Source organism: Tinamus guttatus, unplaced genomic scaffold, assembly GCF_059628265.1.
Source record: "Tinamus guttatus ecotype Peru unplaced genomic scaffold, ASM5962826v1 Tinamus_guttatus_pri_ptg000674l, whole genome shotgun sequence".
Taxonomy (NCBI): domain Eukaryota; kingdom Metazoa; phylum Chordata; class Aves; order Tinamiformes; family Tinamidae; genus Tinamus; species Tinamus guttatus.
The window spans coordinates 1,162,058-1,267,732 of NW_028289208.1; the positions used below are offsets into that span (position 1 = coordinate 1,162,058).

At 52.6% G+C, this 105,675-nt stretch overlaps 3 protein-coding genes across 4 annotated transcripts; 1 reads left to right on the forward strand and 2 right to left on the reverse strand.

The window, feature by feature from the left end:
• Positions 1-1,880: 1,880 nt before the first annotated feature.
• Positions 1,881-3,060, reverse strand: RGS9BP (regulator of G protein signaling 9 binding protein). The gene has a single exon (XM_010213989.2). It carries the CDS (start codon positions 3,055-3,057, stop codon positions 2,344-2,346), a length of 714 nt encoding a protein of 237 aa, XP_010212291.2. The 5' UTR covers positions 3,058-3,060; the 3' UTR covers positions 1,881-2,343.
• A 345-nt stretch (positions 3,061-3,405) lies between these two features.
• On the forward strand, positions 3,406-40,561 carry ANKRD27 (ankyrin repeat domain 27). Of its 2 annotated transcripts, none has more exons than XM_088536516.1 (29): positions 3,406-3,479; positions 11,891-12,018; positions 12,715-12,825; positions 13,345-13,501; positions 14,137-14,291; positions 14,589-14,648; positions 14,748-14,801; positions 14,882-14,947; positions 15,037-15,113; positions 15,485-15,606; positions 16,437-16,515; positions 17,313-17,445; positions 22,692-22,784; positions 23,605-23,732; positions 24,223-24,305; positions 25,041-25,156; positions 25,932-26,024; positions 26,322-26,519; positions 26,841-26,900; positions 27,022-27,120; positions 29,660-29,704; positions 32,782-32,904; positions 34,696-34,893; positions 35,682-35,801; positions 36,384-36,545; positions 37,118-37,226; positions 38,102-38,183; positions 38,724-38,796; positions 40,247-40,561. In XM_088536516.1, the coding sequence occupies exons 2-29, from the start codon at positions 11,917-11,919 to the stop codon at positions 40,514-40,516; spliced, it is 3,168 nt and encodes a 1,055-aa protein (XP_088392642.1). In that variant the 5' UTR covers positions 3,406-3,479; positions 11,891-11,916; the 3' UTR covers positions 40,517-40,561. The 2 variants fall into 2 exon arrangements, with proteins under 2 accessions (XP_088392642.1, XP_088392641.1); XM_088536515.1 differs by having other exon boundaries at positions 3,407-3,479; positions 27,001-27,120.
• A 2,636-nt stretch (positions 40,562-43,197) lies between these two features.
• Positions 43,198-46,262, reverse strand: PDCD5 (programmed cell death 5). Its single transcript, XM_010213986.2, has 6 exons — positions 46,150-46,262; positions 45,370-45,410; positions 44,974-45,035; positions 44,494-44,585; positions 44,167-44,238; positions 43,198-43,518 (listed from the first exon to the last, which is right to left on the reverse strand). The coding sequence occupies exons 1-6, from the start codon at positions 46,213-46,215 to the stop codon at positions 43,471-43,473; spliced, it is 381 nt and encodes a 126-aa protein (XP_010212288.2). The 5' UTR covers positions 46,216-46,262; the 3' UTR covers positions 43,198-43,470.
• Between the last annotated feature and the right edge of the window lie 59,413 nt (positions 46,263-105,675).

Below are 105,675 nucleotides of genomic sequence, written 5' to 3' on the forward strand. Positions count from 1 at the left end.
CCTGTATTATTCAAAATCCAAACTATATATGGACTGAAAATTTATAGCTCATCAGATCACCAAAGCTTGCTTTTGAAGATGATATTATCTATTTTTAAAAATTATTCTATACAGCTAACCATGGATAAATAGTATACCCACTTTAAGATACAAAATGAGTGCTGTAGGTGTTACCACTTCAGGTTCACCCCAAACTGGACTTGCATTATTTATGTTTTTTAGAACATTTGGTTAAATTCATCCAGTCTCAAAAGCATTGTTCAAGTATCACAATATAGAGTCTAACTTCTTGTCTACCTTTGTGCGAACTAAGTTAACAGGAGAGTGCAGACAGTGAAAATACTCCCAGATTCTTAGTGACTGATGGTAGCAATCCAAATGTGTACATTTTCTACAGCTTTTGCAGTATTTTGGATCAATATATTTACTCAAAATTATTGTGAAGGAGATCTTCACGCTTATAGACCAACACCAGGCAATTTAACCATGCCCATGTCTGGACAGACTGAAACAATAGGACCAGTAAATGCAGACTTGACTTTTTGAGTGCTGTTTGGGATTTCTACGACTCTAAATTTGCTATATATTAAATACATTATATAGAGTGAGAGGAAAGAAAGGAGTGTGGAGTCTTATTTCACTGTGAATTCCCCCCCAAAATGGAGCCTAGACTGGGCCAATGCACAGAACTCACGTTGCCCTTCCCAGGAATGGTATTTTATAAACTTAGGTTCTGCCCCCACTCTGCCTCATACTTTGCCACCTACAGGTGACTAGATTCAAATCTGACAACACCTTTCCTCCCCCCGGCAAAGCCTATTCACTTGACTTTTGAAGAAAGCTATTTGCTACAATTATTCAAATTATGCTTAGTTCTCAACTCGAAAAAATGGCTCTTCATCAAAATTGCCGTCAGCATGATTTTAACAAGTATAAACTAGTAACCTCACCACATATATCTAACTTTTTAATAATTTGTCTATAATAATCAATGCATCAGAATAGCTACTTAATAAAAAACCTGTATTACAGGGTCCTTATATTTGTCTGTAGGGTGCCCCATATGTCTATGGCACTATAAAATATGCACAGAATATAATTACCCATTCTTGAATGGGGAATGTGTGTTCACGTAACAGAACAAATTTCCATAAATTACGTAACAGAAAACATAATACATAGGTCCTTAAATAAGACATTATAAAGTTTCTCTGCAAAGTTAGTGTCAGTTCTCACATTTCCCCCCCCCCATAAAACTGTCAAAATTTTACTCTGTTCTTGCATTTACCTCCCAAAACTTCAGTGTATCAGATTAATTGGACCAGTTACATGTCCAATCCTCCAGGCTTCCTCTTCCCGAAATGATTAACTGGACAAAACTTTTAAGGTTTTTATGTTTTCTGCAAATAATTCAGGAGCTCGCAGAAATGTGACTGTACATATGTAAGACCCTGCCTGTCAGCATGAGAGATGTTTTTGGATGTTTTTAAAGATCTGCTTCTGCCATGGGTAGATTCAGTGCTTCTAGCTTCATAGTTGCTTGAAAGGTTCAAATTGTTTGCTTCTTCAGAAAAAAAGTAATTTGAAGCACTGATAAGAATTAGCCTTTCTGCAGAGGAAGATAAAGTCATGGTAAATGTGGAAGAGAAACAAGGGGCTTGTTAGTATTTTTCTAAATAAACAACTCTCCACTTTTTCTCTCTGGAAAGCCATTAGTCATTAGCGTATGTTGTACCAACCCATGCAACTGGGTTCTGTACAATCCAGTGTAAATCTAAACATATTTGGTATCAAACATTGCTTGTTCTGCTTTCTCCATCCTCCTCCACACCTCCCTCTGCCCCAACCACTAATTACTGGGGTTTTCATCCTTACCCTCCTCTACAGTATCTTGTGTGTTTCATGAAAGATCTCCAGACCTCCTACTCACTTCATCAGGCAAAACACCTGTGTTGGCCTCCAGATTCCTGCTACTCTCAAATACTGTAAACAATGACCAGCAGCAAACATCCGCAACAAAAAATACAGGCTCCTGAGAAGAGTCTTCTATTAATAGCAGACAAATCCCTTTTACAGCCAGTACTGATAATACCCTGATACTTTGGAGTTAACCATTGCAAGTCCAGCAAATAAATACATCCTACTTTGCAGTCCGATTTGCATCTTTTCCCTTATAATACAAGAAGAAACAAAACGTGTATTTAGGGTTTTGAGAGGCAGAAGTTTTGTTTTTTCAAGTGCTAGGTTTGAATTCTCAGCTCATCCAAGCGACCCGTCTCAAAATGAACTGTGAGGCATGAAATGCTCGAGACCAACTTGAGACCCACGGCTCTTGCAGAGCCCCTAGGAGAGTTTTACCACGCACACTGCCAGCACAATAGCGATAATGAGCACAGCGGAGAAAATGATCCCAGCCAGGACTTTGCTGATATCGCAGAAGGATTTATTCTCCTCCACAGAGATCATGCCAATGGAAGAAGCGCCCACGCTCATGGTGGATTTGAGTTCAGCCCCAGGGTCCTGCTTAGCCTCTACTGTCCACTGTGGGACATTGACCTTCATTTCCATCTCATACATCATCTCTCCCACCTGATTAATTTCATTTTCTAGGTCTTTCAAATCCACCACGTCTATATTGTGCTCAGCCTCATACTTCATATTCTGGACGCTCATGGCCCTGGCAGCCACGCCGGAGGTTCCCCCGCTCATGCCTGTCTGGATCAGGTGCTTTTTGGGGACATTCAGCGGGAACTCGTGGCCCAACTCCAGGGCTCTCCTCATGTCGATCTCCAGGATCTCTAGGCACGTGGAGAAAATCACCCAGAGCCGCTCGAACTCGGCTTTGTCCTCCTTACTCACGCTCTTGTCCTTCAGCACCGCGGTCAGCTTGTTCCTGTTGGCCACCGCCAGCTCCTGCGCTTTCTGCCGCGTCTTCTTGAGCTCCTCGCGCAGGTTCTGCGAGTCCGAGGTGCCGCCGATGGTGAGCACCATGTGCCGGTAGCAGGCGGTGACCTTGTTGAGCGCGTCCAGCAGCGCTTTGCACTCCTCCTTCACCATGGTGCCGGCCGGGGCGCGAAGCCGCGGCGCCCTCCCGCCGCCGCCGCCGCCTACCCGCCGCCGCGCGCGGGGAGCCGCCGCCGCCGCCGCCCGTGCTCAGCAGCGCACATGGCAGGAGCTCAGCCCGCCCGGCTGCTCACGCGCCGCCGCCGAGGAGCCGGGGGCGCCGCCAGCATCGCCGCGGGCAGCGCGCGGGAGCCGCCGCCGTTACCGCTGCCCGCGGCCCAGCTGCGCCGCGGGTCACATGGCGCCGCGCGGGGGGCGCCCGCGGCCGCGGCGCCGCCGGCCCGGCCCTATAAGGGCTCGCAGGCTCCGCCCCCGCAGGCTCCGACCCGCGGCGGCCGCCTCGCTCCGCGCTCCCCGCCGCCCGCCCGGCCATTGGCTTCGTGCGGCGCCGCCGCGCCGGCCCGCCCTGCACCCCGGTAGGGCTCGGCGGGGGCGCGGGGCGGCCGGGGGGCAGGGGCGCCGCGCGGCTCCGCGCAGGTCGGGAGCGCTGGTGGCGGCGGGAAGAGCGCGGCCGGCCCGGGCCGCTTGGCGGCGGCGGGGAGCAGCAGCAGCGGGGGGGGGGGGGGGGACACATTCCCCGCCTCCCCGCGGGCCGCGGCCCCCCCGCCCCGCGCCGCAGCGAGGCCCGCGGCCCCCCCCGCGCCGCCGCGGCCTGGTGCGGGCTCCGCGCCGCGCGGGACAAGTTGCCGCCGAGCAAGTTCGCGCGGCGCCGCTGCCGCTCCGCCCGCGCCTCGGGAGGGCCGCGCCGGGAGCGGCGCTTCCCGTGTCAGCGGCCGCGCGGGGGCCGCTCCCAGGGCGCCGCGGGCGCCTCCCGCTGCCGCGCCGCGCAGGAAGGGCGGCAGGAGGGGTCGGCGCGCGCCCGGGCACGCCGGGGCGCAGCAAGCGCGCAGGGCTCGCGCTGGCCAGGACGCTGCTTTGCCGCTTCCCTCCCGCGTGCGAGTACTGCACGCTGCGGCCCCCCAGCACACGAGTGCGTCCGAAAAACACATAAAGCTGATATTTTTGAGTGCAACCTAGCAGACTAAACCATGTTGTCTTTCTAGCACATGGTATACATTTAGCGAAGAGAAGTTTAGAAAGCTTAATCGTCATATGTTACTGCATATGTCTCCAGGGATAGCTAAGTGGCTTCCTGATGCGGCAGTAACTTGGGAAAGGTGTGGATACCTCAGAAGGGTAAGAGAACCGCTTTCCCTCAACGTGCCCCCACGTGGGAGGTGAGCAGTAAACGAGGAGGGTTGCGGCGAGTATGGGGCTTGAGAGGAAGGGGCTTGGTGCTGCTGAGCCCCCGGTGACCAGCCCCTCCAGGCAGCTTCCTCCTCCGGGGTCTCCGTGCCTCCGACGTTCTCCTGTCTACTCTGTTTGGCTCTGCCGTTTTTGTGGCCCTATTAAGTCATTTGTAGTTTCTGCTGTGAGTTGGCTGCCTGTGAAAGAAGCTGCTTTATAACTTGCAGAGGTTGCCAAGTTGCTGGAGAGTAAACTGAGTGGCTCTCCACCAGGTGTATGTTGTGTTAGTTTAGAAGTGACTCGAGAATACATGTTTCCTGTGAGGAACGAAGAAACAAGGGATGATTTTGACCTTCTTGTAAGCAAAGTCTTGTAATTGCTTAATCATTTTGTCAGGTGGAAAAGGGATTAGCCCTTGGTTTGAATCTGGAGTCTTATGTGACTTGAGAGTGTTAAGCTTATTGCTAACTAAATTATGCATTTATATATAGCAGCTGCATTTAAAGTCTGCTGCACATCACTGAAGTTGCTGTTATTTGCAGCACAGCTTTGAAATTGCTTCTCTAAAACTAGCTGGGGGGGAGTCATGTTATTTCAGGAACACGTGACTGCTTAAACCTGAAGGTGGCAGCATCTATAATCTGCATCAGATAATGCCTAAATAGGTCCTCAGATGTACCGTGGGGGGAAGAAAGAGACTGCTCATTAGTTCTAAATTAACTTAGGCTGTGTGCAGTTATCCAGTTCAGACTGATTGGGGGAACTCTTAAAACCCAGCTGTAGCTTGTCAGATAGCCCTGCTGTTCTGAAAGCCAGTGTCTTGCTACCAATTGCAAGCAAGGTGCTGATTAGTTGAAAATGTCTTGTCCATAGAAAAGTATTCAGATGAAGTATAAAAATCCTTAATGAGAAAGCAGTATAATGGGTAGGGGAAGAAATGCCTTTCCCCTTTCTATGGAAAGACTTAATTGTAACAGATGGTAAGAGCATGTTCTTCCTGTGTCAGTACTTTTTCAAAGGTTTGCAAAGTACTGAGATATGCTTGAACTTGTTTTAGTCCTATATATAATTTAATAGACATAAACAGAATATTAAGTAAATGCATTTTTTTTGTGCATAGTGCATTATGTAGTTATCAAAAGATCAGTGGTTAAAATTATTTACTTTGCTGGTTAAACAGTTTGGCTGTTTAAGTTCAGAGGAGGGCCTCGTGCAAGTACAGTTCACTGATGTATGGAGGAAGATTTCCTACCTGATAACCTGTTTGGAGAACTTTATACCTTCTGTGGTTAATATTTTTTCCTTTAAACATGTTCCTCTTAGTTCTCTTCGCTCGGCTCATGGATTCCTGCGATGCATCTTCCACTGCTTATTTGTGAATGGCTTAAGGTCTCCTAGTTGGTAAATGGCAAACAAAACAAAAATGGGGGGAGCTAACAGCTATTCCAAGAGTTTTAACCTGTGAGAATTCAGAGTTAGGAGATCTTCATCATCCTGCAAAGAGAGGAATGATGTTTGTTGCTAAATATGTGGCTACTCACTAGAACGTTTGCCTGCAGCTGGGTAGAGGCAATGGGCTGAAAGTGGTAAGTTTGCCTACTGGGTGATGAGCTGCTCCTTAAAACACTGATTCTCTGTAGAGAAGAAAACCAGGTGGTGGTGAAGTCAGCCCTGGTGTTATTCGGCCCCAAGTTTGAGATAAATACGACCTTTGCATCAGAAACAGTAGTTTGACACTGCCGCGTGCGGTAGTGTCTGCGAGAGGCCTGTTGCGAGTGGTGGCAGGGGGAAGCAGAGATGGGCCAGAAAAATCCACAAGATCAGCGCAGGCTCCTAACTACTTACTGGAAGACAAGTGTGTATTGGGAGAAATTGTTGTATTCCCCTGCTCCCTCATTTCCAAAATAGTTTGCTGCTGCCAGATTGAAAGTCTTGGATTTAAATGTAGCTTTCTACCAGTTTGCTAGGAGACTTTGGACTGATGGCACTTTGCCACTCCAGAGTCCGATAACTCAGAGCTGTTATTCTGACATGCTTCATTTTGAGAAAGCAATATAAGCTCCAGCTGAATCAAAAAGGGATAGACATAAATTGTCTCCTGTATTCCTCCTGTTGAGCAGAGTGCAGTGGAATATGTCTCAGAGCTACACTTTGTAGGATGCTCAGTGCTCGACCTTTAGAGGAGAAATAAAGAGAAATAAAGTTTCCTGTGTACTGAGAGACTGAGAAAGGGAGCTGCTTTTTTTTTTTTATATGGAGATGAGTGTTGATTTGAGGACTTAAGTCTAGATTCTAATTCTAGATTCCCTATAATAATGTAAATCTGAGGAATAATACTCCAGATAGAACAGTGCTTGAAGTGTTAACTAGCTTTTCATTTGGACCAAGACTAGTTAAGTTGCATTGATGTTCAATTCCTCTGTTGCTTGCAAAAGCACTTTAAGATATGCTTAGCTTTCAGCTGTTCTCACTAACAAGAATTGTTCTTAAAGAGAAAAAAGCATCTCTGGAAGAGACAAGCTCTTTAGAATTGGGGAACAATTACTTCCTCTTGTGTTTTTCTGTAGAGGTCTGCAGTTTGTGATAAATACCCATATGAGCTTTTTGTGTCAAAAGTGTATATCTGGCTGCTTGTCTGAACTAAACATCTTATTATGGTTAATGAGTCACAGCCTGTTCTGTTTTTTCCTCATTCTTTTGAGCCTTTCACAAAGTGGCATTCTCCTAGCTATTGATTTACTGATTAGTTGTTCGTGCTGTGGAGTCTACAAGTTAAGATGAGATGTTGGTATGTGAGGTTAATAAGAAGTAAAACTTCATGATATTACAAGTCAAATTAAGTGGATTTATGCTTCTTGAATGGCGTGCTAGTGGATGTCACATTGACATTTGTGAAGAATTTGGTATGACTAGCAACCATTCTGTTTCTTCATAGCAGTGTTCTTACAGAGAGGACACATCTGTATTTGGTAGTGTAATCCCAGTGTAGCTTACTTCTCTTACAAATGACAAGCTACTGTATTAGGCAAATCATTTTTTTAACCAGTGTTGGCCTATCTTACTGTCATTACTAAGGCATTTTAATTATCCTTCAGCAGAGTAAAATACTGAATTTTATACTGTTCAACATTATATTAAAACACTGCTTTTTAGAGTCCTTAATTTTATTGAGATGTCTTTTCACTGTGGTATGTCTTGTTAGATTTTTAATTGCAATGTAGCAAAACATTCAGAAGATATTGTACTTACTGTACAACTATTTAGTTAACAAGTTTGACAATAGTATGTCCACATTCTTCAAGTAACTGTGTAATGACATCACCTGATCTCTACTGCTATGCCTGCTTTTCATTTCAAAATTTGTTAAAAGGAACTGAAAACCAGACAGGCCTATAAAAGGCTTCATGTTAAAGGAAAACTCCAGTAGTGACAAACTCTCAGTGAGGCCTCACTCAGTGTATTCAGTATTAAAAGTCACGAGATTTAATTTCCAGTATTTTGGAGAAAGCAGTGACATGATTAGATTCAATGATAGGATTTTTTCACTTCAGCTATTTCTTCTGTTAGATGTATCATTAAAAGCTATTGTTATGCTGTTAAGCTAGAAAGAATTCAGCTGTTTTCTTAAAATTTTGATTGTGTTTTTTTAAACACTAACAATGCTGAATTGCTTCTCTGATCAGCTGTGTTCTATTCTTCCAGCAATTTCTGAGCTATTTCTGTGTGTTTATAGTCAAAAAGCTATACCAAAGCGATAGCTTTATTTTTCATTTAAACCTTTTATATGAAATTAGAACTTGTGTTTTACTTTACAGTTCAGTCTGATAGAATTTAATAAAAGATCCTAGTGAGGAAGATTTATCACAATTTTTAATGGACTTTCTGTTAAACATTAAACAGTTCTGGTAATGCATATATAGTCTTGTGCTTTTTCTTTCTTTCTTAATGCAAGTAAATCTAAAGCTGTCCAAAAGGAAAATAGAGGAATAAGTCTCCTCTACCCTACCCCCAGTTAAATTGGGTTGAAGTTGGATGTTGTGTTCTGCCAACAAATTCTCAATGGAATATTCTAATGCCTTTCTAGGATTACAGCAATGCATTAGCCTGTATTTTCAGATGCACTTAACTTTTGAGGTGGAAAGAAATTGACTTCATCTTAGAAATGCGTGAGCCAAAATCTGGGAAACTTCAATGTACTGTTTTGATTCTGTAACTTAAGCTACTTAAGCACAATGTGGAGGACTTGCTGTTTTTGAAAATACTAAAATTGTGCAGTGCTTATACCTCCCAATTTCTATTTCCTTCTGCAGAGAATGCTGGGGGTAGCTAAGAGAGGTCCAGGTAAACAGAGTGAATGTGAATGTTTCCGTTGGCTTAACAAACACTTCACTCTTCTACTGCATACCTGTGTTTTAATCAAATAATTGTCATGCACCAGTGTAGCACTGGCTGGGACTTGAACAGGTGCAGGGGTAAGAAGAAACTGAGAAAAGGGAAGGAAATTCAAAACTGACTGTCAAGATAGTGCTCATTTGGCTAAAGGTGGTTATTTCCTGCTGTGGTTTTCTTCCATGTGCTCCTGCATGAACATGTGGGCACTGCTTCATGGTTCGGTTAGTAGTTCAGAGCCTTCACAAGCTGCTTCTGCTCTCGGTGAGTGATAAACATTCTTGTGAAATGACATTTTAGTTTCCTTATTGGGGTTACAGCAAGTTAATGGCATCTTAGACATGTTACAGGAGCTAAATTGCCAGGGCGCTCTGTTCAAATGCTCTTTCTTCTCATGTGACTTTTTGCTGGACCTGTCAAGCATGATTCAATGCAATCAGTAGTTTTGTCTGTGGTAGATGAATCTACATGGCTCCCACCGAGTGATTTGAGATGAGTTATTTGGGATGTGTAGTCTCGTGTCGTGTGGGGAGGATCATAGTCTCATTGACCCCTTGAACAGATACAGAATGTAAATTCACCCGATAAGGGAGGTGAGGTTGCCTCGGTGAGCCAGCTTCATAAAGAAAACCTTGTTCTGGAAGATGTCCCGAGAGTTCATCTAATCCAGCCTCCCGGCCTCACCATACCCATATCACTTCTACTAGTGGCTTGTTTCACAGGTTCTGAAAGATTTACGATGGGGGGGACTTGATACTTTGCCAAGCAATCTAACACATGTTTGTATTCCTTTTAGAAATGAGTTCCAGATCTGTTACCTGAGTTGTCTTAAGCCTAGGCCTCTTTCTTAAGGACAGGTCCTCTTTAGTGAGAGGAGTTTCATACATATTCAGGAAAAAATTCTAATTCAGAAAAAATGTTTTGTGCAGTTTCTTCAACTTAAATAAGATCTTGTCGTGTTCTTTTAGACCCTGATTTTTAGGTTTTTGTTGACTTTCTTGCTTAGGCTTTTCCTCATTCAGTTCCATCTTCCCTGAAATGCAGCACTCCAAGCAGGACGTAGGAGTCTCAAGTAAGTCTTGCCATGGTTGAGCGTTTTGCAGATTCCCCATGTGTTTGCACAGCCCTGTATGACATTTGCCTTGCAAGAGTGGCTCTGATTCTTGTTTGCACTGTGTTTTGTGGCTAGAATCATGCTTGGAATTGCTGCCTAGCCAGTTGTTCAGCAGACAGATCTGTATAGCTGGTTAGTGCTGCTTATTGAGGTCTGGTCTGTGGACATGTGATTAAATACCTCCTCTTCCAGCAGACCCGCTGCTGGATTTGATGTTCCCTTGGCCACACACAGGTTAGAGAAGCCCACAGCTTGAGCTTGTTTTGCAGCTGCCTCTCTGGAAGAGTTTATAGTAGTCATCACCTGTGGACTTGCTTGTGATGATACTGTGTTCAGTTAGATGCAGTAGGACAGATCTTCTGCAAAGCTCCAGCTGTGCTGAATTTGAAGTCTCTTGTAATCACTGAACTTAGCTGGTCTTGTAAAGTCACTGAGCAACTTTTCCCTTTTCTGTAAGTAAATTTTAGGTGTGTACTTCAAAGTGTTAAAACTACTAAATTAATATAATTTCACAGAAGATATTAATCTTATGATTTAATCTTATTAAAAAAAAGACTGGCTTGCTTTAATTGGAATTTCAAAATTCTGCTTGTCAATTATCTGCAATTGCTAAACTTCCATGATTTGAGCTGAGGCCCATGCTTTAAATAACTGGTGGTAATTCTGTCCTGGAAATTGCCTGCAATTTTAATGGGTTGTATTTGTTTTTAGATTTCCAGTTGAGATCTCCTTGAGGTACCAGACTGTAGATCAGTTAACAGACTAGGCAGATCGGTTAGCTGCATAGCTGAAACTGCAATACTATCTAGAAGTCTCCAGGAGTTGGGTGTACTATTTTCCACTCTATTAAATTGCCATGCAATATTTTCATGTCTCCTTCATCTCCAGAGAAGGGCATGTTGCTGCTACCAGTACAGCATTAGGTAGTTAGGTGGTACAAGTAGTACAGAATGAGCACAAGTTCTCATTGAACATGCGGTGTGTTAAATGTAGTCATGCCTTGAAGAAAACACAAGGGAATACTAACTGGGACAAGGTCAGTGCGTTCAAATAAAGTTCTGTTACTCCCTGTGCCACTTCCTAGGACACGTAGCTGAAATTATGTGGGGAAATGCTGAAATTCTTGATTCCAAAAATGGAGCTGGGAGGGAAGGGCAGAAGGAAGTGCAGACCTCAGTGCTTCTATTATTAATAAAATAATTCTTGACCTATTGTGGTTGTTCAGCTCGTGTGTGTAAAGCATGTGTTGTATTCAGTATAGAGCATTGGAACTGAGGTGGGAAGCGGAGTTTAGTGCCTCTAGAGATAATCTTTCCCCTGTGACACAACTAGTGATCGATCTATAGCCTACAGGTTGGGACTCTTTTCAGTCACTTTTTTATTCACAGATTTGTCAAATAATGTGCATTAGCCTTACAGCTGAAACTTCCATTCACAAAAGTAGTCCCGGTGATGATACGTTACAGAAGTGTTCCAGAACTTGGCATGATTTCAGATCATCGATGACCATGAACCATGAATTTATTGTGTCCTTTTGGTTAAGACTTGGATATTCATAGCTGCTGCTTGTACCTCTTTGCTGTAACTTTCTCTGGGAAGTTGAAGGTTGCCTTGCACCAGGGTTCCTGTTGCATGCTCTGGGTGTCTCGTGTGCAAGTTGGTAATACTTAAAGGCAATTTTATGACTTCCATGAGCTTGCTCCAAAAATATCAATGTCCTGTGATGCAGTAGAATCTGCTGCATAGGAGCTGTTAATTGAAGACTCTTGGCTTGGTTTAGACCTCAGCAATGCAAGATATCTTGTATCAAAGTGGTGATAATGTAAAAGTTTCTCTCCTTGTCCAAACGTAGAATACAGTGTTAGAGTAAAGCCCTGGAAACAGTTAGGGAGACCTAGTGAGGATAACTACATAAGAAAAAATATTGTGAATATTATTCTTTCTGAATAATTTCTGAATAACTAATGTTAACCATGCCCTTGGCAGCTTACATCAAAATCTGAAACTTTTAAACAAAAGTAAACAAACTACCTTCTATATATTTTGAAATACTGTGCCCTCTCAGAAGTGATACAGTAACCATTCTCTCTATCTTAGAAAAACTTGAAATATCTGAAGTCCATATGGCTATGTATGATGAAGATCTCTTGAAAAATCCCTTTTATTTGGCCATTCAGAAGCGGCGTCCTGATCTCTGTAGCAAAGTTGCGGAATTTCATGGTATTGTAAGTATAAATATATTTATAAGCAGCTTATTAAACAGTAGCAATTGGCATTGAGTTCTGTGTCTGTTCAACTTGTATAAAGATTACTATAAGCTTTGTTAACTTTCTGCTCTATCCTGTTCATTAATAATTTGGTTTTGGCTATGCATGGAATACTATTGAATAATTTAGCACTTAAGGTTCTTCAGGTTGAAATTTAGACTAAGTGTATACAGGTGTTAATAAGCAGCACATCATGTTTTAAGAATTCATCTCAGCCTGTTAATTTGGTAGTGTGCGGTAGCCCCAAGATAATGTTTCTTCTAGGTTAGATCTATTCCTAGACTTGTTCTTCCTTCATATAGATGTCATTTTTTAGTTTAAATTTAAAAATGTGCTCTCATAAATGTTACTAGCTGTTTAAGTAATTCAGGTGGTTGGTGCTTCATCTGCTTCTTTGTGATGCTTGCTTGAGTTACATCACTTCTTTAAGATAAGGCACAAAATAAAACTTTCAGGATCATCATTGAACTGAAGATCTAGTAATGGTCTGTCCTTAGTTGGGGGGGGGAAAAAAGCTGCTATACACCAGCTGGTAAATATTTGTAAGCCTGATTGAATTGTTTGCTTTTCAAGGACCATAATGGGTAAAAGCAGGCTGGGTCTGGCTGGTGACACTGCATCTTTCCTCTGAAGTGTGCATCTAACTCTTTTTAGGTGTTAGTTCCCTGCAAAGGAAGCCTTTCAAGCAACAGTCTCTCTACCTGCCAGTTTGAATCCTATGTTCTAAAACCACTTGAAGAAAACTTTCAGACCTTAAATGGAAAGGTATGTCAGTTCTCATGTCTGAACGTAGCTTGTATAACATGCCACTAAATGAATCACTGCGGTTGATAAGTGTGAGCTGATGAGTACAGGAAGTAGCTTAGCTAAATGGTAAAATAAGTGTGTTGCCTGTCTAAGCCAAAGGATACACTGCTTTCTAGGAAAGGCTATATTTTGACATCTAAATGAGAATAGATGAACTCTTCAGATAGTTTCACTGCCTCTGATTTCAACTTCTGCTTTGTTGAGGAGCCTTTGTAAAGAATTAGTGGTATTTTTGCATTATGACATCTTTCTGATATGACATCTTTTGTGTGAATATATAAACCAAGCAGTAGTTCCCATTTGTGGCTGTTAGGAATCTTGACTTGGCAGAATGCACTTTAGTTAAGAACTCAATGCCTCTCTTAATTTCAGGCAAATAGCAGCCTACCTGTATTGTATACAGATACAAGTACACCAAGGCTTAGGCAAGATTAGAATGGCTTCTTTTTCTTTTCAAGACACTTTTTTTCATTTCAGGAGATCTTTATACAAGGAAACATCATTATTTTAGGAACTGGTTTTAATTACAACCTCTCAGTGCCTGTTCTTTTTGAGGAAACATTTTACAATGAAAAAGAAGAAAGCTTTAGCATATTGTGTATAGCCCATCCACTGGAAAAAACAGAAAGCTCAGGTATGTGTTGACAGGCGAAGAGCTGGTCTCGTTTGCAAAGTGAGGAAATTAGTGTCTTTGCGGTTTTAATACATTTCTGAAAACACTTCTCTTAGTTGAAAGCTGTCATCAGTTGTTAACATGCTGGTGCAGTTACTGATATGCTGATGGAGAGAAATATTAAGTTGTTGCCAGCGGAGCTTAGTTCTGTGGGGCTTTTTTTTTTCCAGAGAAATCATAGAATCATTATGGTTGGAAAAGAATGCTTGCCTCAGTAAAGAATAGATGATGCAAAAACTCAAGATGGGATTTTACTGCTCCCTAGTAGCACCCTGCCTGCGTGGGCATCCCAATTCAGTTAGTGACTTGTTTTTCTTACTCTGCTTTCAAGTCTCTCACACCGCTCTGGTGTAGAGCAGCATGCAGAATCAGTGTTTTGGCTAGTCCAAAGAATTTCTTGGGATAAAAGGCAAAAGAGCCTATACTAAAAATCATTATTTAAATGCATAACTTTTTTTCTTGAAAAGTAACATCTTCATTAAACATACTAGTCTGAATTAGTGTTACATTTCACACAATTTGGATCTATGTCTACTGACAGACAGTGCTTTATGCATATGTATTAAACTCGTGCTATCTATTGACTCTCATTTCAGCTGAATCTACAGCTTCATCAATTTCCTACTCTCTTAAAAATATTGAAGATGCGAGGGAATTCTTGGGAAGGCACTGTGAGAGATTTGATAAATACATAGGATCTTTCTACAGAACATTTAAAGAACATGAAAGGAAAAGCCTGCGTCACTACATAGTCAGTATCTTGATATGTGGTATTTAACTTACTAAATATAAAACACTTCATTGCTTTGGGTATTTCTCTTTTTGAACTTTTTCTATGTCAGAGCAGCCCAGAATTGTGGGGGACACAGGAAGGGATAAAGAATTTTTAACTGAATTACCAAGTTTTGGCTACTGGGTAAAAGTGATTTTTCAGTTAAATCATCCCTTTAGAGATTGAAACCTACATACTTCTCCCTTGTTTGCTTTCTTCCTTCAAGTCAGATTAACTTGTATATAAAAACCTTCCTTTTTCTTCTTCAACCCATAGGATTCGGTCAATGCACTATATACCAAATGTCTCCAGCATCTCTTGAGAGATTCACACTTGGTAAATACTTATGCTCCTAAATATTTATTACGTGAGTAACTTGCTACTTAGGTAACATTAATGTTTTCTTGCTTTTTTGTGTGGCTTTTCTTTTTTTAGAAGGTGCTTGCAAAGCAAGAAGAGCAGATGAATCTGATTAAACAAGCAGTAGAAGTAAGCGTCTGAAACTGAAAAAACTTAGTGAGCTATTTTTAACTCCTTTCCATGGCTAAGCTACCACTCTTTTTCCACAGATGTATGTTCACCATGCTATTTATGATTTAATTTTTAAATATGTGGGGACTATTGAAGCAAGTGAGGTAAGTGAAGTTAAATCGGTTAATTGATTGATACAGATTAGTTATGCTAACGCATGTTTTTAAAAAGTTGCTGCCTTTCTGTTGGTTAGGATGCTGCTTTTAACAAAATCACAAGGAGCCTTCAAGATCTCCAGCAAAAAGACATTGGAGTAAAGCCTGAGTTCAGGTGAGAGATGAAACAGTGTGGACTTGAAATCAAGAGACTGTTTTAAATAGAACTCATTATAGACAAAGTAGCTTCCTAACAGATAAAGTTTTCTTTTATGCTTTTCACTTCTTTGAGACAGAAAAAATGAAGCTTGGCAAGTGTCACTTCAGGGTGGTTGTACTGACCTTAATCTTGGCTTTGGTGGTGTTATGCCTTTTTCCTTTCTTTATCTACAGGCTACAGAAATGCAAGTATGCTTGGATGGAGGTGGAAGAGATATCTTAAAACCATTTCTTATTCAGTAATGAGTCAGTTAAATGTTGAGTTTTGCACATCCTGTGCAAGACCCATCTGATGTAGCCTAACCTTTATCAAAAATTATTTCCTAGCTTTAATATACCACGGGCAAAACGAGAACTGGCTCAGCTGAACAAATGTACTTCCCCTCAACAGAAGCTGCTCTGTCTGCGAAAAGTGGTACAAATTATTATGCAGTCTCCTAGCCAAAGAGGTCAGTACATAGTGAATTAGTGACTAATTTTAAATTTGTGTTTTGGTTTTCATCTTGGTGTTTCCTGTGCACTGGTAACGCTGTTCAAATCACCCACTTATTGGTAAAATGCATAAGTAAGTAGAATGAGATTTCCATGGTAGGTCTCTAAACAGAGGTATAAGAGGCAAGATAGAAGATTCTTCAACAGTGCTTCTTATGGAATGAGATGAGATACATGGCTAGCTACAAATATTTCATAACATGTGGAAAGCTTCTATGCTAGAATGCTTATGTACAGCTGAGGGTGATCCATTTTAACACAGAATTACTGGATCACTTGTTTATCCTTTCATGATAATTTTGTGTGTAAACTACTCCCAAGAAGCATCTTTGCGAAAATACCATGTTGATGGGGACAGACAACATTTTACATGTTGCATTCAAAGGGTTTGTATAGATTACAAGTATAATTCTGTTCTGGGTAACTTACATATTACGCCTCTGCATCTCCTTTTCTCTTGGAAGACACATGGTCTATGGAGAAGCATGTTGACTGAGGGTGGGTTTTTGCCATCACGAACTTGAGAATTTTTGAGCTAGCGCTCTTCTCTCTTTCTGTAGAGAATGCTGATCAGATACTTCAGTTGTATGTTTTCTTTGTTTATCCCTGACAGCCTATTTTGGAGGGTGTTTGAGAACCTATCTCTGAAAGGCTGTGTTAGTCACTTAGTGCATTGTCTATTAGGAGGGCTGGTCCTTGCTCTTAGGAGGCAGAACTTCATATATGGTGCATCTCTGGGTTTGAGCCACTGCATGACTAACATCAAATATAATTTTTTTTCTTTTAGTTAACATGGAGACAATGTGTGCAGATGATCTTCTCTCTGTTTTACTATACTTACTTGTAAAAACAGAAATCCCAAACTGGTATGTAACTTCTTTGGCCGTACAAAGCTGATCATATTGTGTGTAATGTTGCTGTAGAGGCAAATGTTTCCGGATACCTAGTTAACCTATGTAATGCAGAAAATTCTATTTTTAATAGGACAAACAGACAATATGTTAGTATTACAGGTATGAAAAAATTAAATCCCCATTCAGAATGCTGTGCTTCTACTCTTAATTCCCAGTATGGGAAGAAGATTCCCTCTACCAAATCTGTACATCCAATATAGACTTCAAAGTAGACTGGCCCTTCCTCAGTTATGGGAGAGCTGCTAAATTGCTGCAACTTTATATAGAAACTAAATTGAATTTTTAACTGCTTGCTGCTAGCACATGCCATTACATTAATCTTATTCTTCTGTTATAAAAGTATATTTAAACCTTGAGACTCTAGCTGAACTGAATTGTAGTTATATCCACTATATGATTTCTGGTATTAACATATTTCTTCCATTTGTAGCAATCACTTGACACTAGTGCTTATAATGCTTTAGGAATATATTGTACAAAACGTTATTTTCCACTGCTGTCTTTGCCCTGTCTTTGGTATTCCTTATAGTCAATCCTTATTTTCCATTGAACTGTAACTTTATTGCTCTGCAGAATTCTGGTCCACTCACAACAGCCACAGTACTGCTCGCCTAACAATCCCTTTGTTTTGTCCTAATCTGCACATTTTGTCTACCTGGAATGTGTAAGATTAGTTACGCTATTAAGATGCCTCATGCAAGTGTCATCTTATCTTTAATGGTCTATAGCTTTAACTTCATTTATTACAGGATGGCCAACCTGAGTTACATCAAGAACTTCAGGCTTTGCAGTTCAGTGAAGGATGAATTGGGATACTGTCTAACCTCAATTGAGGCTGCGATAGAATATATCCGACAAGGCAACCTTTCTGACAGATCAACAGTAAGCTACTCTTAGCCTGTCACATGTATATTTGATAAGCTTGTGGGGCTGTGTAGTGCTCAGTGGAGAGTGAGGGAGTAATCTAGTTGAGAGGCTGCTAGCAGCTGAACGTAGGAATTATTCTCTGCTATTTGAAGAGTGGGTTAAAAGTAAATGTATCTGAAGCAAATGCAGAAATGATTTATTCTTTGAAGTTTTTATTCTAGCCTAGCAATACCTGTATGCTCCAGGAGCAAACAGTTAAGTGTCAAACAACTCTGCCTTTTCATGTGATCGGTGGTGAGGGGAGAACAGTGCTACTTGACAGCTGAGTTTCATTAAGATTTTTGGTACCTTCTATTTGTCCTCTTTGAATCATGCTTGTGAAAGCATGGCCTAAGCTCTGAAATACTGAGACTTTCTTTAGGAGTTTTAAAAGGTTTGGCTAAGACATCAGAACAGGAGGTTACAGAATAATGCGGAATTTTTCAATAAATCTTTGTGTAGTGCTGTCTAAAAAGCAGTTTATTTGCAGTGCAAATTACTTCATAGGATCATCTTGCTATAAATCTATAAATCATTCTCAACAGACTATTATTAGATTAATAGTTTGGTGGGAATGCAGGACTGCATTATATTAGTGGTTTGAAAATCACATTGGCTTTCAGGATCCCTAACCTGGCAAGGGCAGGGAGCTTATGGATGCGTGAACTGTTTCCTACTGGGCTGCTGGACTTTCTGTCAATCAGGTCAAATTGCTGGAGGGCAATGAAGGATGACATTGATATGACTCTAGAAGTTCCATGATCTAAAATCTAGTAGCTTGTTTAGGGAATGGATCCAGTCTTACTGCCTCCTATACGTTTCTGCTGTTGTAAAATCTAGGTGTTCCCAATGTGATGTGGAAACCAAAAGGAGTGAGCTTGGAACCAGAGGGAATTCTACGTGTCTCAGTCTGCCCAACTGCAAAGCGCTGGAATCCAATTGCAGGGGCCAGACTAATGGCTCAGTGTGCAGGGCTTGGATGGGATGACCTGGGGCACAATCTTAGAGCAAAAGCACTTAAACTTTTTAGCCTTCTGTTATTTTTGGTTTTTCAGAGATTCTTCTGTGAACCTGTCATGCATAGGTCTGTTTTGTACACTAAAAAAAAGCACTCTTTGATTTTGTATAGTGGCTGATACTTGTTTGTAATATTGTATTGAATTCTGTTAAAACAATAAAAATATTAGTTTAAAAGGAAAAAAAGTTTGACTTCCTGCAGCTGTTGCTGATCAATATACAAATAGCAATGCTGATGTGTGGATCGAGAACTGGAACCAAAGTATAACTCTTTTAAAAAAAAAAAAAAAAAGAAAAAAAAAAAAGAAAAAAAAAAAAAGAAAAAAGTCTACAAGCTGAAGAAAGGAAAGATTGCTCTTAAAATGTTAGAATAAAAACTGCTTCCTGTGGAATGCCTGCTCCTATCCCTCCTTGCACAGCTAAAGATAGCAATAGCTTTTATGTTGGGATTGCTGTTAAGTGGCTATAGCTTCTTGATGAGTGCTTCCTTTGGGGGACCTTTGTCCTGGGAAGGGAGCTACATCCTTTAAGTCTCAATGAGAGCAGCCTGATGCTGCTTAAGTTAGAGCATCTGCACCAATAGGCAATGTTCATAAGAGCAAGTAATGGTTCCTTCAGTTAATCACTAGGCTGGAGCTGAGCCAGCTTTTAGCCTCCTGCTGCCTCCTCTGTCCTGTGTGTGCCTGTGTGAGCAGATACTTTCTTCTGGCTTGGCTTTCATAAGAATCGATACAGCTTAAAGGCAGCACTGAGATGAGCTGGTGAGAAACAGCACAGCTTTGAAGACAACGAGGTGAAGGACCCCTTGTTCTTTGCCATGGCTATAAGGAACTAGACCATTTTTTCCCAACTGCAGAGGACAAAGGAGACAAAAGCGAGCACATAATAAAGAGGCAGAAATGAGGTAGCCAAGTGGTCATTTGAAAGGAATAGAAAAAGAAGTAAAGAGAGGGAGAAGGGTAGGAACTTAATGTAGCATTGCCTGATCTTCCTTCAAAAATCCTTCTGTGGAAAGACTTCCTTTATTCTGGGGAGAGATCAGCTCCCTCCTTAAGCAGGGTCCATGGGGCTGGTGGTCCGTGGCTCTGTTTCCAGATGGTTGTGCTGGAAGGGGTTATGGGATGTAACTATGCAGGAACATGCCTGTGCCCTGGGGCTTCAATACAGCCACTCCTGCAGCTACATTTCATTTCATAGCTGGCTTCACAGAGCTGCTGGCAAATGCCCTTGTTCAATTCCTGCTGGAACTAACTACAGCAGGAGAAGTCTGCAGGGAGCTAACCTACCCGGCGGGCTGAGGGGCAGCATGATCACACCAATGTCAGCAAGAAAAGGGCGGTTAGGAGAGACCTGCTAGGTCCCTTTACCTTGTATGATCCAAGTCTGGAGAAATGAGTTTGTGTCCAAAGGAAGAAAGAAACATGCAACTTGTAGCACAAGAAAATTTCTTGGGAGTAGTCAACCTTTTTAAACTAAGGTCCAATACTTATTAACCTGGATATCAGCTGAGCTTTTATGCACAGTTGGAAGGTGCTACCTTGGGGCAGGGGTGAGCTGGTAGTCAGTGGAGGGCAGCCCTGGGGACGAGGCAGCGTTTGGCTGCTTGCAGAGAGCTCTTGCTGCAGGTCAGGAGGAAGCTGAAGGGGCAGAGGGAAAGGAAGGTTTTGGTCTAAGTCAGGCTAATGAAGTGTCATGCTTGTAATAGGGTGGGCAGGGGGCTTTCTGAGAGCCCTACGCTATTATGTGTTAAAATCCTGGGTAGGTTTTCATGTGGTTAATCCCCCAGAACTACATAGCTATATTTTTTAACATATATATATATAGTATTAGGTAAAAGGCCATTAATCTTTAGTTATTTCTTATTTTCCAGACAAAAGAGATTCAAAATAACTGTCACACCAGGGAAGGGTTCACCCTCAAAATAAACTTATAGTTTTACTCCCTAGAACAGGTTGGTTATGTTAAATGGGTACAAACAATTTTTTCTTGAAGCCATTTTCATGCTTAATGCTTTAACCATCATCTGATACTTCTGCACTAGGATTGCTGCCTCAAGTGGCTTTAAGTTTATTAATACACATGGGGGCTTCTTATTTTATAAAGTACCTTGTAGGTGGAATACTGCTAAAACTACACTAGGTTTCACGAGCTACTGCCTCTGAATAGTCAAAGTATTAAGCTGTCTGTGGGCATTTGTATGAGAAATTCTGAATAGAATTTTCAAAAATTGGTTTCTTCAGTAAAGCATTAACATCTTTCTTAATATTTGATCAATTCTTACAAAAGATATTTCTAATCACACTGAAGAATCTCTCTGAGAACACACCCAGGGGTTATCAACGATATAAATATAAAATTAGAAAAAAAAATCAGGCTAGACAACAACTCTTGTCTTTGTAATAAAATATGTACTAATGTTTTTTATTTCCTTCTATTCTTATTAAAAAGGAAAAACTTACTTTTGTATAAATATCTAAATACAGTGTTCGTAAATAGTTCATGCTTTAAAAACTGTTATTTAAAGGGGATGTGCTGTAAGGGAGACCTGACAAGCACTTAACACACTAGGAATCGACAAAACTGCAGATGAGTGAATTTTGAAGAATGTAGGCATTTTATAAAAGAGGAAACCTTGCTGGGGGAGAGAAATCTTTACTATTCCTTTTGCAACTTTTTGCTTTCTGCTGTGATTTCCATTTTCAAACCTTTGTATTAAAATATTAGTTGTGAAAAAAAAAAGTTAAACTGAAATACAGGTCTGAACTTTCATCTCTGTAAACTTCATGTAGACGTGCTTATAACAACATTATTGGTTCTAGCAGTGTTTTTAAGACATCTCTACTAGAGACATCTTTGATTTTGTATCCTTAGTGACCATTTTTTTATAAAAACTGCCAAACTTGTATCTCTAGTGTTCAAGTGATTCTTTCTATTTGTAGTCTACTAATTTCTTGAAGTTCATTTTGACCAGTTGCCTTACTGTTAACCTTAGGAGCTGAGTTAGGCTTTTGGATTCGTTTGTATCTGGTACTTGCAGAATGGATCCTGAACCACCGAGGAAGTTGATGTGATGATGGGTGTCCGTCTGAACAGCAGCAGTCTGCAGTTTAGATGTTGTGGCTTGGGGGACAGTTGGTTCTGTTTTACCACCGCCTGTGGGTGGCAGTGAGTAAAACTTCTTTGGGTGTTGTTGCTTTTGGATGACAATGTGCAAGTGTCTCCGTTTGATTTGTTGTGAGTGTCAAATATGGCCTTTTCAAAGGCTAATTCTACTAAAAATATTCTCCTGGCTTTGAAAGCATGTATGGTCTTAGCACATCCTAAAGTGCATTTTGGGACTGCTGCGAAGCTAGAAACTGCCATGTTGAGTTGCACTGTGTAGTATTGACTTAGCTTCTATTTTCAACAAGGGATTGGTAGGAAGGAGTGGACAAATGAGTCCAATATGGAATTAATCCTTCACCTGGCACAACTTTCTATTCTCTAGCAATCAGCTGAAGTGTCTTTGAGTCAGAGTTGCATTTAGGTCATCCTGTTTAATAGCCACCAATAAAGATCTCACAGTCCGAGATGAATTTGTTTAGTGTGGTTTTGAATCCTTTTTACTTTTGACTTTGGTAACGTCCTATGGCAATCAGTTCTACAAAAATGAAACCCACCCACTCTGTCTCTCTCCTCTTTTCCTACCCAACCTGATCACCCTACCTGTGTTAACCTTCTGGGGGTATCCTAGTCCTTGAATTTTGAGGGATCGTTTTTAATCATTCTGTGCAGGTCTTCTCTTCACTGTTTGTGATTTTGTACACTACTGTTGCAGTCAAATCTCTTTCAGGGTGAAGAATCCTAATTTCTTTTCACAGGTCCATGTATTTATCTATCTTGTTGCCTTTTCTGTATCTTTTCTAGTTTTACTGTGTTCTTTTTTAGATCATTCAACCATAATTTCACCAATGCACAATCAGCTGATAGAGAATTTTGGTTGAGGAATGCTCTGGTGAACATCTGGTTATTTTTTCTTTTAAAAAGCAGTTGTGCGGGTGTTAAAGGCTTGGGAATAAAATCCTAAATATAAAACTGAATTATTAGGATTAAATGTACCTTACAGTTAACAAATGGTAAATACAGTGTTTAATATTTTTAAAAATCAGCTTTATTTTTAAGGTACTTACTTTTGACCTGTGAATGAATATCTGCTTTACTTTCAGGAATCTGAAAGACTGTGTGACAAGTTGCTTTTGAGACAAAGGATGAACTTGTTGTCCCAGATGTCTACCACTCCTATAGATTGCTTGTTTAAGGTAAATAAATTCCTTATTTAAAATACCTTTTTAAATGTCAAAATTCTGCATATACATACATAAGTCATATTTTTATCCCTTCCTTTGTAGGGTTTTCTGGAATTCAGTGCAGTATAGTGTGAAGCTAGGGTTATTTATATTAGCGGTGTCAAGTATGTTTAAATAGATGATAAAACTGTGTTTGTAGTCTAGTGGACTTCCGTGCCAGAACATCAGCAGGTTGTTAATAGCGTCTTTTAGATTTCAGCATATACGCTAAAAATATTCAAGTCAATGAGGATGAAGTACTGCTGTTGCTGTTACTGATCTGCCCATTTAATGCACAGATGCGGTACCAGCAGCTAGTTGTTTCTCACAGTTTTCACTGCTTAAAAATAGAGTTTGCTGGAGAAATGTCAAGTGTAGTCACCTGACAATCCCTTCATGTTATGTATTAGTCTCCCAGTGTTGTTCTAAAAGAATTGTGCCTATACAAGGATACAGAGAAGAGCTTCTAATTATATGTGTTCACAGCTTATGGCAAGAGGCTTGGTAATTTTATAGTAATGTGTTTGCACAGAGGAAGCTCAATTCCCCGAGTCTAAAGAGAACAATAGGATTTCTTTTTTTTTCTCCAGAAGGTGAGGGGAGCCAAGAACAGAGCCTTTTTAATACTAGATGCCCGTCAGGGGGTCTGTGCTGTGGCATTGTTCATTTCTGCTTTCTAATGCTTGAATATCTTTTTCATAATCAGTGTCTTTGGTTTTGTGCTTCAATAAATAACTTCTTCTAGAAGACCTTATATATCAGTTCTTCCTTCTCTTCTCTTGGCTTTTTGTAGCATATTGCTTCAGGTGATGAAGAGGAAGTGGAGCGATTATTAAGTCAAGGTGACAGTGATAAAGACACTGTGCAGAAAATGTGTCATCCACTCTGTTACTGTGACAAATGTGAAAAGCTGGTTTCTGGGTAAGGACTCTTCATCTCTGCAAATGCACAAAAAGCTATACGAAAGCCTTGATTTAAGATATCCTTTAGAAGTTATACTGCTTTGGGTTATTGAAGATGTCAAGATATGATATAGAGCATATGTTCATATACTTTGAGAAGACAGAGGAAACAGTGAATATTCTCAGAAATACCCAAGCAGGTATGAGAAGGAAACTACTGAACAGTTTGGAACCAGACACATTTTGTGATGAATGCTGTATGTCCTTTGGTAGACCTGGGAGAGATTCTTCTTGTCTTTAACCTGATTTATGTGTCATGTGCAAAAATAGATCTTTTAAACTTAAAACTCTATAGAATAATTTGTGGATGTGAAATGAACCGATAAAGGATTAAAAGTTTTGAAAGTCATTTCTTGTAAGCTGTGGCATTTTCTCTCTCTCTCTCCCCCTCTTCTCCTTATCCCTGCTGCATAGGTAACGGCTTCTTTTAAACCCCTGTTGTTTTATAGGAAGCTGAATGATCCTTCCATTGTCACGCCATTTTCCCGAGATGACCGGGGATACACACCGCTTCATATAGCTGCTATATGTGGTGAGTCCCCTTGTTTCTCTTCACTGTTGCTTTCTGCTTCTTATGTTCCGTAAAAGAAAAAAGACATGCTAGCGCTTTTTCTCCTTACATTATACATTTTTACATTAAATCATTTACTAGCTATAGGCTATGGAAACTGATTATCTTGGCCCTGACTGAAGTTGTTTTTTTCTTTTAAGATTAGTTTATTATGGTTAAGTTATTTTCTGTTTGCTTTTTTTCTGGCTGGTTAGGTTTACCTTAGCAACTACCTACTACATAACTACAATAGTTATGTTTCTCACTCATAAAAAAGTCTAACTGCATCATCAGAAATGAGTCTTGTTTGCAGTTAGCATGGTTGGTCTGTAGTATCTTGTGTCTTGCAGTCTTTATTGATTATGACATCAATTTTACATTTATCAGATGTGTATTAGTTTGGATTTTTTGAATTATTATTTTTAAATATCCTGACTCCCAAAAGAAGAATACTTTTGTGACATGACTTTACTCTCTATCCTTTCTTACTCTCGAGATGCAAGCATGACTTGCCTGTACCTGGAGGTCCTTTTATGGAGCCGTGACCTTGATTGATGTGCAGTAGAATGATACACTTCCTCAAAAAGCAAGGAAGTGAATACACAGTATGAATGAGTGCAGGCTGTTGTGCTTTATAGCTCCTGTTTTAGTTTGAAAAGTAGCTGTGTTCTTATGCCAAATTTGCCTCTGTCTTTTAACGATGGTTTATTTTCCAAGGGCAAACATCATTAGTGGATGTATTAGTAGCCAAAGGAGCTGTTGTCAATGCTACAGACTACCATGGTTCAACTCCCCTTCACCTTGCCTGTCAGAAGGGGTATCAGAATGTCACGGTAAGCACCAAAAGGTTTAATCAGAAGTAAAAATGAACACTTATGCTGAGTAATAAATGTATGACTTCCATCCAAGCTTTTCTGTTGTTACTGTCATTTAGGTTTTCCAGAGTTTTTACCAGAACTGTATGCTGGCAGAATTAAGGATCTATTAGCGTTTGAATTTGCATGATATTTTTTTTCTGGCATTTTTATTAACCGATAATTGGCAACTATGTATGCCTGATGAATTAATCTGTTTTATTAATGCAAATCTCGAACATATAGTGCAAGGGAGATCCTAATAGCTTCTCTGCTCTTGATTAAGGCAAAAGAGCCATTGCAGTCATTGAGATAAATTAAATTACTTCAAATCGTGTTGAGGATAGATTAAGTATGTAGTTAGTGTGTTCTTGAATTTTGTATACATGATCCTTGAGTTATCATTGCTAAAATTAACCTGTGTCTTCACTTACACACTTACATAGCCTCTTAAAACATAGGGTAAATTTTCATGTAGCGTATATACTGCTGTGTTTGCTGCAGTGGATGATTCAGTTTTTCAGTGACAACTCTGAATATCTAAGAAGCAGCTTTTATTTGGTTCAGAGGGTAGGGCATACAGTGCTGTAAGGCCAAGAGGGACTGTTAAAACTGCTATTTGAAGCAGAAGAGACATAGCTAATTTTTCTGAAGTGCTTTATCATGCTAGAAAACCAAAGCAATCTTCAGAGCAACAATTGTTTGTCCATTAATTTTTAGTTGCTTAAATGTCCACTCCTATTTTTCTTTTAAGCTACTCTTGCTGCATTATAAGGCAAGTACTGATGTGCAGGACAATAATGGAAATACTCCACTTCATCTAGCCTGCACTTATGGTCATGAGGATGTAAGTAATATTTTTTTATAACAAACTAAATGGATATCCTATTGGAATAGAATTAAACCGGGATGCCAATTTGCACTAAAGTTGCATATTTAAAAAAAAAAAAGAAATAGATTTGAAGAGTATCTCTTCTTTGCTGTAAACTCCGGCATTATTCAGTAGTTCATTGTGGCTTTATTGTGTATTCGTATTAGGGTTCATATTATTGGGCATATTTAGTTATTTGATTTTTAACTCTGTTTAGTGACCCCGAGGGAAGGGATTACAAGGTATTATTGATGGCATTCTTTTTCTTTCTAGTGTGTCAAAGCTTTAGTCTACTATGATGTACATTCCTGTAGATTAGATGTTGGTAATGACAAGGGAGATACCCCTCTCCATATAGCTGCTCGTTGGGGCTATCAAGGGATCATAGAAGTGCTTTTGCAAAATGGGGCCAACCCGGACATTCAGAACCGGATGAAAGAGACGTCCCTCCAGTGTGCATTAAATTCCAAGGTATTCCTCTTTATCATCTGGCTTGGGTTTTGTTTTGTTTTTCCTAATGCACACTGTTCCACAGAGGTGTGTGCTTACTTGTTAACAGCATTTTGTGGTTTGTTACTAATAAAATGTATGTTTGTAATTAAGGAAGAATGATCACATTTTAAAATAGTAATAGTAAAAATAGTATGAATGCAGTCTCTCTGTAGTATAGAACATGAACTTTTAAACAGGTGCTTTTAGCCTGGTCAGCTGCTGTTGACTAATTTGTTTCAATCAATGAGTCAGTGAAGTGGACTTACAATCCTTTTCTCTATTAATATTTTTTTTCTGCAGATTTTGTCATTGATGGAATTAAACTATCTAAAATTTGAAAGGGGACAAAGTGCTTCTGAGGTAACAACCAGTGCAAACCGCTAATCTTTTTGCATAAGTGTTACCTGCCTAATCTGGTGATGCAAGATTTTCTGTCTGTTTGTTTTCTGATTTATTAAAGTCACCGCTTAGGTCTCCTCAGCGGTCAACAGAAACTTTCAGCAGAGGATCATCTGTCTCAAGCTTGTCATCGGTGTCAATTGATATAAGACAAGAAGAAGTAAAGAATACTTATAAAGAGGTAAGACTGTAAAATATAATTTTGATAATAACCAAGGTGAAGGAAATGAGGAGCAGTGAAGCCTTGGAACATTGTTGTAAGATAGTTCTTCAGGAATAGCTCTCTGATTTGGAAAATGATGTGCTGCTGTCCTAATGAGCTTGTGAGATAAGTATCTAAATACTTTATTTTATGTGGTATCAACTGTTCTGCTGGATCTTTTTGAGGAAAGACAAAAGCATAATTGGCGTAGTTCCAACTTACTGTACTTAACTATGTAATTTGAGAATTTACTAAATTTTACAAAATTATAATGGCAGCCCGTGCTTCAAGGGCCTTGCTATGCAGGAATTAAATACTATTGTCAGCTTACAAAATCTCTCAGTCATAATAGAATGATAGCACCATACTGGCAAGCAGGACGATAACCTAGAATGTAAGACCAGCTTTCAGAGTAGGCATAGGACACTTTGTAACATTTGAAGAAATATATAATATATACTGAGAATCTTGCATATACATTTGCTCATTTCCTGTGACCAAACTGGTCAACATGCCTTCCTCTGCCTTTTCCTTCTCGTCTTTCACTCACACGACATCTCAAATTCTGTTTGACTGGACAAAATTAATTTACCCCTTGTTATCAATTACTCTGTGAGAGACTTGGTGTAGCAGCACCTCCCTGTTCATACAGGGCCAAGGTCTGTAAATAAGATATAATGTACATAAAAGTTCACCTAATGGCAGACTGAGGATTTGCTTTTTTCCTAAGGGGACAAATTTATCACACCTGAAGCTGAGACTGGAGTTCAGGGAAAAAGATTACAAGCAGCTTATACGTTAGATCCTCGGGGTTAATGACCTCTTCTGTAAACCAGCTTTAGCTCATTACTGCTTGCCAAGTTTCACATGGGCTCACTGTTGTTATTAGTACTGAGTAAAGAAACTGGGGCCTAATCCTGAGAGTTCTCCATGAAGGAATCTGTCACTGGGGGAAAACTGACCTTGCCAGCTTCCCAGACTTCCAGGGCTTAGACCATGGATTAGGGGGACACAGTGTGATCTTTATGAATCCCCACTGCTTGGTGGATTAAACTCTTTGCTGAAATGAGTCAGTCATGGTGTGTCTTCTGGCTTGTTCACAACTTGGAAAAGAAAGAGTGAAGAGCCAGGCGTGTCCTCTATGGTTAGTACTTGTGACTTTCAGCACAATTTCTGTAGAGCAACAAAACCAGAAACCGAGTAGGTGAGTGAATTGCAGTAGATTTCATCAAATGGCCATTTCTGTATTTGCATTGAGGGAGGGTGCTACTCTTCAGTGGAGGGTTGAGAAAGCCTGCTGGAAAGATGAGGAAATGCCTGTAGCAGACTTTTTCCTAAATATTCTTAATTAATTATATAAAACCTTCATAACAGATGCTATATATTTCTTCACTGTTAAGGCCTCAGGCAATTATTTGGAACTGTAAGGAACTTACTTTAGAAAGAAGTTATCAGGGCCTTTTGGGTCACTTACTGTTGCTAAGCATATACACATAAAACAAAAAAAAGGTGTGATTCCGTCCAGAAGTGTTATAGAAAAAGCTACTAGCTTATGTACAAAATGTAGAGCTGATTGCTAACATTTGATATATATATGTAAAATATATATACATGCTTTTTAAAAATTAAAAGATTTTTTTTTGCTGTCAGCTTATCCAATTCATAGACTTAGAGCTACAGGGTAAAAAAACACTTTTCGCTAAAGTGGACTGTGTTCAGCTAAGCAAAGATAAACAACCAATTTCCGTCTTCCCTACCCTTCCAGAAAGATGAAGACTACTTGATGTGCTGTAATGGTGAAACATAAACTCCAGTGTTACTAGTGTGAATTGCCATTAGTAACACAAGTAAGGCCCTGAACTTTGAAGGAGTATCCATTTATTTCCATTGTATGAATAATAATGTATTGTATAGTAATTGTATTTAAGTTAGATTTCTAGATGTTTGTTTTTAGTTTAGGAACACACCAGTGATCTGCAGGTGTGCATCTGGATAATTGGAAAGCATCTTCTTGGTTTTAAATTGTTGTTTATCAACTAATAAAATAAAACAACTTCTCAATGTATGTGCTTCTGGTAGCATAGCACAGCAAGGGTCCAAACAGTTATGGTACTCATCAGGGTGGCAGTTTGTGTTGAGTCTTTATATTTTGTTTTATTTTTCAGTGCTAGGATCACAACAAAAGTATGTGCTCAGCTGCTGCACAGTAATGTGGTGTATCAGCTTACATGGTTTTGCTTATGTGTGGACTGTATGTGTCCTGTTGTTAGGTGAGTACTGCTTGTCTTTAGCCAAGCAAGTCAGAGACCATCAGATGGCCATGACCTTGCACAGCTTTTGCATTTTATAAATGAATTTGTTTCCCTTTCCTTTAAACCTTTATCAATAAACGTGAGCTGGGTCAGCAGTAATCCTGTCGCTCAAGCTTAGGAGGTTAGTGAAGAGCACTGACTTCTCAGAGTTCAGCTTAATACCAATAATAACAAAGCAAATACAATTTTGTTTTCTTCATGAATAGGTGGAAAAACTCTTAAGAGCAGTTGCTGATGGAGATCTGGAGATGGTAAGTCTTAGAATGCCTTCTGAATATTACTGAAATCCAGTTCACCTAATTGAAAATGGGGAAGCTGTTTGTTAGTAACACTAAGTGAAGATTGTATCATCAGCTTAGTTAAGCAACGGTTAATCAAGTTCACCTCACTTTTTACCAAGAATATTCACTCTGTGTTCCCAAATGACCTACAGTATTATTTTAACAATTCCATGACCTCTTACAGAAAAGAAATTGCTTAAATCTGAGTAGTATAACACATTACCAGCTAGAAGACTGCTGTTTTGAAGTATGTTAACTATATTTATTTGGGCACCCTTCTGATTTTGAAAACGGAAAGTATCCCTACTGACTGAACTATGACTAGGTCATCTTAATGAGAATTTTGCTTGGTAACATTTTTTTTGCAAAAAAAACTTTTTTTGTATTTCACTTCCAGTAGACAGTTGATGACTATGCTCATACCAGTTTCAGAATATTTGGCCTATAATTTGTGATGCTTACCATCTGTCTTGATATATTTTTGAGTTAGTATTGCCATTTACTTCTGGAAATTGGAAAAATAAGGTCCAAAATTACTCTACAGAAAAAATGAAGAAGACACACAGGCATTGTGGAAATATTATATTTGGAAAAAATGTGTAAGGTTGTGCATTTCTTGTTTGTTTTGTGGTTCACAGGACAGAATTATGAAACTCTGTGTGACTGTGCAGGGTTTCTGTGCTGGATTTCTGCTCTGAAAAATTCATTTGGGTGACACATAGTAGGAATAACAGGGGTTAATGAAGTGCCGTGCGGCTCTGTACACAGTAAAATGCATATTGATTCTATAGTGTGTTTTGTGCCAGTTAGATGATAGGATAAAATTCATTTATCGACTGATAGAGGAAACTACTGCAGCAAAGGTCTGTGTAAATATCATTATATTAGTTTATAACTTAACTTGATGTCAGTAACTGTTTCCTCGTCAGCCCGTAAGTCACTGCAAGAAGCAGCTACACATGCAGCAGTGGCATTTACCATCTTCCTGGTTAAAATGCACATGCAGGTAGTAAGTGTGAGTGTGTTACAATTAAATCTTCACAGATTTATTAAAAAATCTAAACTGCATCATAAAAATGTTTAAGGAACATAGAGCATATTGCTATCATCAGCTGAAAAACTAGTACCTAGCATTGATCAAGGAATACACCAGCATAAAACTGTGCATTTGGATGATAAAGTCAGCTTATTTTTTGTCGATTTACTTTCCCCATTTTTCAAGTTTATGTAAAAATGCTCGTTATGAAAATAATTTTCCAGATAGTTGGCAAAAGTTGCAGCTTGTCTATCTATTTAAAAATAAAAATATTATTTAAAAAATCTTACCTTATTCTGACAGCCTGGGTTCTGTTTCTATAGGAACAGAAACAACAGTAGGGTCATTAGCACCATTACAGATTTCTGCTCTGACAGCTACCTGAGCTTTGCAAAAGGAGGAATAAAAGGAAATCTGAAAAGATTTTGAAAAAAATACTTTGCCGTGATTATTCAGAAATTAAAAAAATATTTTTCTTCATCATAGCACCTGTAAATTTCAAAAGTTTTTAGTTTGGAGTTAATGGTGTTAATCAATGATGGTTAATAGGCTTATCCAATGTACATGTTGAAAGTAAAATTTAGCCCACTTTGATAGAATTTTAGGGGCTATAGTGGGGAGAAAAAAAAACATATTTGAGGACAGTGTGGAGGAAAAGCCTATTAGAAAGGACTAAACTTAATTCCCAAAATATGTTTCAGTTATGCAGCAACTTTTTGGGAGGGTTTCTTCCCAATTTTTCCTGACCAGCCTCTGGTGAGCTCTTGTATCAGCTTGTACCACCCAGCTCAGGCTGTGAATCCAGTGCAGATGCTTTTATCTCCGTTTCAGCAAAATCAGTTCCTTGACTTGGCTTCACGACACTGTTCAGTGCAGGCAAAGCGATGGTGACGAGTGATAAAGATTTTGTCCTGCCCTTGCAAAGGGGTTGGTGCAGAGTTGCTGGCGCTCCTAAAAGCTGCTGAACAATAAAACACCGTGAGGTGAGGTGTGTAACAGCCTCATACCTGCCATGTCATCCTGTAAGTCACTGTGTGTGGGAAGTCCCAGAAGATGGGGCGGATTCTGAGTGCCACCCTCCACGCACGAGGGAGCGAGGACAAGTGCCCTGAAATGCCTTCTGGCCTGTTCAGAGTCTTGCCGGCTGTTTGGCCTGTGTTCACCTTTTCGGTGTACCTGGAAAAGGTGCTTGCCAAACTTGTGATGTAATTTTTTTGAAGTCTTGGCTTACTAAGCATAATACAAACTCATGATGTTAGAGGAGATAGGTGTCAGGTATGACACTGCCAGGTGGGTGAAAATGGAGACTTAGGACAGTTGCTGTAGTTCTAAGATGTATTTAGTTCACAGTGGATTATGAACTTCAGTGTAAAAGTGCATTTCTTAAATAGTTTTTTGTTGTTGTTGTTGCATAGATCTTAATGTCAAATTAGCACTCTGTGAGAGTCAGTGATTGCAGATTGCACAGGATGCCCTGAGCTCTGAGACTAAATACGCTGAAGAGACTGACAGCTCTCCAAAATGAGGCTTGTACATTGAGACAAGATAAAACTGCCAAGCTTGGGAAGTTAGAGGTCTAAGACAAGTCAATGTCCCTGCACAATTTTTGATGGTGGTAAAATGTCATCATCCCTGTCACTTCTTATATTTGTTAAAGCAAGTAAAGAAACAAAATTAACGCTGACGTGAGCTGGTACAAATCTTTGTCTAATCTTCTTCATCTGAGCTAAAAGGATTTCGACGGTTAGAGCAGAGTTGAACACTGAGGTCTTGATTAGGCAGCAGGAAGTCATTTATAATTTACTGCTGTGCTTGGTGAACTTTCTAGCTGCTTTGTCAACAATAACTTTAATTTTGCCTGTGGGGAGCTGATGCTGGGAGGTGTTTCTGTGTAGTGTCTCTGAGTTATTCACAAGGATGTGTGTGTAGAATTTTACATGAGTACATATGCAGATTTATTTGGACATGGATCCTTTGGGTTTTATGAAAAAGGACTTGCCTTTTATGCCAGGTACGCTATCTCTTGGAATGGATGGAAGATGATCTAGAAGATGAGGATGACACAGTCAGTCCAGCAAAACCAGAATTCTGCCATCCGTTATGCCAGTGCTCAAAATGTGGCCCAGCACAAAAGGTTGGAATATTCTTTAACCAGTGTAATTTGTATTTTTGGAAGGTAACTCTGAGCTCTAGGGAAGTAGCCCTTACATTGCTTCACACCTTACATTTCTGTCTAAAAAGAGCTGAATATATACTGACCATAACAGTTGATGATGATGATATGAAGCGTTCTCTTTTTTTAATTAGGCTTTGGTAAGGTTTGTTTGCAGGACCAGTGTTCAGAAGTTTGTTTCAGTACCTAAAGGGAGTGCCAAACCTTTGCAGTTTGCTTTTAGGGTCTGCAGACCACTTTCTTTAAGGCTTGAGTCAGTGGGGTCTGTTTTTGTTGTTGTTTGTTTGCTTGTTTGTTTTTGTTTGTTTTAAGCCTCAGTTTCTTTTGCACCTCTTATGACTTTAACTTTTACCTGTCAGAGAGCATCTACTTAATTAATAATCAGATTATCTAGGAGTAGCTGCTATTCCTATAATTAATGTAATGCTGATACATATTTTTTCTTTTTAAAAAAGGCTTTAACGTCTTTCATACAGACAGTGTCTAAATGCTCTTCAAGGCTAAAATATAATTGCATTTTTAAATATAATTCTTTTTCCATTGTTTATCACAGAGAGTAGAGAAAAATGAGGTTTTGTGTGTATAGATAGATACACACATATAGTAGTAGAGCATGATTCCAGCTTCTTGGAAACAGAGAACCAATACCTTGCACGTCAGAAAGAATATTTTTTACTATGTCTGTCTGAAGGTTTCCATAACTGGATAACTCATGGTAAAATAAAACTAAACATGATTTTTCAGTGTTTTGGCTACTTTGAAGTAACCGTGCTTTAAGACTGAACAGAAAACTTGTGAGACGGCTTAATTTATTTCTTCTGAATTCCTCATTGCTACCTTATTTTTATTTTATCCAGGGGAGAGTATGCTAGTCAGTAGATGCTTCCCATTCACAAAGTGATTTATTTTCTGGCAACCTGTGTCCTTTACCCTGACCAGTGCAATCATGTGCTAAAGACAAAGGTAGCAGAGCGTGAGGCCCTCGTGCTGCCCTCGCTGGCAATGGGCAGGAACGGCACGGGCTGCCCACTTGCCTGCTGAAGGAGGAGTAGAAGGAACTTGTTCACTAATTTTGCCACTGTCTTAGGTGGGAACGCATTTAAAGCATGTGAGGATAGGCAGAATGAGAGGTTATTTACCACTGTGAGTGTCAGACACTTCTGCAGTTTGAGAGGAGTAAAGTGGGCTGCTTTGTACTAGTGCGAGCTGTGGAACAGGTAGTTTCCTTGTCTTGATTCCCTGTATGCACCTGTGCCCTGGGTCAATGTTCTTCTAATGAACAAAATTAATTTTAGTTGTGCTTTATTCTTGATATCTCATCAGTAAAATACATGCTTAATGTCTGTTTCCAAGATCATAAAATTATGTGTAAAAAATACATAATTCGTAATATTAACACCTATTCTTTATGTGTAAGGACATTCTAACAGCTGTATAGAAACTGTGTTTTTTAAATGCATCTCAAACTGTGCAGCTTTAGTCTTTCCTAATAAGATGAGTCCTTTGCCTAGAATTCCTCTACAGGAAACTCTTGCATTGGGGGAAGGAGTGGGGCCGGGAAATAATGTTTCTTTGAAAAATACAACTAACCTGCCCTGGTTTACTAATCATCCTCCTGAAGATCTCAATTTTGACCCCATGGCAGTAGTTCTTGTAATACTATATCTGTTTTGTGTATTTGATTGCTTTTTGATCAATAGAAAGTAGAATAATTAATTATTGTAATTAGCTTTGTTGTGTATTTTCCTCAAGAGATTTTCAAGGATCCCTGCAAATGGGCTTGGAGTAAATGTTTCGAATCAAGATGGTTTTACACCGCTGCATATGGCCGCACTGCATGGGCACTCTGAACTTGTCTCTCTCTTGTTGAAAAATGGAGCCAATATCAGCGCCAAGAATGCAAAACATGCAGTTCCCCTTCATTTAGCCTGCCAGAAGGGTCACTTCCAGGTAATCGATCCTTGTCGTAAGTGCAAGCCATTTAACACTTAACCTCTGACAAAAAGCTGTTCTGTGAAATCATCAGCATAACGAAACCAACGTTAGTGCAGTCTGGGGATTCTGTGTTCTTATTTAATTTTCTTCTCCTCAGAGAGAAAGTGAATTTTTCTACAGAAGCAGGTTTTTTGGGCACCTTTTCTGTCTCAGTGCCTTAAAATCATGTTTTGATGAGAGTGTCATACACCTCATGCAGCTGAATAGTGCTGTGTAATTTTTCTTTAAGATAGCTCAAGTTTGTATTTAAAAGTGCTTAAAGCTTTGTAAAGCAATAAGCCTGTAATAACGAGCTTTTTTTTAGCAGAATTCCTGCTAACAGACTTCATTTAAATAACTCCGTTGAGTGTAAAATTAGAATACTCTAATTAGATTTTCCTAGATGTTTTGCTTTCAGTGCCGTGCATGAGGTCATCCCTTGGAAGGAGTGTGTCTCTCGTGGGTTACGTGTTCATGTACTTTGAATCACTTCAGTATATTTTCATTTTCTGTTTTTTTTTTCCTTCAGTTGTATAGGGTTTTTTTTTTTAGAAGTTTGAGGTAAAATATGAAAATCAGTATGGTACGAATAGATATTTCTGGTTATCTGTTTGGCTAAGATGAGTCCTGTTTTCTCCATCCTTTTTGTTTGTATTTCTCATTCTCCACTACCTAAATTTTTCCAAACATGCTTGGAAAGCAGGGCCTTCACTGCATGTTTGTGGTTAGCTAGTGTCTTAAAAGATTGGTGTTTCCTCCTCTAGGTAGTCAAGTGTCTGATGGATTACAATGCTAAACAAAATAAGAAGGATATATATGGAAATACTCCATTAATTTATGCGTGTTCGAATGGTCAATATGAGACTACAGCCTTGTTATTGCAGGTAAGATCATGGAAAACAGACTATTCAGAATAATATTTTTCATACAGTATTTGTGTTTATCCACTACTCAAGATTAGTATTTTAGTTGCATATTTCTCCTTTAAAACTTCCCTGGAAAAAAATTGAGAGTATTTTTTCCTCTCTCTATGCTTTCCAACCCCTTTCCTTTATGTTTTTTATTAAATATTTTATTAGGTAAGTACTACCTTACTTTTGATTCTTTTCATGGAACTGTCTTGTGGCAGGTGGCAGGTTTTGTTGCTTATAGTTGTGAAATGTAGGCTATTTGTGCAGGTGGGTTTTTTTGGAGGAGGGGGGAAATCTCTCGTAAAATTGGAATATGTAGGACAGGCACAAAGAAATGAATTGAGCTGATCAATGATACTGTATGAGAGAGGAGGAAATAATATAGTCATTGAACTGCTGATGGCTAGCGTGATTTCTGCTTTTTGTGTATACAAGGTTTCATTTAACATTGTTCTCATTCATACGTTAAAAGGAGAGAGAAAAATACCACTTAACGCGCTCTCTCCATTTCATTCTGCTCTTTCCTGATAACTGGGGCTTTATTTTGCTGTCCAGCTTGGAGCCTGCGTTAACCTCTGTAACGCCAAAGGGAACACGGCGCTGCACGAGGCGGTGCTGGGGAGGAACGAGGCGCTGGTGGAGCTGCTGCTGCGGCACGGGGCGCTGCCGCACGCGCGCAACGCGCGGCGCCGCACGCCGGCCGACTGCGCCGAGCCGGTGAGTGCCGCGCACAGACCGCGCTCCTCTTCGGTGCGTTACATCAGAAAAACAAACCATCTGTTCAGAAAAAACTTAAAACCATGCGCCCGTGAAATTATTCAGTGCCGAATATGGTACATCTAAATTTATGAAGTTGTTTTCACACTCATTAAATTTTACCCTTTTCCCAAACTCTTTGGTTTTTTAAAAATGGCAGGTGAGAGTGTCATTCTAGCTTTGTGTGCAGTAATAGCAGCTGAAATTTAGTATTTTGGCCCTAAAATGCTCTACTGCCTTAATTTCTGTAGGTATATCACCATTTATTCATAAATTAGCTTAACCAAAAATGACACGGTTAAAATAACAGCTAAATAGTCACTCCAGTGCAGTGTAACTTGTGGAACACTGTTTCTGCCCTTTCTCAAACTCATGTAATTTAAGGTTTGGATTTAGAAAGATGGGTTTTTTTGTGTGTTGTATGTTCATTTTGGCAGCAATTAGCACTCTGCATAGAGTAGAATACTAAATTGTACTGACCTTTTTCTTTTTTTTTTTTAATAATGGTGAAAATGGAAATTTCTAAATTTAAGAATTCAAATATCATTAAGTTGCTGGAAACAGCACCAAGCTATGGACCTACATCAGAAGAGAGAGAAAAGGATTGTGAGCAGCATGCTACTATCAAGATAAGAAGAAAAGGTGTGTGTTGTATTTTCACTGGTATAAATAAAAAGAGATTTGGGAATTAATGTGTGACTGAATCAAATATTTGATACACTTAATCAAAGGGATGGTGCTACTTCTGGTCTGTCCTCGCCTCTTCCCTCCTTCCTTCAGCCTCTGGTCTTGCTTATCCCGTCTTTCCTCTGTGCCGGCTCCGGGGTTTGTCAGACGGGTTTCCAGGCTGATCCCAGGCTGGGACAGGGGCAGTAACAGGGTTTGTGCTGAGCCAAGAGCTCCCGTCGTGGAGCATCCGCTGCCGCCAGCGCCGTGTAGCGAAGGGGGCTCCGTGAGCCGGGCGAGCGGGACGGAGGGCAGGAAGGTCCCGCTCAGCATCGGGGTTTTCCAGGTAGATTTTCAATTAGATTGTCAAATTAACGCCTGCCTGCTTCCATGAAGAAAACTATTGGTATTTTGTTGATTAATACAAAAGAAAATGTGTCACGGTATGAGTGATACAACAGTCCTTTCTGTGGAAAAATGGAAAACTATGGGAATAGTTTTAGAAGAATCGTAGGCAACAGGAGTAATATAACTAGAAGGTGTAATAGCATGTGTGTCCTAATTCAGGTTTGTAATAATGTGAGTTTAGAGCCTCAAAGTCCAGAATTGCATTGTTTGTTCAGAAGCTGGGCGAGACATGTTAATTTGATCAGGAAGGCTTATTCTTGCAACTTGAAATGCTGTAAAGTTTCTAAAGAGAAATTGTGACCCTGATTCGGATGATTGCTATTACGATTTTCCTGTAGAATTTTAAATTCAATGCGAATTGAATTTGATTCAGAACAGTGTTCGTTTCGTTCCGAAGCGTGACTCGGTTGTAATTTTAGCTGCCTGTTCTTTTAAACCCCTAGTGAATTCTAAGCCCTGTGAGCCAGCCGATGATCCCATAAGCAGACAACTGCAACTGGTCCAATCAATTAACAGATTTAACAAGTAAGCAAAGAAGCTTTCTTGGAAGTATGTTTATTGTTTCTCCTAACTCCAAAAGAAATATACCATACAGTAAAGGCTAAGAGCGGGTCAGGCATCGTTACACATCAGATATGATTAATTTGACGAGGAAAAGAATACTGCGGGGCTTGGGCACTGGTGGTAGCACACGGAGGACTCGCTGTGCCGCAGCGGGGACACGTAAAATTACTTAAGATTGTTCTCGCAGTGCTAATACTTGCTGTGCCATAAGGTAGGAACTTTCATGCCAGACCACTTTAAACTATCGTGTTAGTGTCACGCAGTGTTTGGCCTCTGACTGAGCTCTTTAAGCTTCAGCCTATATTCTGTGCTAATATTCTGTGAGATACTAACAGGGCATCTTTTTTGGGAGGGGGGAAGGATGTGTTGTCGGGTAATAGTCTTTCTGTGTTGAGATAGTGCCATCTTGTGGACTTGCAATGCACAAAGTTCTGATGGGAAGATTTGCTGAAGTATGTTGCTTTATGTAGTTAAATCTAACTCTTTTAAAATGTATTTTAGAGCAAAACATTTACGGAGAACAATAACAAGAGATAAAAGTGTCCCTAATTTTGATTATCAGTTATTGCATCAGGTAAGAGGAAATACTTGTTTGAATTATTTGTAAAATACAGTAGTTATTTATATTGTCTGCTATAAATATAATACGTTAGTAAAGAAAATATGCTTTATTAGTGGTGGTCAGTGAGTCCAAAAGGTCTGACGTGTTTTCCTAAACTGTTAGCGTTTCTTCATTGTCCAAATTTCAATGGTGCTTCTCTACCACCTCTTAAACCTCTTATTCTTTGTCACTTATTGCAGGCTTCATCTCTTTGTTGTCTGTCTTGTCCAGCAAAATCTGGGATATACCAAGGTTTGAAAAGTCTACAGCATGTAAGAAAAGCTGTAGTCAAGCAGAGATGCTTCTGATGAGAGAAATTTTTCAGTAGGTTGAAACAGAAGGTTGGAAGAGAAAGGAATAGCTAGACACTGAAATACCAGATTAAATTTGGGGTTTGCATGATGAGCCTGCTGCGAGGAAGGAATTGCTTGCAAGGGAGAGAGCAAACTGCATGTTGCCTGGGCAGCCATAAATCTGTATTATTTTTTTCTAGTATTAATGATAATGCCCCACTTTAAATGTGGTGTTTGGAATTTACAGCTGTGGTTCAGGAGGCAGCAAGTCTTGAGGCGTTCGTGGGCGTTCAGCAGCTCCTGCCCACCAGCAGTGCCCGACCGGCACCGCCGTGGCTCGGGCTTTACTGATTGTGCACCTCGAAATTATTAGTGGGCTTAATCATGCATTAGCTTTTCCTGAAGCTTTTTCAGTATCGTTACCATTATTTCAGTAGAGCAACATCCTAATTAGTTTGTCTTTAATTCCTCTTATCTTGTAAGATCTGTTATTAGTCTGAACTCTGTTTGGTACCTTAGTTATATTTGCTGTTGCAAAGTGGCCACACGTTCTGCAGAAGAAGAATCAGGAGCAGATGTGGAAATGGGAGGCAAAAATACCTGAAATGACCAAAAGAGGGTCTCAAAGAAGAGGGACTTAAAGGGGCCTCTTCCCTGAGGGAGAAGATCTGGAAGCAGTTTTTCACTGTTCAGAAGTGCCTGGTTCAATCTGGCTGTTTTAGTGCTAGAATACTCTTAATGGTAGAAGAAATGGCTGTGAAATTCAAACATCCTGAGACTTGGATTAAAAGAGTGTTTGGAAGAGCTAGGATGATACTAGGATAGTGTGCAGGGGGGAAAAAGGCTTCTGAACGCCTTGATTATCTTTTCAGTTCTGGTGCTGATTTATATGTAGCCTGGGGCAAGTTAGCCTCTTTTCTCCTTGTTTCCCTCTATGTAAATCAGGATAATTACTAGCCTACAAAGCAAGCTATTTTTAATCATTGGCTGTGTTCTCATTATCTCAAGAATTCCATGAATTTAATGTGATAATTGTATTCAGAAAGACTAATTCATTTTACTTTTTGGAATGAAGAAAAACGAAGAAAATAGACAATGCTTTAACATGTCCTATTTTTCCACCCTCACAGTTAGCTATTAAAAGCTTTGATAAAACCAAGTTAAAAGCTGTTGAAACGCTGGACCAGAGCAAAGTTAAGATTATTAACACAGGCTGCAGTGGTGAATTTGTGAAACATGGTGATGTGAGAGAAGCTCCTGACAGGAGTAAACTAATGCACCGAAGACACACGGTTGATGTGCCGCTTTCAGCAGAGGATGTCAGCGATGAAAGCGGTTTAGGCAGTCCTAGAAATCCCAGTGCTTTACAGTCAGAAGAGTGCAGTGATGACTTGCCTTAAAAGCACAGACGGGGAGGTGTGAATTTGATGTCAAGAGCTGAAGAACCAGGTGATGTTCATTTCAAGACCCCCGTGCCGGGTGTGGAGGAATTCAGTGGCACTGTGCCCCCCGATGGGACCCCAGGATGACTGTTGGGCACAAACACGATGTTCCTGGCGCTTTGGAAGACCGACTCCTCCCGGGATTGTGGAGAAAACTATTTGGTCAGTTTGTTATGGATCTCAGCACAGACATGTTTGGATGCAGATAGCAAAACTGCTTTCCTACTGTACTTCACACTTACTAGAAAGTTTTATGTTGCGGTAAACCAGCCAAAATCCTACAGTATTTTTCAGCCACTCACTTTGTTTTTAAAAGTCTGAATAATTTTTGCATTTTCAGTTTTTATCACTACATTGAATAAATATATTTATAGAGAGAGAGATATACTGGATAAATACTATTTATTGCCAGAAGTAATTCACATGTCTCTATTTTTATTGTAATGTTGCAAGCCATTATAATATATATTTCTGTATACTGAGCAGCTGGGAAAACAAGAGTTGATGAAATCTGTGGCGCTATGTTAGAGATTTATCCATGCTATAAACACGACGAGAAGTAATCTGAATGCATCCCGGTATTGATTGTGCAAGATCAAGTTCTTACAGGAGCCAAGATGCTGAGAAAAGGTAGAGTGTGCTGGATGAAGCTAAACCTTGTGAGCTGTGGACTCACTGTCCACAGCCTCATTAAAAAAAGGGCGGGGGGGGCAGAAAGATGTATGTATAAAGATATGTAAAATTGCTTTGGCATGATTTGCATTAGAAAAAAAACACAAATGATTCTGTACATGGGTAAAATTGGCAAGGCAAACCTGCTGCTTAGGGGCCTCTTCCTCTCTGACTGCTATTTAAACGGTTCAGCTTCTTGATTATGGAAGCTCCCAACAGCATTTTTTGGAATAAAACAAATTCTAGAGGTGATCAGTGTGGAAGAACTGAAAACTCACAAATACCTTATGAGACTGCAGCTTAGTTTTGGACTTAATTTTTCAGTTAAAAACTTTTGAAAGTGGTTATGGTAGGAGAAATGTGTAAATAGTGTTTCTAAACACAATGTTTTTTATTTCTGTCTTATCATGTCCAGCTTGCAGTTTATTTCATAATATATTTTTATGAATAATTCTGCTTTTAACTGTGGTATAATTGCCTGGGAAAGTACAAAGCTGCAGGACATACTAGTGATTCTTTTAAAGTAAGTTTTAAATCTAAGGGGTAAATTGTGCAAAAAGTGCCCAAGTGAACATTTGGAGATGAAGGTAATGTGTTTATTTTTCTAATAATTTATGAGTTAATCTGATTTTTCTAATGTGCCTTGGGATTTGTGCCAAATGATGGAAAAAGCAGTAAAATAATTATTGAAAAATCTGTTTGAGTGCTTATTTAAAACATTTTATCTTTTATCCATTTTCCTTTTGTTTTGTAGGCGTTTGAAAATTTAATCTTGTGCCTATATGTAAATTGAGGGGAATGTATTGGAATTTACTTTGAACTTCTGCAGGACTCTCTTCTCCCCGCTTCTGTCCTATGTTGGTGGTTTGCCATATCTGTGTGAGGGTAGATGAGGAAAAATCAGTTTATTAGATTTTTAATATGGGTGGTATCTCACTGCAGAGTACAAGTACAGATTATACTGCTGTATCTTTAGTTCTATAGAACATGAGCCAACACCACCAGAAACAGCATCAGGCCAGTTTTGTAAGTCCTTAATAATGAGCCCAAAATGGTCAACTAGCTAAGTCAACTGCAGGAAACTTATGATCTGTTTGCAAAATATGTTCCTGTACAAGCCAATTAGTCACCGAAAGGTTAGAAAATAGAAGCATTATTTCTTGTCTTTAAAACTGACATTTTGAATCAGCCTCCTAAGAAGGCTTTAGAGCTTATATTGTTGATAGCAGAATTCAATACATCTTTTTTAGTCACATTCACACATGGTGGAAAAAAAAAGCATGAACTCGTGCTCCTTTAAGGAATTTTATTTTGTCCCCAAAGCATTGCCTTGGGACCCATACAGGCTTGGCAGGTGATGTCAGAAGAGGGTGTTCTGGTGATAGAATGTTTATCCACACAGTGATACAGTGTTCATCCTACCTCTTTCCATAAACATACTTTTGAATAAAGTTATAGCACAACTTCAGTTTTATGCATGCAGGAGCTACAGAGTTTAGGAAAAAAGTTTTTTTGCTTGCTTGTTTTTAACGCTCAAAATAAGAAACATTCCAGCCATTCGATAAAAATGGAGGTAGTTTAAAGAACTTATGATACCAAGTGTCTGAACAGTGCTGTATTACACACTACACTTCAACTTGCTTTGTGTGAGCTTGATTATTTCAGGGGGGAACAGTTCAGTTAGATGCCAGCTGCAATTTCTTTTCACAGACTTCCTATAAGAAATCCTCCAATTCCAAACTCCAATCAGTTCTTGGATAGCAAAACACTTTATTTTCTAAGTTTCCAATACAGACTCAAGAGCTAGTGAGCTGCCGAACAGGATTCTTTCATGGGCTCAGGAAATCTTGTTTCTAAAGGAGCTTCTGTAATTCAGACTTTAAACTTCTAGCTATTCCCAATGTTGTAGTTTGACTCCTCATGTTACAGTATCTCCAGCAGCAGCAAGTTAAGGGTGTGCACGTGTGGATAGCATAACCTGCACCTTGAGCAAGGGGAAACAAAATGTTCATGCTAAGGAAGCAGCAGGGAGCCCCACACTGCTCCGGGCTCCTACACTACAAAAGTTTAAGTTACAAAGTCCCCTTCTCAGATGTATTTGACAAGTTCACTTGTTGGCCTTTATAATAATAACAGATTAAAAAAAAAAAAGTAAACATTTTCAGATCTTTCATTCTGCCTGATACAGTATAATGCCTTTTTTCCAGGCAGGTTGTTTGGCAGACAGTCTTACAGTGTATTTAATAATCGTCGTCTTCATCCGAATCCAATACTTTTCTTCTGTTGAACTAAAAAAAAAAATATATATATATTTGAAATGAAATCACCAGGCTTACAACAAATCCAACACAGAGCAAGCCTGTGAGACTCTTACACATTTGACAGGAAGTACAAAATCCTCAGTGCATTCTCAAAGCAGAAATGATGGCAGCTCACACAGGAGCAGGTTTCCTCCCATTCCAATACCCCCTCCCCAGTAAATGGCTACAGTATGTTTCCAGGGGACAATATCTTCACCATTGGGCAGGTATTTACCCCAAGAAAAATTTCAGACATTTCTTAGCAAAATCTTGAAATTCAGATGAGGCCAGCAGAACTGTGACTGAGAAGTAGTTAAGAGCACTATCCACACAAGCTATTTGCTACTTACCATACCCAAAATTGCTTCTCTAGTGCACTACTTGGACGGTTTACTGTTTACATGGTTCTCCCTGGCAACAGAACCTTGATATCCCAGTGCTAATATCTGCAAATTACCCAGTAATTTGGGCGGCTGTAACTAAACTCCAGTATTTACCACTGTGGGAAAGAGGGTAGTAAACAGAAATCAAGGGAAATGGTGCAAATCATGCACCATTCTACTCCTTTGTTTTCATAGTGGATTACGTTTCATATTTTTTAAACAAAATAAACAGCATCTACGAAATGAAGCTCACCTTTACCGTTGTTTTCTTTTCTGTTTGCTGACTCACTTTTTCCAGTATTTCTATCAAACCCTGTTCTGATACCTGTGAAAGCAGAACAAAAAGCCATGTAATCACGTTCTGAGAGACGCTTAATATCAAACAACAGAGTTAAACTTTTCCTTAAAAGGTGTTTGGCTGATAGAAATGTAATATGTATGTATATTTAGGAACTTTCAACCATCTCTTCCAGGTAGATAATTTACAGGTATTGGAAAACATGAAATACGCTTTTTTGAGGGCTTAACGTTTGAAAATGAATAGATGTAAGAAAGAGAGAAGTAAAGAAATAGAACTCACCTTTCCAGGTAGCTGTCCAAATCTTGCCATCTGTATAAGATAATTCTCCACTGCTTTCGCTTTATCTGGTTTCACAAGGGCCAGATTGCTTACTGCAACAAAAAACAAGCTCTGCTTATTTTATTTTAAAATAAGTATCTTCACCAGTACTAAAAACATGACAAAGGCCACTACAAAATTATCTTGTGCATTGTCACTTTCATTATAAATGTGTTTCCAATTAGTTTAACCTTTTTTTCTCTCACTGTGATCATTAATTTGAGAATGAAATTTAATTTTAAATATTCAGATATCAGTTAACCCCATCCTCACCAACCATTGATATTATCACTTGAAAGCTGTAACAGTTTTATCTTCCCATCGATTACAGTATTTTCTAGTCTGCTCTTTAATACAGCCACGTAAGTGTCTAATTTAGACAGCACAGGGAAGCACTAGTAAAAGAGAATTTTTAATTAGAAAATTGACTCAAATACTTACATCTTGCACGAGCTGCTTGATCTAGAACTTGAGCTAAAATAGTATTTCTTATCTCTGCTTCCCTGTAATGAAAGATTAGTTACACATTAAAAAATGTCAAGTGCCTAAAATATACCCAAAAAGCAAAGATTACAGAATATTTTCTGTTCCTGTGACTTTTTGAGATCCTCTCCAACCCTATAATCAAAATTTCTTTCATATCTATTTCTATCATAGGTTGCTCTATGTATTTTGAAGATGGGGTTAAGTAACTGACATAGTCTTCCCCCTTCCTCACCCCCTCCCAAAATACACAAAACAAAAAAAGCATTTCAAAAAAATTAAGTAGTCAAAACAGTTACTACATTGCTCCATGCTAACAGATTTAGGACAAAATTAACAAGCTCCCATTTGTACCTCTGTTTTGCTTCCTGTTGTGATGGATCACCAGAGGGATCCTAAAGGGCAGGAACAGGATAAATTGTTATTGTCTAGAAACAGGACTGAAGATTTAAATATTCTGGCAGAGTTTAACATAAACCTGCCTGACCATGGACCATTTGCGACCATTTTATTGTAAAACCAAGAACTGGCTGCCACAGCACATAAGCACGTGCCCCGAGCGGTGGCTCCCGCTTTGCGATGCCCAGGGCTGCTGCACTCATCATCCACGGACTGCTCCAGGTCCGCACATGTGAGGTCAGCCACTTAAACCTCCAGGAAAAAAGGCAGGGATATGAAACCCTAAGGGCAGCTGACAGCAGAGGCAAGTGAGCACAACACTTCATGTTTATTGATATACAGGAAAACACGAGTCTAACAATAGCTGAGGGGATTAAAATCGGTGCCAGTAACACAGGGCGAGGGGAACCTCCCGCAGCATCCCCGCTGCGGGGCAAGGACGCACAGAGAGGACAGGGCCGGGCAGAGCGGGGCGCATTTACCCCCAGCAACAAGGGAGGGACGCGGCGGGCGCGGCTCCCGGGCCGGGTCCGAACCTTGGCGCGAGGGGAGCGAACAGAACGCGCTGCGCTGCGGCAACCGCTGTGACGGGGCAGGCCCAGACAGGATAAAAGCGCCGCCGCTCTGCCCGGTGCGGCACAGCGACGGCGACGGCGGAGCGGAGCGAAGGGAAGGAAAGGAAAGGGAGGCGGAGCGGAGAAGAGAGAAGCGGAGCCGGCGCGGGCCGGGCCTTACCCCGTGCTTGGCCTGCAGCTCGGCCAGGCGCTGCTGCCGCAGCGCCTCCAGCTCCTCGTCCGCCATGGCCACGGGGGGCGCCCCACGCGCCTGCGCGGCAACGGCCCACAGACCTCACTAATCAAGCGCCGAGGACGGAGCACCGAGCGCACCGAGCGACAGAGCGTGAGTAGCGGCGTAGGGGGGGGAGTCGCGCCCCGCCCCCCGGGGGAGGTCACCGCGCGTCGCGTCACCCCCCGAGGGCGGAGCTTGCGTCGCCACGTGTCACCTGGCCTCCCCTGGCGTCGCCATGCGCCGCCATTTGTCACCTACCCTCCCCTCGCGTCTCTATGCGCCACCACACGCCATTTACCCCCCCCTTGCGTCGCCATGCGCCGCCATGCGCAGCTTAGCGTCTCCTTGCGTCGCCACGCGCCGCCACGCGCCGTTTATCCACCCCTTGCGTCGCCACGCGCCACCACACACCATTTAACCTCTGCTCGCGTTGCTATGGGCTGCCACGCGCCGCTTAGCGACTCCATGCGCCGCATAGCTTTCCCTTGCTTATCTATATGTTGCCACGTGTCACTCAGCCTCCCCAGCCTCCCCTTGTGTGGCCACATGCCACCATGTGTAACTTAGCCTCACCTCGCATTGCTATGCATCACCATGTGTCACCTAGCATCTCTCGCATAGCCACGCTAAGCATCTGCTTGACTTGTAGCACCTACCCTTCCCTTGTGTTGCCAAGCATCACCTCCGCTTACGTCAGACTCCCATCATGTGTCGCCAAGCGTCGCCTCCTATTGCGATGCTAAGCCTCCTGTGGCATCACTCAGCCTCCCATGGCGTCGCTACGCCTCCCCTGGATTTGGTAAGTGTCCCATCATGTCACTAAGCCTCGCTCCACCACATCAAGACTTGCCGTGCCACGCCTCGTGACACCTCGCAGTGCCACACCACGCCATGCCTCACCTTCCTGACGACACCTCGCGTTGCCAAGCATCACCCTTAGCGGCAACTCACAGAGCCCCACCACGCTCGCCTCACTACACCCACTTGACGACACCTCGCCTGGCCAAGCGTCACCATGCCTCGCCTCGCAGATCCTCGTTGTGCCCACACCCTCGAGACGCCTCATCTCACCAAGCCTTGACTCGCCAAGCCTCTGCTCCCCACGCCTGACAACACCTCGCATCACCACACCTCACATCGCCACACATTGCCCGGACAACCGTCACCACGCCACACCTCACCAAGTCTCACCAACAGTGACCATGCCATGCCTGACGACCACTCGCCACACCTCGCCTCACGAAGACTCGCCACGCCACGCCTGACAACCAAATGCCTCGCCACACCTCGCCTCAAGAAGACTCACCACCGCTCACGCCTGACAGCCGCTCGCCTCGCCACACGAAGACTCGCCACGCCATGCCACGCCTGAATACCACTCGTCTCGCCACAACTCGCTTCACGTAGACTCGCCTCGCCACACGAAGACTCGCCACGCCACGCCACGCCTGACAGCCCCTGCACTTAGCTCAAGAAGACTCGCTACACCACGCTTGACGACCATTCGCCTCGCCGCACCTCGCCTCACGAAGACTCACCATGCAACGCCTCACAACCACTCACCTCCCCTCACGAAGACTCGCCCCGTCACGCCTGACACCCCCTGCCCTCGCCTGATGAATACTCACCACGCCACCCCTGACCAGCACTCACCTCGCAACACCTCATCTCACAAAGACTCGCCACGCCACCCCTGACCAGCACTCACCTCGCAACACCTCATCTCACAAAGACTCGCCATGCCACCCCTGACAACCACTCGCCTCGCCAGCCCTCGCCTCACGAAGACTCGCCACGCCATGCCACGCCTGAATACCACTCGTCTTGCCACAACTCGCTTCACGAAGACTCGCCACGCCACGCCACGCCTGACACCCCCTGCACTTAGCTCAAGAAAAGTAACTACGCCACGCCTGACACCCACTCACCTCGCCACACCTCATTTCACACTCACCACGCCACGCCTGACAGCCACTCGCCTCGCCACCTCTCGCCTCACAAATACTCGCCACTCCACGCCTGACAACTACTCGTCTCGCCTCACGAAGACTTGTCACGCCACGCCTCACACCCACTGCCCTTGCCTGAGGAAGACTCACCACGCCACCCCTGACCAGCACCCACCTCACCACACCTCATCTCACAAAGACTCGCCCCGTCACGCCTGACACCCCCTGCCCTCGCCGCAAGAAGACTCGCCACGCCACACCTGACAACCACTCGCCTCGCCACAACTGGCCTCACGAAGACTCGCCATGCCACGCCTGACGACCACTCGCCACACCCCTCCTCATGAAGACTCGCCACGCCACGCCTGACGATCACTCGCCTTGCCTCACGAGGACGCCGAGGGCACCGAGCGACAGAGCGTGAGTAGCCGGAGCGGCAATTCGCGCCCCGCCCCCTGCGGGGGTCACCGTGCGCTGCGTCACCCCCCGATGGCGGAGCCTGCGTTGCCACGTGTGCCGTGGCCTCCCCTCCCTTCGCTATGCACCATCATTCGTCACTTAGCCTCTCCTCGCGTCACCAGGTGCCGCCATGCGCCGCTTACCCTCCCCTCGCGCCTCTATGCGCCACCACGCGCCATTTAGCCTCCCCTTGCGTCGTCATGCACCACCACGCGTCACTTAGCGTCTCCTTGCGTCGCCAGGTGCCACCCCGCGCCGCTTAGCCTCTCCTTTCGTCGCTATGCGTCCCATGCGCCGCTTAGTTTCCCGTGTGTGTGTATGCATCGCTACGCGTCACCTAGCCTCCCCAGCCTCCCCTTGCGTGGCCACGTGCCACCATGTGTAACTTAGCCTCCCCTTGCATCGCTGTGCGTCACCATGCATCGCCACGTGTCACCATGCGCCCATGCGCCACCCAGCCTCCCCGTATGTTGCAATGCCTCCTCTTGCATCACCTGTACTCCTCTTGCGTCGCCACGTGTTACCACGCATCGCAGCCTCACCTCGCATTGCTATGCATCACCATGTCACCTAGCATCTCTCGCATAGCCACGCTAAGCATCTGCTTGACTTGTAGCACCTACCCTTCCCTTGTGTTGCCAAGCATCACCTCCGCTTACGTCAGACTCCCATCATGTGTCGCCAAGCGTCGCCTCCTATTGCGATGCTAAGCCTCCTGTGGCATCACTCAGCCTCCCATGGCGTCGCTACGCCTCCCCTGGATTTGGTAAGTGTCCCATCATGTCACTAAGCCTCGCTCCACCACATCAAGACTTGCCGTGCCACGCCTCGTGACACCTCGCAGTGCCACACCACGCCATGCCTCACCTTCCTGACGACACCTCGCGTTGCCAAGCATCACCCTTAGCGGCAACTCACAGAGCCCCACCACGCTCGCCTCACTACACCCACTTGACGACACCTCGCCTGGCCAAGCGTCACCATGCCTCGCCTCGCAGATCCTCGTTGTGCCCACACCCTCGAGACGCCTCATCTCACCAAGCCTTGACTCGCCAAGCCTCCGCTCCCCACGCCTGACAACACCTCGCATCACCACACCTCACATCGCCACACATTGCCCGGACAACCGTCACCACGCCACACCTCACCAAGTCTCACCAACAGTGACCATGCCATGCCTGACGACCACTCGCCACACCTCGCCTCACGAAGACTCGCCACGCCACGCCTGACAACCAAATGCCTCGCCACACCTCGCCTCAAGAAGACTCACCACCGCTCACGCCTGACAGCCGCTCGCCTCGCCACACGAAGACTCGCCACGCCATGCCACGCCTGAATACCACTCGTCTCGCCACAACTCGCTTCACGTAGACTCGCCTCGCCACACGAAGACTCGCCACGCCACGCCACGCCTGACAGCCCCTGCACTTAGCTCAAGAAGACTCGCTACACCACGCTTGACGACCATTCGCCTTGCCGCACCTCGCCTCACGAAGACTCACCATGCAACGCCTCACAACCACTCACCTCCCCTCACGAAGACTCGCCCCGTCACGCCTGACACCCCCTGCCCTCGCCTGATGAATACTCACCACGCCACCCCTGACCAGCACTCACCTCGCAACACCTCATCTCACAAAGACTCGCCACGCCACCCCTGACCAGCACTCACCTCGCAACACCTCGTCTCACAAAGACTCGCCATGCCACCCCTGACAACCACTCGCCTCGCCAGCCCTCGCCTCACGAAGACTCGCCACGCCATGCCACGCCTGAATACCACTCGTCTTGCCACAACTCGCTTCACGAAGACTCGCCACGCCACGCCTGACACCCCCTGCACTTAGCTCAAGAAAAGTAACTACGCCACGCCTGACACCCACTCACCTCGCCACACCTCATTTCACACTCACCACACCACGCCTGACAGCCACTCGCCTCGCCACCTCTCGCCTCACAAATACTCGCCACTCCACGCCTGACAACTACTCGTCTCGCCTCACGAAGACTTGTCACGCCACGCCTCACACCCACTGCCCTTGCCTGAGGAAGACTCACCACGCCACCCCTGACCAGCACCCACCTCACCACACCTCATCTCACAAAGACTCGCCCCGTCACGCCTGACACCCCCTGCCCTCGCCGCAAGAAGACTCGCCACGCCACACCTGACAACCACTCGCCTCGCCACAACTGGCCTCACGAAGACTCGCCATGCCACGCCTGACGACCACTCGCCACACCCCTCCTCATGAAGACTCGCCACGCCACGCCTGACGATCACTCGCCTTGCCTCACGAGGACGCCGAGGGCACCGAGCGACAGAGCGTGAGTAGCCGGAGCGGCAATTCGCGCCCCGCCCCCTGCGGGGGTCACCGTGCGCTGCGTCACCCCCCGATGGCGGAGCCTGCGTTGCCACGTGTGCCGTGGCCTCCCCTCCCTTCGCTATGCACCATCATTCGTCACTTAGCCTCTCCTCGCGTCACCAGGTGCCGCCATGCGCCGCTTACCCTCCCCTCGCGCCTCTATGCGCCACCACGCGCCATTTAGCCTCCCCTTGCGTCGTCATGCACCACCACGCGTCACTTAGCGTCTCCTTGCGTCGCCAGGTGCCACCCCGCGCCGCTTAGCCTCTCCTTTCGTCGCTATGCGTCCCATGCGCCGCTTAGTTTCCCGTGTGTGTGTATGCATCGCTACGCGTCACCTAGCCTCCCCAGCCTCCCCTTGCGTGGCCACGTGCCACCATGTGTAACTTAGCCTCCCCTTGCATCGCTGTGCGTCACCATGCATCGCCACGTGTCACCATGCGCCCATGCGCCACCCAGCCTCCCCGTATGTTGCAATGCCTCCTCTTGCATCACCTGTACTCCTCTTGCGTCGCCACGTGTTACCACGCATCGCAGCCTCACCTCGCATTGCTATGCATCACCATGTCACCTAGCATCTCTCGCATAGCCACGCTAAGCATCTGCTTGACTTGTAGCACCTACCCTTCCCTTGTGTTGCCAAGCATCACCTCCGCTTACGTCAGACTCCCATCATGTGTCGCCAAGCGTCGCCTCCTATTGCGATGCTAAGCCTCCTGTGGCATCACTCAGCCTCCCATGGCGTCGCTACGCCTCCCCTGGATTTGGTAAGTGTCCCATCATGTCACTAAGCCTCGCTCCACCACATCAAGACTTGCCGTGCCACGCCTCGTGACACCTCGCAGTGCCACACCACGCCATGCCTCACCTTCCTGACGACACCTCGCGTTGCCAAGCATCACCCTTAGCGGCAACTCACAGAGCCCCACCACGCTCGCCTCACTACACCCACTTGACGACACCTCGCCTGGCCAAGCGTCACCATGCCTCGCCTCGCAGATCCTCGTTGTGCCCACACCCTCGAGACGCCTCATCTCACCAAGCCTTGACTCGCCAAGCCTCCGCTCCCCACGCCTGACAACACCTCGCATCACCACACCTCACATCGCCACACATTGCCCGGACAACCGTCACCACGCCACACCTCACCAAGTCTCACCAACAGTGACCATGCCATGCCTGACGACCACTCGCCACACCTCGCCTCACGAAGACTCGCCACGCCACGCCTGACAACCAAATGCCTCGCCACACCTCGCCTCAAGAAGACTCACCACCGCTCACGCCTGACAGCCGCTCGCCTCGCCACACGAAGACTCGCCACGCCATGCCACGCCTGAATACCACTCGTCTCGCCACAACTCGCTTCACGTAGACTCGCCTCGCCACACGAAGACTCGCCACGCCACGCCACGCCTGACAGCCCCTGCACTTAGCTCAAGAAGACTCGCTACACCACGCTTGACGACCATTCGCCTCGCCGCACCTCGCCTCACGAAGACTCACCATGCAACGCCTCACAACCACTCACCTCCCCTCACGAAGACTCGCCCCGTCACGCCTGACACCCCCTGCCCTCGCCTGATGAATACTCACCACGCCACCCCTGACCAGCACTCACCTCGCAACACCTCATCTCACAAAGACTCGCCACGCCACCCCTGACCAGCACTCACCTCGCAACACCTCATCTCACAAAGACTCGCCATGCCACCCCTGACAACCACTCGCCTCGCCAGCCCTCGCCTCACGAAGACTCGCCACGCCATGCCACGCCTGAATACCACTCGTCTTGCCACAACTCGCTTCACGAAGACTCGCCACGCCACGCCACGCCTGACACCCCCTGCACTTAGCTCAAGAAAAGTAACTACGCCACGCCTGACACCCACTCACCTCGCCACACCTCATTTCACACTCACCACGCCACGCCTGACAGCCACTCGCCTCGCCACCTCTCGCCTCACAAATACTCGCCACTCCACGCCTGACAACTACTCGTCTCGCCTCACAAAGACTTGTCACGCCACGCCTCACACCCACTGCCCTTGCCTGAGGAAGACTCACCACGCCACCCCTGACCAGCACCCACCTCACCACACCTCATCTCACAAAGACTCGCCCCGTCACGCCTGACACCCCCTGCCCTCGCCGCAAGAAGACTCGCCACGCCACACCTGACAACCACTCGCCTCGCCACAACTGGCCTCACGAAGACTCGCCATGCCACGCCTGACGACCACTCGCCACACCCCTCCTCATGAAGACTCGCCACGCCACGCCTGACGATCACTCGCCTTGCCTCACGAGGACGCCGAGGGCACCGAGCGACAGAGCGTGAGTAGCCGGAGCGGCAATTCGCGCCCCGCCCCCTGCGGGGGTCACCGTGCGCTGCGTCACCCCCCGATGGCGGAGCCTGCGTTGCCACGTGTGCCGTGGCCTCCCCTCCCTTCGCTATGCACCATCATTCGTCACTTAGCCTCTCCTCGCGTCACCAGGTGCCGCCATGCGCCGCTTACCCTCCCCTCGCGCCTCTATGCGCCACCACGCGCCATTTAGCCTCCCCTTGCGTCGTCATGCACCACCACGCGTCACTTAGCGTCTCCTTGCGTCGCCAGGTGCCACCCCGCGCCGCTTAGCCTCTCCTTTCGTCGCTATGCGTCCCATGCGCCGCTTAGTTTCCCGTGTGTGTGTATGCATCGCTACGCGTCACCTAGCCTCCCCAGCCTCCCCTTGCGTGGCCACGTGCCACCATGTGTAACTTAGCCTCCCCTTGCATCGCTGTGCGTCACCATGCATCGCCACGTGTCACCATGCGCCCATGCGCCACCCAGCCTCCCCGTATGTTGCAATGCCTCCTCTTGCATCACCTGTACTCCTCTTGCGTCGCCACGTGTTACCACGCATCGCAGCCTCACCTCGCATTGCTATGCATCACCATGTCACCTAGCATCTCTCGCATAGCCACGCTAAGCATCTGCTTGACTTGTAGCACCTACCCTTCCCTTGTGTTGCCAAGCATCACCTCCGCTTACGTCAGACTCCCATCATGTGTCGCCAAGCGTCGCCTCCTATTGCGATGCTAAGCCTCCTGTGGCATCACTCAGCCTCCCATGGCGTCGCTACGCCTCCCCTGGATTTGGTAAGTGTCCCATCATGTCACTAAGCCTCGCTCCACCACATCAAGACTTGCCGTGCCACGCCTCGTGACACCTCGCAGTGCCACACCACGCCATGCCTCACCTTCCTGACGACACCTCGCGTTGCCAAGCATCACCCTTAGCGGCAACTCACAGAGCCCCACCACGCTCGCCTCACTACACCCACTTGACGACACCTCGCCTGGCCAAGCGTCACCATGCCTCGCCTCGCAGATCCTCGTTGTGCCCACACCCTCGAGACGCCTCATCTCACCAAGCCTTGACTCGCCAAGCCTCCGCTCCCCACGCCTGACAACACCTCGCATCACCACACCTCACATCGCCACACATTGCCCGGACAACCGTCACCACGCCACACCTCACCAAGTCTCACCAACAGTGACCATGCCATGCCTGACGACCACTCGCCACACCTCGCCTCACGAAGACTCGCCACGCCACGCCTGACAACCAAATGCCTCGCCACACCTCGCCTCAAGAAGACTCACCACCGCTCACGCCTGACAGCCGCTCGCCTCGCCACACGAAGACTCGCCACGCCATGCCACGCCTGAATACCACTCGTCTCGCCACAACTCGCTTCACGTAGACTCGCCTCGCCACACGAAGACTCGCCACGCCACGCCACGCCTGACAGCCCCTGCACTTAGCTCAAGAAGACTCGCTACACCACGCTTGACGACCATTCGCCTCGCCGCACCTCGCCTCACGAAGACTCACCATGCAACGCCTCACAACCACTCACCTCCCCTCACGAAGACTCGCCCCGTCACGCCTGACACCCCCTGCCCTCGCCTGATGAATACTCACCACGCCACCCCTGACCAGCACTCACCTCGCAACACCTCATCTCACAAAGACTCGCCACGCCACCCCTGACCAGCACTCACCTCGCAACACCTCGTCTCACAAAGACTCGCCATGCCACCCCTGACAACCACTCGCCTCGCCAGCCCTCGCCTCACGAAGACTCGCCACGCCATGCCACGCCTGAATACCACTCGTCTTGCCACAACTCGCTTCACGAAGACTCGCCACGCCACGCCACGCCTGACACCCCCTGCACTTAGCTCAAGAAAAGTAACTACGCCACGCCTGACACCCACTCACCTCGCCACACCTCATTTCACACTCACCACGCCACGCCTGACAGCCACTCGCCTCGCCACCTCTCGCCTCACAAATACTCGCCACTCCACGCCTGACAACTACTCGTCTCGCCTCACGAAGACTTGTCACGCCACGCCTCACACCCACTGCCCTTGCCTGAGGAAGACTTACCACGCCACCCCTGACCAGCACCCACCTCACCACACCTCATCTCACAAAGACTCGCCCCGTCACGCCTGACACCCCCTGCCCTCGCCGCAAGAAGACTCGCCACGCCACACCTGACAACCACTCGCCTCGCCACAACTGGCCTCACGAAGACTCGCCATGCCACGCCTGACGACCACTCGCCACACCCCTCCTCATGAAGACTCGCCACGCCACGCCTGACGATCACTCGCCTTGCCTCACGAGGACGCCGAGGGCACCAAGCGACAGAGCGTGAGTAGCCGGAGCGGCAATTCGCGCCCCGCCCCCTGCGGGGGTCACCGTGCGCTGCGTCACCCCCCGATGGCGGAGCCTGCGTTGCCACGTGTGCCGTGGCCTCCCCTCCCTTCGCTATGCACCATCATTCGTCACTTAGCCTCTCCTCGCGTCACCAGGTGCCGCCATGCGCCGCTTACCCTCCCCTCGCGCCTCTATGCGCCACCACGCGCCATTTAGCCTCCCCTTGCATCGTCATGCACCACCACGCGTCACTTAGCGTCTCCTTGCGTCGCCAGGTGCCACCCCGCGCCGCTTAGCCTCTCCTTTCGTCGCTATGCGTCCCATGCGCCGCTTAGTTTCCCGTGTGTGTGTATGCATCGCTACGCGTCACCTAGCCTCCCCAGCCTCCCCTTGCGTGGCCACGTGCCACCATGTGTAACTTAGCCTCCCCTTGCATCGCTGTGCGTCACCATGCATCGCCACGTGTCACCATGCGCCCATGCGCCACCCAGCCTCCCCGTATGTTGCAATGCCTCCTCTTGCATCACCTGTACTCCTCTTGCGTCGCCACGTGTTACCACGCATCGCAGCCTCACCTCGCATTGCTATGCATCACCATGTCACCTAGCATCTCTCGCATAGCCACGCTAAGCATCTGCTTGACTTGTAGCACCTACCCTTCCCTTGTGTTGCCAAGCATCACCTCCGCTTACGTCAGACTCCCATCATGTGTCGCCAAGCGTCGCCTCCTATTGCGATGCTAAGCCTCCTGTGGCATCACTCAGCCTCCCATGGCGTCGCTACGCCTCCCCTGGATTTGGTAAGTGTCCCATCATGTCACTAAGCCTCGCTCCACCACATCAAGACTTGCCGTGCCACGCCTCGTGACACCTCGCAGTGCCACACCACGCCATGCCTCACCTTCCTGACGACACCTCGCGTTGCCAAGCATCACCCTTAGCGGCAACTCACAGAGCCCCACCACGCTCGCCTCACTACACCCACTTGACGACACCTCGCCTGGCCAAGCGTCACCATGCCTCGCCTCGCAGATCCTCGTTGTGCCCACACCCTCGAGACGCCTCATCTCACCAAGCCTTGACTCGCCAAGCCTCCGCTCCCCACGCCTGACAACACCTCGCATCACCACACCTCACATCGCCACACATTGCCCGGACAACCGTCACCACGCCACACCTCACCAAGTCTCACCAACAGTGACCATGCCATGCCTGACGACCACTCGCCACACCTCGCCTCACGAAGACTCGCCACGCCACGCCTGACAACCAAATGCCTCGCCACACCTCGCCTCAAGAAGACTCACCACCGCTCACGCCTGACAGCCGCTCGCCTCGCCACACGAAGACTCGCCACGCCATGCCACGCCTGAATACCACTCGTCTCGCCACAACTCGCTTCACGTAGACTCGCCTCGCCACACGAAGACTCGCCACGCCACGCCACGCCTGACAGCCCCTGCACTTAGCTCAAGAAGACTCGCTACACCACGCTTGACGACCATTCGCCTCGCCGCACCTCGCCTCACGAAGACTCACCATGCAACGCCTCACAACCACTCACCTCCCCTCACGAAGACTCGCCCCGTCACGCCTGACACCCCCTGCCCTCGCCTGATGAATACTCACCACGCCACCCCTGACCAGCACTCACCTCGCAACACCTCATCTCACAAAGACTCGCCACGCCACCCCTGACCAGCACTCACCTCGCAACACCTCGTCTCACAAAGACTCGCCATGCCACCCCTGACAACCACTCGCCTCGCCAGCCCTCGCCTCACGAAGACTCGCCACGCCATGCCACGCCTGAATACCACTCGTCTTGCCACAACTCGCTTCACGAAGACTCGCCACGCCACGCCACGCCTGACACCCCCTGCACTTAGCTCAAGAAAAGTAACTACGCCACGCCTGACACCCACTCACCTCGCCACACCTCATTTCACACCACGCCACGCCTGACAGCCACTCGCCTCGCCACCTCTCGCCTCACAAATACTCGCCACTCCACGCCTGACAACTACTCGTCTCGCCTCACGAAGACTTGTCACGCCACGCCTCACACCCACTGCCCTTGCCTGAGGAAGACTCACCACGCCACCCCTGACCAGCACCCACCTCACCACACCTCATCTCACAAAGACTCGCCCCGTCACGCCTGACACCCCCTGCCCTCGCCGCAAGAAGACTCGCCACGCCACACCTGACAACCACTCGCCTCGCCACAACTGGCCTCACGAAGACTCGCCATGCCACGCCTGACGACCACTCGCCACACCCCTCCTCATGAAGACTCGCCACGCCACGCCTGACGATCACTCGCCTTGCCTCACGAGGACGCCGAGGGCACCGAGCGACAGAGCGTGAGTAGCCGGAGCGGCAATTCGCGCCCCGCCCCCTGCGGGGGTCACCGTGCGCTGCGTCACCCCCCGATGGCGGAGCCTGCGTTGCCACGTGTGCCGTGGCCTCCCCTCCCTTCGCTATGCACCATCATTCGTCACTTAGCCTCTCCTCGCGTCACCAGGTGCCGCCATGCGCCGCTTACCCTCCCCTCGCGCCTCTATGCGCCACCACGCGCCATTTAGCCTCCCCTTGCGTCGTCATGCACCACCACGCGTCACTTAGCGTCTCCTTGCGTCGCCAGGTGCCACCCCGCGCCGCTTAGCCTCTCCTTTCGTCGCTATGCGTCCCATGCGCCGCTTAGTTTCCCGTGTGTGTGTATGCATCGCTACGCGTCACCTAGCCTCCCCAGCCTCCCCTTGCGTGGCCACGTGCCACCATGTGTAACTTAGCCTCCCCTTGCATCGCTGTGCGTCACCATGCATCGCCACGTGTCACCATGCGCCCATGCGCCACCCAGCCTCCCCGTATGTTGCAATGCCTCCTCTTGCATCACCTGTACTCCTCTTGCGTCGCCACGTGTTACCACGCATCGCAGCCTCACCTCGCATTGCTATGCATCACCATGTCACCTAGCATCTCTCGCATAGCCACGCTAAGCATCTGCTTGACTTGTAGCACCTACCCTTCCCTTGTGTTGCCAAGCATCACCTCCGCTTACGTCAGACTCCCATCATGTGTCGCCAAGCGTCGCCTCCTATTGCGATGCTAAGCCTCCTGTGGCATCACTCAGCCTCCCATGGCGTCGCTACGCCTCCCCTGGATTTGGTAAGTGTCCCATCATGTCACTAAGCCTCGCTCCACCACATCAAGACTTGCCGTGCCACGCCTCGTGACACCTCGCAGTGCCACACCACGCCATGCCTCACCTTCCTGACGACACCTCGCGTTGCCAAGCATCACCCTTAGCGGCAACTCACAGAGCCCCACCACGCTCGCCTCACTACACCCACTTGACGACACCTCGCCTGGCCAAGCGTCACCATGCCTCGCCTCGCAGATCCTCGTTGTGCCCACACCCTCGAGACGCCTCATCTCACCAAGCCTTGACTCGCCAAGCCTCCGCTCCCCACGCCTGACAACACCTCGCATCACCACACCTCACATCGCCACACATTGCCCGGACAACCGTCACCACGCCACACCTCACCAAGTCTCACCAACAGTGACCATGCCATGCCTGACGACCACTCGCCACACCTCGCCTCACGAAGACTCGCCACGCCACGCCTGACAACCAAATGCCTCGCCACACCTCGCCTCAAGAAGACTCACCACCGCTCACGCCTGACAGCCGCTCGCCTCGCCACACGAAGACTCGCCACGCCATGCCACGCCTGAATACCACTCGTCTCGCCACAACTCGCTTCACGTAGACTCGCCTCGCCACACGAAGACTCGCCACGCCACGCCACGCCTGACAGCCCCTGCACTTAGCTCAAGAAGACTCGCTACACCACGCTTGACGACCATTCGCCTCGCCGCACCTCGCCTCACGAAGACTCACCATGCAACGCCTCACAACCACTCACCTCCCCTCACGAAGACTCGCCCCGTCACGCCTGACACCCCCTGCCCTCGCCTGATGAATACTCACCACGCCACCCCTGACCAGCACTCACCTCGCAACACCTCATCTCACAAAGACTCGCCACGCCACCCCTGACCAGCACTCACCTCGCAACACCTCGTCTCACAAAGACTCACCATGCCACCCCTGACAACCACTCGCCTCGCCAGCCCTCGCCTCACGAAGACTCGCCACGCCATGCCACGCCTGAATACCACTCGTCTTGCCACAACTCGCTTCACGAAGACTCGCCACGCCACGCCACGCCTGACACCCCCTGCACTTAGCTCAAGAAAAGTAACTACGCCACGCCTGACACCCACTCACCTCGCCACACCTCATTTCACACTCACCACGCCACGCCTGACAGCCACTCGCCTCGCCACCTCTCGCCTCACAAATACTCGCCACTCCACGCCTGACAACTACTCGTCTCGCCTCACGAAGACTTGTCACGCCACGCCTCACACCCACTGCCCTTGCCTGAGGAAGACTCACCACGCCACCCCTGACCAGCACCCACCTCACCACACCTCATCTCACAAAGACTCGCCCCGTCACGCCTGACACCCCCTGCCCTCGCCGCAAGAAGACTCGCCACGCCACACCTGACAACCACTCGCCTCGCCACAACTGGCCTCACGAAGACTCGCCATGCCACGCCTGACGACCACTCGCCACACCCCTCCTCATGAAGACTCGCCACGCCACGCCTGACGATCACTCGCCTTGCCTCACGAGGACGCCGAGGGCACCGAGCGACAGAGCGTGAGTAGCCGGAGCGGCAATTCGCGCCCCGCCCCCTGCGGGGGTCACCGTGCGCTGCGTCACCCCCCGATGGCGGAGCCTGCGTTGCCACGTGTGCCGTGGCCTCCCCTCCCTTCGCTATGCACCATCATTCGTCACTTAGCCTCTCCTCGCGTCACCAGGTGCCGCCATGCGCCGCTTACCCTCCCCTCGCGCCTCTATGCGCCACCACGCGCCATTTAGCCTCCCCTTGCGTCGTCATGCACCACCACGCGTCACTTAGCGTCTCCTTGCGTCGCCAGGTGCCACCCCGCGCCGCTTAGCCTCTCCTTTCGTCGCTATGCGTCCCATGCGCCGCTTAGTTTCCCGTGTGTGTGTATGCATCGCTACGCGTCACCTAGCCTCCCCAGCCTCCCCTTGCGTGGCCACGTGCCACCATGTGTAACTTAGCCTCCCCTTGCATCGCTGTGCGTCACCATGCATCGCCACGTGTCACCATGCGCCCATGCGCCACCCAGCCTCCCCGTATGTTGCAATGCCTCCTCTTGCATCACCTGTACTCCTCTTGCGTCGCCACGTGTTACCACGCATCGCAGCCTCACCTCGCATTGCTATGCATCACCATGTCACCTAGCATCTCTCGCATAGCCACGCTAAGCATCTGCTTGACTTGTAGCACCTACCCTTCCCTTGTGTTGCCAAGCATCACCTCCGCTTACGTCAGACTCCCATCATGTGTCGCCAAGCGTCGCCTCCTATTGCGATGCTAAGCCTCCTGTGGCATCACTCAGCCTCCCATGGCGTCGCTACGCCTCCCCTGGATTTGGTAAGTGTCCCATCATGTCACTAAGCCTCGCTCCACCACATCAAGACTTGCCGTGCCACGCCTCGTGACACCTCGCAGTGCCACACCACGCCATGCCTCACCTTCCTGACGACACCTCGCGTTGCCAAGCATCACCCTTAGCGGCAACTCACAGAGCCCCACCACGCTCGCCTCACTACACCCACTTGACGACACCTCGCCTGGCCAAGCGTCACCATGCCTCGCCTCGCAGATCCTCGTTGTGCCCACACCCTCGAGACGCCTCATCTCACCAAGCCTTGACTCGCCAAGCCTCCGCTCCCCACGCCTGACAACACCTCGCATCACCACACCTCACATCGCCACACATTGCCCGGACAACCGTCACCACGCCACACCTCACCAAGTCTCACCAACAGTGACCATGCCATGCCTGACGACCACTCGCCACACCTCGCCTCACGAAGACTCGCCACGCCACGCCTGACAACCAAATGCCTCGCCACACCTCGCCTCAAGAAGACTCACCACCGCTCACGCCTGACAGCCGCTCGCCTCGCCACACGAAGACTCGCCACGCCATGCCACGCCTGAATACCACTCGTCTCGCCACAACTCGCTTCACGTAGACTCGCCTCGCCACACGAAGACTCGCCACGCCACGCCACGCCTGACAGCCCCTGCACTTAGCTCAAGAAGACTCGCTACACCACGCTTGACGACCATTCGCCTCGCCGCACCTCGCCTCACGAAGACTCACCATGCAACGCCTCACAACCACTCACCTCCCCTCACGAAGACTCGCCCTGTCACGCCTGACACCCCCTGCCCTCGCCTGATGAATACTCACCACGCCACCCCTGACCAGCACTCACCTCGCAACACCTCATCTCACAAAGACTCGCCACGGCACCCCTGACCAGCACTCACCTCGCAACACCTCGTCTCACAAAGACTCGCCATGCCACCCCTGACAACCACTCGCCTCGCCAGCCCTCGCCTCACGAAGACTCGCCACGCCATGCCACGCCTGAATACCACTCGTCTTGCCACAACTCGCTTCACGAAGACTCGCCACGCCACGCCACGCCACGCCTGACACCCCCTGCACTTAGCTCAAGAAAAGTAACTACGCCACGCCTGACACCCACTCACCTCGCCACACCTCATTTCACACTCACCACGCCACGCCTGACAGCCACTCGCCTCGCCACCTCTCGCCTCACAAATACTCGCCACTCCACGCCTGACAACTACTCGTCTCGCCTCACGAAGACTTGTCACGCCACGCCTCACACCCACTGCCCTTGCCTGAGGAAGACTCACCACGCCACCCCTGACCAGCACCCACCTCACCACACCTCATCTCACAAAGACTCGCCCCGTCACGCCTGACACCCCCTGCCCTCGCCGCAAGAAGACTCGCCACGCCACACCTGACAACCACTCGCCTCGCCACAACTGGCCTCACGAAGACTCGCCATGCCACGCCTGACGACCACTCGCCACACCCCTCCTCATGAAGACTCGCCACGCCACGCCTGACGATCACTCGCCTTGCCTCACGAGGACGCCGAGGGCACCGAGCGACAGAGCGTGAGTAGCCGGAGCGGCAATTCGCGCCCCGCCCCCTGCGGGGGTCACCGTGCGCTGCGTCACCCCCCGATGGCGGAGCCTGCGTTGCCACGTGTGCCGTGGCCTCCCCTCCCTTCGCTATGCACCATCATTCGTCACTTAGCCTCTCCTCGCGTCACCAGGTGCCGCCATGCGCCGCTTACCCTCCCCTCGCGCCTCTATGCGCCACCACGCGCCATTTAGCCTCCCCTTGCGTCGTCATGCACCACCACGCGTCACTTAGCGTCTCCTTGCGTCGCCAGGTGCCACCCCGCGCCGCTTAGCCTCTCCTTTCGTCGCTATGCGTCCCATGCGCCGCTTAGTTTCCCGTGTGTGTGTATGCATCGCTACGCGTCACCTAGCCTCCCCAGCCTCCCCTTGCGTGGCCACGTGCCACCATGTGTAACTTAGCCTCCCCTTGCATCGCTGTGCGTCACCATGCATCGCCACGTGTCACCATGCGCCCATGCGCCACCCAGCCTCCCCGTATGTTGCAATGCCTCCTCTTGCATCACCTGTACTCCTCTTGCGTCGCCACGTGTTACCACGCATCGCAGCCTCACCTCGCATTGCTATGCATCACCATGTCACCTAGCATCTCTCGCATAGCCACGCTAAGCATCTGCTTGACTTGTAGCACCTACCCTTCCCTTGTGTTGCCAAGCATCACCTCCGCTTACGTCAGACTCCCATCATGTGTCGCCAAGCGTCGCCTCCTATTGCGATGCTAAGCCTCCTGTGGCATCACTCAGCCTCCCATGGCGTCGCTACGCCTCCCCTGGATTTGGTAAGTGTCCCATCATGTCACTAAGCCTCGCTCCACCACATCAAGACTTGCCGTGCCACGCCTCGTGACACCTCGCAGTGCCACACCACGCCATGCCTCACCTTCCTGACGACACCTCGCGTTGCCAAGCATCACCCTTAGCGGCAACTCACAGAGCCCCACCACGCTCGCCTCACTACACCCACTTGACGACACCTCGCCTGGCCAAGCGTCACCATGCCTCGCCTCGCAGATCCTCGTTGTGCCCACACCCTCGAGACGCCTCATCTCACCAAGCCTTGACTCGCCAAGCCTCCGCTCCCCACGCCTGACAACACCTCGCATCACCACACCTCACATCGCCACACATTGCCCGGACAACCGTCACCACGCCACACCTCACCAAGTCTCACCAACAGTGACCATGCCATGCCTGACGACCACTCGCCACACCTCGCCTCACGAAGACTCGCCACGCCACGCCTGACAACCAAATGCCTCGCCACACCTCGCCTCAAGAAGACTCACCACCGCTCACGCCTGACAGCCGCTCGCCTCGCCACACGAAGACTCGCCACGCCATGCCACGCCTGAATACCACTCGTCTCGCCACAACTCGCTTCACGTAGACTCGCCTCGCCACACGAAGACTCGCCACGCCACGCCACGCCTGACAGCCCCTGCACTTAGCTCAAGAAGACTCGCTACACCACGCTTGACGACCATTCGCCTCGCCGCACCTCGCCTCACGAAGACTCACCATGCAACGCCTCACAACCACTCACCTCCCCTCACGAAGACTCGCCCCGTCACGCCTGACACCCCCTGCCCTCGCCTGATGAATACTCACCACGCCACCCCTGACCAGCACTCACCTCGCAACACCTCATCTCACAAAGACTCGCCACGCCACCCCTGACCAGCACTCACCTCGCAACACCTCATCTCACAAAGACTCGCCATGCCACCCCTGACAGCCACTCGCCTCGCCACCTCTCGCCTCACAAATACTCGCCACTCCACGCCAGACAACTACTCGTCTCGCCTCACGAAGACTTGTCACGCCACGCCTCACACCCACTGCCCTTGCCTGAGGAAGACTCACCACGCCACCTCTGACCAGCACCCACCTCACCACACCTCATCTCACAAAGACTCGCCCCGTCACGCCTGACACCCCCTGCCCTCGCCGCAAGAAGACTCGCCACGCCACACCTGACAACCACTCGCCTCGCCACAACTGGCCTCACGAAGACACGCCACGCCACGCCTGACGACCACTCGCCACACCCCTCCTCACAATGACTCGCCACGCCACGCATGACAACCACTCACCTAAGCACACCTCGCCCCACGAAGACTCGCCATGCCACACCTGACAAGCACTCACTTCCCCTCACGAAGACTCACCACGCCACGCCTCACACCCCCTGCCCTCGCCTCAAGAAGACTCGCCACACCACCCCTGACAAGCACTCACCTCGCCACACCTCATCTCACAACCACTCACCACGCCATGCCTGACAACCACTCGCCTCGCCACCCCTCGCCTCACAAATACTCGCCCCGCCACACCGGACCAGCACTCACCTCGCCACACCTCATCTCACAACCACTCACCACGCCATGCCTGACAACCACTCGCCTCGCCACCCCTCGCCTCACAAATACTCGCCCCGCCACACCTGACCAGCACTCACGTCGCCACACCTCGCCTTACGAAGACTCGCCACGCCATGCCTGACAAGCACTCGCCTCGCCACCCCTCGCCTCAAGAAGACTCGCCACACCACCCCTGACAAGCACTCACCTCGCCACACCTCATCTCACAAACACTCACCACGCCACGCCTGACAACCACTCGCCTCGCCACCCCTCGCCTCAGGAATACTCAACATGCCACCCCTGACCAGCACTCACCTCGCCACACCTCTCCTCACGAAGACTCACCACGACACACCTGACACCCCCTGCCCTCGCCTCAAGAAGACTCGCCACGCCACCCCTGACCAGCACTCACCTCGCCACACCTCGCCCCTCGAAGACTAGCCACGCCATGCCTGACGACCACTCACCTCCCCTCATGAAGACTCGCCATGCCACGCCTTACACCTTCTGCCCTCGCCTCATGAATAATCACCATGCCACCCCTGACCAGCACTCACCTCGCCACACCTCATCTCACAAAGACTCGCCACGCCACACCTGACAACCACTTGCGTCGCCACCCCTCCCCTCACGAAGACTCGCCACGCCACCCCTGACAAGCACTCACCACGCCACCCCTCGCCTGACGAAGACTCGCCACGCCATGCCTGACACCCCCTGCCCTCGCCTCAAGAAGACTCGCCACGCCACCCCTGACCAGCACTCACCTCGTCACACCTCATTTCACGAAGAATTTGCACACCACCCCTGACAACCACTCGCCTCGCCACACCTCTCCTCACGAAGACTCACCATGACACACCTGACACCCCCTGCCGTTGCCTCAAGAAGACTCGCCACGCCACCCCTGACCAGCACTCACCTCGCCACACCTCGCCCCACGAAGACTCGCCACAACACACCTGACACCCCCTGCCCTTGCCTCACGAAGAGTCGCGCGTCACGCCTGACACCCCCGGCCCTCGCCTAAAGAAGACTCGCCACGCCACCTTTGACCAGCACTCACCTCACCACACCACATCTCATAAAGACTCGCCATGCCACCCCTGACCAGCACTCACCTCGCCACATCTCACCTAACGAAGAATTGCCACACCACCCCTGACAACCACTCGCCTCGCCACCCCTCGCCTCACGAAGACTCGCCACGCCACGCCTCACATGGCCTGCCCTCGCCTCAAGAAGACCTGCCACACCACCCCTGACAAGCACTCACCTCGCCACACCTCATCTCACAACCACTCACCACGCCATGCCTGACAACCACTCGCCTCGCCACCCCTCGCCTCACAAATACTCGCCCCGCCACACCTGACCAGCACTCACCTCGCCACATCTCTCCTCACGAAGACTCACCACGAGACACGTGACACCCCCTGCCCTCGCCTCAAGAATACTCGCCACGCCACCCCTGACCAGCACTCACCTCGCCACACCTCGCCTGACGAAGACTCGCCACGCCATGCCTGACACCCCCTGCCCTCGCCTCAAGAAGACTCGCCACGCCACCCCTGACCAGCACTCACCTCGCCACACCTCGCCTTACGAAGACTCGCCACGCCATGCCTGACAACCACTCGCCTCGCCACCCCTCGCCTCAAGAAGACTCGCCACACCACCCCTTACAAGCACTCACCTCGCCACACCTCATCTCACAAACACTCACCACGCCATGCCTGACAACCACTCGCCTCGCCACCCCTCGCCTCAGGAATACTCAACATGCCACCCCTGACCAGCACTCACCTCGCCACACCTCGCCCCACGAAGACTCGCCATGCCACACCTGACAAGCACTCACTTCCCCTCAGGAAGACTCACCACGCCACGCCTCACACCCCCTGCCCTCGCCTCAAGAAGACTCGCCACACCACCCCTGACAAGCACTCACCTCGCCACACCTCATCTCACAACCACTCACCACGCCATGCCTGACAACCACTCGCCTCGCCACCCCTCGCCTCACAAATACTCGCCCCGCCACACCTGACCAGCACTCACCTCGCCACACCTCATCTCACAACCACTCACCACGCCATGCCTGACAACCACTCGCCTCGCCACCCCTCGCCTCACAAATACTCGCCCCGCCACACCTGACCAGCACTCACCTCGCCACACCTCATTTCACGAAGAATTGCCACACCACCCCTGACAACCACTCGCCTCGCCACACCTCGCCTCACAAGTAGTCGCCACGCCACCCCTGACCAGCACTCACCTCGCCACGCCTCATCTCATAAAGACACCACGCCACGCCTGACAACCACTCGCCTCGCCACACCTCGCCCCACGAAGACTCGCCACAACACACCTGACACCCCCTGCCCTTCCCTCACGAAGAGTCGCGCGTCACGCCTGACACCCCCGGCCCTCGCCTAAAGAAGACTCGCCACGCCACCTTTGACCAGCACTCACCTCACCACACCACATCTCATAAAGACTCGCCATGCCACCCCTGACCAGCACTCACCTCGCCACACCTCACCTCACGAAAAATTGCCACACCACCCCTGACAACCACTCGCCTCGCCACCCCTCACCTAACGAAGACTCGCCACGCCACGCCTCACACGGCCTGCCCTCGCCTCAAGAAGACTCGCCACACCACCCCTGACAAGCACTCACCTCGCCACACCTCATCTCACAACCACTCACCACGCCATGCCTGACAACCACTCGCCTCGCCACCCCTCGCCTCACAAATACTCGCCCCGCCACACCTGACCAGCACTCACCTCGCCACACCTCATCTCATAAAGACTCGCTACGCCACCCCTGACAACCACTCGCCTCGCCACCCCTCGCCTCAGGAATACTCAACACGCCACCCCTGACCAGCACTCACCTCGCCACATCTCTCCTCACGAAGACTCACCACGAGACACGTGACACCCCCTGCCCTCGCCTCAAGAATACTCGCCACGCCACCCCTGACCAGCACTCACCTCGCCACACCTCGCCTGATGAAGACTCGCCACGCCATGCCTGACACCCCCTGCCCTCGCCTCAAGAAGACTCGCCACGCCACCCCTGACCAGCACTCACCTCACCACACCTCGCCTTACGAAGACTCGCCACGCCATGCCTGACAAGCACTCGCCTCGCCACCCCTCGCCTCAAGAAGACTCGCCACACCACCCCTGACAAGCACTCACCTCGCCACACCTCATCTCACAAACACTCACCACGCCACGCCTGACAACCACTCGCCTCGCCACCCCTCGCCTCAGGAATACTCAACATGACACCCCTGACCAGCACTCACCTCGCCACACCTCTCCTCACGAAGACTCACCACGACACACCTGACACCCCCTGCCCTCGCCTCAAGAAGACTCGCCACGCCACCCCTGACCAGCACTCACCTCGCCACACCTCGCCCCTCGAAGACTCGCCACGCCCTGCCTGACGACCACTCACCTCCCCTCATGAAGACTCGCCATGCCACGCCTTACACCTTCTGCCCTCGCCTCATGAATAATCACCATGCCACCCCTGACCAGCACTCACCTCGCCACACCTCATCTCACAAAGACTCGCCACGCCACACCTGACAACCACTTGCGTCGCCACCCCTCCCCTCACGAAGACTCGCCACGCCACCCCTGACAAGCACTCACCACGCCACCCCTCGCCTGACGAAGACTCGCCACGCCATGCCTGACACCCCCTGCCCTCGCCTCAAGAAGACTCGCCACGCCACCCCTGACCAGCACTCACCTCGCCACACCTCATTTCACGAAGAATTTGCACACCACCCCTGACAACCACTCGCCTCGCCACACCTCTCCTCACGAAGACTCACCAGGACACACCTGACACCCCCTGCCGTTGCCTCAAGAAGACTCGCCACGCCACCCCTGACCAGCACTCACCTCGCCACACCTCGCCCCACGAAGACTCGCCACAACACACCTGACACCCCCTGCCCTTGCCTCACGAAGAGTCGCGCGTCACGCCTGACACCCCCGGCCCTCGCCTAAAGAAGACTCGCCACGCCACCTTTGACCAGCACTCACCTCACCACACCACATCTCATAAAGACTCGCCATGCCACCCCTGACCAGCACTCACCTCGCCACACCTCACCTAACGAAGAATTGCCACACCACCCCTGACAACCACTCGCCTCGCCACCCCTCGCCTCACGAAGACTCGCCACGCCACGCCTCACATGGCCTGCCCTCGCCTCAAGAAGACTCGCCACACCACCCCTGACAAGCACTCACCTCGCCACACCTCATCTCACAACCACTCACCACGCCACCCCTGACAACCACTCGCCTCGCCACCCCTCGCCTCAGGAATACTCAACACGCCACCCCTGACCAGCACTCACCTCGCCACATCTCTCCTCACGAAGACTCACCACGAGACACGTGACACCCCCTGCCCTCGCCTCAAGAATACTCGCCACGCCACCCCTGACCAGCACTCACCTCGCCACACCTCGCCTGACGAAGACTCGCCACGCCATGCCTGACACCCCCTGCCCTCGCCTCAAGAAGACTCGCCACGCCACCCCTGACCAGCACTCACCTCGCCACACCTCGCCTTACGAAGACTCGCCACGCCATGCCTGACAACCACTCGCCTCGCCACCCCTCGCCTCAAGAAGACTCGCCACACCACCCCTGACAAGCACTCACCTCGCCACACCTCATCTCACAAACACTCACCACGCCATGCCTGACAACCACTCGCCTCGCCACCCCTCGCCTCAGGAATACTCAACATGCCACCCCTGACCAGCACTCACCTCGCCACACCTCTCCTCACGAAGACTCACCACGACACACCTGACACCCCCTGCCCTCGCCTCAAGAAGACTCGCCACGCCTCCCCTGACCAGCACTCACCTCGCCACACCTCGCCCCTCGAAGACTCGCCACGCTGTGCCTGACGACCACTCACCTCCCCTCATGAAGACTCGCCATGCCACGCCTTACACCTTCTGCCCTCGCCTCATGAATACTCACCATGCCACCCCTGACCAGCACTCACCTTTACACACTTCGCCCCACGAAGACTCGCCACGCCACGCCTGACGACCACTCGCCTCGCCACCCCTCGCGTCACGAATACTCTCCACGCAACTCCTCACAACCACTCACCTCCCGTCACGAAGACTTGCCACGCCACGCCTCACACCCCCTGCCCTTGCCTCAAGAAGACTCGCCACGCCACCCCTGACCAGCACTCACCTCGCCACACCTCATTTCACGAAGAATTTGCACACCACGCCTGACAACCACTCGCCTCGCCACCCCTCGCCTCACGAAGACTCGCCACGCCACGCCTCACATGGCCTGCCCTCGCCTCAAGAAGACTCGCCACACCACCCCTGACAAGCACTCACCTCGCCACACCTCATCTCACAACCACTCACCACGCCATGCCTGACAACCACTCGCCTCGCCACCCCTCGCCTCACAAATACTCGCCCCGCCACACCTGACCAGCACTCACCTCGCCACACCTCATTTCACGAAGAATTGCCACACCACCCCTGACAACCACTCGCCTCGCCACACCTCGCCTCACAAGTACTCGCCACGCCACCCCTGACCAGCACTCACCTCGCCACGCCTCATCTCACAAACACTCACCACGCCATGCCTGACAACCACTCGCCTCGCCACCCCTCGCCTGAGGAATACTCAACATGCCACCCCTGACCAGCACTCACCTCGCCACACCTCTCCTCACGAAGACTCACCACGACACACCTGACACCCCCTGCCCTCGCCTCAAGAAGACTCGCCACGCCACCCCTGACCAGCACTCACCTCGCCACACCTCGCCCCTCGAAGACTCGCCACGCTGTGCCTGACGACCACTCACCTCCCCTCATGAAGACTCGCCATGCCACGCCTTACACCTTCTGCCCTCGCCTCATGAATACTCACCATGCCACCCCTGACCAGCACTCACCTTTACACACTTCGCCCCACAAAGACTCGCCACGCCACGCCTGACGACCACTCGCCTCGCCACCCCTCGCGTCACGAATACTCTCCACGCAACTTCTCACAACCACTCACCTCCCGTCACGAAGACTTGCCACGCCACGCCTCACACCCCCTGCCCTTGCCTCAAGAAGACTCGCCACGCCACCCCTGACCAGCACTCACCTTGCCACACCTCATTTCACGAAGAATTTGCACATCACCCCTGACAACCACTCGCCTCGCCACCCCTCGCCTCACGAAGACTCGCCATGCCACGCCTCACATGGCCTGCCCTCGCCTCAAGAAGACTCGCCACACCACCCCTGACAAGCACTCACCTCGCCACACCTCATCTCACAACCACTCACCACGCCATGCCTGACAACCACTCGCCTCGCCACCCCTCGCCTCACAAATACTCGCCCCGCCACACCTGACCAGCACTCACCTCGCCACACCTCATCTCATAAAGACTCGCTACGCCACCCCTGACAACCACTCGCCTCGCCACCCCTCGCCTCAGGAATACTCAACACGCCACCCCTGACCAGCACTCACCTCGCCACATCTCTCCTCACGAAGACTCACCACGAGACACGTGACACCCCCTGCCCTCGCCTCAAGAATACTCGCCACGCCACCCCTGACCAGCACTCACCTCGCCACACCTCGCCTGACGAAGACTCGCCACGCCATGCCTGACACCCCCTGCCCTCGCCTCAAGAAGACTCGCCACGCCACCCCTGACCAGCACTCACCTCGCCACACCTCGCCTTACGAAGACTCGCCACGCCATGCCTGACACCCCCTGCCCTCGCCTCAAGAAGACTCGCCACGCCACCCCTGACCAGCACTCACCTCGCCACACCTCGCCTTACGAAGACTCGCCACGCCATGCCTGACAACCACTCGCCTCGCCACCCCTCGCCTCAAGAAGACTCGCCACACCACCCCTGACAAGCACTCACCTCGCCACACCTCATCTCACAACCACTCACCACGCCACCCCTGACAACCACTCGCCTCGCCACCCCTCGCCTCAGGAATACTCAACACGCCACCCCTGACCAGCACTCACCTCGCCACATCTCTCCTCATGAAGACTCACCACGAGACACGTGACACCCCCTGCCCTCGCCTGAAGAAGACTCGCCACGCCACCCCTGACCAGCACTCACCTCGCCACACCTCGCCTGACGAAGACTCGCCACGCCATGCCTGACACCCCCTGCCCTCGCCTCAAGAAGACTCGCCACGCCACCCCTGACCAGCACTCACCTCGCCACACCTCGCCTTACGAAGACTCGCCACGCCATGCCTGACAACCACTCGCCTCGCCACCCCTCGCCTCAAGAAGACTCGCCACACCACCCCTGACAAGCACTCACCTCGCCACACCTCATCTCACAAACACTCACCACGCCATGCCTGACAACCACTCGCCTCGCCACCCCTCGCCTCAGGAATACTCAACATGCCACCCCTGACCAGCACTCACCTCGCCACACCTCTCCTCACGAAGACTCACCACGACACACCTGACACCCCCTGCCCTCGCCTCAAGAAGACTCGCCACGCCACCCCTGACCAGCACTCACCTCGCCACACCTCGCCCCTCGAAGACTCGCCACGCTGTGCCTGACGACCACTCACCTCCCCTCATGAAGACTCGCCATGCCACGCCTTACACCTTCTGCCCTCGCCTCATGAATACTCACCATGCCACCCCTGACCAGCACTCACCTTTACACACTTCGCCCCACGAAGACTCGCCACGCCACGCCTGACGACCACTCGCCTCGCCACCCCTCGCGTCACGAATACTCTCCACGCAACTCCTCACAACCACTCACCTCCCGTCACGAAGACTTGCCACGCCACGCCTCACACCCCCTGCCCTTGCCTCAAGAAGACTCGCCACGCCACCCCTGACCAGCACTCACCTCGCCACACCTCATTTCACGAAGAATTTGCACACCACCCCTGACAACCACTCGCCTCGCCACCCCTCGCCTCACGAAGACTCGCCACGCCACGCCTCACATGGCCTGCCCTCGCCTCAAGAAGACTCGCCACACCACCCCTGACAAGCACTCACCTCGCCACACCTCATCTCACAACCACTCACCACGCCATGCCTGACAACCACTCGCCTCGCCACCCCTCGCCTCACAAATACTCGCCCCGCCACACCTGACCAGCACTCACCTCGCCACACCTCATTTCACGAAGAATTGCCACACCACCCCTGACAACCACTCGCCTCGCCACACCTCGCCTCACAAGTACTCGCCACGCCACCCCTGACCAGCACTCACCTCGCCACGCCTCATCTCACAAACACTCACCACGCCATGCCTGACAACCACTCGCCTCACCACCCCTCGCCTCAGGAATACTCAACATGCCACCCCTGACCAGCACTCACCTCGCCACACCTCTCCTCACGAAGACTCACCACGACACACCTGACACCCCCTGCCCTCGCCTCAAGAAGACTCGCCACGCCACCCCTGACCAGCACTCACCTCGCCACACCTCGCCCCTCGAAGACTCGCCACGCTGTGCCTGACGACCACTCACCTCCCCTCATGAAGACTCGCCATGCCACGCCTTACACCTTCCGCCCTCGCCTCATGAATACTCACCATGCCACCCCTGACCAGCACTCACCTTTACACACTTCGCCCCACAAAGACTCGCCACGCCACGCCTGACGACCACTCGCCTCGCCACCCCTCGCGTCACGAATACTCTCCACGCAACTTCTCACAACCACTCACCTCCCGTCACGAAGACTTGCCACGCCACGCCTCACACCCCCTGCCCTTGCCTCAAGAAGACTCGCCACGCCACCCCTGACCAGCACTCACCTCGCCACACCTCATTTCACGAAGAATTTGCACACCACCCCTGACAACCACTCGCCTCGCCACCCCTCGCCTCACGAAGACTCGCCACGCCACGCCTCACATGGCCTGCCCTCGCCTCAAGAAGACTCGCCACACCACCCCTGACAAGCACTCACCTCGCCACACCTCATCTCACAACCACTCACCACGCCATGCCTGACAACCACTCGCCTCGCCACCCCTCGCCTCACAAATACTCGCCCCGCCACACCTGACCAGCACTCACCTCGCTACACCTCATTTCACGAAGAATTGCCACACCACCCCTGACAACCACTCGCCTCGCCACCCCTCGCCTCACAAGTACTCGCCCCGCCACCCCTGACCAGCACTCACCTCGCCACGCCTCATCTCATAAAGACACCACGCCACGCCTGACAACCACTCGCCTCGCCACACCTCTCCTCACGAAGACTCACCATGACACACCTGGCACCCCCTGCCGTTGCCTCAAGAAGACTCGCCACGCCACCCCTTACCAGCACTCACCTCGCCACACCTCGCCCCACGAAGACTCGCCACAACACACCTGACACCCCCTGCCCTTCCCTCACGAAGAGTCGCGCGTCACGCCTGACACCCCCGGCCCTCGCCTAAAGAAGACTCGCCACGCCACCTTTAACCAGCACTCACCTCACCACACCACATCTCATAAAGACTCGCCATGCCACCCCTGACCAGCACTCACCTCGCCACACCTCACCTCACGAAGAATTGCCACACCACCCCTGACAACCACTCGCCTCGCCACCCCTCGCCTCACGAAGACTCGCCACGCCACGCCTCACACGGCCGGCCCTCGCCTCAAGAAGACTCGCCACACCACCCCTGACAAGCACTCACCTCGCCACACCTCATCTCACAACCACTCACCACGCCATGCCTGACAACCACTCGCCTCGCCACCCCTCGCCTCACAAATACTCGCCCCGCCACACCTGACCAGCACTCACCTCGCCACACCTCATCTCATAAAGACTCGCTACGCCACCCCTGACAACCACTCGCCTCGCCACCCCTCGCCTCAGGAATACTCAACACGCCACCCCTGACCAGCACTCACCTCGCCACATCTCTCCTCACGAAGACTCACCACGAGACACGTGACACCCCCTGCCCTCGCCTCAAGAATACTCGCCACGCCACCCCTGACCAGCACTCACCTCGCCACACCTCGCCTGACGAAGACTCGCCACGCCATGCCTGACACCCCCTGCCCTCGCCTCAAGAAGACTCGCCACGCCACCCCTGACCAGCACTCACCTCGCCACACCTCGCCTTACGAAGACTCGCCACGCCATGCCTGACACCCCCTGCCCTCGCCTCAAGAAGACTCGCCACGCCACCCCTGACCAGCACTCACCTCGCCACACCTCGCCTTACGAAGACTCGCCACGCCATGCCTGACAACCACTCGCCTCGCCACCCCTCGCCTCAAGAAGACTCGCCACACCACCCCTGACAAGCACTCACCTCGCCACACCTCATCTCACAACCACTCACCACGCCACCCCTGACAACCACTCGCCTCGCCACCCCTCGCCTCAGGAATACTCAACACGCCACCCCTGACCAGCACTCACCTCGCCACATCTCTCCTCATGAAGACTCACCACGAGACACGTGACACCCCCTGCCCTCGCCTCAAGAATACTCGCCACGCCACCCCTGACCAGCACTCACCTCGCCACACCTCGCCCCTCAAAGACTCGCCACGCTGTGCCTGACGACCACTCACCTCCCCTCATGAAGACTCGCCATGCCACGCCTTACACCTTCTGCCCTCGCCTCATGAATACTCACCATGCCACCCCTGACCAGCACTCACCTTTACACACTTCGCCCCACGAAGACTCGCCACGCCACGCCTGACGACCACTCGCCTCGCCACCCCTCACGTCACGAATACTCTCCACGCAACTCCTCACAACCACTCACCTCCCGTCACGAAGACTTGCCACGCCACGCCTCACACCCCCTGCCCTTGCCTCAAGAAGACTCGCCACGCCACCCCTGACCAGCACTCACCTCGCCACACCTCATTTCACGAAGAATTTGCACACCACCCCTGACAACCACTCGCCTCGCCACCCCTCGCCTCACGAAGACTCGCCACGCCACGCCTTACATGGCCTGCCCTCGCCTCAAGAAGACTCGCCACACCACCCCTGACAAGCACTCACCTCGCCACACCTCATCTCACAACCACTCACCACGCCATGCCTGACAACCACTCGCCTCGCCACCCCTCGCCTCACAAATACTCGCCCCGCCACACCTGACCAGCACTCACCTCGCCACACCTCATTTCACGAAGAATTGCCACACCACCCCTGACAACCACTCGCCTCGCCACACCTCGCCTCACAAGTACTCGCCACGCCACCCCTGACCAGCACTCACCTCGCCACGCCTCATCTCACAAACACGCACCACGCCATGCCTGACAACCACTCGCCTCGCCACCCCTCGCCTCAGGAATACTCAACATGCCACCCCTGTCCAGCACTCACCTCGCCACACCTCTCCTCACGAAGACTCACCACGACACACCTGACACCCCCTGCCCTCGCCTCAAGAAGACTCGCCACGCCACCCCTGACCAGCACTCACCTCGCCACACCTCATTTCACGAAAAATTTGCACACCACCCCTGACAACCACTCGCCTCGCCACCCCTCGCCTCACGAAGACTCGCCACGCCACGCCTCACATGGCCTGCCCTCGCCTCAAGAAGACTCGCCACACCACCCCTGACAAGCACTCACCTCGCCACACCTCATCTCACAACCACTCACCACGCCATGCCTGACAACCACTCGCCTCGCCACCCCTCGCCTCACAAATACTCGCCCCGCCACACCTGACCAGCACTCACCTCGCCACACCTCATTTCACGAAGAATTGCCACACCACCCCTGACAACCACTCGCCTCGCCACACCTCGCCTCACAAGTAGTCGCCACGCCACCCCTGACCAGCACTCACCTCGCCACGCCTCATCTCACAAACACTCACCACGCCATGCCTGACAACCACTCGCCTCGCCACCCCTCGCCTCAGGAATACTCAACATGCCACCCCTGACCAGCACTCCCCTCGCCACACCTCTCCTCACGAAGACTCACCACGACACACCTGACACCCCCTGCCCTCGCCTCAAGAAGACTCGCCACGCCACCCCTGACCAGCACTCACCTCGCCACACCTCGCCCCTTGAAGACTCGCCACGCTGTGCCTGACGACCACTCACCTCCCCTCATGAAGACTCGCCATGCCACGCCTTACACCTTCTGCCCTCGCCTCATAAATACTCACCATGCCACCCCTGACCAGCACTCACCTTTACACACTTCGCCCCACAAAGACTCGCCACGCCACGCCTGACGACCACTCGCCTCGCCACCCCTCGCGTCACGAATACTCTCCACGCAACTTCTCACAACCACTCACCTCCCGTCACGAAGACTTGCCACGCCACGCCTCACACCCCCTGCCCTTGCCTCAAGAAGACTCGCCACGCCACCCCTGACCAGCACTCACCTTGCCACACCTCATTTCACGAAGAATTTGCACACCACCCCTGACAACCACTCGCCTCGCCACCCCTCGCCTCACGAAGACTCGCCATGCCACGCCTCACATGGCCTGCCCTCGCCTCAAGAAGACTCGCCACACCACCCCAGACAAGCACTCACCTCGCCACACCTCATCTCACAACCACTCACCACGCCATGCCTGACAACCACTCGCCTCGCCACCCCTCGCCTCACAAATACTCGCCCCGCCACACCTGACCAGCACTCACCTCGCCACACCTCATCTCATAAAGACTCGCTACGCCACCCCTGACAACCACTCGCCTCGCCACCCCTCGCCTCAGGAATACTCAACACGCCACCCCTGACCAGCACTCACCTCGCCACATCTCTCCTCACGAAGACTCACCACGAGACACGTGACACCCCCTGCCCTCGCCTCAAGAATACTCGCCACGCCACCCCTGACCAGCACTCACCTCGCCACACCTCGCCTGACGAAGACTCGCCACGCCATGCCTGACACCGCCTGCCCTCGCCTCAAGAAGACTCGCCACGCCACCCCTGACCAGCACTCACCTCGCCACACCTCGCCTTACGAAGACTCGCCACGCCATGCCTGACACCCCCTGCCCTCGCCTCAAGAAGACTCGCCACGCCACCCCTGACCAGCACTCACCTCGCCACACCTCGCCTTACGAAGACTCGCCACGCCATGCCTGACAACCACTCGCCTCGCCACCCCTCGCCTCAAGAAGACTCGCCACACCACCCCTGACAAGCACTCACCTCGCCACACCTCATCTCACAACCACTCACCACGCCACCCCTGACAACCACTCGCCTCGCCACCCCTCGCCTCAGGAATACTCAACACGCCACCCCTGACCAGCACTCACCTCGCCACATCTCTCCTCATGAAGACTCACCACGAGACACGTGACACCCCCTGCCCTCGCCTCAAGAATACTCGCCACGCCACCCCTGACCAGCACTCACCTCGCCACACCTCGCCTGACGAAGACTCGCCACGCCATGCCTGACACCCCCTGCCCTCGCCTCAAGAAGACTCGCCACGCCACCCCTGACCAGCACTCACCTCGCCACACCTCGCCTTACGAAGACTCGCCACGCCATGCCTGACAACCACTCGCCTCGCCACCCCTCGCCTCAAGAAGACTCGCCACACCACCCCTGACAAGCACTCACCTCGCCACACCTCATCTCACAAACACTCACCACGCCATGCCTGACAACCACTCGCCTCGCCACCCCTCGCCTCAGGAATACTCAACATGCCACCCCTGACCAGCACTCACCTCGCCACACCTCTCCTCACGAAGACTCACCACGACACACCTGACACCCCCTGCCCTCGCCTCAAGAAGACTCGCCACGCCACCCCTGACCAGCACTCACCTCGCCACACCTCGCCCCTCGAAGACTCGCCACGCTGTGCCTGACGACCACTCACCTCCCCTCATGAAGACTCGCCATGCCACGCCTTACACCTTCTGCCCTCGCCTCATGAATACTCACCATGCCACCCCTGACCAGCACTCACCTTTACACACTTCGCCCCACGAAGACTCGCCACGCCACGCCTGACGACCACTCGCCTCGCCACCCCTCGCGTCACGAATACTCTCCACGCAACTCCTCACAACCACTCACCTCCCGTCACGAAGACTTGCCACGCCACGCCTCACACCCCCTGCCCTTGCCTCAAGAAGACTCGCCACGCCACCCCTGACCAGCACTCACCTCGCCACACCTCATTTCACGAAGAATTTGCACACCACCCCTGACAACCACTCGCCTCGCCACCCCTCGCCTCACGAAGACTCGCCACGCCACGCCTCACATGGCCTGCCCTCGCCTCAAGAAGACTCGCCACACCACCCCTGACAAGCACTCACCTCGCCACACCTCATCTCACAACCACTCACCACGCCATGCCTGACAACCACTCGCCTCGCCACCCCTCGCCTCACAAATACTCGCCCCGCCACACCTGACCAGCACTCACCTCGCCACACCTCATTTCATGAAGAATTGCCACACCACCCCTGACAACCACTCGCCTCGCCACACCTCGCCTCACAAGTACTCGCCACGCCACCCCTGACCAGCACTCACCTCGCCACGCCTCATCTCACAAACACTCACCACGCCATGCCTGACAACCACTCGCCTCGCCACCCCTCGCCTCAGGAATACTCAACATGCCACCCCTGACCAGCACTCACCTCGCCACACCTCTCCTCACGAAGACTCACCACGACACACCTGACACCCCCTGCCCTCGCCTCAAGAAGACTCGCCACGCCACCCCTGACCAGCACTCACCTCGCCACACCTCGCCCCTCGAAGACTCGCCACGCTGTGCCTGACGACCACTCACCTCCCCTCATGAAGACTCGCCATGCCACGCCTTACACCTTCCGCCCTCGCCTCATGAATACTCACCATGCCACCCCTGACCAGCACTCACCTTTACACACTTCGCCCCACAAAGACTCGCCACGCCACGCCTGACGACCACTCGCCTCGCCACCCCTCGCGTCACGAATACTCTCCACGCAACTTCTCACAACCACTCACCTCCCGTCACGAAGACTTGCCACGCCACGCCTCACACCCCCTGCCCTTGCCTCAAGAAGACTCGCCACGCCACCCCTGACCAGCACTCACCTCGCCACACCTCATTTCACGAAGAATTTGCACACCAACCCTGACAACCACTCGCCTCGCCACCCCTCGCCTCACGAAGACTCGCCACGCCACGCCTCACATGCCCTGCCCTCGCCTCAAGAAGACTCGCCACACCACCCCTGACAAGCACTCACCTCGCCACACCTCATCTCACAACCACTCACCACGCCATGCCTGACAACCACTCGCCTCGCCACCCCTCGCCTCACAAATACTCGCCCCGCCACACCTGACCAGCACTCACCTCGCTACACCTCATTTCACGAAGAATTGCCACACCACCCCTGACAACCACTCGCCTCGCCACACCTCGCCTCACAAGTACTCGCCCCGCCACCCCTGACCAGCACTCACCTCGCCACGCCTCATCTCATAAAGACACCACGCCACGCCTGACAACCACTCGCCTCGCCACACCTCTCCTCACGAAGACTCACCATGACACACCTGGCACCCCCTGCCGTTGCCTCAAGAAGACTCGCCACGCCACCCCTGACCAGCACTCACCTCGCCACACCTCGCCCCACGAAGACTCGCCACAACACACCTGACACCCCCTGCCCTTCCCTCACGAAGAGTCGCGCGTCACGCCTGACACCCCCGGCCCTCGCCTAAAGAAGACTCGCCACACCACCTTTAACCAGCACTCACCTCACCCCACCACATCTCATAAAGACTCGCCATGCCACCCCTGACCAGCACTCACCTCGCCACACCTCACCTCACGAAGAATTGCCACACCACCCCTGACAACCACTCGCCTCGCCACCCCTCGCCTCAGGAATACTCAACACGCCACCCCTGACCAGCACTCACCTCGCCACATCTCTCCTCACGAAGACTCACCACGAGACACGTGACACCCCCTGCCCTCGCCTCAAGAATACTCGCCACGCCACCCCTGACAAGCACTCACCTCGCCACACCTCGCCTGACGAAGACTCGCCACGCCATGCCTGACACCCCCTGCCCTCGCCTCAAGAAGACTCGCCACGCCACCCCTGACCAGCACTCACCTCGCCACACCTCGCCTTACGAAGACTCGCCACGCCATGCCTGACAACCACTCGCCCCGCCACCCCTCGCCTCAAGAAGACTCGCCACACCACCCCTGACAAGCACTCACCTCGCCACACCTCATCTCACAACCACTCACCACGCCACCCCTGACAACCACTCGCCTCGCCACCCCTCGCCTCAGGAATACTCAACACGCCACCCCTGACCAGCACTCACCTCGCCACATCTCTCCTCATGAAGACTCACCACGAGACACGTGACACCCCCTGCCCTCGCCTCAAGAATACTCGCCACGCCACCCCTGACCAGCACTCACCTCGCCACACCTCGCCCCTCGAAGACTCGCCACACTGTGCCTGACGACCACTCACCTCCCCTCATGAAGACTCGCCATGCCACGCCTTACACCTTCTGCCCTCGCCTCATGAATACTCACCATGCCACCCCTGACCAGCACTCACCTTTACACACTTCGCCCCACGAAGACTCGCCACGCCATGCCTGACAACCACTCGCCTCGCCACCCCTCGCCTCACAAATACTCGCCCCGCCACACCTGACCAGCACTCACCTCGCCACACCTCATCTCATAAAGACTCGCTACGCCACCCCTGACAACCACTCGCCTCGCCACCCCTCGCCTCAGGAATACTCAACACGCCACCCCTGACCAGCACTCACCTCGCCACATCTCTCCTCACGAAGACTCACCACGAGACACGTGACACCCCCTGCCCTCGCCTCAAGAATACTCGCCACGCCACCCCTGACCAGCACTCACCTCGCCACACCTCGCCTGACGAAGACTCGCCACGCCATACCTGACACCCCCTGCCCTCGCCTCAAGAAGACTCGCCACGCCACCCCTGACCAGCACTCACCTTGCCACACCTCGCCTTACGAAGACTCGCCACGCCATGCCTGACAACCACTCGCCTCGCCACCCCTCGCCTCAAGAAAACTCGCCACACCACCCCTGACAAGCACTCACCTCGCCACACCTCATCTCACAACCACTCACCACGCCACCCCTGACAACCACTCGCCTCGCCACCCCTCGCCTCAGGAATACTCAACACGCCACCCCTGACCAGCACTCACCTCGCCACATCTCTCCTCATGAAGACTCACCACGAGACACGTGACACCCCCTGCCCTCGCCTCAAGAATACTCGCCACGCCACCCCTGACCAGCACTCACCTCGCCACACCTCGCCCCTCGAAGACTCGCCACGCTGTGCCTGACGACCACTCACCTCCCCTCATGAAGACTCGCCATGCCACGCCTTACACCTTCTGCCCTCGCCTCATGAATACTCACCATGCCACCCCTGACCAGCACTCACCTTTACACACTTCGCCCCACGAAGACTCGCCACGCCACGCCTGACGACCACTCGCCTCGCCACCCCTCACGTCACGAATACTCTCCACGCAACTCCTCACAACCACTCACCTCCCGTCACGAAGACTTGCCACGCCACGCCTCACACCCCCTGCCCTTGCCTCAAGAAGACTCGCCACGCCACCCCTGACCTGCACTCACCTCGCCACACCTCATTTCACGAAGAATTTGCACACCACCCCTGACAACCACTCGCCTCGCCACCCCTCGCCTCACGAAGACTCGCCACGCCACGCCTCACATGGCCTGCCCTCGCCTCAAGAAGACTCGCCACACCACCCCTGACAAGCACTCACCTCGCCACACCTCATCTCACAACCACTCACCACGCCATGCCTGACAACCACTCGCCTCGCCACCCCTCGCCTCACAAATACTCGCCCCGCCACACCTGACCAGCACTCACCTCGCCACACCTCATTTCACGAAGAATTGCCACACCACCCCTGACAACCACTCGCCTCGCCACACCTCGCCTCACAAGTACTCGCCACGCCACCCCTGACCAGCACTCACCTCGCCACGCCTCATCTCACAAACACGCACCACGCCATGCCTGACAACCACTCGCCTCGCCACCCCTCGCCTCAGGAATACTCAACATGCCACCCCTGACCAGCACTCACCTCGCCACACCTCTCCTCACGAAGACTCACCACGACACACCTGACACCCCCTGCCCTCGCCTCAAGAAGACTCGCCACGCCACCCCTGACCAGCACTCACCTCGCCACACCTCTCCTCACGAAGACTCACCACGACACACCTGACAGCCCCTGCCCTCGCCTCAAGAAGACTCGCCACGCCACCCCTGACCAGCATTCACCTCGCCACACCTCGCCCCTCGAAGACTCGCCACGCTGTGCCTGACGACCACTCACCTCCCCTCATGAAGACTCGCCATGCCACGCCTTATACCTTCTGCCCTCGCCTCATGAATACTCACCATGCCACCCCTGACCAGCACTCACCTTTACACACTTCGCCCCACGAAGACTCGCCACGCCACGCCTGACGACCAATCGCCTCGCCACCCCTCGCGTCACGAATACTCTCCACGCAACTTCTCACAACCACTCACCTCCCGTCACGAAGACTTGCCACGCCACGCCTCACACCCCCTGCCCTTGCCTCAAGAAGACTCGCCACGCCACCCCTGACCAGCACTCACCTCGCCACACCTCATTTCACGAAGAATTTGCACACCACCCCTGACAACCACTCGCCTCGCCACCCCTCGCCTCACGAAGACTCGCCACGCCACGCCTCACATGGCCTGCCCTCGCCTCAAGAAGACTCGCCACACCACCCCTGACAAGCACTCACCTCGCCACACCTCATCTCACAACCACTCACCACGCCATGCCTGACAACCACTCGCCTCGCCACCCCTCGCCTCACAAATACTCGCCCCGCCACACCTGACCAGCACTCACCTCGCTACACCTCATTTCACGAAGAATTGCCACACCACCCCTGACAACCACTCGCCTCGCCACCCCTCGCCTCACAAGTACTCGCCCCGCCACCCCTGACCAGCACTCACCTCGCCACGCCTCATCTCATAAAGACACCACGCCACGCCTGACAACCACTCCCCTCGCCACACCTCTCCTCACGAAGACTCACCATGACACACCTGGCACCCCCTGCCGTTGCCTCAAGAAGACTCGCCACGCCACCCCTGACCAGCACTCACCTCGCCACACCTCGCCCCACGAAGACTCGCCACAACACACCTGACACCCCCTGCCCTTCCCTCACGAAGAGTCGCGCGTCACGCCTGACACCCCCGGCCCTCGCCTAAAGAAGACTCGCCACGCCACCTTTAACCAGCACTCACCTCACCACACCACATCTCATAAAGACTCGCCATGCCACCCCTGACCAGCACTCACCTCGCCACACCTCACCTCACGAAGAATTGCCACACCACCCCTGACAACCACTCGCCTCGCCACCCCTCGCCTCACGAAGACTCGCCACGCCACGCCTCACACGGCCTGCCCTCGCCTCAAGAAGACTCGCCACACCACCCCTGACAAGCACTCACCTCGCCACACCTCATCTCACAACCACTCACCACGCCATGCCTGACAACCACTCGCCTCGCCACCCCTCGCCTCACAAATACTCGCCCCGCCACACCTGACCAGCACTCACCTCGCCACACCTCATCTCATAAAGACTCGCTACGCCACCCCTGACAACCACTCGCCTCGCCACCCCTCGCCTCAGGAATACTCAACACGCCACCCCTGACCAGCACTCACCTCGCCACATCTCTCCTCACGAAGACTCACCACCAGACACGTGACACCCCCTGCCCTCGCCTCAAGAATACTCGCCACGCCACCCCTGACCAGCACTCACCTCGCCACACCTCGCCTGACGAAGACTCGCCACGCCATGCCTGACACCCCCTGCCCTCGCCTCAAGAAGACTCGCCACGCCACCCCTGACCAGCACTCACCTCGCCACACCTCGCCTTACGAAGACTCGCCACGCCATGCCTGACGACCCCTGCCCTCGCCTCAAGAAGACTCGCCACACCACCCCTGACAAGCACTCACCTCGCCACACCTCATCTCACAAACACTCACCACGCCATGCCTGACAACCACTCGCCTCGCCACCCCTCGCCTCAGGAATACTCAACATGCCACCCCTGACCAGCACTCACCTCGCCACACCTCTCCTCACGAAGACTCACCACGACACACCTGACACCCCCTGCCCTCGCCTCAAGAAGACTCGCCACGCCACCCCTGACCAGCACTCACCTCGCCACACCTCGCCCCTCGAAGACTCGCCACGCTGTGCCTGACGACCACTCACCTCCCCTCATGAAGACTCGCCATGCCACGCCTTACACCTTCTGCCCTCGCCTCATGAATACTCACCATGCCACCCCTGACCAGCACTCACCTTTACACACTTCGCCCCACGAAGACTCGCCAGGCCACGCCTGACGACCACTCGCCTCGCCACCCCTCACGTCACGAATACTCTCCACGCAACTCCTCACAACCACTCACCTCCCGTCACGAAGACTTGCCACGCCACGCCTCACACCCCCTGCCCTTGCCTCAAGAAGACTCGCCACGCCACCCCTGACCAGCACTCACCTCGCCACACCTCATTTCACGAAGAATTTGCACACCACCCCTGACAACCACTCGCCTCGCCACCCCTCGCCTCACGAAGACTCGCCACGCCACCCCTGACAAGCACTCACCTCGCCACACCTCATCTCACAACCACTCACCACGCCATGCCTGACAACCACTCGCCTCGCCACCCCTCGCCTCACAAATACTCGCCCCGCCACACCTGACCAGCACTCACCTCGCCACACCTCATTTCACGAAGAATTGCCACACCACCCCTGACAACCACTCGCCTCGCCACACCTCGCCTCACAAGTACTCGCCACGCCACCCCTGACCAGCACTCACCTCGCCACGCCTCATCTCACAAACACTCACCACGCCATGCCTGACAACCACTCGCCTCGCCACCCCTCGCCTCAGGAATACTCAACATGCCACACCTGTCCAGCACTCACCTCGCCACACCTCTCCTCACGAAGACTCACCACGACACACCTGACACCCCCTGCCCTCGCCTCAAGAAGACTCGCCACGCCACCCCTGACCAGCACTCACCTCGCCACACCTCGCCCCTCGAAGACTCGCCACGCTGTGCCTGACGACCACTCACCTCCCCTCATGAAGACTCGCCATGCCACGCCTTACACCTTCTGCCCTCGCCTCATGAATACTCACCATGCCACCCCTGACCAGCACTCACCTTTACACACTTCGCCCCACGAAGACTCGCCACGCCACGCCTGACGACCACTCGCCTCGCCACCCCTCGCGTCACGAATACTCTCCACGCAACTTCTCACAACCACTCACCTCCCGTCACGAAGACTTGCCACGCCACGCCTCACACCCCCTGCCCTTGCCTCAAGAAGACTCGCCACGCCACCCCTGACCAGCACTCACCTCGCCACACCTCATTTCACGAAGAATTTGCACACCACCCCTGACAACCACTCGCCTCGCCACCCCTCGCCTCACGAAGACTCGCCACGCCACGCCTCACATGGCCTGCCCTCGCCTCAAGAAGACTCGCCACACCACCCCTGACAAGCACTCACCTCGCCACACCTCATCTCACAACCACTCACCACGCCATGCCTGACAACCACTCGCCTCGCCACCCCTCGCCTCACAAATACTCGCCCCGCCACACCTGACCAGCACTCACCTCGCTACACCTCATTTCACGAAGAATTGCCACACCACCCCTGACAACCACTCGCCTCGCCACCCCTCGCCTCACAAGTACTCGCCCCGCCACCCCTGACCAGCACTCACCTCGCCACGCCTCATCTCATAAAGACACCACGCCACGCCTGACAACCACTCGCCTCGCCACACCTCTCCTCACGAAGACTCACCATGACACACCTGGCACCCCCTGCCGTTGCCTCAAGAAGACTCGCCACGCCACCCCTGACCAGCACTCACCTCGCCACACCTCGCCCCACGAAGACTCGCCACAACCCACCTGACACCCCCTGCCCTTCCCTCACGAAGAGTCGCGCGTCACGCCTGACACCCCCGGCCCTCGCCTAAAGAAGACTCGCCACGCCACCTTTAACCAGCACTCACCTCACCACACCACATCTCATAAAGACTCGCCATGCCACCCCTGACCAGCACTCACCTCGCCACACCTCACCTCACGAAGAATTGCCACACCACCCCTGACAACCACTCGCCTCGCCACCCCTCGCCTCACGAAGACTCGCCACGCCACGCCTCACACGGCCTGCCCTCGCCTCAAGAAGACTCGCCACACCACCCCTGACAAGCACTCACCTCGCCACACCTCATCTCACAACCACTCACCACGCAATGCCTGACAACCACTCGCCTCGCCACCCCTCGCCTCACAAATACTCGCACCGCCACACCTGACCAGCACTCACCTCGCCACACCTCATCTCATAAAGACTCGCTACGCCACCCCTGACAACCACTCGCCTCGCCACCCCTCGCCTCAGGAATACTCAACACGCCACCCCTGACCAGCACTCACCTCGCCACATCTCTCCTCACGAAGACTCACCACGAGACACGTGACACCCCCTGCCCTCGCCTCAAGAATACTCGCCACGCCACCCCTGACCAGCACTCACCTCGCCACACCTCGCCTGACGAAGACTCGCCACGCCATGCCTGACACCCCCTGCCCTCGCCTCAAGAAGACTCGCCACGCCACCCCTGACCAGCACTCACCTCGCCACACCTCGCCCCACGAAGACTCGCCACAACACACCTGACACCCCCTGCCCTTGCCTCACGAAGAGTCGCGCGTCACGCCTGACACCCCCGGCCCTCGCCTAAAGAAGACTCGCCACGCCACCTTTAACCAGCACTCACCTCACCACACCACATCTCATAAAGACTCGCCATGCCACCCCTGACCAGCACTCACCTCGCCACACCTCACCTCACGAAGAATTGCCACACCACCCCTGACAACCACTCGCCTCGCCACCCCTCGCCTCACGAAGACTCGCCACGCCACGCCTCACACGGCCTGCCCTCGCCTCAAGAAGACTCGCCACACCACCCCTGACAAGCACTCACCTCGCCACACCTCATCTCACAACCACTCACCACGCCATGCCTGACAACCACTCGCCTCGCCACCCCTCGCCTCACAAATACTCGCCCCGCCACACCTGACCAGCACTCACCTCGCCACACCTCATCTCATAAAGACTCGCTACGCCACCCCTGACAACCACTCGCCTCGCCACCCCTCGCCTCAGGAATACTCAACACGCCACCCCTGACCAGCACTCACCTCGCCACATCTCTCCTCACGAAGACTCACCACCAGACACGTGACACCCCCTGCCCTCGCCTCAAGAATACTCGCCACGCCACCCCTGACCAGCACTCACCTCGCCACACCTCGCCTGACGAAGACTCGCCACGCCATGCCTGACACCCCCTGCCCTCGCCTCAAGAAGACTCGCCACGCCACCCCTGACCAGCACTCACCTCGCCACACCTCGCCTTACGAAGACTCGCCACGCCATGCCTGACACCCCCTGCCCTCGCCTCAAGAAGACTCGCCACGCCACCCCTGACCAGCACTCACCTCGCCACACCCCATCTCATAAAGACTCACTACGCCACCCCTGACAACCACTCGCCTCGCCACCCCTCGCCTCAAGAAGACTCGCCACACCACCCCTGACAAGCACTCACCTCGCCACACCTCATCTCACAACCACTCACCACGCCATGCCTGACAACCACTCGCCTCGCCACCCCTCGCCTCACAAATACTCGCCCCGCCACACCTGACCAGCACTCACCTCGCCACACCTCATCTCATAAAGACTCGCTACGCCACCCCTGACAACCAGTCGCCTCGCCACCCCTCGCCTCAGGAATACTCAACACGCCACCCCTGACCAGCACTCACCTCGCCACATCTCTCCTCACGAAGACTCACCACGAGACACGTGACACCCCCTGCCCTCGCCTCAAGAATACTCGCCACGCCACCCCTGACCAGCACTCACCTCGCCACACCTCGCCTGACGAAGACTCGCCACGCCATGCCTGACACCCCCTGCCCTCGCCTCAAGAAGACTCGCCACGCCACCCCTGACCAGCACTCACCTCGCCACACCTCGCCTTACGAAGACTCGCCACGCCATGCCTGACACCCCCTGCCCTCGCCTCAAGAAGACTCGCCACGCCACCCCTGACCAGCACTCACCTCGCCACACCTCGCCTTACGAAGACTCGCCACGCCATGCCTGACAACCACTCGCCTCGCCACCCCTCGCCTCAAGAAGACTCGCCACACCACCCCTGACAAGCACTCACCTCGCCACACCTCATCTCACAAACACTCACCACGCCATGCCTGACAACCACTCGCCTCGCCACCCCTCGCCTCAGGAATACTCAACATGCCACCCCTGACCAGCACTCACCTCGCCACACCTCTCCTCACGAAGACTCACCACGACACACCTGACACCCCCTGCCCTCGCCTCAAGAAGACTCGCCACGCCACCCCTGGCCAGCACTCACCTCGCCACACCTCGCCCCTCGAAGACTCGCCACGCTGTGCCTGACGACCACTCACCTCCCCTCATGAAGACTCGCCATGCCACGCCTTACACCTTCTGCCCTCGCCTCATGAATACTCACCATGCCACCCCTGACCAGCACTCACCTTTACACACTTCGCCCCACGAAGACTCGCCACGCCACGCCTGACGACCACTCGCCTCGCCACCCCTCACGTCACGAATACTCTCCACGCAACTCCTCACAACCACTCACCTCCCGTCACGAAGACTTGCCAAGCCACGCCTCACACCCCCTGCCCTTGCCTCAAGAAGACTCGCCACGCCACCCCTGACCAGCACTCACCTCGCCACACCTCATTTCACGAAGAATTTGCACACCACCCCTGACAACCACTCGCCTCGCCACCCCTCGCCTCACGAAGACTCGCCACGCCACGCCTCACATGGCCTGCCCTCGCCTCAAGAAGACTCGCCACACCACCCCTGACAAGCACTCACCTCGCCACACCTCATCTCACAACCACTCACCACGCCATGCCTGACAACCACTCGCCTCGCCACCCCTCGCCTCACAAATACTCGCCCCGCCACACCTGACCAGCACTCACCTCGCCACACCTCATTTCACGAAGAATTGCCACACCACCCCTGACAACCACTCGCCTCGCCACACCTCGCCTCACAAGTACTCGCCACGCCACCCCTGACCAGCACTCACCTCGCCACGCCTCATCTCACAAACACTCACCACGCCATGCCTGACAACCACTCGCCTCGCCACCCCTCGCCTCAGGAATACTCAACATGCCACCCCTGTCCAGCACTCACCTCGCCACACCTCTCCTCACGAAGACTCGCCACGACACACCTGACACCCCCTGCCCTCGCCTCAAGAAGACTCGCCACGCCACCCCTGACCAGCACTCACCTCGCCACACCTCGCCCCTCGAAGACTCGCCACGCTGTGCCTGACGACCACTCACCTCCCCTCATGAAGACTCGCCATGCCACGCCTTACACCTTCTGCCCTCGCCTCATGAATACTCACCATGCCACCCCTGACCAGCACTCACCTTTACACACTTCGCCCCACGAAGACTCGCCACGCCACGCCTGACGACCACTCGCCTCGCCACCCCTCGCGTCACGAATACTCTCCACGCAACTTCTCACAACCACTCACCTCCCGTCACGAAGACTTGCCACGCCACGCCTCACACCCCCTGCCCTTGCCTCAAGAAGACTCGCCACGCCACCCCTGACCAGCACTCACCTCGCCACACCTCATTTCATGAAGAATTTGCACACCACCCCTGACAACCACTCGCCTCGCCACCCCTCGCCTCACGAAGACTCGCCACGCCACGCCTCACATGGCCTGCCCTCGCCTCAAGAAGACTCGCCACACCACCCCTGACAAGCACTCACCTCGCCACACCTCATCTCACAACCACTCACCACGCCATGCCTGACAACCACTCGCCTCGCCACCCCTCGCCTCACAAATACTCGCCCCGCCACACCTGACCAGCACTCACCTCGCTACACCTCATTTCACGAAGAATTGCCACACCACCCCTGACAACCACTCGCCTCGCCACCCCTCGCCTCACAAGTACTCGCCCCGCCACCCCTGACCAGCACTCACCTCGCCACACCTCATCTCATAAAGACACCACGCCATGCCTGACAACCACTCGCCTTGCCACACCTCTCCTCACGAAGACTCACCATGACACACCTGGCACCCCCTGCCGTTGCCTCAAGAAGACTCGCCACGCCACCCCTGACCAGCACTCACCTCGCCACACCTCGCCCCACGAAGACTCGCCACAACACACCTGACACCCCCTGCCCTTCCCTCACGAAGAGTCGCGCGTCACGCCTGACACCCCCGGCCCTCGCCTAAAGAAGACTCGCCACGCCACCTTTAACCAGCACTCACCTCACCACACCACATCTCATAAAGACTCGCCATGCCACCCCTGACCAGCACTCACCTCGCCACACCTCACCTCACGAAGAATTGCCACACCACCCCTGACAACCACTCGCCTCGCCACCCCTCGCCTCACGAAGACTCGCCACGCCACGCCTCACACGGCCTGCCCTCGCCTCAAGAAGACTCGCCACACCACCCCTGACAAGCACTCACCTCGCCACACCTCATCTCACAACCACTCACCACGCCATGCCTGACAACCACTCGCCTCGCCACCCCTCGCCTCACAAATACTCGCCCCGCCACACCTGACCAGCACTCACCTCGCCACACCTCATCTCATAAAGACTCGCTACGCCACCCCTGACAACCACTCGCCTCGCCACCCCTCGCCTCAGGAATACTCAACACGCCACCCCTGACCAGCACTCACCTCGCCACATCTCTCCTCACGAAGACTCACCACCAGACACGTGACACCCCCTGCCCTCGCCTCAAGAATACTCGCCACGCCACCCCTGACCAGCACTCACCTCGCCACACCTCGCCTGACGAAGACTCGCCACGCCATGCCTGACACCCCCTGCCCTCGCCTCAAGAAGACTCGCCACGCCACCCCTGACCAGCACTCACCTCGCCACACCTCGCCTTACGAAGACTCGCCACGCCATGCCTGACACCCCCTGCCCTTGCCTCAAGAAGACTCGCCACGCCACCCCTGACCAGCACTCACCTCGCCACACCCCATCTCATAAAGACTCACTACGCCACCCCTGACAACCACTCGCCTCGCCACCCCTCGCCTCAAGAAGACTCGCCACACCACCCCTGACAAGCACTCACCTCGCCACACCTCATCTCACAACCACTCACCACGCCATGCCTGACAACCACTCGCCTCGCCACCCCTCGCCTCACAAATACTCGCCCCGCCACACCTGACCAGCACTCACCTCGCCACACCTCATTTCACGAAGAATTGCCACACCACCCCTGACAACCACTCGCCTCGCCACACCTCGCCTCACAAGTACTCGCCACGCCACCCCTGACCAGCACTCACCTCGCCACGCCTCATCTCACAAACACTCACCACGCCATGCCTGACAACCACTCGCCTCGCCACCCCTCGCCTCAGGAATACTCAACATGCCACCCCTGACCAGCACTCACCTCGCCACACCTCTCCTCACGAAGACTCACCACGACACACCTGACACCCCCTGCCCTCGCCTCAAGAAGACTCGCCACGCCACCCCTGACCAGCACTCACCTCGCCACACCTCGCCCCTCGAAGACTCGCCACGCTGTGCCTGACGACCACTCACCTCCCCTCATGAAGACTCGCCATGCCACGCCTTACACCTTCTGCCCTCGCCTCATGAATACTCACCATGCCACCCCTGACCAGCACTCACCTTTACACACTTCGCCCCACGAAGACTCGCCACGCCACGCCTGACGACCACTCGCCTCGCCACCCCTCGCGTCACGAATACTCTCCACGCAACTTCTCACAACCACTCACCTCCCGTCACGAAGACTTGCCACGCCACGCCTCACACCCCCTGCCCTTGCCTCAAGAAGACTCGCCACGCCACCCCTGACCAGCACTCACCTCGCCACACCTCATTTCACGAAGAATTTGCACACCACCCCTGACAACCACTCGCCTCGCCACCCCTCGCCTCACGAAGACTCGCCACGCCACGCCTCACATGGCCTGCCCTCGCCTCAAGAAGACTCGCCACACCACCCCTGACAAGCACTCACCTCGCCACACCTCATCTCACAACCACTCACCACGCCATGCCTGACAACCACTCGCCTCGCCACCCCTCGCCTCACAAATACTCGCCCCGCCACACCTGACCAGCACTCACCTCGCTACACCTCATTTCACGAAGAATTGCCACACCACCCCTGACAACCACTCGCCTCGCCACCCCTCGCCTCACAAGTACTCGCCCCGCCACCCCTGACCAGCACTCACCTCGCCACACCTCATCTCATAAAGACACCACGCCATGCCTGACAACCACTCGCCTTGCCACACCTCTCCTCACGAAGACTCACCATGACACACCTGGCACCCCCTGCCGTTGCCTCAAGAAGACTCGCCACGCCACCCCTGACCAGCACTCACCTCGCCACACCTCGCCCCACGAAGACTCGCCACAACACACCTGACACCCCCTGCCCTTCCCTCACGAAGAGTCGCGCGTCACGCCTGACACCCCCGGCCCTCGCCTAAAGAAGACTCGCCACGCCACCTTTAACCAGCACTCACCTCACCACACCACATCTCATAAAGACTCGCCATGCCACCCCTGACCAGCACTCACCTCGCCACACCTCACCTCACGAAGAATTGCCACACCACCCCTGACAACCACTCGCCTCGCCACCCCTCGCCTCACGAAGACTCGCCACGCCACGCCTCACACGGCCTGCCCTCGCCTCAAGAAGACTCGCCACACCACCCCTGACAAGCACTCACCTCGCCACACCTCATCTCACAACCACTCACCACGCCATGCCTGACAACCACTCGCCTCGCCACCCCTCGCCTCACAAATACTCGCCCCGCCACACCTGACCAGCACTCACCTCGCCACACCTCATCTCATAAAGACTCGCTACGCCACCCCTGACAACCACTCGCCTCGCCACCCCTCGCCTCAGGAATACTCAACACGCCACCCCTGACCAGCACTCACCTCGCCACATCTCTCCTCACGAAGACTCACCACCAGACACGTGACACCCCCTGCCCTCGCCTCAAGAATACTCGCCACGCCACCCCTGACCAGCACTCACCTCGCCACACCTCGCCTGACGAAGACTCGCCACGCCATGCCTGACACCCCCTGCCCTCGCCTCAAGAAGACTCGCCACGCCACCCCTGACCAGCACTCACCTCGCCACACCTCGCCTTACGAAGACTCGCCACGCCATGCCTGACACCCCCTGCCCTTGCCTCAAGAAGACTCGCCACGCCACCCCTGACCAGCACTCACCTCGCCACACCCCATCTCATAAAGACTCACTACGCCACCCCTGACAACCACTCGCCTCGCCACCCCTCGCCTCAAGAAGACTCGCCACACCACCCCTGACAAGCACTCACCTCGCCACACCTCATCTCACAACCACTCACCACGCCATGCCTGACAACCACTCGCCTCGCCACCCCTCGCCTCACAAATACTCGCCCCGCCACACCTGACCAGCACTCACCTCGCCACACCTCATTTCACGAAGAATTGCCACACCACCCCTGACAACCACTCGCCTCGCCACACCTCGCCTCACAAGTACTCGCCACGCCACCCCTGACCAGCACTCACCTCGCCACGCCTCATCTCACAAACACTCACCACGCCATGCCTGACAACCACTCGCCTCGCCACCCCTCGCCTCAGGAATACTCAACATGCCACCCCTGACCAGCACTCACCTCGCCACACCTCTCCTCACGAAGACTCACCACGACACACCTGACACCCCCTGCCCTCGCCTCAAGAATACTCGCCACGCCACCCCTGACCAGCACTCACCTTTACACACTTCGCCCCACGAAGACTCGCCACGCCACGCCTGACGACCACTCGCCTCGCCACCCCTCGCGTCACGAATACTCTCCACGCAACTTCTCACAACCACTCACCTCCCGTCACGAAGACTTGCCACGCCACGCCTCACACCCCCTGCCCTTGCCTCAAGAAGACTCGCCACGCCACCCCTGACAAGCACTCACCTCGCCACACCTCATCTCACAACCACTCACCACGCCATGCCTGACAACCACTCGCCTCGCCACCCCTCGCCTCACAAATACTCGCCCCGCCACACCTGACCAGCACTCACCTCGCTACACCTCATTTCACGAAGAATTGCCACACCACCCCTGACAACCACTCGCCTCGCCACCCCTCGCCTCACAAGTACTCGCCCCGCCACCCCTGACCAGCACTCACCTCGCCACGCCTCATCTCATAAAGACACCACGCCACGCCTGACAACCACTCGCCTCGCCACACCTCTCCTCACGAAGACTCACCATGACACACCTGGCACCCCCTGCCGTTGCCTCAAGAAGACTCGCCACGCCACCCCTGACCAGCACTCACCTCGCCACACCTCGCCCCACGAAGACTCGCCACAACACACCTGACACCCCCTGCCCTTCCCTCACGAAGAGTCGCGCGTCACGCCTGACACCCCCGGCCCTCGCCTAAAGAAGACTCGCCACGCCACCTTTGACCAGCACTCACCTCACCACACCACATCTCATAAAGACTCGCCATGCCACCCCTGACCAGCACTCACCTCGCCACACCTCACCTCACGAAGAATTGCCACACCACCCCTGACAACCACTCGCCTCGCCACCCCTCGCCTCACGAAGACTCGCCACGCCACGCCTCACACGGCCGGCCCTCGCCTCAAGAAGACTCGCCACACCACCCCTGACAAGCACTCACCTCGCCACACCTCATCTCACAACCACTCACCACGCCATGCCTGACAACCACTCGCCTCGCCACCCCTCGCCTCACAAATACTCGCCCCGCCACACCTGACCAGCACTCACCTCGCCACACCTCATCTCATAAAGACTCGCTACGCCACCCCTGACAACCACTCGCCTCGCCACCCCTCGCCTCAGGAATACTCAACACGCCACCCCTGACCAGCACTCACCTCGCCACATCTCTCCTCACGAAGACTCACCACGAGACACGTGACACCCCCTGCCCTCGCCTCAAGAATACTCGCCACGCCACCCCTGACCAGCACTCACCTCGCCACACCTCGCCTGAGGAAGACTCGCCACGCCATGCCTGACACCCCCTGCCCTCGCCTCAAGAATACTCACCACGCCACCCCTGACCAGCACTCACCTCGCCACACCTCGCCTGACGAAGACTCGCCACGCCATGCCTGACACCCCCTGCCCTCGCCTCAAGAAGACTCGCCACGCCACCCCTGACCAGCACTCACCTCGCCACACCTCGCCTTACGAAGACTCGCCACGCCATGCCTGACAACCACTCGCCTCGCCACCCCTCGCCTCAAGAAGACTCGCCACACCACCCCTGACAAGCACTCACTTCGCCACGCCTCATCTCACAAACACTCACCACGCCATGCCTGACAACCACTCGCCTCGCCACCCCTCGCCTCAGGAATACTCAACATGCCACCCCTGACCAGCACTCACCTTGCCACACCTCTCCTCACGAAGACTCACCACGACACACCTGACAGCCCCTGCCCTCGCCTCAAGAAGACTCGCCACGCCACCCCTGACCAGCATTCACCTCGCCACACCTCGCCCCTCGAAGACTCGCCACGCCGTGCCTGACGACCACTCACCTCCCCTCATGAAGACTAGCCATGCCACGCCTTACACCTTCTGCCCTCGCCTGATGAATACTCACCATGCCACCCCTGACCAGCACTCACCTTTCCACACTTTGCCCCACGAAGAATCGCCACGCCACGCCTGACGCCCAGTCGCCTCGCCACCCCTCGCGTCACGAATACTCTCCACGCAACTCCTCACAACCACTCACCTCCCGTCACGAAGACTTGCCACGCCACGCCTCACACCCCCTGCCCTTGCCTCAAGAAGACTCGCCACGCCACCCCTGACCAGCACTCACCTCGCCACACCTCATCTCACAAAGACTCGCCACGCCACACCTGACAACCACTTGCGTCGCCACCCCTCCCCTCACGAAGACTCGCCACGCCACACCTGACTAGCACTCACCACGCCACCCCTCGCCTGACGAAGACTCGCCACGCCCTGCCTGACACCCCCTGCCCTCACCTCAAGAAGACTCGCCACGCCACCCCTGACCAGCACTCACCTTGCCACACCTCATTTCACGAAGAATTTGCACACCACCCCTGACAACCACTCGCCTCGCCACCCCTCGCCTCACAAGTACTCGCCACGCCACCCCTGACCAGCACTCACCTCGCCACGCCTCATCTCATAAAGACACCACGCCACGCCTGACAACCACTCGCCTCGCCACACCTCTCCTCACGAAGACTCACCGTGACACACCTGACACCCCCTGCCGTTGCCTCAAGAAGACTCGCCACGCCACCCCTGACCAGCACTCACCTCGCCACACCTCACCCCACGAAGACTCGCCACAACACACCTGACACCCCCTGCCCTTGCCTCACGAAGAGTCGCGCGTCACGCCTGACACCCCTGGCCCTCGCCTAAAGAAGACTCGCCACGCCACCTTTGACCAGCACTCACCTCACCACACCACATCTCATAAAGACTCGCCATGCCACCCCTGACCAGCACTCACCTCGCCACACCTCACCTCACGAAGAATTGCCACACCACCCGTGACAACCACTCGCCTCGCCACCCCTCGCCTCACGAAGACTCGCCACGCCACGCCTCACACGGCCTCCCTCGCCTCAAGAAGCCTCGCCACACCACCCCTGACAAGCACTCACCTCGCCACACCTCATCTCACAACCACTCACCACGCCATGCCTGACAACCACTCGCCTCGCCACCCCTCGCCTCACAAATACTCGCCCCGCCACACCTGACCAGCACTCACCTCGCCACACCTCATCTCATAAAGACTCGCTACGCCACCCCTGACAACCACTCGCCTCGCCACCCCTCGCCTCAGGAATACTCAACATGCCACCCCTGACCAGCACTCACCTCGCCACATCTCTCCTCACGAAGACTCACCACGAGACACGTGACACCCCCTGCCCTCGCCTCAAGAAGACTCGCCACGCCACCCCTGACCAGCACTCACCTCGCCACACCTCGCCTTACGAAGACTCGCCACGCCATGCCTGACACCCCCTGCCCTCGTCTCAAGAAGACTCGCCACGCCACCCCTGACCAGCACTCACCTCGCCACACCTCATCTCATAAAGACTCACTACGCCACCCCTGACAACCACTCGCCTCGCCACCCCTCGCCTCAAGAAGACTCGCCACGCCACCCCTGACCAGTACTCACCTCGCCACACCTCGCCCCACGAAGACTCGCCACAACACACCTGACACCCCCTGCCCTTGCCTCACGAAGAGTCGCGCGTCACGCCTGACACCCCTGGCCCTCGCCCCTCGAAGACTCGCCACGCCATGCCTGACGACCACTCACCTCCCCTCATGAAGACTCGCCATGCCACGCCTTACACCTTCTGCCCTCGCCTCATGAATACTCACCATGCCACCCCTGACCAGCACTCACCTTGCCACACTTCGCCCCACGAAGACTCGCCACGCCACGCCTGACGCCCACTCGCCTCGCCACCTCTCGCGTCACGAATACTCTCCACGCAACTCCTCACAACCACTCACCTCCCGTCACGAAGACTTGCCACGCCATGCCTCACACCCCCTGCCCTTGCCTCAAGAAGATTCGCCACGCCACCCCTGACCAGCACTCACCTCGCCAAACCTCATCTCACAACCACTCACCACGCCATGCCTGACAACCACTCGCCTCGCCACCCCTCGCCTCACAAATACTCGTCCCGCCACACCTGACCAGCACTCACCTCGCCACACCTCATTTCACGAAGAATTGCCACACCACCCCTGACAACCACTCGCCTCGCCACACCTCGCCTCACAAGTACTCGCCACGCCACCCCTGACCAGCACTCACCTCGCCACGCCTCATCTCATAAAGACACCACGCAACGCCTGACAACCACTCGCCTCGCCACACCTCTCCTCACGAAGACTCACCATGACACACCTGGCACCCCCTGCCGTTGCCTCAAGAAGACTCGCCACGCCACCCCTGACCAGCACTCACCTCGCCACACCTCGCCCCACGAAGACTCGCCACAACACACCTGACACCCCGTGCCCTTGCCTCACGAAGAGTCGCGCGTCACGCCTGACACCCCCGGCCCTCGCCTAAAGAAGACTCGCCACGCCACCTTTGACCAGCACTCACCTCACCACACCACATCTCATAAAGACTCGCCACGCCACCCCTGACCAGCACTCACCTCGCCACACCTCATTTCACGAAGAATTGCCACACCACCCCTGACAACCACTCTCCTCGCCACCCCTCGCCTAACGAAGACTCGCCACGCCACGCCTCACACGGCCTGCCCTCGCCTCAAGAAGACTCGCCACACCACCCCTGACAAGCACTCACCTCGCCACACCTCATCTCACAACCACTCACCACGCCATGCCTGACAACCACTCGCCTCGCCACCCCTCGCCTCACAAATACTCGCCCCGCCACACCTGACCAGCACTCACCTCGCCACACCTCATCTCATAAAGACTCGCTACGCCACCCCTGACAACCACTCGCCTCGCCACCCCTCGCCTCAGGAATACTCAACACGCCACCCCTGACCAGCACTCACCTCGCCACAACTCTCCTCACGAAGACTCACCACGAGACACGTGACACCCCCTGCCCTCGCCTGAAGAAGACTCGCCACGCCACCCCTGACCAGCACTCACCTAGCCACACCTCGCCTGACGAAGACTCGCCACGCCATGCCTGACACCCCCTGCCCTCGCCTCAAGAAGACTCGCCACGCCACCCCTGACCAGCACTCACCTCGCCACACCTCGCCTTACGAAGACTCGCCACGCCATGCCTGACACCCCCTGCCCTCGCCTCAAAAAGACTCGCCACGCCACCCCTGACCAGCACTCACCTCGCCACACCTCATCTCATAAAGCCTCACTACGCCACCCCTGACAACCACTCGCCTCGCCACCCCTCACCTCAGGAAGACTCGCCACACCACCCCTGACAAGCACTCACCTCGCCACACCTCATCTCACAAACACTCACCACGCCATGCCTGACAACCACTCGCCTCGCCACCCCTCGCCTCAGGAATACTCAACATGCCACCCCTGACCAGCACTCACCTCGCCACACCTCTCCTCACGAAGACTCACCACGACACACCTGACACCCCCTGCCCTCGCCTCAAGAAGACTCGCCACGCCACCCCTGACCAGCACTCACCTCGCCACACCTCGCCCCACGAAGACTCGCCACGCCACGCCTTACACCTTCTGCCCTCGCCTCATGAATACTCACCATGCCACCCCTGACCAGCACTCACCTTGCCACACTTTGTCCCATGAAGACTCGCCACGCCACGTCTGACGCCCACTCGCCTCGCCACCCCTCGTGTCACGAATACTCTCCATGCAACTCCTCACAACTACTCACCTCCCCTCACGAAGACTCGCCACGCCACGCCTCACACCCCCTGCACTTAGCTCAACAAAAGTACCTACGCAGTGCCTGACACCCACTCACCTCGCCACACCTCGCCTCACGAAGACTCGCCACGCCACCCCTGACCAGAACCCTCCTCACCACACCTCATCTCACAAAGACTCGCCACGCCACGCATGACAACCGCTCACCTTGTCACCCCTCAGCTCACGAAGACTCGCCAAGCCACTCCTGACCAGCACTCACCTAGCCACACCTCGCCCCACGAAGACTCGCCACGCCACACCTGACAAGCACTCACTTCCCCTCATGAAGACTTAGCACGCCACGCCTCACATCCCCTGCCCTCACCTGAAGAAGACTCGCCACACCACCCCTGACCAGCACTCACCTTGCCACACCTCATCTCACAAAGACTCTCTGTGCCACCCCTGACCAGCACTCATTTCGCCACCCCTCGCTTCACGAAGACTTGCCACAACACATCTGACACCCCCTGCCCTTGCCTCACGAAGAGTCGCCTGGTCATGCCTGACACCCCCGGCCCTCGCCTAAAGAAGACTCGCCACGCCACCCCTGACCAGCACTCACCTCACCACACCACATCTCATAAAGACTCGCTACGCCACCCCTGACCAGCACTCACCTCGCCACACCTCACCTCACAAACACTCACCAAGCCATGCCTGACCAGCACTCACCTTGCCACCCCTCGCCTCACAAATACTCACCACTCCACGCCTGACAACAACTCATCTCGCCTCACAAAGACTCGTCACGCCACATCTGACAACTACTCGCCTCGCCATGCCTCGCCTCACAAAGACTCGCCACGCCATGCCTTACACCCACTGCCGTCGCCTCATGAATACTCCCCACGCCACCCCTGACCAGCACTCACCTCGCCACACCTCACCTCACGAAGAATTGCCACACCACCCCTGACAACCACTCCCCTCGCCACCCCTCGCCTCACAAATACTCGCCCCACCACACCTGACCAGCACTCACCTCGCCACACCTCATCTCATAAAGACTCGCTACGCCACCCCTGACAACCACTCGCTTCGCCACCCCTCGCCTCATGAATACTCACCACGCCACCCCTGACCAGCACTCACCTCGCCACACCTCTCCTCACGAAGACTCACCACGACACACATGACACCCCCTGCCCTCGCCTCAAGAAGACTCGCCACGCCACCCCTGACCAGCACTCACCTCGCCACACCTTGCCCCTCGAAGACTCGCCACGCCACGCCTGACGACCACTCACCTCCCCTCATGAAGACTCGCCATGCCACGCCTTACACCTCCTGCCCTCGCCTCATGAATACTCACCATGCCACCCCTGACCAGCACTCACCTTTACACACTTCGCCCCACGAAGACTCGCCATGCCACCCCTGACGCCCACTCGCCTCGCCACTCCTCGCGTCACGAATACTCTCCATGCAACTCCTCACAACCACTCACCTCCCGTCACGAAGACTTGCCACGCCACGCCTCACACCCCCTGCCCTTGCCTGAAGAAGACTCGCCACGCCACCCCTGACCAGCACTCACCTCGCCACACCTCATCTCACAAAGACTCGCCACGCCACACCTGACAACCACTTGCGTCGCCACACCTCCCGTCACGAAGACTCGCCACACCTCCCCTGACTAGCACTCACCACGCCAGCGCTCGCCTGACGAAGACTCGCCACGCCATGCCTGACACCCCCTGCCCTCGCCTCAAGAAGACTCGCCACGCCACCCCTGACCAGCACTCACCTCGCCACACCTCATCTCACGAAGAATTGCCACACCACCCCTGACAACCACTCGCCTCGCCACCCCTCGCCTCACAAGTACTCGCCACGCCACCCCTGACCAGCACTCACCTCGCCACGCCTCATCTCATAAAGACACCACGCCACGCCTGACAACCACTCGCCTCGCCACACCTCTCCTCACGAAGACTCACCATGACTCACCTGACACCCCCTGCCCTCGCCTCAAGAAGACTCGCCACGCCACCCCTGACCAGCACTCACCTCGCCACACCTCGCCCCACGAAGACTCGCCACAACACACCTGACACCCCCTGCCCTTGCCTCATGAAGAGTCGCGCGTCACGTCTGACACCCCCGGCCCTCGCCTAAAGAAGACTCGCCACGCCATCTCTGACCAGCACTCACCTCACCACACCACATCTCATAAAGACTCGCCATGCCACCCCTGACCAGCACTCACCTCGCCACACCTCATCTCATAAAGACTCGCTACGCCACCCCTGACAACCACTCGCTTCGCCACCCCTCGCCTCATGAATACTCACCACGCCACCCCTGACCAGCACTCAGCTCGCCACACCTCTCCTCACGAAGACTCACCACGACACACCTGACACCCCCTGCCCTCCCTTCAAGAAGACTCACCACGCCACGCCTCACACGCCCTGCCCTTGCCTAAAGAAGACTTGCCAAGCCACTCCTGACCAGCACTCACCTAGCCACACCTCGCCCCACAAAGACTCGTCACGCCACACCTAACGCCCACTCGCCTAGCCTAACAAAGACTCGCCACGCAACGCCTGACCAGCAGTCACCTTACCACACTTCGCCCCACGAAGACTCGCCACACCACGCCTGACGCCCACTCGCCCCACCACCCCTCACTTCACGAATACTCGCCACGCAAGTCCTCACAACCACTCACCTCCCATCATGAAGACTCGCCACGCCACGCCTCACACCCCCTGCCCTTGCCTGAAGAAGTCCCGCCACGCCACCTCTGACCAACACTCAACTTGCCACACCTCATCTCACAAACACTCGCCACGCCACGCCTGACAACCACTTGCCTCTCCACACCTCCCGTCACAAAGACTCGCCACACCACCCCTGACCAGGACTCACCTCGCCACCCCTCGCCTGACGAAGACTCGCCACAACATACCTGACACCCCCTGCCCTTGCCTCATGAAGACTCGCCACGCCATGCCTGACACCCCCTGCCCTTGCCTCAGGAAGACTCACCACGCCACCCCTGACAAGCATGCACCACGCCACACCTCATCTCACAAAGACTCGCCACACCACCCCTGACTACCACTCACCTCGCCAGCCCTTGCCTCATGACAACTCGCCACGACACACCTGACACCCTCTGCCCTTGCCTCACGAAGACTCGCCACGCCACCCCTCACCAGCACTCACCTCGCCACACCTCATCTCACAAAGACTCCCCACGCAACACCTGACAACCACTCACCTCGCCACACCTTGCCTCACGAAGACTCGCCATGCCTCCCCTGACCAGCACTCCCCTTGCCACACCTCACCCCGCAAAGACTCACCACACCACGCTGGATGCCCACTCGCCTCGCCACACCTCACCTCACGAAGACTTGCCACACCACGCCTCACAACCACTCACCTTGCCACCCCTCTCCTCACGAGGACTCGCCACGACACACCTGACACCCCCTGCCCTCGCCTCACGAAGACTCGCCACGCCACACCGATGCCCACTTGCCTCGCCTCATGAAGACTAGCCACGCAACGCCTCACAGCCACTCACCTTACCTCACGAAGACTTGCCACACCACACCTCACACCCCCTGCCCTCGCCTCATGAATACTCACCACGCCATCCCTGACAAGCACGCACCTCGCCACACCTCATCTCACGAAGACTCGCCACGCCACGCCTCACAACCACTCACCTCGCCACCCCTTGCCTCACGAAGACTCGCCACGCCACGCCTGACAACAACTCGTCACGCCACATCTGACAACCACTCGCCTCGCCATGCCTCGCCTCACTAAGACTCGCCTCGCCACACCTGACGACCATTCGCCTTGCACATGAGGAGCCGAGGGTGACGAGCGACAGGGCGTGAGTAGCGGGAGGGGCAATTCGCGCCCCGCCCCCCTCAGGGGGTCTCCATGTGCTGCGTCACTGCTCGATGGCCGAGCTTGCGTTGCCACGTGTCCCCTGGCCTCCCCTCGCTTCGCTATGCATTCTCATTTGTCTCTTACCCTCTCCTCACGTTGCCAGGTGCCGCCACGCGCCGCTAACCCTCCCCTCGCGCCTCTGTGCGCCACCATGCGCCATTTAGCCTCCCCTTGCGTCGTCATGCACCATCACGCGTCACTTAGCGTCTCCTTGTGTTGCCAGGTGCCACCCCGCGCCGCTTAGCCTCTCCTTTCGTCGCTATGGGTCCCATGCGCCGCTTAGTTTCCCGTGTGTGTGTATGCATCGCCACGCGTCACCTAGCCTCTCCAGCCTCCCCTTGCGTGGCCACGTGCCACCATGCGTAACTTAGCCTCCCCTTGCATCGCTGTGCGTCACCATGCATCGCCATGTGTCACCATGCGCCACCCAGCCTCCCCGTATGTTGCAATGCCTCCCCTTGCATCACCTGTACTCCTCTTGCGTCGCCACATGTTACCACGCGTCACTTAGCCTCACCTCGCATTCCTGTGCGTCACAATGCATCATCTAGCATCCCCTCGCATAGCCACGCTAAGCATCTGCAT

What these genes read in the sequence shown, in the direction of transcription:
- PDCD5 (XM_010213986.2), bottom strand. Translation starts at nt 46,215, where the DNA reads ATGGCGGACGAGGAGCTGGAGGCGCTGCGGCAGCAGCGCCTGGCCGAG. An exon ending in AGCTGCAGGCCAAGCACGGG is followed by an intron (nt 45,411 to 46,149) that starts GTAAGGCCCGGC and finishes CCTGCCCTTTAG; the next exon opens with GATCCCTCTGGTGATCCATC. An exon ending in CAACAGGAAGCAAAACAGAG is followed by an intron (nt 45,036 to 45,369) that starts GTACAAATGGGA and finishes CTTTCATTACAG; the next exon opens with GGAAGCAGAGATAAGAAATA.
- RGS9BP (XM_010213989.2), bottom strand. Translation starts at nt 3,057, where the DNA reads ATGGTGAAGGAGGAGTGCAAAGCGCTGCTGGACGCGCTCAACAAGGTC.
- ANKRD27 (XM_088536515.1), top strand. Translation starts at nt 11,917, where the DNA reads ATGGCTATGTATGATGAAGATCTCTTGAAAAATCCCTTTTATTTGGCC. An exon ending in TCATATAGCTGCTATATGTG is followed by an intron (nt 24,306 to 25,040) that starts GTGAGTCCCCTT and finishes TTATTTTCCAAG; the next exon opens with GGCAAACATCATTAGTGGAT. An exon ending in GGGGACAAAGTGCTTCTGAG is followed by an intron (nt 26,901 to 27,000) that starts GTAACAACCAGT and finishes GATTTATTAAAG; the next exon opens with TCACCGCTTAGGTCTCCTCA.